General features: G+C 44.3%; 1 protein-coding gene across 2 annotated transcripts; it reads left to right on the forward strand.

The window, feature by feature from the left end:
- Positions 1 to 19,187: 19,187 nt before the first annotated feature.
- On the forward strand, positions 19,188 to 77,708 carry MB21D2 (Mab-21 domain containing 2). 2 transcript variants are annotated; one of them, XM_082288446.1, is made up of 2 exons: positions 19,188 to 19,557; positions 74,081 to 77,708. In XM_082288446.1, the coding sequence occupies exons 1-2, from the start codon at positions 19,347 to 19,349 to the stop codon at positions 75,343 to 75,345; spliced, it is 1,476 nt and encodes a 491-aa protein (XP_082144572.1). In that variant the 5' UTR covers positions 19,188 to 19,346; the 3' UTR covers positions 75,346 to 77,708. The 2 variants fall into 2 exon arrangements, with proteins under 2 accessions (XP_082144572.1, XP_082144573.1); XM_082288447.1 differs by lacking the exon at positions 19,188 to 19,557 and adding an exon at positions 20,915 to 21,032.
- The last annotated feature ends 66,471 nt before the right edge of the window (positions 77,709 to 144,179 follow it).

The following is a 144,179-nucleotide window of genomic DNA, read 5'->3' on the forward strand; positions in this document are numbered from 1 at the left end:
GGACAGCCTAAGGGAATGTCTGCAGAGCTCTGTCACCCACAGAATCAGCAGGACTAATGGCACTCAGTATCATGGCAATCTGTAAGACCAGAAGGGACTTACTGTTTCTAGGGCACAGAGAGGAGACTTTCACTCCTTCCTAATGAAGGAGGCAGTTAGAACATCCTTGCAAATGTATATGGGGCAGGAGTGTGGGGTGATGCTGCAAAGAAAACATCCTCTGCTTTCTGGAGAAAGGGTTAGGGTTAGGTTTAGGGTTAGGGTTAGGGTTAGGCTTAGGGTTAGGCTTAAGGTTAGGCTTAGGACAGTGAGTGCTGCTCTTTGGTAGTAGGGAACAAAACAGCTTGGCTGGGATATAAGCAGCATTTGGATAGGAGTGTGTGTTTTGTAGCCTCCCCTGCCATCCAAAATGGGATCTGGTCCCAATAAATTCAGTTATCTTCATCCTTTGCCTTGGCTGTGGAGCACTACAGTTCCCCAAAATATTGTGCCCTTTCTCATGAGCATGAGGACACAAATGCTGAAGAGACTTCTTGGTCCAAATTCAAGGCCACACTATTTCAATGATCTTCTTGCTGAGTAAAAGGGAAGCAAATAAGGAGAGAGCTATCATATCTCCAGCCAGCAACTTACAACCTAATTTCCATTTCTCAACTATGGGCATTTTAAGCCCAAAGCCTTTCTAAATAACGTTTCTGTGAAAATTAGGCCCTTTACAATCCAGAAGTTTTGTTTATTGCTCAGCTATGCATGAGTCTGGTGCTTGAATTTCCCATCTGTGAAATATTAATGGGGGAGATGTAGAAAGAAGAGAGTTCTGCATGGTTTCACAGTAAAATAACAGACTTACGTTTTAAATACGAGATATCCACCATACAAAATCACAGTCAAGTACAAAGTGAGTAAATTAAGAAATGAAAAATTAAATTAAATGAAATAAATACCTGCATGAAAGTGAAAATCTGTTGACAGATTACAGTAGTGTTTCTGTGGCCACCAGTGCAACTAGCCTGACTCCTTGAACAGAAGTTAGGAAGCTGGATGGTCACCGATTTATTAATTTATTATTAATGGGTATGCCTTTATTTTTTTTTCAAATTTCGTGCTAGCACTGATTCATTCTGGGCTTTAAGTACAAATGAAAGTGACTCTTGACATGTTGAAATAAAAATTCACACAGAAGAGAAATTTATACTGTTGCCTGTGTAATGGCAATGTGCCATTCATTTAAAAATTATGCATATCAGACCCTGCTTCTTCCTAAACTGGAGCGGATTTGAATTCAGAGTATAATTATGTTATTTTCCTAACCCAGAGAAATAGGAAATCACATGCCCACCCAGGAAATGAGCACCTCTAATGACAAGGCAGCTGCAGAAGCCGCACACGGACACTTCTATATCTCATTAGGTCAGACTTGCAGGGGAAATGCCCAAAATTAACCTTCTGCAGACAGTGTTGCAGCATGATTGTTATGGATCTTGGTGCAGGGAAAAAAGTGGGGGTCCTTTCCAGCCAGCCCCCAGTTCACAACTCCCCATTTGCCATCTGCTTATGACAGCATGAGGTTGCTGTGCTGGGGCCTTGTTGCTGTGAGCTTCATGGCTGCATCCTCCCACACAACTTGGAAATTTATCCTGACCTGTTTCTCTTGACAGATGAATAAAATTGCTTCTGAATGCAAAGACACACATGACATAGCTGTGAATAACAGCTATCCTTGATCCCAGCATTTCACCTCATTGCTTAATCAGTTGGAAAGAGAAGCAGGAGCATCCTTGATGGTTAAGAGACTGAAATATCGATTCAACGCTGAATTCACATTTCTCCATAGCCTGTGTCTGATTCTAGGCAATTCTGCTCACCCAAAATGAGCTGACATTTACCTTCTCAAATCCATTAATCTTTGGCTATCCATGGGAGCTGCACCTCTCAGAATTCAGGTGATTTAAGTATGTACCCAAGTATCAACTTCTTTTGATTTGGTTTCATAAGGTTCAGGGTTGCTCAGAAGGAAACATTCTGCTTTTGGGTTACTAGCACTTCCTCCTTGAGCGAATCAAGAATGGCTTTTCCATTTTCACTCTGCAACTTACTGTATTGCAGGCTGCCTTTCAAAATTTCACTGACCAGCAAGCCCTGAGGTTTCACACTACATCACTACCATAGTAAGGGCAAAGACCCAGAGCAGGGAAAGAGTCCTGTGAAAATGTTTGGTCGCAAAGCTGAAGGAAATGTCTGCTCCATTGTTCAAGGTCCTGTGTATCCCCTTCTGTTATGCTTTATCAATCATAACACTCTGTTACTTCTTCCTGGTCTCTTTACGATGAGAATCCATCCATGGCAGAGTGCAGCCAATAAATGAATTTACCTTGGGGTCTTCAGTGGGTGTTGGATCAGCTCCAAAATGTACTGGTGGATCTTCCTAAACACCATGTGTGTTAACTTTGACAGGAAACTTTTCCAAGTGCCTCTGCTTAGAGTTAGTCTTCTAAACCCTCCTTCTGGCATCTGGCTGAAGCACCAGAGCTTTCTGAGAGCTTTAGCTAACTGACATTAGTGACACTGCAGCCATGTTTCCAAGATGTCAAAATACACATTTGGTTTGGAGCAGGCAACTGTCAGTCCAAATTTGTTTGCACCAGGAACAGAAGTTTGGTTATGAGGTTTGTTATCTGTAGTATAAGGAAATATTGTAATTTATTTATGGGTTATAGATCTGTGAATAAACACATAATTAGTGCCCATAATCTCAACACTTATTTCTGCTCTACAATACAAGTGAAGCATTTCATGACAGAAATACGGCAAGGTGAATACCAGCCTTTTGTGACTCTGGAAAATTTCCTAGGGCTTTCAGTCTGTGTGTACATGTGTGTTTTCACTGTCTGTGGACAAAGCCTGGCTCTGTTTCTGTACTTTTCTGTACGTGTCATTGAGAAGAGATGAGAAAAATGTCTGCAAAGCTACCCAGCTTGGTCAAGGGTAATCAGACTCAAACATGGTGAGGCTGCAAGACAATTTCTAGCATGTCCCTGATGCCTTGAGTATCACAGCCAAATGTTCAGAAATGTTGAAGATCACTAAAACCATGCCACTGAGCCTGGAGAGATGATACAAAACTGATATTTCTATAGGCCTTCCACATGGAAGGAGAAAAATAAAATAAACCTGTGATTTTCACTTTTTTGAAAGTCTCCTTTCCTGCAACACCAGGAATGTGATGCTGGGTGAATGTGGGTGCAGAACTCTTCATCTGTCATGTTGGACAATATATGGTCTTGTTTCTGTGTTTCTTCACAGACTCATGCCTGTGTGAGAGCTCTCTGAGGCAGAGATCCTACTTTTTTTTTTCTTATTTTTTTGGCACAGCATCTGACACAGTAAAGTTTGAATTCATAACCAGCTCTTGTGAACTAGCATTAAACGTGTCTGACATGAGCAATATTTAAGAACAAATCAGACTTTTAAAACTGCATGTTGCTCTTGTGTTAGGCTTCTGTCTACAGGTGAATTTTACCCTACGAGATCTCACTATGGGGCAGGGTTTTATGTTCTGAGGATGTGGCAAAGTCAGTGATCGAGGGAATACTCATAGCCCACATCTCACCCCACATAACCTCTTAATTATATCAGTGCAACTGTTTCTGAGGCCCATGTTAAGAACAAGAAAAGGGAGCTGATCTGGCTTTTAGAAGAAGAAAATGGCTAAAGAACGCAACTCTGTATTCACTACTGGCCTGGTAAGCAAAGTCTCAGACCCTTCTACAACCAAGGGAGTTCATCGCAGCAAGTGAATGGGAATGAGCAGCAGTACTGGCGAAGCGCAGGAACCAGTATGGCTGTCAAACACTTGATACACTGAAACACAGTCTGGAAGTGATGCTCTGGAGTCTCGTCTTCCTTCCAGTTTCTCTTTCACTCCATCAAAGTAATAAAACCTCCTGCCTGATTATTAAGAGTGAGCTGTCTCTGCTGTTAGAGAAGATGTTGGTTAGGAGAGAGCAGAAGCACTGAACTCATGCTCATTACGGGAATTGGCAGAGGTGTAAATCTGGGTCAAGAGGGAGTGGTCAGGTCAGGCCAGGCCAGGCCAGGCGTGTTGCAAGGCTGTTTCAGTGCTCACTTAGCTGCTCTGCTTCACAACCACTGATCTACTTGCTTTTTTCTTTCATCTCATGCAGAGCACAGAGTGCAAGGGGACAGGTACTCTGATTCCTGTCATGTGCTGAAGTTGATGACTCCTAGTTTGTTCATCTGTGCAGCAAAGAAATCAGTCAGTTGAGGTAACATGCTGACATGCATTTTGCCCCAAAGCCTCTCCAGCTAGAGCTGTGAGAATGGCTTTTGTTCTGCCACAATGGAAAGGAGAACTCTCATGTATATTTTAAACAGCATGCTGAATGTAAGGACTGATCTTCCTTGCTAAAACCAGGGAAATTTTATTGAACTCAGTGAAAATTGCATCTGAAATCCCTCAGTGATAACAGGATCAGGTGTTGCAAGCTCACTGTTATGCCTATAGCATTAATTTTCATTAGCAAATTAATTTTCTTTTGCTTTTGTCTGAATGAGCCATGAGAATCCAGCCACCATACTAACACTGGTAGCATTGTCCTTTTCTGTCTACTGTTTCTCTCCTGTCCTGAGCTGATTTGGACACAAGTGACATCAGTCACATGCGGAGAGATTGCAGCCAGGGTAAGTGGATGTGGCAGAGAAAGGAAATTGCAGGAGGTACTGACCTGGCAGTGAAGCAGAGAGATACTGCCATGAATCAGTCCAGGAGAGAATTGTAAATCTGTACATTTGCCCATCTGTACAAATTACCCATCTGTAAATCTAGTGGAAGAAGGGATGTGATTTTATGGTTTCATTTGTAATACAAGAGGCTGTAAATTAATCTGTAATCTAAAATAGACTAAAAAAATTAAGCAGACAGTTAATGATGTGTCCACTTACCTCATGCTCATGCATCACATATAACTACAGAATATCTGATGGCTCATGGGTATGAATAAAATTGGCAAGTGCTCTTGTGTTGTCATTGTCTACTTCATCATTATAGCTACAGTTCATCCCACCCTTAATTTCTGTAACTAGGCAGGTAAAAATTCTTGCATCTGCCAGGATTTGCACACACAAAATTGTATTTTAAGTTTGGGGGCCTCTTTTCACCCTCTGCTTTCACTGGAGAGTGCATAGTTGCTGACAGTGTTCCTTTCTGGGATGGAGGACCCTCAAGTAGGCAGATAAACAACTTTAAAACTTCTTTCATCTTGCAGGCTCACAGATCTGCTTGAGGAAGCCACACTGCATGGAATGCCCCAACACATTGTACGCTGGTTAGAAAAGGCAAACTGATGTAGTTAGAAAAATCTGCCAGCAAGAAAAAGAAATTTAACTTACCTGTGACATTTTCATTGTAGGGGCTATATGAGGAGAACTGGTGACAGCTACCCAAATTTTATAGTAAAATGTGCTGGTGTTACAGAGATGGACAGAAGCTGACTGACTGGCTGACCAACCTTTTGACTTTAGTACACAGTGTACGGTGTCAGGTTCCTAGGATGCTGCAGGCTCAGCTTCTATTACACCTTTCCTGCTGAAAGTTGAGTAAATATACTTAAAGCAAACTAAAAAGTCATAGTTCATTGACAGTAACTGAACAGAACTGAGAAAGGTAAAACAGGACAGCTTGAGGAGTCAGGAGCTAAATTACCTGCAGAGAGCATGAATAGGTAGAGACACCAGCCACTGTGCATTGCAGCCAAAACATGGTCAGCCAGCTGTCTATCCAGTTCCATAACAACTCTGCATTATGGATCTGCCCACCTCTGCTTGTCTGTTACAATGCAGTGGGTGACAACTCAGTACCTGGGCTGGGTTGGCTGAAAAGATGATTTGTTGCAGTTTTACCCATAACATCTTGCTGGTTTTATGTGTCTATTTTACTCCTTCCTGAGCAGCTGTTAGAGCCTTTCTTCTTCCTACTTAATGTCTTTATTTTCTTCTCCTCTAGCAGCATGTTGTTTACATGCCCTGATCAGAGTAATCAAAGGAACTCAAGAGATGCCTGATTCATTCAGTTGGATTTTCTGCCTAAAGGTAGGCTTTTTCCTCAAGCCTTGAAGTAATATTATACAGGCTTCCTTAAATCTCCCTTTTCCCATAAAATGAAGAAGCCAGTTTTGCCCAGCTCAAGATGCTGTTTGAAGTCAGATTGTAGCTGTCTATACATCAGTGGAAAACACAAACCTCTGCAGTGGACTGCTATCACACTGGGCTCACAGCCAAAGTCTGGTGTCATCCACCTGCTTCACCTACTTCAGTTCAGAGCACTCAGGATAAGAAATAAGTCTTTGGGAATACCTTCTGCATGGGCACTTCCACCCCTCCCCATCAGCAACATAAACACCTACCTGGACTTCCCAGCTCTAGAGCAGAACACAAAGGGGAAAAAAGGGCACATAGAGGTATTTTCAGACACCTCATTTTCACCCCACACTCCTGGCTTGAATATGGGCTAAAGCAACAGAGAACCATGTTATGAAAGCCACAAAATCACACTAGAGAGGAGTTGTGGACAAGGTATTGGCCTTGCATGAACAGGATAGGAAATTTCCTTCTTAATTTGCAACTTCTCTCCTACCATTGCTGGTAGCCTTGCCTGCTGCTTTATAGTGCTTCACAGGTGGACAAGGTTATCCTTTCTTCTCCAAACTACATCATATGACTTGAGACATCACTGAAGGACATGAGCCAACACACAGCAGACCCACATAGGATCTGTGCCAGACACTGGAAGGCTTTTGCGTGCTAATAGCCCACATCTTCAGCTCAGGACTTAATCCAACAAGGAATTTTTATGTCCTAGTGCCAGGAAATAGAGTGTAAAAACACAATTAAAATTAATACTTCTCTGAGATATGTTTTACAAGTCAACCTGGAGAGGAAAACACTCTAAATCTTTTTGGTGTTACTGTAACCTAGTGCCCATAAGGAAAAGTAAATATCAACTTCAAATTAACCATGTTACACACACTGAAAGCTCAGTGGAGCGAATGAGGAGAGCCCAGAGATAAAAAAGGCTTCTCTCCAGATATTATTATGAAAATTAAAGTGAGTGGTTGGAAGACATATATCGCAAAAATATTCTATTATGCTCAGTGTACTAGAGCAGAACTTTCACCCTTTTAAACTCTCATTAAAATGCAGCCATTTTTGTTTCAAAGGATTAACATGTTGGCTCTAAAGAGAGAAGAAAAATGTGATTCATGGTGTGCTTGTAATTAGATATTGTTAATTGAAAATAACCCTAGGCACTTACACAGTGTTTTTCAGCTCAGAATCTTGAAACTATTTTGTTTGTATAAAATTCATTCACGTAAAGGCGCGTCTAAAAGACTTGTGTGCAGCAAAAATATCAACAAAAAGTGCTGTGGGAGCTCTTGTATGCTTCCACTATACACTAAGGCAAACATCACTTATGGGCAGAAGGCTTTTGAAAATGTGGGGACTCACTGTCACATAGGAACAAAATACCTGTCTGTAAAAATAGCAGGAAATGATTTATGATGGTTTGGCTACAGCTGAATGGCTATCTGTACAGCTAGATAAAACAAGTCCCCTGGAAACTCTGGGAAAAAATATACTGACTTCTGTCACTCTGAACATGGAAAAATATTCATTGTGAAATGAGAACTTTGTAGCCTTGTGCAAACTCCTAATAAAACTTTATGTACAGGAGAAATTACTAGTGGTGGGTTTTGGCCACAATGAATTTTCTGATGGTCTGAATCCTCCAGTTTAGCAGGGAGGTTCAGAGCACCCTTAAGTCCACTGTGGTCAAAAGCCACACCAAGATTCTCCAAAGGATTTCCACAAGAACTCAAAAGGTAGGCAGACTGTTGAGGGACACTATGAGTGAAGGTTAGTGACTCTCAACTCAGCTTCATCTCAAATGTTCCTGCTTGGCAAGTGGGGGACCAGGCACCCACAGTGTAGGGGCTTGCTTAAGGTCAGAGAACCACTTAGTCTGGAGGAAATGAAAACCCCTTCCATCCCTTTTCCCCACTCTCACAGTGTCAAATGACGTACCATTCATGAATTACATAATTTTATAAAATATCAAGCAAAAGCCATTACATTTATCAAAAGCAGAATCAGCTAATTCAGAAAGTAGTCTCTGTCCTCTGGTCTCTGGAGTAGTACAGTGACATTCTGTAGTGGTGCTCTGAAGATTTATGGTTTACTTGCTGGTACAGTACTGGCACTGATGTGTTGGAGTGAAGATTTATTTTTGTAAGTCATTTGTTTCTGAACTCATTGTGACTTATTTTAAGTTTACTGATACGTGTCTGGGATTTAGAGTGGTTGGGACAGTGATGTAATCAAACTCACACTTTGGTACATGGAGGCAAAATAACTATCAAGGACAGGAGATTTTGCAAAGTGCCACCAGATGAAATAAATAACTCTGGGATAAAGATGAAGAGGGCACCACATACTGAAAGGAAAGATCTGTTTGAAGTGGAGAGAGCAGGATGACAATTTTCATGTGGCTAATTGATGCAGCAATTCCAGCAGGAAGTCTTGTAACTGATGAGTATATCCAACACCTCCAAACGCCCCCTGGGAAGCAGAGCTGATGAACATCTTTGATAAGCCATTTTCTGCAGGCTTTCAGTCTTTGCTAAGGTAAGGGATGATTTCTCAGAGCCCTAGTAGCCCCTAATGACCTTTCTGTATTATCAGTAGGGTCCTGCCATTGCTCCTGGAAACTGGAATAGCTTCCTTTCACACTGTGTCTGAGAGACAGGCAACGAGATAGGGAAAGATACAGGTACAAGACAGTGAAGACAACTAAATCCGAAGTGCTATATTCTGTACCCAGCTTTGGCTCTGGTCTCTCCAAGGAAGAGCTAGCTATAAGCCACATGTAAAAGGTCAGTGATATTAAAGCACTTGGCCCTGAAGAGATCTGGGAATGAGAAATGCCACACTGTAGAAGCTATTACTGCTGTCATTATACTGTGGGCAGTTCGCTGTTAGCCTCAAAGAGTGGTGGAGGAGAAGGGTGGAGTGGAGGAGGCTGGAGGAAAAGCCATTAGGATGGGCAGAGAGGGCACTACCTGGAGCAGAGTTATGACAGGGCTACGGACAAATCTCTCACACCAGAAACACGGAAAAATCAGTGAAAAGGCTCTTCTTGTTGGCATCAAGGTCAGGATTTCACAGAGGTTTGACCTCAGCTTTATGTAGTTCAAAGTATAGGTCACAGCCTCACAAAGGGAGCTCCAACAAAGCATGGCATAGGAGTGATATTTGCCTTTAAGCTCTTCCATATGTCACCATGGCTTTTATGCCTCATTCTTCTCTCGTATGTGTGACCTCTTCCTAAGGCTCTGCATTGAGTTCCCTGCAGAGGTCATTAGTGCCTCTCCTGGGGCAGCAAATGTGGAGACAAGGGCTAAAAAAATACATGGGTTTCACAAGAACTCAGTACTACATTCCAGAAACACCGTCTCTGTCCTCAGATAGCTTTCCAAGCACATGATGGGGAAAACATTAGTGGTATTTCAATTAGCACTCTGCAGCTCCCCAGATGTGCCATGGCTCTCAAAGCCCCGAGTTCACTGCTGCACTGAGTCTCCTGGTGTTAATGGAATGGCACCTGCTGCTGTGTGCAAAGCCTCCACAGAGCACACATTCCCTGCCAGCCCAAAGGTAAGATGTGGCAAAATCACTGAAACTCTTTGTCTCTAGCAGAAGATGGAGTTTGATGTCCTGTTATAAAATACAGGGAGCCTAATCCTTGGCCCTCATTGTCTCCTGAAATTAAGTGAATTTCCCATGGAAATGAAAGGAAATTTTATCTTAATAAACCGTCAGTATTTACCGGCTTTACTTTGCTTAAGTAACCAGGGGGAATTTAAACTGATCATTTGTTTTCCTGTGGAAAAATCTCATGCATTGTAATAGAGGAGACCCTGAAAGGCTTTTATCTTAATTACTGCAGAAAATTACAGAGAATTAGATCCTTTCCAATGGTTCTCTGAATCATCCTTTGGGATTTGATAGCAGGAATATAATTTGTTATTGAATTGTATAGACTAGTGGAATAACAATGCCTCTAGAAAAGTGTTCACTATCTATTAATGTCTATAGGGCTTCCCTATAAAAGGTTTTTTAAAGCCTTTTATTTACAAATATATCCAGGGGATTCTATTATGCTGTACACCTTTGTTTATAATGCACACTGATTAAAGAAAAGCAAAAATAGACAGCACAGACCAGTGGTCTGGCTTCTGGGAAAAGGACAGCATGAAGAGACCATCTTCATAACCCTGTGAAAATGCATCACATAGCCAAGAAAGGCAGAAAAAACCTAAGGTTTTCATCCTGCATGGAGTTACTGCTGGCAGAGCCTTGTTCCCACCTAAACTCTGCAGCTTTAGGGAGCTGTGAAGAGCTTTACTTTGGATTACAGCTCCATAAACTAACATGGTAAGTTGATAGTGGAATTTGATCATACCCTGGGAGTTGGCATGCAAGAACCCATGATTGCATGTGTAATATAGCAATAACTGATCAATTCCTTGTTTACTTCCTTCAGCTGAGCAGCAGCCAGTTCTTTCAGCTGAAATCACAGCTCCCTCCTGAGCAGACTGTGCTGTACTGTGAGATAGTCTGTTTCTTCCTCCCCTAGTATTTGTTGCACCGACAGAAAAAGACTCCCTGAACCCTGCTCTGCACCCTCACTTCCACCTCACAGACATCAGTAGTGTCACCTAGGGATAACTGGGTCTTAGTTGTGCAGTGGTTTGCTACACAGATCTGGTCTCACTGTCAACATGCTTAAGCCTCCAAGGAATGCTTGCAGTTGCAGTGTGGTGGGGCACTGTCAGGTGCTTTGTGTATTTAGGGGTGATACCAAGCTCCTTTTCCAACCCCTCGGTCAGCAATAAGGAGTAAGGGTTACACTATATCTGCTTTGGGAGTTTTCCATTTCTGATGGGTATTTGTGTTCTTTTTTTGGTTTATGCTAAAAGCTTTTGCTCTCTTCTTATACAACCTTGAAGGAAAAGACCTTGCTGAGTGTAGTTGTGTGCTGTTCAACAGATGTGTTATTTCACCACCTGATGGAGAACACGCTGAATGGTGCCTGACTCCAGTGTGTGCTGCCAGAGTTGCCCTGGGTTTCAGCAGTACAGCTAAGGCTTCCAGACACAAGTGTTTGCAGAAGTCACAGAAAGTCTAGGCATCTATCCTCAGTCACCTCTTGAAAGTGCCCAGCAGGGAAAATGGAAGACAGATGTCAGCAGCAACTTCAGGATTTGCATGTTTCTGCAAAAGAGGTGAGGATAGAAGAAGAAACACAGTGGCTTTATGTGACTTTCCAGGTGACAACATGCCAAGCTTTCACACAGGAGTCACAGAGGGATTCTAGCACTGAAGGATACTGAGGGGTTTTTTTGAGAAAAATTAAATTAGGAAGATGTTACAAAGGTATCCCAACATTGCATACCCATGCATTGAAAGTCCACATGACAAAAGGTATTTGATAATCTCAGACTAAAAGGTGCTTTTCATTTCCCAGGGACCCATTTATATTGCAGATATTCATATGCCAGCTGCTAAAACAAAACAATAAAGAGTAAATACAAACCATTCCAGACAGCAGGAAAAAAAGCATACTCAGTACTGGAAGTAGAAAACAGATTATTTTAGTTATTAGATTTGTAAGTTGAACTAAAGCTAGAAAAACCATTCATGTGTGTTGCAGTTCTGACCAAGTCCTGGCTCACTAATATCTTTTGTGAAAAGCACAATTACCTTGTTTTTCTGTAACTTCCCTTCCTCCCCTCCCATTTTTTCATTATTTTTCCTTTGCAATTGTCTGTCTTGGCAGACAGGCAAGTCCTGTGTTCAGGACACAAACTCCTACTCATTATTATAGATCTCTAAAATGTTTTATCTGACATATTTTCAGGCTGTCACAAGAATTACAGGAGATGTTTTTTGTTATTATAGATTGTTCCTGCTTTTTGTTTTTCCATCTCAGATTTTCCCTTTCTCAGATATGAACCCATGCACCAGCCAAAGCTGTGCTGAAAGCTGCTTTTCAGCAATACAAAAAACGAGCTCTTAAAAATCTGTCAGCATTGGCCAGATGCAGAGAGGTTTTTAGTAAAATAGGGCAGTTAAATACAGTACAGAGCTCAGGCCTCCTGGATTTCATTTTATGTTAATGTATTTTTATATAAAGGCACAAAGAAATCTCTTAGATCTTCATGCTAATGAAAAGGAAATTGATATATAAGTCAGTGTGGTTTGACAATCATTTACAGATTGGGGTATTCTAACAGGAAGCAGAATGTGGGGAAAAGCAGAAGAAAGGGACTATTCGCTTTCAACACGTGACCAAGGGACTGTTTGCTCTTTGTGTGGATGCTGCCACAGGGAATTGTAGCATTTCCTGCAAACCTCCATTTTCCCACACCTTTATGACAACTAGTAAGAAGTGTGTTCTCCACAGAAAAGAGCCTGGGTGTTGGAGTATTTCTTGTTTTCAAACTTGGAAAAATATCCATCTTTTACAGCTACAGCCATTTTACAGCTGTGACCACTACACAATGGCCTGGAGAACTGAGTCACCTGTGAATTCAGTGTGGGATTTTAAGTAAGAAATGATGCTGCAACTGATACATTATGAGGCTCCAAAGAGGTAGCAGGTATGTCTAAATCACAGTTGCTATTTTACTGAGTTTGCATGTGAAGTGCCGTGTTGAAATCTGCTCAAGAGCTGCAGAATATGATGTGAGAGTTAAACTGTTGCTGGTAGTCACCTTGTGAGCAGAGGGTGGCTCAAGAGAAATGGTGTAATTGGGTCTTCTAGGTCTGAACATCACTGCAGGCACAGACCCACTGGTAATGTTTCTAAGGTCCTGGATGGGAAGAGAGTCTCTGAGTGAGGTCTCTGAGCATACAAGGAATTGAAACAGAAGTGCTAATGACCACTTCTTCATCATGTTTATATCTGTTTTCCAGTACAATAGGGCCCTGATTATAATTTGTGGCTTTTGATATTATTGTAATACAAGCAATTAGCTACAAATGAACAACAGCAATGAGTAGACAAGCTGTATATAATGCATATAGATGTGTAAGGCAGCATGTCATGCTGTTTGTGTTCCCCAAACTGCCCCACCAAAATTTATTTATTACATATGGAACCAAACCCAAACACCAGATCTGTATCCTCTCCATGTAGGAAGAATTTGCCCATGGATGAGGGGTTTAATGTTCTGGCCATATCCCTGTACCAAAGCATTAGCTCCAGTGCAGCACTGCAATGCTCAACACTGCTCAGATATGAATCCAAATTTTACTGCTTGAGAAAATTCCAATTTAAAAATAAAACTAATGACAGAAAATTAACATAAATACAGGAAATGAGCAGCAGCAATCTATCCAAACATTGCTTACAGAGGCTCGGAGCCAGGCCATTTAGAGAGTGTGAAGTTTATCAGATCAACTTCAGAGGTGTCTGGCTACAATCTAATGACACTTTACAATAATAAGATAAACAGATCACCAGTATATTTTCACCAAAAAACGGACCAAAAAAAGACACTGAGGCAAAAATAGTAAATGATCCACCTGGGGACTTTCAATAGTTGTTGCCTGAAGCTGGTTGAGAATCAGGAGTCTGCTTCTTAGAACCTTATTTAAAAGCATCTGCTCTTCTTTTAGACAATGCTTTAAGCATCCTGAGTATGGGTAATTTGAGGCTGGCTATGACAGATGCAATGTTATTTTTCAAAAAATTTTAATGAGCACACCCCTGCTGCCACGTGGAAGGCTCGATGCTGTGTTCTACTGACAGGGTGCAGATCACAACTCTTCACAGGGGATGGCTTTTTCTTTTTTTTAATCTGGAAAAAAAGTTTAAGTCTGTCAAGGAAGCAACACACACCTTTTTAAAACTGTCTGAAGATTGTGATGTGTGCTGCATGCTATTGGTCTGACACAATCCTTTGCATATTGAGATTGTGGCTGTAAATCACACAGATTTTTAGCTACAGACACAAAGTCTGTGGTGCCTGGAGGGGGAATAAGGAGGGAGTAGAGCTTGTCATGGTCTCTGGGAGACATCTGGGGGACACTAGGTCTTTGGAGAGGGACACAATTGAGTATAATCCATGCTGGTTTGGCTGGCAAATGTAGTAGTTGTGACCACACATGTCCCATGTGGAGACAGCTTCAGGTGGTGATATTAATGGAGTCCATGGGCCAGAATTGAGCTGGTTTTACACTACAAGTGGCAGAAATCAAGAGGGAATCCTGGATACAGAGCAGGAGCCCAATGCTTTACCAGTTCCAGATCTCCAGAGTCTGGGAGTGCTGTGATGGGGCTCTGTGACTGCAGTTCCTCCAAGTCTTGCCCTTTGAAGAATGTAACTTGACTGGCAGAGCCAGGGAGACCTCATGAGTCCAGACTTCATCTGAAAGACTCCGTGTGCCCTGAGTCTGCACTAAACCCAGGCTTTGTAGATCCCAGCCTTCTGGAGCCTGAAGACTGCTACCTGTAAGTGCTGTTTTGAAGATATTTTTGGGGTGTGTGAAATACAGGCAGTTTCTGGCATCAGAAGGAGGGGAAGACCTGATACAAAAAAGTGCAAAGAGAGCTTTGGTGACATCACAGCAATTCTGTCCAGGAGTCCCAAAATGCCTTGCTCCAGAACCAGACTAGGGACTGCTAGTGGAGGGAAAGATCTGAAGAGCAGTGAAGCACCTGAAGTACACTAGGATATCACCAGCCAAATGAAAGTGAGGTCCTGATTAACGTGAAACTTGGTTTGGTGCTTCTCTGGGCTCCTTCCTACTGGACTGGTGCAGATCTGGGAACTGAGGGCCCACAGAGAAAGTGTACAGGCAGAAGAAGAGGGAGAAATCTTGGCCATGATTCAGCTATGGGAAGAGCACAGTTGAGTGCAAAGCCAGTGAAGGAGAGGGAGGAGGATGGCACAGCAGGATCCTTGGTCTGCCACTGAGCGACTCCCTCTATGTGAGCAGCTCATTTCCCTGCTCTGTCATTCTTACCTGCACAGACAGCCTGTTCTATAGGCCAGGACCAGGTTTCTGCAACACAAGGCACAAAGGACCCTTGAACAGCTTAGAAGGTACCGCAATAATACGAAGAAGAAATTGCAGCCACTCAGATGGAGAAAATAGAGCACTTCCAGTCAGCAATTTTCCTGTTGGTGAAGTCCCATGCCACATGAAGTTTTGAGCTACAGCTGCTGCAGTGCTAAGTACAGAAAAGGGAGATCTTTCTGAAGTCTACTTTTAAAATCAAAAAACTGGGTACAATTTCCATGAAATGAGGGATGAATTTAGCTCATTTTGTATCATGCTCTAATTACCAACTGCAGTGAAATATTCTAAGATGATGTATCTCAGGCTCCATCTTATTTCTGGATCCTGTTCCAATTAATTCCCTCTACCAGTTTACAGCATCTAAATGAAATGCACTGAGCATCAGGCCATGAGTTGCCTGGTCTTTCTCCCTTGGTATCCTGGGCCAATTGTTCTTCATAGCTACTGCAGTACTGTTTTGCCAGTCTCAGGATGATAGTATTAATACTCACTTGCTATCCAGCAGTTTTTTGAGACAGCCTATTCAAGTGTGAAAAGCTTTTTGAGGTCCCAGGTCATGCTACAGAAGTGAGAACAGTTATTTCTTCTCTTTCACATCATTTCTCTGTAGCATGTTCTATTTCTGAATGTTGGAAATGGCGCTGAAAAGAAAGGAGTGTATCTGTTCTGCAAGAGAAAAGGAAGAGAAAGTCTGTTTTGAAGGAGGAAAAGAGGAAGGCTGTTTGAAGGAAAGAGAGAACACATGGAAGAAAGCAAGGGTGAATGTGAGCACAGATTCTAGTGCAGGTGAGAAACAGTTTAGTAATCCAGGTTTTCAGTCCCTATCCCAAATAAGGTGAATGTCCTCACTGGCAAGTCTTGGGGCCAGCACAGCAGAGGCCATGGGTTCCTTCCAGGCCCCAAATAATCCTCACAAAAGGCGCCTTGGGGATGCTGCATTTTTTCCACAAGAGTTCAATTTCAAAAAGAAAAAAGATTTGGTAGAAAACTCCGGGCCAACACTATTTGCAATCTCATTCTCATTTATTTGCTCAAGTAATCCCCAGTGCTTGATTTACGTAAGACTTGAATTAACTGTGTATTTATTCAGAGATCTTAAATTACACTGATGTGATGAGGTAAAATTGCAAGCTGATGCAGTTTCAAGGGTATTAACAAGCACATGATGGTGAGGCAGATCCTACTTGCCATTGAGGAAACCCAAGCCCATTCAAAGGTTTCTAGAGAAGGTAGCAAAAAGGATATTTTACAAGCACAACTTCTCTTCATGAAGCAAAATTTCTCTTAGCATTGAGGTGAGGTAGAGAGGTGCAGTACCTGTCGGACACTCCTGAAGAAAATTAAAACTGCTTACTTGATGCTGCTCTTGGTGAACAGTCTTGGTTTGAGCTCAGACACTGAATGAAGCACATTTTTGGATTTGAGCAGTTTCTGAATAATGCATGGTACCAGGAATAAAACAAATTCAGATGAGCAAGAAGCATGGACAAGTTACCACCCTGATCTAATGGAAAATTTCCCTAAATATGAAGGTCACTATAACTTCAAGCAGAGGTGCCATTAAAAAAGACAAACTGAAATGGCCATTGTTTCTGGCATTAGCTGTCTCTGAAGTACTTCATGTTGTCAATAGGTGCTTAGTGAATTCAGGCAACGAAAGCTAGCTATGAAGTTGTCACTGAATGGGATTTAAACCTGTTAAATGAAGAGGGAGGAAAATGATAATGTAAGTCTGTGGTTGATGTGGGTGGAGAGTTGATGGGACTGTTCGGAGGTCCTTCCACTGAAAGACAGAATCTGAGACAAAATGCTCATAAAGAAATGACTGGCAGTTCCAGTATTGAAATATGCTGAAGCAAATAAGATATGGTTAGGAAAGAAAGCTACCCAGTCCATGAAGCTTGTGGAGATCATCAGCTTGAAAAAGATGAGGCAAGAGGATTGGGGATGAAAATTGTAACTGGTATAAAACGATTGGTCTGCTTTGCCTAAGTCGTGCCAGTGATGCATACAGCAGAGCTGCTGGCGGCTTGCACCACGTGAAAGGGAAACAAGGATACTCACACAACTAAAAATGGTTATGACAGGCATATAGGGGACTTAGAGGTGTTCAGAGATGGACAGGGCAACACAGATGGTCTTGAAGTGGGTTGGGGTTCTGGAGCTACTGTGACTTCTGTGGGAGCAGCATTATCACAAGAGGGAGCTGTCCGCCTGTGTGAGATTGTCACCCCAGCCACACACACTGCAGGGAAAGAGCACCAGGGCCCTCAAACCCTGGGAGGGGCAGGAGGAAAGAGGTCCCGAGTGCTCAGACAGGCAGTGACCACAGCAGCCTAGCATGCGAGGGCATGGGCTGAGCCGGGCTAGCAGAACTAATCCCTCAGGGCAGGCCACCAACACTGCACACTGCTAATTGCTCTTCTGCAAGTCAGATCCTGCATTGTGCTAGTGCTGTCAGTTAATTGGGTTTTTGTTTTTCTGTAGGCTTTGCTGGGGACGGAGAAAAGGAGAGGTGCTTGGTCAAAGTCAGTCAAGGTGCTAGTCAGAAGTTCATGTGACAAGGCAGATGATCACCAAGGCTCCGATGGTGAATGAAGTCGATGTGTGTCAGTCGGCTGTGAGCAGTGCCTGAACACAACAGCGCCTGAGTACCCAGCAGAGGGCATGTGCACACACACACACACACACACACACACACGCCCTCCTGCCTTTACCTCTGGGACATAATTTCTTAGATAATGAGCATATCAGTGCCCTCGAAACTGTATAAGTGGCTACAGAACAAAGCCAGAGGCATCAAGCGTTCTGCTTCGAATGGTCTGTGGTTTCTGTTACAGGGTCCAAACCTACCCTTGTTCTGAACTTCCATTTCTGATCAAGATAATGGTTCAGAGGAACTAAGCAACATCCCTAAGCTCAGGTTTAAAGACTGGCATCCGTATTTACAAAGTATCAGGCAAACCAGCCTGTAACCTCTTCACACCGGCCTGCAACTTCTTCACACTGAGATTAGTTTCATCTTCCAATTATTTCTCTGAATGCTCACCATCGATTTTGGTAGACACATCTTACCGTAGTCTGAGACTGAGCTGAAAGCTTTGTTTCCTGCCAAGAATCTTGAGAGGATAATACATATCCAAGCAGTTTGCATCAGTGCCATAGCATCTAAATGCCCTATGGAAAGCAAACACAATATATTTGTACGCTCCCTGGGCAGGAAGACAGACAGCTTTTCCAGTGGATACACTAAGGTATGTAGTGGATCGTGCTGTATATATTCAATGGTGGGTCAAGGCACAGAAGATCGGGCTGAAGGGAGAAAACCACTGCAGGTTGAAAAGTTAGGAGGCATTAAAAATACATACAGAAGAAAAGGGTGTAGTCTTGTCGATGAGAGAAATGGATGAAGATCAGAGGTCTGGGCTCCTTGCCACAGGCTATTTGACCTCAGGCAAGTCTTCCGAGATCCCATTTCCCTCCTACCCTTTGTCTATGTAGCTCCCAGGAGCTTCGAGGTAGTGTTGGTGTCAAGCGCAGCAGTAACTGTACTTGGTCATTTCTCCTAAGATATACGATAAAATCACTTCTTATATATATATGCATATATGTATATATAAAGCAATCTTCCAGATACCGTAAGAAGCTAAAAAGGAATAAACACAGAATGCCTTGGGAACATGTGGCAGGAGCAGAGTTCCCAGCCAGTTATTAATCCACTTGCAGGACAAGGATTTTGCTGAAGTTTAAAATTAAATTTAAATTTTAAAAAAAAGAAAGAAAAAAAAAAATATTTTATCCCGAGCCAGCGGTCTGGCTCCAGGCTCAGCACCCGCCCGCCGTGACGCCGGCAGCGGAGCAACCCCCCCGCCGCCCCGGCCCGGGGCGGACAGGCCCCGCTGCGCTGCGCTGCGCTCCCCCCCCGGCGCGGCAGCGGGCGGGCGGCTCCGCGGTGCCGCGGGCGCGGCGCGGGCGGGGGCCGAGCCCGCGCGGCCGCTTGTTGATCGCGGCGGCCGGCGCCGCTCCGCGCTCCGCGCCGGCGGCCAGCCCCGCGCCCGGGCTTGTCGCTGCGCCTCCGCTCGCATTCTTCCATTGCAACAGTGCAAACCCCTCCTTTTTTTTTTTTTTTTTTTTCCCTCTCCCTTTCTTTCCTTTTTTTTTTTTTTTTTTTTTTTTTCTTCATGAAGATGGCGGCGCCTCTCGCCAGCAAGGCAGGGTCCGCCGGCACCACCAGCAAGCCTCCCTTCCCGGAGCTGGATTTCCGATCGGGCGCCAGGGTGGAGGAATTAAATAAACTCATCCAGGAATTCACCAAGCACGATCAGAGGGAGTACGACGACCAGCGAGCCCTGGAGATCCACACGGCGAAGGACTTCATCTTCTCCATGCTGGGTAGGGCAGGGACCGTGCGGGGCGGGGGCGATGCCGGCCGGGGACCCCCGGGCAGGGCTCCCGGCGGTGCGGCATCAGCGGACCCTTTCCCCGCGCCGCGGGCGCACCGGGCTGGGGGGGTCCCCGGTCGCAGGGCGGCTCTCACCCCCAGGAAACTATTTTTTTTCTTGTCCTAGCCAACTAGCCTTTGGCAGCGATGTATTTATAAGCACAGAGGAAAGGCTGGGTCGCAGAGCTAACCGGTACTCAAGAAAGACGCCGAGCTAGGAGAGCTGCAGGCGAGGCGAGCCCGACCCTTTATTGTTTCTCCCAAGTGTCGAGGCGTAGGAAACAGTTCCTTTTTTTTTTTTTTTTTTTTTTGACCCCTTATTTTGGTTATTAGACCGGCGGATGCTTGTACAGGAGCATCTCCCGAACTGCCTTTCTTGCTTATGTTGCAAAACTCGCAGCGAGTGGAGCAAGTCAGATTGTGGCGGGGGAGTCCTCATCTGCGTGAAACTTTCAATCGCGGGCAGGGATCCTTAAACCAGGGTGAAGCATGTGTTGGCCCTTGCGGAAATCACCTGGGCTCTGGCATGACTAAGGTTTCTTAAGAGTAATAGTAAAATGCCTAACAGCTCTGATTCTCCACGTAGTCAGTTTCTGATAAATATTTGCCTTGAAGTAACTAAGAAATCACTCAGATGAATAAGAGCCTTCAGGATACAAAAGGATGCTCTTTAACATGCAGATTAGACCTTGAAATCAGTCATCCAAGTTTGAATCATTGTCTTAAACATTCTCTCAAACATTTTTGCATAAACAGCTGCTGTGGCCAGTGGATGGTTCTTTGTAGCTCAGAGGTGCACATACACCCTTAAAGCATACTTTAGCCAAGTGTATGGTCTACATGTACACTCTGGATAACCTACATACTTTTCTCATCCAGAAACACAGAGCTCTCCTACTGCAATAATTATTGTTTTCTGTATCGAAGGATGGTCACTATAATAGACCACTTCCTCTATAGCCATGAACATACCTACGCTCTGTAGTGAGAATCTACCTACCTCTCCTGCTGGTTATCTTGTAAGGTACCTGGATAAGTATAATTGTCTGCTGTATGGGATTTGCACAATTTTATGTGTGTGTTGCTTTTTCACCAAGGGCTGGACAGGATATAGCAGACTAAATTTAGCCTGAGAGCAAGGACAACAAGTTGAAAAGTCAATAGCATGTATATTTATAGTTGCAGTTATAAATATTTTTTCCTTCTGAGTTAAACAACAAGAAAAAGATGTGGTGAAGCCATGGTTGCATGAAAGCCTGTAGGATTTTTGTTCTTGAAAACCTGATCTGGTGGAAGTCATCCCCTATTGTGATCTGATACATTTTTCAATCAGGGCTTTAAATAACTGGCTGAGGAAGCATGACTGGATTGGATGGAGCAAAGAAGAGTGGAGAGAAAACAGCTATAGCTGCAGTGTGGCTAGCAGGTAGAGAAAGCTTTGTATGATCCTGTTTAAGCATAAATAGTCTTTGCAAAATACAGGGACCACAGAATTTCTTCCTGCCTCATGTGGGAAAGGGCAATAGAAGAAAGACAGAAGAATGAACTGGAGCATGCCTTGTATTTCTGCAAATGCATTCTAATGCCTTGCTGTTCATGAAACAGCGAGCCTTAGGCTGTTTAGAAATAATGTAAATTAATGTGGTTGTCTTTGTTAATATAATGACTGGGAGATGAGCATTCTTCGGTTTTAAATGTATAGCTAAACCTTTGGTTTCAACAAAAGCTTTATTTCTGTCTAAGTTGTACCTGATAATTTTCACTAAGTCTTGTTTCTGAATAAAAGAAGAGACTTGAGGACCGAGCCCAGTTCAGAAATGGAGATGGGATGTCTGATTTGTCTGCATTAGACACAGAAGTTGTGTTCATGGGTCAGATCCTTCTTAGCAAAAGAGGCTCTTAAATCTAAAAGGATTTAACTTATTAATAAATAGCTCTTTCCCCTGTGCCTGATCCCTCCCATACATACTGCTCTTATCTCATCGGGTGATGATAGGAAAATTAAACATAGCTTTCCTGATTTAATTACATTGGTGTGTAATTGGTGGATGAATGATAGGTGAGGAGACCTTGTGCAGATTCTCAGATGTTTGTACTCTTCATGGCTTGCCCTCTAGGTCAGATTTTGCTATTAATTTGTATTAACTCTTTTTCATCTGTGTTGTCTTGCCCTGGCTATAAGCAACTGACCTCTGGGAGATCTAGAGAATTGGACTGTGAGAAAATTAGGGAGAGGTACTACTTGTTGTGCATTTGTCCAAAATCATGTGCCCCAAGCATTAGAACAGGACTGCAAATGACTTACCTCCCTGGTAGGGGAAGTGAGTATTTTCTGAATGTGGGTAGTTCCTGGACATTCACAGTCCCTTTCACAGTCACCAAGACCATATGGTCTTGCCAACACCCTACACCAAAACAACAGGTGTATTTTGGTGCCTTTGCTGGGTAACTTCCTGTACTCACACTGAGCTATGACTGGTAAATACTTGTCTCTTTGACTCAGGTATAACTGAGCTTCAGAGGAGGGATGGCTGTAGTAACCAAGAAAAAGATGGAGAAAAGACAGTCTTGTGTGCTGGGCAGAGGGCTGGCTAAGAAAAGCTGAGACCAAGTCTCTGCCTGCTAGTCATGAAAGGAGCTAATTACTTATTCCCCTGATGACTCAATTTTGTGCTTAAATAGTGATAAAAGAGTATTTTTATAAAATGATGATATTACAGTCAATGATATTTTGATTTTTAAAGCAGTTGCTGCCATTGTGATGAGAGGTGCATAGCAGTCATATTAAAAACCTTTTAAGGGTACCTGACCTAGAGAGTATTGTTCTTGCAGTACTCTTGCAGTACAAGTACTTCCAGGAAATTCTTTAATAGACACTACCTGTCTCTTTCTGTTCAGCACCTAAGTAAAAAGTACTTTAATGCACAGATGTGGTAGGCTTAAAAAATACATACATTATGCTCTTGGGAGCTAGAACATTGCATATAAAATAACCCCTTGAAATTTCTAGTGCTATTGCTGCCTCAAACCAGCTCATGTTATTTGGAATACTAACTCTAGAATTTTATTTATTAACAAGAGAAAGGAACAGAGAGAATAAGTACAGACTATATAGAGCTGTATTCTCCACTCCAGGTACACAGCAGGGTTCAGTCATCTGGAGCAATTTTCAAGCTCTTTGGGTTGGTGTTTTGTTTCTATCTACTATGAGGCTTCTCAGCAGAGCCAGAGGATGGATGCTTAGGACTTTTCATGCCATTCTCCTTCCTGAGAAATCAATTCAGCGAAAGGACTAAATTGGTGCTAAAGTGGCCTTTTGGGTTTTTAAGGCCTCTAGTGTATCTTTTTGTCACTTCAGTGGTTACTTCTGTGGGAAGTGCCCACCAGGGCAGGCCATACTTTGAGCATCTGCAACCAGCTGCAAGTTAGAGCTGTTGACAAGACCTCTAGAGAACTTGTCTCAGCACCTGATACAGGAGACATGGTGAGCCTATTCTGAGATCATTTCCTAATTCTCTGGTGTCTGCCTGGTGCTGCGCTGGGTGTTCTAGCAAGTGTTTGTGATAGAGGCAAGTCTCAGAGTGGAAGCAGGGCTGGCATCAGCAAATGATTTCCGCTGCCAATACCAGCTTCCCAAATGGAGTGAGCTACCCTGCTGAGCCCCTGCATCTGTAGCAAGGCTTCCAGCTGTTTCTTGGACTGATGAGCCCCTAAAATATGTGCTGTGGAGGTGCAGATTGCTATGCTGACAACACAGGTGTCCTCACAACAGCTTGCTTTTATCAGCAGCTTCTACAAGGAAAGAATTTTCCAGTCCCTCCCTGTACCTGAGGTCTGTGTAGCAGAACAGCGTTGGCAGTGTGACTCTTGTGTGGGTTTGTGTGGCATTTTTTTCTCCCCTTCCCTACCTGCCATAACTTGCTGATAAAATCTACTGTGGATTAGATTTCAGACATTGTTTGAAGTGTTGCCTGTTTGTCTAGGATACATCATGGAAATTCTCTGGTTCCTGTTGTAGTGTTGAGCTGATGAAATAGCAACAGGATTGGAGTGATCTCTCTAGGGTTAAGTCTTTTGTGTGTGTGCGTCTTCTCTCAAGAGAGGCCAATCATGATAGGAGCACACTGTACTCTGAGGCCTGTGTTAATAAAGGCTCCCTGCTGGCATTCCCTGTGCTGCTGAATGCATAATGCACAGCTGTTAAAAACAACCTTACTGTATTGCAGATTTCATTTCTGGCTTCACTTGTGTCTCCTCTCCCCACAGACCACATATTTCTGTATTTGCACTTGAGGCTGTGGGGGTTTCTTGGTGGTTTTGGTTTTTCTTAATTAGGGGACAGTGTAGTAAAGTGGTAAAGTAAGCCTACAAAGCATTGGTAGTTTCCATTTGGTTCTACCTGTCAGAAATCAACCAATTTCATCTCATTGGGAATTAGTTTAAAAGGTTTGGTAGCCTCCTCTGTCTCTTTGTTCACAGGGGTGCTGGTCCATATATGTGTCATCAGTGAAAACAGATTGAAAATCTTTGTCTCAATTTGTTTTAAGATGCTGGTACTTCACTTGCTCAACTACTGTTTTGAAACATTAGTCTGTGATGCAAAGTATTTAGTGTAATAGCTAGGAACATGTCCTAAGGGCACAAATTCTCGTGGCAGGCTTGTCAGACTGCCCACCGCCTGTTCCTTCAGTCTGTGGAATATTTGTAAAAGATTTGGGTGAATACTTGCCAAGCCAAATTATGCAATTATGTTTTAAGGGCAATTTTATAATTATAGTGGAGGATGGTAACCAGGATACAGGAGTTGTTGAGGTTTTGACTTTTCCTTTTTTTTTTCCATATGACTGCATGAATGCTAAAATATTTGGGGCAATACTAGTCAGAAACCAGTTGTTCAACTTTCTTTTAAGCAGCTAGCTACTTTTATAGGTGAAGCTAAATTAAAGATGACTCCAACATTGTTCAGGAAGGCTGGAGGACATGTTTAATTAGAGCTTTGGTAATCTGCAGGTTGGATGTGTACTCAGAGACCCAGAGTAGCTGATAGACAATGTCCAGTCTGGAGGAAACTCAGAAGGTTGAAGTCCTGCCTGGACTTCTCAAAGGGAATCTCCAAGCTGGTCAATTTTTTTGGACAGTTGGTATTGTCTGTCTTAATTTTTATTTGACAAACACCAGGTTCCTGCTTTGTCTCCTGTACAGCTGAACCTTTTGCACCTTTTCTTGGGCCTTGACATGTGCATTTCGCATTTAGGTGCACCTTTAGGTGCATGTCCCGGTCCTTTTGCTGCAAAGATGCTTTTCCCAGACATACCTCTGGAATCTTTTTCTTCCCAGGTCAGACCCTGCAGGATTGGTTAGGTGAGAAAGTGCCGGGAAGAGATGTAGATCTCTCCAGTCTTGAGTTGCAAGGGCTGCTTCAGCATGACACTGTGAACAGTGATTAAGATGGCAAATTGCACCTTCAAGCATATCTGTGTGAAACCCTGTGGTGCCAGCTGCAGGTGGAGACCTGTCAGGTCTCTCTGAGTCTAAGAAAAAGGACCTTCCATTGAGTCCATCACCTTTGTGTGGGTGATGCTGGTGTATGAAGCTCACTTAAGAAGCAAGAGCTGTAGCTCATTTGCTGTGAAAAGAGAGGCTTAAGAGTTGAATGCATTATATAGGGTGACATATCTCCTGAGATGGGTTTTCCCTTAGCAACAGCTGGGATGGGTTAAGTTCCATGTCCTAAAAGAAAACCATTCATTCTGCCCACTGGTAGCTTGCCCTGCTATCCTCTGAACAAGGAGAAAATTCCTTGAGAGTGACAGTCCCTTCATGTGTACAACATACTATATTACATTTAGACTGTCTTTAATTTGCCTGTCTTTGGGGTATGAAACAAGCAGTAGAGTAGGTGGAGTTCTGGGGAAGCAAAGGGGAGTATCTGCCCTGTTTTTTTCCCTTGGAAAAGCAGAGGACCTATCATGGGAGCTAAGCAGAAAGCAGTTTAGGAGGTTGAATTCACAGAATGTCCTTTAGTGGGAAAAGAGCAGTGAGCCTGTGTGGGAGCAAGGGCAAGAGGGCTGGAAAATGACCTCTAGCTGCATGTCTCAAGTTATTGGTCCAAGTCTTGTCCTGATGACTTGTAGTGTGATGTGAGTTCAGGAGCTGAACTGTAGCTTTATTGGAACTTACAACCATATTTCATAGGTTCCCCATCTTAACTATGTATTTTATATCCAGTGAAGCTTTATGACTTCTGTTAACAGAAACCTCTCTTATTATCTGACTAACAAAAATAGGGGGGTTGGCCTTGGTTTTTTTTTTTGTTTGTTTGTTTTTGTTTTTTTTTTTTTTGCTAATGGAACTAGAAGGCAGCTTATGAAACATTCTAAATAAATCTTTCAGCAGCAGCTGATGTTTCAATTGACAGATGCAGCTTTGGATTTTGCTGTGTTTCATTAAGAGAACTCCACTGTTTGCTTTAATTTCTACCATTCTGTTGCATTCGCTTTTACTGTAAATAGCAATTGTCCTGGTCTGAGTGGATTAATCTGTGCCTTAGTCCTTCAGCCAAACTGACAGGTCTCTGAATCATGTACTTCTGCATTAGATAAACTTTCTGCAGTTCTTTCAAAGCACTATTCCAGTGACTGTGTGGTTGTATAGGAATCATTCAGTTTGAAGAAGATAGATTCCCTGCTCCCCAGCATATTTGACTTTTGAGCTTTTAATAAACACTTGATGCTAAGAAAGTTATAACAATCCTATTAATGCATTGTTTCAACTGTCAGTCTGATTTTAACCTAATTTAAAGCATTTAATTAGTAGGTTGTTAATGCATTTTGTTATAAGCATGCTGGTGTCAAAAGTACAATTTGCATACCATTGCGTGGGGGTGATTGGTTGCTCTAAGGTTCATAATATCCATGTCTTTGACACAGCAGTGGTGGTTACTGCCACCCACTCATGTTTAGGGCTGTGGGCAGACATTTTCACAGCATTGGGTGGCTTCAGCTGGTAGAACAGGAGGTGGGTGGCACCTATTTCAATCTAAGAAAATCATTCTGTGGGTGAAACACTGAGTCAGAGTGAGGACACCCTAGACCACTGTTCTGAACTGCCCCCAAATTATACAAACCTGTACAAGTTTCTGAATATAATGGTACCTAGTAGGCCTTGGTACTATGAGAAGCCTTCCTTGTCTCCTGTGCTTCAGCAGTCTGTGAAAGGTGGGGTGGTACTGGAAGAGTGGAACATCAAGGTGCTGCAGTTTTTCATGACAGGATGGTTTAATCATGCAACCTTCCCATGTAAAAGAAGTCTGGTTTTGAGAGTCTTGCTATGAAAAGTATTTAGATAATGAAGGCAAATAGTTGCCCTGTCACTGGGTGTTGATCTAGTGGCTTTGAGATAAAGTACAATTCAACCTCTGTGAGAGAGATTACAACCTGACCCAGTTCTAACAAGTAATCTTATTTTGTACTGAAGGGATCCCAAAGCAAAATTGGGACAAATTAGTTTAAAGAATGCATCCTGTCCATAGTGTGCATACTGATGCAATTTGGCAGTGTCAGGCAATGTCTCTCAGTTGAAGGCATCAGTTAGGGACAGAAGGCAAGAGAAAAATACGAGACATGGCCAAAACTAGAAATCCTGCTTGGATAGCCATTAGCAGTGAATCTTTTTATTTGTTTTATTTTTCTTGTCCAATGACAAACTTCTAAGGTCATAATTTAGTAGAAAAGTAGAGGTTTATGTGTGGGATGTCATTGGTCTGCCTAGATCTTCTCTACTGTGGCTTGCAGTCAGACCAGACAGAATTTCTTCCACCCACTGATGGAGTGAGAGTTCCTAAATGATTTGGTCCAGAAATGCTGAGCAGCTAGAAAACCCTTGCAGTTTCATCTGGAAATAACAAAGTCAGTTCTTGCTTTACTGCATAATCTGTTAGGCAGTGTGCTTTTTTTTGTTCTAAAATGTCTTCTCTCAACTCTCCTGTTCCTGTTGTGGGATCTTTTGGCACTGCTCCACAACTCTCTCTCAAGGATGGATGTTTTTATTCAGTGGTGCACATTTGACCTGGTTTAGAAAATCAGGTGCTGAGGTTGTGAAGGAGCAGTATTAAACATCTATCAAAAATGCTAAGACAAATATTGCAATTAGCTTCTGTGTGTTTCCCTTCAGCACTTCTACTCCTTGGATTTTAATAGTCTGAAGAGTGATTTCTTTGTGATGCTTTGGGTGACTCCTCTTGGAAATGAATCCTGTGCTAATAGCTCTGGCTGTGTCCGATCCATAGGCACGTGCTTGGAGATATTTTGTGTTTGTTTTGTACCTCACTAATTAATGTATAAGTTAGTGGTAGAACAGCAGGAAAGCTGCCTTTGCTGACACTTCATGAAATAATGATTTAATCCTTTGTGACACATTCCTGCTGAGTGTCAAAGCTGATAACTCTAATCTCTGTCCTTAGCTCAGTGCAACAGGAACCTGTTCCAGAGGGCATTTTGCATGATCTAGCAAGCTCTTGTAGGTACTTTGTGACCAATTCATGTAAACTTTTTTTGTACATCGCCACTCTTGAATGTGATTGTACAGGATTGTCTGGCACACCGAGGAGTCTGGAGCTGAGAGCAAATGAAAGACCTGACTGCTTCACATGAAATAAGGGTTGTCTTGTGAGCAGTGGGGAAATGCCCTCATCTCCTTCTAAATGCACCTCTTCCTTTGCCAGCATTCAGGGCAAGGCATGGTCATATTCATCCAGAGGTGCTCCTAGACTTTAAACTAGTTTGGAAGGGAGAATGATGGACCAAGGGGGTCTCAGTGCCCTGAGCTGGAGGACCATTACTGAGAGAATGATCTGCTCCCTGTCAACCATGAAATTGTGTGGGATCTGCTGCTCCTGCTGCATCCTTAAAAATCTATGGGGCCTGGTGGGATTCATCCAAGAATTTCCAAAGACCTGCTGATGTTATTACAAAACCTCTCTTAATGACTTTTGAGTGATCTTGGGAATCCAAACAAGTCTAGACAAGCTGTCTAGAAGCTGGCAAACATTCCTGATTCTCAAGAAGGGCAAGAAAGAGGACTCCAGAAACTACAGGCCTGTCAGTCTCACTTCAGTGCTTGGTAAAGTTATGGAGAAGATTATTCTGGGAGGTTTTGAAAAACACTTGAAAGACAACACAGTCATTGGTCACAGCCAGCACAGCTTCATGAGAAGAGAGTCCTGCTTGTTGAATCCAATTTCCCTTTATGACAAGGTAACCACCTAATTACCTTTCCATCAGGCACAGCATCGCCAGCCGGGCAAGGGAGGGGATTGTCCCCCTCTGCTCTGCACTGGGATGGCCTCACCTCAAGTGCTTAGGGCAGTTTTAGGCAACACAATATAGGAAAGACATGAAACTATTAGAGAGCATCCAAAGGAGGGCAATGAATGGTGAAGGACCTTGAGGGGAAGCTGAATGAGGAGCAGCTGAGGGCACAGGGTCTGTTCAGCCTGGAGGAGACTGAGGAGACTCAGTGCAGTTACAGCTTCCTCCTGAGGGGAAGAGAAGGGGCAGACACTGATCCCTTCTCTCTGGTGACCAGTTACAGGGCCCCAGGAAATGGCCTGAAGCTGAGTCACAGGAGGTTTAGGTTGGATATTAGAAAAAGGTTCTTCCCCAGAGGGTGGTTGGGCACTGGAACAGCCTCCCCAGGGAAGTGGTCACAGCAGCAAGTCTGGCAGAGCTCAAGAAGAGTTTAGACAATGCTCTCAGGCACATGGTGTGACTGTTGGGAATGGTGGTGTGCAGATCCAGGAGCTGGACTCAGTGATCCTTGTGGGTCCCTTCCAACTCAGCATATTCTGTGATTCTCTGAAACCCACTCCTCTTCGTTCTATGTGATTCTGAAGCCTGGGTGTGGATGCAAATCTGTATGCAGGGATAGCTGAGAAACTGCTCTGCAGTAGTTAGTCCTTGAGATACAACCAGCAAAGCTTGCTTCTGTTCCGGCATGGATTGTGAATTGCTGTTTAAAATAAACTTTTGGTTTAATGGTATTAAAAAGAAAAAAGTGCAGCTCTGCAAATAGAGACGAGAATGTCACTGTAACAGCACTTCAGGGCCTCTGAAATTCATCTTTTAAAGCTGCATACAGTGTGCTGAATGGCAGATCAGGTATTGGTATTGGCCCCTTGATATAAGGCCCTTAAAGCTTGAGTTGCTGAAATATCTGTGTTTTGTAGACAGTAGGACAACCATGTGCTAAGCAATCAGTAACTAGAGGAAAATAAGAGCAATGCAAGTCTCTCTGCCAGTGCAGCATGTCTCTGACTAGCTGAATTAAATGCCCATTTTTTTTTCCAGTGTGCGAGCTGTAATGCACATCTAAGTGCATTATTGAGAAAAAGGAACCATTACAATTTGATTGAGCATCTCTCAGAGGCTTGCATTATGTAATAACTTGTCTGTAAAAGTTTGACCCTGAACCCTCTTTTTTTCTCAATACCCTGTGAATTTTTTTGGATGTGCAGTTGAAGCAACAGCATTACAGTGAAACTAACCCCTTTGACACAGGCTTGTAACATCAAAGAAAGACTTTTTCTCTGCAGTTATTTTCATTGTCTTGGGGAGAGATTCATATGTGCTATATAAACACTAAGCAAAACTATTTTCATATTATCAGAGCTGCAGAGATACATTACAAGTTAGTCTAGAAAATCAAAGTTAAAAATAATTATTTTGATCCTCTTAAACCTAAATTCTGGCTCCGAACTGGGGCACTCATGAGTTGCTTTAAAAACTAGAAAAACCTTCTCACTCCTTCACCCAAGTCACATACAGGAGATCTGGAATCATATTTTTATCTAAGCTGCTTAACAATTCAGGTAAAAAATTCAATATTTAAAAATCTGCTCTTATGCTGAGACCAGTCTTTTAAGACATTGCTTGTATATATATGAATCACTCTATTGTTCTGTGTATGTCACCAAGTTCTCAATTTCTTTTAAGTAACTCTTTCTTTACCTTTAAAATGTGTATATGCCTTTATTTTATTCTGTGTGGAGGTCTCACCCCCTCCCAACAGAGCTGTTCCAGTGTGACAGGCTTCACTGGGCCAAGGCCAGCACTGCTTGGCGAGGACTGTAGGAGTCCTATGGAAGAGATTTCTGTCTGAGGGAGACAGGAGTGAGGGAGACAAATGAAGAAAATCCCCAGACCCACAGCATGTTGATAGACCTCCTGTTGTTCTTAATTCGTGTCTGTAAATGGCACTGGTTTCCGCTGTTGTGCATCAAGACAATAATAAATAACAACCCTTAGCATTTATATACCACTTCACAATTTTCAGTGTGTTCAACACACATTAACTAATTCAGCTGAGATGCACAGATTCTGTGAACAAAACTACTCTTCTTGCAGCCCAGGGGAACTTTTTATTACAGCTGGGACAAGGCTTTTCTTTTTACCCTTAACTGGAGCTGTGGCAGTAATATTCTGTACAGAGCCTGTGTCTTTCTTCCTGAATGTTTCAAGCATTTGCATGTATCCCTGTTTGCACAGGAATTGGACTACTCCCAAGTCATATGTGATACTATGAAAAAAAATGTGCAGTAGACTTGTCTTTATGATTTGTGCCACAAATATGCAGACTCAGGGTTAATAGATTTGTGGTTTCAGAAGCCACTGAGTTAGCAAAGATGTGGCATCATTAAGTGCACCTTTCTGTACTTGCATAAGGCCTTCAGGGATCACCATCTCCAGTGGTCCTTGAGGCTCAGGAGGGGAATAAGGCTCTGTTCATTTTGACTACATTGGTTCATCACACCATGTGCTGAAGAGAATTGAGGATGCTTGGTGGTTTTGGTGCACTAGGTTCACCACCTGCTAGGCCACCAACCTGTCTTTTGGGGCAGGAGAAAGCTCAACAGAAGCCTATTGCCATGTCAGAGGTGTTTTGAAGGCAATTAAAGACATTATGCCCTATTATTCATAATCCTGAATTCCAGACATATTGTTTGGGGTCCCAGACATGCACTGGCATGATTGCAATCTGTCTGGCATTTGACTCGTTTTCTGCCTTGGCATTTTGCATATGTGTATAGAGCTGGTGAGAGGAAGTTTGGTGCATCCCTGTCTGCATCTTCAAGCTGGGCCAGATTGGTTCCACATTTTCTTTCCAAGAATAGCACCATTTTAGCATTCCATTAGGGTGACTAGAAGATAAGCATCTTATTTAATCAGGTCATATAATGTAGGATTAGTGGTTTACCTTGGAAATAACTGATTTGTAGTCTTTGTAAATTGATGCCTGGTACTTCAGAGTGGCTTTAAGTTGTAACTCTTTTTTTAATCCAAGAGGTTTAGTTATAGCTAGTGGTCACACTTCTGGATTACCTCTTTGTCTAACCTTTTAATAACTTTCTGATTTAGAAGTGGTGCCTGCAGGTTTGGCCTGAAACTGATTCTGCAAGACCAGCATAGAGTATAATTTTCCTGTAAATGGTTGTATGAACAGGAACACCATTAGCCTTTTAGTGACCTAATTACGCAGGAAGGTAGCAGTGCATTTTGAGGTCAGAACTCTCATCTTGCTACAGTTCTTCCTTCAGCTAACAGTGCATGAGAGAAGAATAGCATGTTTCTTGCAGGTGATGATTTCTCTTTTAGTGGCTTTGATATCCTCATTTTGTGTTTGAAGGTAATGTGCAGATTGCTGGGTGGCATCACTCAAAATGACTGACTGAGCTGCTGTTACATGTGAAGATGTCTCCAAGACAACTAATTTCCTGGTCAAACAGCACATTGGCTTCTGCCACAGGACATTTTAAGGGAGCTGGTGAGCTGAAGGAGCAAAATATTTTAACAGTTAATTATTAGCACTATAGCTGCCAAATGCAGCTCAGAGTCTAAGGCTGAAAATGTTCCTATTAAACACTGCAAATTAATAACTTAAAAAAAAAAAAGGATTGTGTTATTTGATTAGCAAACTGATTTATCAGAAAACTTCTACCAAATAATAGGAATTAATTCCCTACCTTCACAGTTCTTTTCCTCTAGTTGCTATATGTGGAATTTACAGATCTCCTTTTACTGTCATATTTCATTGTTCTATGTCCCTGCTACCTTTCAACTTTGCTTTTTAAGTATTAGTGTTAATTAGTGTTAATACTTATTATTAGTATTATATATTTTTTCTAAAATATATCCAAAAAATCAAGTGTTTGTTTCCATTTTCCTTCTGTTCTAAAACTCAGAAAGGTTTAGTGACCATTCTATTCTAAAGGTAGGATAATAAAAGCTTGAAGCATTGGATTTTTTCCCCTGTTTTATCCCCTCCTCCCAGTCCCCTTTGTCTCCAGAGGAGCAGTGTTACTGAACAGGTGTAGAGCATTTAGAATTTTTTCCTCTGCATTTCAGATTTTAAACTTTTCTTATTAAAATATTCCTATGCCCACCCTTTTCCAAGGTACTTGGTCCAAACCAAAATCAAAAATACCCACATTTTTTCCTGCCCTCCTTGAAATGCTTGGCTGTTCTGCTCAGCTGAACAAACCCTATCTTTGTCTTTGCTTTGGAATAAGAAACAAGTAGGCTTGTTGATTTCTGCTGCATGGATACTCTCCTCCCTCACAGAGATGTAGTGGTTATCAGGGGTAGGGTGGGAGCCGCTGGCTGCTGTTTTCATGAGATCTCCAGGAGGCTGCTGCCGTGTGGATCTCCAGCCCCAGAGACAGCACAGACTGAAGGAACACGAGCAAAATACGCTTTGTGCAATGGTGGGTAGTGAGAGCACAGAGACTGCTATGCTGAGAACGCTTGAAGGTTTTCAAACGAATGTGCAGGAGAGACAGGGAGTTGTGTCCCTGCCCTGACCTCTGTTCCATGGCACATCTGAACCTGAATTCTCAGCTAATAACCCCTAAGCTGCCTTCTCTGAGCGTGCCTGCATTTGCTGGGGAATTTTAGGAATGTGGACTTCAGCACAGTGTTGCTGCTGCTCACCCTCTGTTCAACTAAGAGCTTTAGAAGCTGGTGTGGGGTTGGTATTGCCAGGATAAAACCCCATTGTGGTTTGCAGTATTCTTTAACTGAAGATTTATTTTCCTGGGTAAGGTTCCATTTAGAACAGCAGGAATCAACATCAAAGAGCTGGAGAAAGGCCTCTTCCCTTTCCCTGACACTAGCACAGCTTCACCCCTCTCCCTTCACCATCCCCTCTCCCAATTCCTTTGTTTTTAAGGCATTACAACTTTAGTGACTGAAATATTGAAGGGACTGTAGTTAGTGTTGTATTGCTCACAATTACAGGGCAACTGATCTAAGGAGGTAAGAGGAGAAAGCCTGTGGGAGGGTAGAGCTGGTATCACTGATGCAAACCTCTCTTTTGATGTCCCCTCCATGCTGATGCAGCTCCATCTTTAGCCTCCAGCTACTTAAATTGTTCCTGTTGGAGGATGTGGGAGGTCTGCTCTTGACCCATATGGGAGGAAGTTAGGAAACCGGTCATACAGGCCCCACCACCTGCTTGGCTTTGTGCACGGCTCTGTGAACTGTGTGCCTTTTTCTGCGTGTGTCTCACAGGGCAAGGCAGCAGGAGTCTGTGGGTTTGTTTTGTAGCAGAAATGGTAACAAGGACACTCCTTAGTCAATTCCTGTCTCTGTTTCTGGTGGATAGTTGAAGGTCCTCCTATTTGCTTTGAAAACCAGCTGACAAAGGAAGGCAAAGCAATTTGTGTCCTCAGCATGGCAGAACAATCATGTGACCAGCATCTCTGAAAGATCCCAGCAGCGCATCTTGGAGTCTCATCCAAACCGTGTGAATTCAGAATTCCTAGACATGCAGGCGTTCAGTGCCACACTTGATAACTAGTGCTTCAAGCTATTTGAGATACTAAAGGCAGTATGAGAAGCAACCTTTGACCAAAATGAAAACCCAGGGTGATTCTGGAGGAAACTCTAAGATTGTTTTCAAGGTTGATGCTATTCTGTTGTGCACCAAGGAAGATAATGTTCCAGATTTGCACTACAGTTCAGCATTGTTCTTCCTTATTCCTCATTTCTTGGCCCCATCTATTTTAACTGGCAAATATTGGTTGCTTGAGCACCTCCTTTCATGACCTTGTATCTACTCATCTAGGTGCTGGACAAAGCAGGGGTTTGACGCAATCCAGGGCTTGTGTTCTGTATAAAATGCACTTAAATTTGTTCCTGGTCATCTTGCAGCAGAGCTATTTGTGCCCTGCCTATGGCCTGGCTTGCAAGCTGCAAATGTCTGGACAGGATTTATTATCTCTGACCATAAAATTTTAAACTGCTTTTAATGGTTGATGTTAAATCACTGCTGCCCTGATTCCAATCTCTCTGCAGAATTTCTGAGTTCCTAGGAAGGCATTTTCTCTGCCAGCAACCTTTGGTTTCTGAGAAGGATAGAGGCAAGTTACAGGGCTGTTCACAGGATGATGAAGCACTAGTTTGGTGAGAGACCTGTGTGCTGGCCAATGTCCAGGCATCTGTCTGGCTCCAGAGAGCAGAGCCAGGCAGACCTGGTACGGCTATGATGTGACTGAGGGATGTTTGTATTGGTGTCTGGGTGCAGACACTCCGCTGGGACACAGGAACTGAGTGTCTCTGCTCTTGGCTTTGTTCCTCACTGATTGAAGTATCTTTGATGCAGCAAGAAAACTGAAATTCAGTGTTTCAGCACTGAGCTGCTTACAGCAAGCTATTTTGTTTTTGTACATGTCTAGTAAATACTGTTCAGTGTTGTCACTCAGTGTGGCTTTGTCCCTTGCTGCTGGGAGTCTGTATAGATTTCTCTTGAGACTGGTGAAATGCTTCCTCCTCATGAGATGCACACTGTTCTAGCTGAGGCTGTTGTCTGTCACCTTTGCCTAGAGAGCAGTGGAAGCACTAAACCAGAATCTAATGTTTCTCAAATCAATTAATAGTCTTAAAGCCCTTTTCATCAACATGCAAAGACAGCTGTGGCAGGTGGGCAGGAGATGACTTCCTTGCCAAGGAGGGGGAGATGCCTTCTTCTATGCTGCAGGTGTTTGCAGGGGAGGCAAAGAGCCATCCAGGGCTTCCCACTCTCAGGCCTATGCACTTTACACTGCTCCATCTTCCTCACAGTAACCTAGCTTTCCATTTCATCAGCAGGAGTACTGTTTAGTGTGTTTTGCTTTAACCCAAAGCTGGACATCATAGAAAATTTTCATCCAAGACTAGGCTGGTTGGAATTGTTTGACATCAGCATATCAAAAAAGGTTGCAAGAATTTACAGTATGCTGTGATAGTTTTCCAGAGCTTGTGCTTGACTGAAGCAAGATAACGCCTGTCTCTAATATGCTGTTTAAACCCACGGTTCATAGCAGTGCTTGTAGTTACAGCAGTTGGAAGCAATCTTCTGGACCAGAGTAGCCAGAAGCTTAAAACCATCTTATATTTGATAATTTTCATCTTCTGGAAGATCTGTGCTATCTAACTCGGGGGTTATTTCACTTCCCTTATGGTGGGCAAGGCAGGCTATCATCAGTAGAGACTGGTGATCCTGGACCAGGGTTTAAGCAAAACCACTTTCAGCAAGAATGCTTTCCACAAGTGGTTCTGCCTGTCTGAAGTTAAAAGGAGACTCTGACTTTTTCTCTGCTCATTCTCACACCTCTAAAGGTTGAGCAGTCCATTTTAACAGTGCTGCCGTATGGCTTCTTCCCATATTAGAAAGGAAGGTGCTGAGTATGGGCATCCCAGGGTGCATGCGTCTGTCTGTCTGGACCTGTCCCATCAATTAAACAGGAGCTGACGTCATATTTGAAGGTCAGCTGTTTTATAACCTAATATTACAATTTTTTTTTTCCTCTGGGTTTATTATCTCTCTCCAACCTGCAGCTCGGCACCATCTGGTGCAGGCACACAAGGGAGAAAGATTAGAGAAAGTAAAGCAGCTTTGTTCGCTTCCCCCATTGCTTCCGATGTACAGAGGAGTCGGCAGTCTCTTGCAATATTGAATTTTAAGTGGTGGGAAGGGCTGGATCCTCTTTGCTGTCTGAGGGAGGGAAAAATAGTCTGTGCTTACCAGCGATCTGTCAGGAAGTGTCTCAGGATTCCACTTACTGTAGCCACAAAGTGCAGTTTGCTGCATTTTAGTCTATATTTAGTCTTGGTTTTTTATGACCTGTTTTTCCCAGCACACATATTTTCTTTACCTGTAAATTGCCAGAAGCACTCCTAAATGAGGTACATGTGCAGTGCTAACCCCGCCTAAAGTCTCCTTTGGAGGTGAAGATCTCCGAACACCTGAAGTGCATTTACACCTGACAGAGCCAGGCTGTCACACTACAAGCATGTTCTGCCACACCGAGATAGCTCCATCTTCCCTGGTGGCACCTGTCTGCACAGACCAGGGAAGTGAATGTTTACTTACCCAGCCTCAGCCTACAGGGAAGACACACCAGTTGTTTCCATTTCATAGGCAGGGTTGGGTTGCACACAAGCTTCACCGTCTCTCCCATCCTCCCTCCTTCTTTTTCTCTGTCCATCTAGAGGTGTGATTGCTTTCAGTCCAAACTGCATGATGATTGTTTTCTGGAAAAGCAAAGCTCTTTCCTTTCCAGTAAGAAAATGATAGTAATTCAAGAATGCTGATCTCCTTGTTTCCAAATAAATTTCCTCTTTTGAAATTCTACTGTTGTTAGTTCAAGATTCTTTATATAATGGGAGAAGCTAGAAACTAATGTCATTTTTTCTTAAAAGAGTAAAACTAAAACTAAATCTCCTCAAAACCCCCGAGCTGATCTATTCTCCAGAAATTAGGAATTTGTATGAAGTGTCCTTGACCTAACAAAACCACAGTTTAGGAGAAGGCTACACAGAAGCAGAGGAAAGGTGGACATAAAAGAGTCTCTATGCCTTATGATACAGTGCCATACATATGCCATGAATCACAGTCAGCCAATTGTTTTCGTAATTAAACTTTTTTATTTGTGTCCATCTGTTTGTGTCCGACAGTTATCTATCCTTTCCCAATAGCCAAATACAATAGTTATTTATGGCTAAAGAAAATTTGTTTCAAAATAGTCAAATGCAAACTTTGCAACATTGAAGAAAAGCAACAATATACCAGTTTGCAAGTACGCCTGTTTTTCCTGTCCCCAGCATCTTGATTTACACAAGGTTCTCCCTAGGGAAGATCCATAGTAAATGGAACAATGCTTCCTGCATTTCTTGACAAGTTTTCAGGTTTGTGAAGTGCTCTTTTCCAAGTAGTGAGTCAAACTGAAGTCTCCACACATGACAGTGAAGAGTTGAGAAGACAGATGCACACAATGGAGGGCCTGACCATGTTACCACAGTCTTCCTAGTGTGAATCGTCATCACCTTGAAGTGAGCTTGAAAATGGTGCTATGGATTCTCATTTGCAGCTTAACTTTGAAACCAGTTGTTTTAAGTCCTGTTAATATTTTTTAAGACCGTTCTTGAAGTAATTTTAATCACTCACAACAGTTTACAACACATTTTGTTTCCAGTTCAGACTGGCTCTGTTTTCTCTATATTTAAGCACTATGTAAGTAAAAAACCCAAACCTTTCTTTGTGCTCTCTTGCCATGAGGGAAGACTAGAGCTAGGAGATACTGAAATGGTGTTCGAGGAGAGAGAAGGAAAGTGTCTGAAAGGTTTGACTCTTTTTTGCAAGTTTGCTTAGTTGTTTTTAGTGCCCAAGAGAAACAGAGAGATGAAATTTTTTTATTATTCAGGTCATATTGTGGCCTTTGCAACCTAAAATTCTCTTAGACATATTGCTTATGTACTTCTGGTGCTCTCTCCAAAGAGATCTCTCACTTCCCTTTTCAAGGACAGTATAAGACAGCAGTGCTTGGCTTGGATCACTGCAAAATCCTCTTATCTGTCTGCTCTCATTTTATTTTTCCTCCAACTCTTGCAGTGTCTTCATTGGCATTGAAAACATGCAGCCAAGGTTGATGAGGGCAAAACTTAAGCTTTACCTTAACTTCTATCTTAACTCTTTGCAGCTTTTTTCAAGGAGGTCTGTGAGTGAGCAGAGCTATTAAATCCTTCTCTTCTTAATTTTTTTTTTTTTTTTTTTTAATTTCTGTCCCCATGCAGCAAGTAGTTTTAATCTGCCTTTTAAAGAGCTGAGAGTTCAGTCACTGATTTGGAATGGCATACTGTGCCTGGTGGTGCTGGGCACTCTGCAAGGAGCTTGGGTTCCTCCATCTCTTTAGTTTTTTCTTCTGGACACCAGAGGATGCATACACGTTATGATTACTGCAGGTGAACTTGTACTTGCTGGATTGCCAAATGTCAGGCTTCAGAAAAGAGGCAGCATGATAGCTGGCTTTGCTACCCAAGACTTCTGTCCCAGAAGAGGGTCCATGTGGCTCCTAGTGCTGTGACCAGCAAGGCACCCACACTGTCTGATGATGTCCTGGCAGGGAATGAAGCAGCAGTGCTATTGCACCTGATACACATCCAGCAGAGCCATCCCACAAGGGTCAATGGCTAGCAGTAATACTTAAACCAGCTTTTCATGCTGAAATAGAGGTTTTTGGTTTATATTGCCAGTACCTCTAGGACTCCTTGGTTGGGGACAGAGCCCCGTTGTACTTCAGTCTGTGTAAAGATCATTTGAAAACTGCAACCTTTGCTTTTAAGATGTTTTCAGGAAATAAGTAGCAGAAGCATTTTTAGTAGTCTTGTGCCTTCTGCTGCTTTGTTAACTTTCACTTTCATTGGACTGTATTAACCATTGACTGGACTGTTTGTAGTTGCTTGGTGTTTTGATTGTTTCTCTCTGCATCTCAGCAAAAAGCCCTGCTGACAGTCTCTCAGGGTTTGCTGTATTTGTTTTTGGAGGTTCCTCTGTTGAGGGATTTGGCAGGGATTTGCTCACTGTCTCTAGTAATAGTTGAGGTGGTTTAGTGAGTTATGAAGAATAAACTGGACTGATTTCCCTTTTGCAATCAGGCTGAAAAGCTGATTCCCTTGGTATGCAGCATGCTTAAGGCCATAAGCCCAGCTGCTATCAATTTTACCTTCTCCTCCTGTGAAATTGCTAAAGAAAAGATGTTTTCCAGATCATGTGTGTGGAACAGATGTGGCTTATATTACTAGATGATTCAGCTAAGACTGGTGCCAAAACATTTTCCAGAACTCTCAGCTGGGAGTTGGGTTGAGAGAAGGAATAACTTGATAGAAATGCTGGGCTGGCTCTGCCATCCATATCTGTAACTGCAGCCACATCAGGTACAGTTCCCTTTGATGTAGCAAAGGCCTAACAGAGTGATGGGATGAGGGGTGCATTGAGGTCTTGTGCCATGATGCCAGGGAGGCATGGGAGATGTGTGACCAGAACTGGGTGCTGCCAGCCTGGGAACCTGAAAGAAATACAGAAATGCATTTGCAATAGGCTTGGTTAATGTGTGGAGGTGCTTACACACAGCCTGTGTGTGCTGCTCCCACTGCAAGTGTTCCTTTATAGTCAAATACCATCAGCACAGAGATCACTGGGGTCCTCTTGGCCAAGTGTATTTCCTTCCACCTTCTGCTGAGATGGAGAAAATTCTGTTTTCATTAATAGGAATGTGATTAGCTCACCTATTTTTCCCTTTGTAGTCACACTTGGCAGTTTCCCAGAAAGCCATTGGAATGAGCTTTTCTAAGGCTATATGTATACATAGAATCATGCCAGAGATGGGACTGGGCAGTTGCCTGAAAGTCTGGCATGGTAAACACACATTTGTTTGTTTAAAACTTGCTTATATGCAGACTGAGGAGTGCAGAGAATGAGCAGAAGTGCTTGATCAAATTCAGTCAGTATGTCTTAACAACATGGCTCTTTGGACTTTACTGCTGATGTTGTACATTGGAGCACTTTAACCCTAAACCTGGTTAAATGTTTATACATGGGTGAAGTCCAAGTGAAGTGTTCTGATGGTGGTGCCTGGGGAGTATAGCCCAAAGAGGAGAAACTGGTTATTTTGTAATCCATAATAGGGAAGTCTTAATCTCAACTGCTGAGCAAGACATGGTTTTACTGCACACAGGGCATTTATGGGGAATACAATGTAGCAAGGCTTGGTACCAGAGAATGTGGAGTCTATAGACTTGTGTCTATGACTGTCAGAAAAGACATTTGTGCAAAATGTTTGCAGGGTACCAGAAGCCTCCACCAGCCAGAACATGGGGTACTAGTAGCCTCACTCATGGATGCATCAAAGGAAGGAAATGTCTACAGGGGATGGTGGGAATTGTCTCCTCTCCATGTTCCCAGAAAAACTTTAGCTCTGTCAGTCTTCTGCTGAAATACATACTACATTCTGCCCTAATAAAGAAAACTATAGGAAGAACTACGGGTTTTTTTCTGCAGCTGCTGAGTCAGGAGGGGGTGGAGATGAGAAACTCAGGGTTGTCATTCTGGTCCCATGGGAAAGCAGTTCACAGCTTGGCACAATAGTTGCTCTCAGTATTTGTCCTCTGGGAGCTCATTCTGTGGTTTAGCAATCCTATCTACCGTCCATTAGAAATTAGGATACCTGCCTATTGCTGTTTGGTTCTGGACTGTGGTCTATAAATCAGATCTCCTGTGGCTGTGAGCAGAGCAGCCAAAAAAGTAGTCTCTACCCAATGGCACTGCTACAGCTCCTGGTAATTTGAAAGAGGTCAAGTGTGGCAGGCTTGGGCTACTGCACACTGTTGCAGGCAACCTTGGTATTCCGTGGGAGATGGTGATCTTTTGAACAGTGGATGGTGCTCCCCATGCTCTGTAGCTGCCTGTTGAGGGGGCACTGTTTGCACACTCTGCCATGCCTCTTTCTATGGAATTATTAAATAAGGCAGTTGGGATCCCAGCTGTGCTCTGGCTTCTTTTGTGCTTAAAATGTCTGTTCTCTATCCAGCCAGAGGAGATTTTCATGCAGCTCAGAGTTCAGGGGCTGGTGCTTTCAAAGCAGGAGGCTTGATGTCCTTTCAGGTTAGTAAGGGCAGGCTCTGTCAGCAAATTCTTGCAAAGGTTCTTTCACTTTTTTTCCAGGAAGGCTTTTTCCTGCCTTTGCCTGTGTCTGAGCAAAAGGCGGCACCAAGTGGCAAAGAGACTGGGCTCATGCTGCAGGGCTTCAATGGCAATTCAGTTGCATCTCTTGCATTTTTTGGTGATGCTGATGGAAGAGCTTGCAGTAGGGGCGGGGTTAATACTGCTTTTGTGTTGCTACCAAGTTATTTTTAATGATAGAGTACTTTTTGGCCCCTGGAATTTCACTCAGAACTGCATGCATGCTTTGGTGCTAAGCAGTAAAATGCTGCATATTGCAGACTGAGGTGTGCCTTGATAGGTGAAAAACCACCCAGTAACCACAAACCCAATCCCAGCTGGATACAAAGATGAAGTAAAACATATTTACCAAGTTTATAATCACTTTTATCACAAAGATTCTGAATTAAAGTGTGGGTGCTATTTGGATAAAGAGGCTGTTTCATGTATTCCAAGTGTGAAAGTTTTTAGTCACTCTGAATAAGTTGCTGCAATATCAGAAGTTTGCAGTCTCCTCCCTAGCTCTGCAACCATTGAATAGTGGAGAGGATAGAGTAAGCAAAAAATATTATTTGAAGGAAACTAATTTCTCTCTGCTCCACCTCTTCCTGTGAGCAAAAGTAGGGGGAAGGCACAATGAAGACATCTGTTTCTTTGAACCCACTCAGAGACTTGCTTGGTAATAAAACTAGGGGAGAGGAGGAGAAGCTATTGGTGCTGCTCAAGTGGTTGCTAATCGCTTTGAGTACTGAGGGGGTGAGCTTTTATGATGTTGACCTTCTTAGGAGATATTGAAAAGAAGCTGGCACTGACCTCTGCCAGGATTTAAATCCAGGAGGTTCAGAATCCCTTTGTGCCCCTTTCAAAGAGGAGACAAATCTCTGTGGTAGCCTCACTCTCTCCTTCCCTCAGGGTAGGCACCTCAGCTGTACTGACCCAGATACTGCGCTCTGCTCTCCTGGATGAGCCCTTCACTGCCTGTGTAGCACCATGATCAGGGCTGCAGCAAACTAAACGGGAGTCTTGCAGATAAAAAAATTATCCTGTGCCCTTAACTCCAAGCATGCCCTGACTCACATCCACACTTTGCTCTTGTTATGTGTAGTGCTTAAAATCTTGTGTGTAACAGAGGGCTGCAGGGTCCTCCCCATCCCCCCACTCTTCCTGCCTAATCTCATTGTGCTGCTTAGTCACAGCAAAGACCCCTCTAATGGGTTTAAGTGGCCATGCTCCTGGCTGGCTGTGCTGTGCTTTCTGTCCAGCCTGGGATGGTGTGTGTAAGTAAGAGATGAAGCTGCACACATCTACTGCCTCTGAGTTCTCCTGAGTGTCAGCAGGTGCCTGCATGAAGATTAGATTTCCCTCTAAGTGTCATATCTGGAAACAAAAGCCTGTTAAAAAAATGCCAAGGGGGTGATACATTATTCTCAAGCTAACAAAACGTGGCCGAGAACGCTTCTGTGAACCCGGCCACAGAAGGCAGGGGCAGATGGTTCCTTATGAGCCTTCCCAGGCCCTTAAAAGTGTCGTAATGCATAAACCAGTGGTTGTGGCACACACTGGCACGGGTAAGGTTGATGAGGGACATTCTTCAGCTGTGGATTTCGTGTCTTCTCTGTATTCTTCCATGACATTCTCCCTTAGCTAGCAAGGAGCTGTCAGAGAAAGGCCATTGGGAGCTGGTATAAAGTATATAAGCCTGGAATGTTTGTTCAGAGTGGGAATGGCTCTGACTTAACCAAAGGTTACAAACAGGCAGCTTCTAAAGAGAAGAAAGATGTCTTTGTGCAGTGATGCAAGGAGCAGGTTTGCCAAACCCACACAGTGGAGGAGAAATAGGGACTTTGTTACTGTAGGCAGCGTTGGAGCATGATGATGTGATTTAAAGTTATGGGGTTCTCTAATTTGTGGCTATAAACCATAGGAACACAGGGCTACGGGAGCCCCCAAATACCTCCCTAAGCAGTAATTGGTGACATAACATTAAGGCAAGACACAGCACCACATCATTACAGTGCACAGAGTGTGAAGTTGAGCGAGGTAGAACGGCTAGGCTGCTTTAGGGGGTTGAAAAAGAATGAGCCGAGCATTGATGGAAGAGAGGCAAGTGAGGCTGGTAAAGCAATAGGCAAGAGCAGAGGCTGGTACTGAATTAATCTTGTGAGCTAAATAGGAGTTTGTTTCAGAATTATCACTTGAAATATTAAGCAGTGGAGACTAAGGTGTTAAATGCAGTGTCCCTAATAGGCACAGTTGTCCCACACCCCAGGGACCCTCTGACTGCAGGATTTAAAAAAATAACCACCAGAAAGAACCCTGTGTTTTTCCACACAGTGTTTTGATCCCCCTTCTCTCATGTATGCCATAGAGCATCTTGGGGTGATGCAAAGAGAATTTGGAGACAGATTCACCCTTAGCAAGAGGATTAGGTGGGAAAACCCAGCATTCCTACATCACTAAGCTCCAGAGAAGGATACAAGTGCCTCTACAACAGAAGACTGCTTGATGCCTGCACAAAAGCATGTAATGTGTGCAAGAGCTTATTAAGGGAGAGGGACACAAAGAGAAGGATGTAACTGATGGGCCACTCTCTGCCAGAAAGACATTGAGGTGCTGGAGCTGTCCAGAGAGGGGCAATGGAGCTGGGGAAGGGTCTGGAGCAGAAGTCTTACGAGGAGTGGCTGATGGAACTGGGGTTGTTTAACCGGAGAAAGGGAGGCTGAGGGGAGACTTGATTGCTCCGTATCACTGCCCGAAAGGTGGTAGCCGGGTGGAGGTTGGTCTCTTCTCCCTGGTAACAAGCAATAGTCCAAGAGGAAGTGGCCTCAGGTGGCATGAGGGGAGGTTTGTGTTGGGTATGAGGGAAAACTTCTTCATAGGAAGGTTTTTCAAGCATTGGAACAGGCTACCCAGGAAAGTGGTTGAATCACCATACCTGGACATAATTAAAAGATTGTACATGTGGTCCTTAGGGACATAGTTTAGTGACAGGTTAACAGTTGTACTTGATGATCTTAAAGGTCTTTTTCAACCTGAATGATTCTGTGATTCTATGAACACTGGCAATGCAACCTGTACTGAGAGTTTGTCTTGGAATAGGCCAGGCTTGTTCCCTCTTTCCTCTATCAATCTCTGGACAGTACTGAGTTAATAAAGATTTGTATGCAACACTAGTAAGTTTGGACTCTACTGTGTGCTGGGACTTAGAGGACTCTTGAAAGAAAAGGCTGGGAAACAGAACCTGTGAAGTATTGTTCTCCTTTGTCCTTTTGTGAAGTGCTAGCCTTGGGCCTGAAATGTCCTGGGTGGAAAAATTGCTTCGAATAACCCATGATGGTGCTGGCTGCATGGAAGTGAAATCTCTGTGCAACACTGCTCTCCTTTCTCGCTGCCTTTCAAGACCGAGCTTGGTGCAGATCCGCATGGTGCCTCTAGGAAGAGCAAACAAAGGGTTGCAGTAGTGTCCTGGAAGCTGCTGCCTGCCCACAGACCTCTCTAGTTAAGGGGAGAGTCTAGCCTTGGGAGCTTGCACCCAGATTCCCAATGAGACCCCTGTCAGATGGTTCCTCAGGAATAGGAGTAGCTGCTGTCCTCCACAAAGCGTAAGGTCCCAGCCACTGTGTAGGGAACCACAGAGCTGTTGGGCACTGCTTTGGAGGATGTTGGTGCTCAGTGCTGCTGCCAGGCTGCCTGGGATCCAGGATGGAAGCAGGTTCTAGGGAGTGCCACCCCACAGGCTGTCAGGAATAATCCTCTCCTGCTGTCCTGTGGTAGCACAGTTAGGAGACACCTCAAGAGTTTTTCATCCTCTCCTGAAACAACCAGACAGCTGGCTTTACAGGCAGAGGGGTGGGCTCAGTAGGCAGTCGCTTCTTCTCTGAGGTGATTGTAGCTCTAGTCTGACTGGTACATAGCAGGGTGGGATGGACAGGGAAAGTGGGTTTTGCTAACAAATTCCCATATCTTCCCTTTAGTCCTGACAACATTCTTATATTACAGCTCTTCTTACAAATCTCCCATGTATCACCTTTAATTTAACAATGCACAAGCTGAACATAGTTTGTCAGTTCTTTCCCCTGGATCAGGGTTTGTTAGCCAGCAGTGCCAGAAGGGATGTGTGTGCCCTGGTGCCTTCCTCTCTGCCCCAGTCTCTGTTCTGCAGTGGGACTTGTCTGGACTGATAATGTTCATACCATTTACAGAAGCACTCTGCCCAGACTTGTCATTGCCTGGTGGTGAAGATTTTTTTCTGACCATCAGGCCTGGGTCAGTATATAATCTTTCTCTTCCTTCTAAAGCAGCTATAGAGCAGCCCAAACTGTTAAGATACTCCTTTAGGCTTAAAATAATGAACTGGCCCGTGGCATTTGCAACTGCAATCTAGAAGGAGTCTCCCCTATGTGCTTTACTCCTTTTTCACTTGATAGGAACGACAGTGAGTGGGGTGGAAAGGGTGATTTGATATGAATTTTGATTGTCTTCCATGCTGCAGAAGAATTACAGGCACCAATAAACTTAGCAGGTGGCCACTGAAATGCAAGCATTTCTCATGACCCATAGCTGCAGCACAGTGCTTGTTGCCCCATGACACATGAAGGTTAAAATACAAATGGGTTTAAAAGGAGTTGTGCAAATTCATAGACGATTTGCCTGTCAAGTGACTATTTAGCATTTACAAGGCTGCATGCAGAAACCTCTTAGCCACACACTGCTGAAAGTTGGGGAAGGTGTGTCAGAGGAGGTATTGCTGTAGGCTCTTCTTAGGCTACTCTGCCTTTTCACACTTGCCCTTGAGGTTTCTAGTCCTTCTCACTGTCACACAGTCTGTGTTCAGTGAACTGATCCAGGATTGTTTTTCTAGTGTTGTTGAACACTGACTGTTTCTTTGCCATAATCTTTCTCCCACCCTGTCATTTTTCCCTTTCGCACAGACTTGTCGCACTGGCATCCCAGTCAGAGCCTGCTTGTGTGAGGCATCACCCTAATGAGTGCTGGAGCTCACAGGTTCCCTTTTCACACAAGCAGGGCAGCTGCTCCAGTGTGGGTGAGAGAGTAAAAGTAGATGCAAGTATCATGAGCAATAACAGTGTTTAAAAATAAATGGCACAGCCGTTCAGTTGTGCAGACAGATCAGCTGCTTGGCTTTTTTCACTCGTGTGAGCTTCTTTGATGTGGCTGCCGTTGTATTTTGCAGCTCGATATCTTCTCATTCCTTCTTCATTTGCTGAGCCCTTGTCTCCGGCACTTTGACTAAAAGAATCTCCAAGTATGTTAAAGAGATAAATGCATGTTTTCTGACTTCTGAAACAACCCTTACTCACAGCAGTGGAATTTAAAGTATATTATCCACCCCCTTTCTCAGACCCTCTTTTTCAAGGGGTTTGGATATGGAACTCAAGAGTTCTGCTAACAGGAAGGTAATGCTGCTGAGTGTTTGACCAGTGTCTGAATGGGTGGCTTGTACAACAGAGGTCCTTCTCTCTGAGATCAGCCAGGGATGTGCTCTGTAGCAGACTGTGGGGCACAGTCTTTTTGAAGGATTTTTATCCAAAACATGTAATTCACAAAGCTTGTTTTGCTGGAACAAATGTTATGACCAAACATGAACAGCTCTTTGTGGGCCTGATCACTTGTGTGTTTCTCTACCTTCCCCTCCCCCATCCACTATCCCCTCCATCCACTACCCCCTCTGCTAATTGCTTTTCATCAGTTTTATCTAATATTTATTAGTAGGCAGGGGTGTCATCAGCCATTCATTAGATTTCTGTTGAAATGGCTTTTTCCATGGCAGGAAGTTCAGGCTCTCGTGTCCATTCTGTAAAACTGCAGGGTGGAAAGAGATTTCCCAAGTTGGAAATCTGCTGCAGTTGGATACCTTTTGGCCAGGATTGTTAGGTGAAGGCCTGATAATGTTCAATGATGGATTTTTTCCTCCTACCCAACTCTTCACACACATACACACACGTTGCTGGGTTTCTATTCCAGTTCTATTTCTGATGCCCCAGCCCTCGCTCTGCCCCTGTTGCCTTAGCACCCACCATGGGGCTTTGAGTGAGACTTTGAAACACACACTGGGTCAGCTTCTTCACCTCCAACAGCAGGTGACACAGATGGCTGGGTTGATTTTTAAGGCCATACATATGTGTTAGGTTGCCCTAGTGTGTTTTTGTGGCTTTAGAAGCCTGTGTGCTCAGAGGTCATAAAATACTAGTCTGTGTGCTACAAAAACTTGCCACTTAAAGCTCTTTAAGAACTATTGCATTCTGCTAGGACTGCTTATATATGTCATCTAAACTGTCTTCTCAAAACATCCCATTAACATGTGACTGTTCTCAAAACCTGCATGCATGATCTTTCTGGCATATGCAAAAGTGATGCTATCGATTTTACCTTAGCTTTATTCCTTAGACAGTCATGAGTTCATGTATTTATTCCTGTTTATTTATTATTTGCAGTGCCCAGCTATGTAACCTCATTACCTACCTCATTCTGTAATCAGCTCTTCCCTTCTAGTAGGAAAGAAAATAAGCACGTGCAGTCTGCATTACAAATCACTGTGTGCTGGTGTGTCTCAGCATTGACAGTGGAGCTGTTCTGCACTTCTGTGTCTCGTGAAAGCTCATGGAGTAAATGTTTTGTAGGATACAACCCAGTTCCCACTTAATGGAAAAAAAATCTTATTGGTTTCAGTGGTGTATGGATCAGTCTTCTCATCCTATGAAGGAATGTAGCTGCATTCTTCTGTGGATTTTAGCATGACTGTATTCTGAATGCCATAATGACTGCTGCAATATTAGCCTGCATGTTTTCCATCGAGGTGTGAAATCATCTTGATGTTTGGAACTGCTCAGATATTTTTCTAACCCACTGCTTATCTCTGCATGGGAGCAGCGTGCTGTAATAGCCTTAGGACTGACTGAGTATTGCATGCTACTGGACTATGAGTTCTCCCTTAATCCAGGGGATTCCTGCAGTCTTTTTGAAAACAAGAACAGGGAAAGGGGAAAAGGATGTGAGAAAGATTTTAAAAGGAATTTGTAATGAACCTTTGCAGACTAGCAGTTAGGTACTACAGGTCTGTTACTGTGGTTTTCTGTATAAACTGACTGATGTCTTTCTTTGAAGCCATGCTGTAGATTTCCATTGTGTTTTTAATCTTTGAAACATTATTGAAGCATATCTAAATGCTACCAAAAATTTTTCACTAACATATAATATGTGCAGTCGCTGACAATATTTAAATATAATAGATAAATATTTTTGGCAGGTATGCTTCATATACACAGTGATTTAGAAAAGCATTTAAAAATAATTTTTGTGTGTTACTAACACCTCCTGTATCAAGACTCAAAGTAAAATTCTGTAGGGTGGGTTTCCTTTCTTTATGCTGTCAGGTTTAACTTGCTGCACGGGATTCACCCTGAAGAGTTCATCAGAAACTGGTTACTTTCTCTGCTTCTGCACTGAGCCTGCTGCTTTCATGAAATGCCAAAATAGTTACTCCACATATTAACGTCACATTTTCTATAAAGAACAATCTTAATAAAACCAAGACGATGCAACTTCCCCTTCCCTTTCCTCTAGATGTAGCTTTTCTTTTTCTATCTGGTTAATTTTTGACCTTGTTTAGTTTTTCTTGCAACTGACAGCTCCCACTACTGATATGCCATTTCACTCAAAGAACCTCGGAAATCATTTCCTTTACATGGCAGAGTGGATGCACGTCCCTTCAGGGTGGTGCAGCGCACAGGCTACAGTATGCTGGCTCCCTTGTTTCGGTTCCTGTTTCAGAGGGATTTTTTGCTGTAGTGTTGCATTTCTGCAGACCACTTGTCAATCTTCTGGTATCCTTTTGTATGGCACTGGGAGAGCTAAATACCACTGAGTCAGAGGGTTAAACAGATTCTGAGGATCAGCTGCAATGGCTGAACAGGGCAGCTGAAGACAATGGCTGAAAATTTGGTACCTTGAAGTTTTAGTGACCGTGTGTAGCACTACAACAATTGCTTTTCAGATCTGGACATACCTTTGACTTTTTCCTATGGTGGCACAGAGTTCCTTTCATGGGCTCCTCCCAGAATACTGATAGCATCAGGACAGCAAGATGTATCAACAGTGTCTTCCCAGATCTGGTCGGCAGATGAGAGCAGACCTCCCTCAAACAACTCCTGCGTTTTCTGGCTTTTGTTGCTCTGTGACCCATCTACCCAGCAGTGGCAATGAGCTATAGAGCCCTGCCATCCATCCCCTGCGTGCATGTGGAAACAGCAGCTTCCAGGCCACCGATGGCGACAGCCTGGGGAGAATTGTCTTGGCACAAGGAGTGCAGAAGTGCTTCACTCGCATTTGGTGCCAGATGTCTACTTATTTCTGACTGCTGGAGTAATGCCAGCTCTGGGGTGGGTGTGGAAAAAGGGATTTGGGCAGTTAAATGCGGGAAGGGGAAGAGAGGTCAGGCCTGGCAGCTCCTCGGTGCCTTACAGGATCTTCTTACAGCAGAAGCTTTAAGGGACTGTCTTGCTGCAAGACCCATGGGCAGCCCTATGATCTGTCCCCAGACTCATTCCTGACTACTCTCTCTTTTTAATAACTATGTGAAATATATGGGGGTCTAGCCTCACACATGCTTGGCATGAACAGGGCCAAAGACATTCCATGGGAATCATGCTCATCCTGGGAAGTCTGGCCAGGAGCACAATTGAAGCAAGTCAGATATGGATCACAGGGTCAGGATAATGATTAGTCCTACCCTTCCCCCTAGCTGTAATTAGCTGTGGTGATGTCACCCTCTGTTCTGACTTCTCACTGGCATTAATTACAGAGCTGCAAATTTCCTGCCTTTCTCTTTTAATTGCTCTCTGGGAAACTCAGAGTTTACACCCTCTGTTCAATCTCTGACAGTAACCTTCCACATGCCATGCTACAGGGCCTAACCTCTGGCCTGTAGAAATGTCTGGAAATGGGCTTGTTTGGGGTGCTTGCTCAGATGCATTTCTGAATGTGAACACTTCTGGTTAGGAATAATCCCTCTACTTCTCTTGAGCTTGTGTCCTTTCATCCAATTTCATTTTGTATTCAGTCCTGAGGAGAAAAAAAGTGTTCAAACCCTGCAGTGAAGTTAACCCTCCCTTTAAGAGAATTCTGTCCCTCACTAGATGACCCTGTTTCTATTGGAGATAAATTCTCTGCTGGTAAGACAGGGTTTGGGAAATCTGAACTGGTGCAGTTCTGCATGGCTTGAGTGGCCTGGGATGTGTCCTAGTCCTCTGAGGACCATACAGCCCTTTGCTTGGACTCCACCTGCTTGAGGGGCTGTGGCTTGAACCCAGCCAGTAGCGCCTTGTAGTCTATCACCCATGGACTGTCATGAGCTCTGTGCAGCCTCTAATCTTTAGGGTCAAATGGAAGGAGTAAGAGAGTTCTGCTAGAGGAATGAGGGATGGCGATAACAGTAATTGCATTAAGAGTTATCAGGGAGGGAAGGACAAGCTGTTGAGGGCAAGTGAGATCCTGGGGGTCAGGAATGTGTCAGAATGAACTGGCTGGATCCCCACCAGTTCAGAGTGGGCAGTCCTGGTTAAGTGCTGACACTCCAGGTCTGCTCTATCAACCCCTTAGCCAGGCTGGTGCTGAGAGAAGGAAAGCAGCCTGTCTCCTGTGTCGGAGTGCTCCTCTGAGCAGGTGGGTGAGCAGGGCTGCCTGTACCTCCAAGCAGGCTCCCCAGGCAGCTTCTGTGCTCTGTGTAGAAGCCAATGTGCTGTGGAACCAAGGTTCTACACTAATATTCATCTTATTTTGGGAAGATCAAAAAAATACAGTCCGGATCCTGTTCTGAGGAAACTAAATCCAGAGCATCCGTGTCCCTGATCTTCATACTTGTTTTGCAGCCACTTATTTTCCTGGATGACTTCTCAGCCTCGTGCATTTTGCTCTGTACAGATCTCAGCAAGGTGGCCTCGTGGCTTCTTCAGTCAACCATCTCCCGGTCAATCCTCCTTTTATTTTGGGTGCCTCTTCCCTTTCAAGTGGGGTACGTTTATGACAATAAACATCATCATTAATGTGAGGGGGAACATATCCCATAATCAGGAACCTTCTGTTTAGAGAGAAGTGTTTATTATACACAACTTGTTAGGGAGTGTCAATCAACTGGGCTCCCTTTGTTACTCCATAATGCATCATTAATGATGGCTGCTGCTGTGCATTTAGTTTCATTGCACACAAGGGCCTTGTCTCTGTCTCCTCATCCCCTTCCCCCTCTTTATAATCACCAGCACAGAAGAAATTAATAAATCAATCCAGGATAGAAGAGCTACAGACTTGCTATAGGCTGTCTTTGATGTTCTTGCTCTCACTGAGTTGTACCTTACTCATGGAGAAATCTTTTGGACCTCAGCGGAGCTTCTTTGGGATTACTACTTGCTCTGCATCTTGAGAAAGGGGATTGGTGTCTGCCCACACATATACATGAGTATGGATAACTGGCCATGGAAAGAATGACCAGGGATATCTCATGACAGTGATCTGTTGAGTCCTGGGGATGGATATGTCACATCCTTTTCAACTCTTCATTTCTGCCCCACCCCTCTGGATGTTTGAGCCCTCAGAACATGCTGATGCTTTGCTGACTGACATCTTGCTCATTCAGCCCAACTCAATTAACTTTAAAAAAGAATATTAACTGCTCCAGGGCTTGTGAAAGGTGGATGGGAGAAACAAGCTTACTGGAAGCTATATATCCACTAAGAATGTCAGTGCCTACCCTGGAATTTTTTAGGAAACTACAAAGAGTTAAAAATAACCAAACTGGAAAATCCCCACTTAACAGTGATAAGAGAAAATGCTAGTTGTAGTGTATTTTGTTTGTTAAATAAATCTAACTATGTGTTTTGGGACCTGCCTTTTGGAAGCCCTGAAGCTGATTTTCTCCTACTGTCAAGGTTTGCAGCCTTCATCTGCAGCTGAAATTCAGCATGCCAGTAATGGCAAGGATAATTCTGCCTTCTGGCTGGAGTCTGCTAATTGGTTTTGGTTGATCTCCCTGTCTCATTTCTTTCTGTTTGAGTATCTCTGGGGCTTTTTTTGAGCAAAGGGGGCCAAGTCCTGGTATGAACTGTGGATACCAAACTCTGGTTTTGTTGTACTTTCCCAGATTAGAAATTACTTGGATCGTCTGGGTCCTTTCCCACTCTGTGGAAAATCCATTCCTGTATTGTGGTCCTGAACCAGCTGCTTGGTGTCCGTCTTGGCACCGAATCTTTCCTAAGTCCTTATGTAGTGCTGCTGCTCATATATGTATGTCACTTAGGTGCACAAGACACTGGCATTTTTCCATGTGGAAACAGTGGTTTGTGTGGTCATTTGTCATTAAAGCAAGGAGTGGCTTGTGTTGACCCTCACAGATACTTCTGCCCATTCTCCTGGGTTTTTCCAAAGGAGCTCCACTCCTCATCCTGACACCTGTTCCACAGAAAGACCCTGTCAGTCCTGAGGACACTGCAGAGCAATTGGAGGAGAAGGAAATTCAGTCAACTTTAGATGGACTTCTTTAACTCACTCTGCCCACATCCTTGGCTCCAGGCCATAGTCTTTTGGGATTTCCCTCTGGCAAACAGCTTTGGCAGAGTGCTCCCGGCTGGGTTCCAGCTTGTTTGCCTTTGTCCTGTGCGTGTCGGGGCAGCCAGGCCTGGCTGTGGGTTTCTGGTGCTGTGGGATGGAGTCCCGCTCATGTCCGTCTGCACGGGCACCGCCACTCCCTTGTGCACACACGTGTCCTCCACTGGTTACCAAGAAGGAAAAGTTGGCCTCTGCTGCTCTTGGCCAACCGTTTGGCCTCTCAGTCCAGAGCATCCTGCTCTGGAAGGCAAAGGCCGTGGGTGAAACTGTTTTAAACACCAGATGAGCAGAGCTGTAGCAAAAACCTTTGATCATTTTCCATCTGAGTGGGGTAAGTCACAAGACTGCATTGCCCTGATTTTCCGTGGTAAAGGAAAAATAATGAGATTTGATGTTTCTTTTCTGGAACAGAACACTTGAAGTTTTTGAAATGTTTTGTGTATTTTCTATTTGCTGTTCCTGTACCTGAAATATTCTTAGACTTTTCCTTGTGTGAATAATTTCAGAAGTTTTATGTCCTTTGTTTCAACTCCAAAGGAAGTCAAATTTCAGGATGTTTTAATCTTGGCCAAAGTGGATTTCTGTCTTCTGTACTGCTCTGTGGATTTATTTGATATTTAAAAAACACAGAATTCAGCACAGCATTTTACCTTTTTTTTTCCCAGTTTTTTTTCTAAGACCCACTGTTTCACTGGAGACATATTTCTGGGGTTGCTGTTTCCTCTCTAAGGTACTTTCTTCCTCCACTCAGCATTAATTCTGGGGGCCTCCAGGGACCAAATGGTCTTTTGGTGCTGGGCTGTGAACCTGTTTTCCCAGGGAAAAAACATACCACTTAGGTTAAGGGAGTCACCATGCATTCACCATGGTGCTGGGGGCATAGAGGGCCTCTCAATGTGATAATTTTTAGAGTTTATACAAATTGACAGAGATCCTAAATGCACATTATTGAGACTAAAGTGTGAAAATGTAGTGACCTGAGGGGAAAAAAAAAAAAAAGGAGAAAAGAAATTTGGGGCTTAAAGTTTTATTGTAATCTTTAGTTTGACCCGGTAGGCTGAATTCAGATTTCAATAACTGTATACAGTAAAAAGAATTTACCTGCTAATACTTTCTGCTCTTTTAGTGGAAGGTTCTTCAGAGAAGACTTTGCCATGTGATAAACTGGTGCTGAATTTCATCTCTAGACAAACTGCATAAGAAGCTTAACTGTCTAGATCTTTGTTACGGTAGGAGACTGAGCAAAAAACTTGGTATGGAATGAAACTCTCAACTTCATATTCTGAGTTCTTTGCTAATTTTGTTCCTTTTCATCCAGTGCATTTTCAGGCTTGCTTTATCTTGAAGATGGAGCTATAACCCTTGGTACTTTGCCCCTCATTCATGGCCAGCATAGAGAAAAGAATTAATTATGGAGTCTTAAATCACTGCTTGAAGCCATAACAGCAGATCATCATTGCCCTTAGATGTCTCTGGTACAAGCTCACTATCTCTGATTTTCATGTCTCACCAGTTGCTGTTTTTACTTGTTTTGTACAGAAGAGGCTGCACCAAATAAAGCTCTGTGTTGCAGTAAGTGATTGAAGACCTTTAAATGGTTCCCACTCTGTTATGTGCCTTATAACCTGAATTCCCAGCTCAGCTTTTTCCCCATGCCAGGAAATATCTCCTACCTTTGAAACTCCTCTCCAGAGATGTAAGATTAGCTTTATGCTGTCAGGAGCTGTCATTTCAGGCAATTAGAAATAGATCAGCTGACACCTGGTAGTTTTGCAAATGCCTTTCTTTCCTGCAACTGCTTCATTTCTGGCTGATTTTGAAGATTACGTGCAGGGTAACTCTTCCCTATTACCCACATGCACTCTTTGTTCCTGGCCTGGCTGCTGTTCTCTGGCTGCCTTTTCACTGTTGGTGAAGTTATTGGTAGCTCGTAATTCTGCTGTGAGGGAGCTTTATTTGTAATGTAAAGGGGTGGAAGTGGCAGATTTCTCCCTCTTAGCTAACCCAGTGTCTGAAGAAGGAAGCAGAGAAAATAGGAATTGTTATTGCTGAAGGCAGAGGCAAATAGAAAAGGAGCTTTTATTGCCCTAGAGATCTGTCCTCTACCAGGGCTGGGAGGAAACATGCAGTGGGAGCTAGAAAACTGCATCCATAGAGTGAAACTCTTTGCATGCCCTTCGGCTACATCTTTCATTAGGCGCCTGCCATCCCTCTGCTCAGCACCATCCCAACCCACCTGTCTGGTCTTGTGCTCTCCCTGTACAGCTGCTTCTGCTTTCATTTGTTTCTAGGTTAAATATTGCCACCTGAAATATGTAGTTCCCAGAGGAGACACAGTCAATGTCAGTGAAAGGCTAGGATCTGTTTCTTTGCATTTTGGCTTGAATTTGGATTGTAAAATCTGTGTAAGAGAGTGAGGGGGAGGCGGACCCCAGCTCTCTTTGGTGACCTTGCCTTGCCTCCAGAGAATCCTGTATATATGTGAAATTATGAACTTTGGGACTTGGTTATGCTGCCAACTTCATTTTGATTTTCTCTCTCTCTGAGGCTGTATTTTAACTAAGGCAGAGCTAGCAGGCAGTTAACCCTCGTGCTCCACAGTGGAGATGTGCTACCCTAGGTAGTAACATAGTTTCTAGCAAACTGTTGTTTGAAAGTGGTCTCCTTGACAACTAAGTTTCTTGGCAGGGATCTGTTATCTCTGGGTAGAAGCTAAACGGAGAGCCTGAAAGGTAACCAAATGCCAGGCGCTGGCCTGTCTGCTATGTCAGACATCTTCAGTAGGAGAGGCTGAGGAGGGTCTGCCCACATCCAGAAATAGCGAGGGAGTGAGGCTCTTGGCTCCCTGTGTGCACACAGATGGGGGGAAGGAAAAATGAGTGGTCTGAAGGAGCATGGCATTCAAACCTTCATTTTGTCTCTATCTGTGAGCCCCTGAGGAGCCCTTTGGGAGGTGTCTGATGGGTGGAAGGCTCTGGGGCTGAGCAGCTGTGCCCTTGGTGCATCAGATGGGTGCTGAAAAAGGCTAGGACTTGGACAGATGGAGTAATGGAGATTGGAGGCGGGGGAGCCTGGCCTTATGCCAAGTTGTGGAGTGAGGTGGGCAGATCACAGAGAGGAGCTGCAGGGGGGTCAGAGGAGGATAATCCTCAGGCAGCAATGAAGGCTGCAGCTGTTGGTGTTAGAGCGTGGCATTGCAGAGGTTTGCTGCTGCTGGGCTCTGGGTATCAGCAGAGGTCTGGCAGTCCTGAGAGCTGGGTGAAGTGGGGTACTGATAGGCCTGTCCCCTTCCTTTGGTCAGTGTCCCAGGGGATGTTCTGGGTCATCAGCTGAAGGTGGAGGAGCCTGGAGGTGCGCGGAGCCCTGGACACAGCCTGGCCTGGCCTGGTGTGGGATTGTGAGAGCTATGACAGTAGCTGGAAGGGAAGGCAGGAGCCAGCTTTTGGGTATGCTGGTGTGTGTTGCCTTAGAAGACCTGCTAAACTCAACTTGCTTTTCTGTCCTCCTTTGCACCAAGTCACAGCACTGCCCTGTGTGAATGCTTCTTCCAGATGCCCCAGTGGGGCAAGCACTGTGCTCTGGTGGGAATAATTAACTCAGGCTGAGCAGGGAAGCAAGTGAGGAGCCCAGCAGTAAAGCTGGTGAGCAAGTGAGGGCTCTCTAAGCTCCTGGAAGCCTCTTGCTTCTGTCCCTGGTAGAGGCACCCAAATTGTACTGCACTGCAGGACCTGGCAGGAAGTGGTCCCTGGAACAGAGCTTTTCTTCCCTGCTCACTGTGGTGTTCCTGGCACCTCCAGTACAAGTGTGCATTGCTGCTGTTTTGCTTTGAGTCTGGAGGGAGTTTGCCTGTGTGGAAGAACTGTGAAGGGATATTAGAAATCCAGCAGAGTTTGTGATGTGAAAGTGGGCACTTAGAAGATCACAGCAAGACAGGGACCAGTAGGTGCTGGGAAAAGATGCACTGCACTCTTGCGCTCCAGAGGAGGAAGCTCTCTGTCCAGGGAAGAATATACCCTGCCCCTGCCATCCCTAGGGCTGCAGGCAGATTCCTTTTTTGGAGTGTTTTCCCAGGATATCACTGTCCCAGGGAACAATACATGGGATCCCTCTGTCCCTTTCCTCAGTGCCATCTCTCCATCTCCCTATTATGAGACCCAGTGGGTTTTGCTTCACCATTTTTTTACTCAATGAATTTGTAGTGAGAGCTGATGCCAGCCATCCAGAGGAAAGTTTAGAGGGAATAGCAGTGAGCTGGTTTGCTAAACTTGAGGCATTCAGAAGCTGAGTTGGACTCTAAAATTAAAAGCTCTTGGTGTATTTTTATTTCTGTTCTGTTTTCTTCTGCTTTTAAGTGAGACTCATCTCCTTCAGGGTATTTTTGGTTATTTGCAGCTGTGATGGATAGGAATTGCTCATGTCTTTACATAAATTTAAGCCGAGACTTTTGCCTGCCTTAGGACACCAGAAACTTGGATCTTCAGAAAAAGACAGAAGACAAGAATTGGCAATAAGGCCAAATAATAAATACTGAACATTTGTCAAGCACCTCCAGCACATCTTTGCCAAGTGCTTGAACTTGAGTCCAATACAAATACTTGTCTATGGCTCAGGATTTGGAGACTTTGGGAGGAACAGCTCTGTAAGTGTTTGTTAGGTTGGTACATGGAGGTGATGGATGAGAATGGATCTTCTTGTGTGTCCTAGCCAAAAATGGTTTGTAACAAAACATAACAGTTATTTCTGTCCAGCTGCCAGGGACTGTTTAGAGCTACTGTCTCAAAAGTGCAGACAGATCTCTATTTTGCTCTCTCTGTTCAGTGGGAAGTTTCAGATGGGGCTGTGGCAGCAATTGTGTGCAAAAGCTGTTGAAGCCCATCCCCAGGCCTGCTTGTTCTCATGCTGCAACTTTGAATGCGCTGGAGCAGGCACATCAAATAGTTACAAAGGGTGTGATTAAACCCTGGGAAAGAGCAAGCAGGCAGCTTGTTTTATGTTTCCTCCCCTGTGTTTGTATGAGTCACAGAGCTGGCGGCCGTCCTGCTTTCACCTCACAGAGAGCAGAAATAAGTGTGTAAGAGCTCCACACTAATTTGCTGAAAATAGCCAAAAGCCGGGCTCTTAAGATACCCAAAAGAGATTGCAACTCCTCAGTTTATTGATTCTTTTTCTCTCTGCTTCAAGTTAACAGCTTTTAAAAGACATAAAATGGGAAGAGCATCCATACTGGCAGCAGTGTGGTTGTCTGTCCTAGCCCTTGCCTCAATGGTGTGTGTGTGTGACCTTGAAGGGCAGACAGGGGGATGGTGTGTGGAGACACACATTTGAAGCAATAATAGAGAAGAGGTAAAAAATGTCCTCCTCTGTTACCCTGGAGGCTGCTGGCATGTCATGCCACTGCCATGTCAGTAGAGAGGTTGTCTCACCATCACACACCAACTCTGCCCTGAGCAGTGAGGGGCAAGGGGGTTTACACCTGAGCTGTGTTTGTGCAAGTCTCTAGTGGTTGGGCTTGTCCCTGCCATTCTCCAGTGCAGGGGGCAAAATACCAACTGAGTGCCTTGCAATGGTGCCAACTCATAATCACATTTTTTGTTTCTCTTTTTGATCAAGTATGATGTTAAATTTTATGCTGTCATTAAAGCTCCAGCTTCTGGAGCCAGTAGATGATGCTGTGAGAATTCCAGCTTTGTTTCTGAGCAGGGGAAGGAAGTCAGGAAGGCAGTCTGGGAGCTTATAGCTTGGGGGCAAGCAATGGACCTTATGTTCCTTCCATGTTTCCATGGGCCAAGTCCATGCTCCAGGTTTTGAACACAAGGGTTGGCAGAGCAGCCTCCCATCCTAGTTGATGCGTTTGGAAGAGCCAGAAAAGTGCTTCAGCTTGCAAGAGATACAAGGCTTGCGTGATGATCACAAATTCAGCTCAGCTCAGTTAAGCAGGAGGGGAAATAGGTGAGAGAAGCTGCTTTCACTTCAGCCACTGGTGTGGGGAATGCTGCTGTGGTTTGGGGCTCACTGAGCCATGGCTGTTTGTGTGCTGAGCATTTCAAGCAGGCAGGAGAGTCAGACGCCTCCCAGCATTCGTCCTTCATGCAATCAAGCGATTGCTCTTTAGCAGTGCAGGCTCCCCTGAAGCCCAATTCCTGCATTTCCTCCCTGCCGTAGGCAGTCTTTGCTTCACTTGTTTCCACATTTGTTTCTTCTGTTACACAAACTCTGGTCTCAGGCCTCTGAGCTGAAATACTCTGGGCTTTCAAAAGCATGGCACGGAATTGCGGAATCTCTGGCCCCTCTCTGCTCCATGCCCAGCTCACCTACCCTTGGCAGAGTGAGTTAACAAAGTCAAGGCGCTCTAGTGAGTGTTGCTGTTCAATGCTTAAAAACTGTGTATGTCTTCTGAACTGTCACAATTTTGCTTTAAACTCAGACTGCATCCCATTGGATTCGACAAGTATTCCTCATGGAATCTGCAAGTTTTATGGCCCTATGTGGGCTCTGTTTGCCACTTCACTCACTTTTTCTGCTTTGTCTGCTGTTTTCCAGATGTGTTCCTTTTGTTGTCCCTGCTACCCTGACTTTCCCAAAGGAGAGAATTTCCTCGTGTGGTCTTTAAACTGTACCTCCACCCAATCCCCTTGCAACAAATGACCTGTCCCCCACAATGACTTCTGGGGTTGGGCCCTTTCCTTTTAACTGGAGTGGAATGAGACAATGGGTATGAAGATTTAGAGTTACCCACTCACCTCCCTTTTTCCAGACTCCTGACTGAATATGGGGTTGGGGGCCGGGGGGGGGGGAAGAACATGACAGGACATCCTGCATCACTGTCCTGTCCAGCGATTATGTTCCAAAATCTGGAAATCAATTCTGAAGCTTGAAATGGGCTTGCTGGTGGGTTGCTTCTGGATATGCATGTCTGGAGCCAGCAAGAGAGGTACCCCAGTAGTGTCTCCTATGACAGTGTCTGAACAGTGTTCAAAGGCTGGGGAGTGTTCTGGGGTAAAAAATATGGTTGTGTCCTCCATTAAGGTTTTTGCTGGCCTACAGCTACAGTGTGGGTGTGACAATAGCTATTTAAATGCAGCTTCTGAAGTGTCTGTAGGAGACACTCAGTCCCCCTGAGAGCTGATGCTGTTGCTGGGCATGGTGCTGTAGTTCACACAGTGGCAGCATTACCAACACAGTGCTTGTGGTGGTAGTTTGCTATTTCTGTAGACTCAAAGGATGCTTGGGTTTTTTCCTTTGATGCTCCCTCATCCCAGATATGTTCTGTGTTGCCAGATGTTCACAGCTATCTGTTTGAGCACACACATCTAAGGCTGCATTAAGCACACCTGCTTCCCACTCTGGATTTGTTCCTTCACTAGCCTGTAACTCAGCTGACACATGGACAGTTTGATGGATCTTGGTCCTACAGGTGGAGTCCTGCTGTAACCTAACTGTATTACAGTTAATGCTATAACTTCTGCAACACGTCATTCACAGAGGAGGGTCTGTATTTTAAATCCCTGAGAAGTCACACTGACAAAACAGGAATATAATTCCGTTAACTAAGAAGCTAGTTTTAGCTTCCTTTGTCTCTGCTATTTAGGCGCATTTGAAATTTATTTAGTTCAGAAATTTTATAAACTGGATTAAAACAGGCAAATAGGACTTCACAATAACAGTTTTTGTTGGTTTTTTTCTTAATGCTTTCTGCTCCTCCCTCATTTCCAGATAGACTCTGTTTATTGCCCTGAAACAGTTACAAAATCCCAGCCCTGCTCTTCAAACACACATGGATGTATTTGCATTCCTAGATGATCCCCTTTGCATTTAATTTTGATTGCTCCTAGAGTATTTTTATTGTATTCACTCTGTTCTGAGGAAAATAAATAAGGGAAACTGATTAGTTAGATTTTGATTTCACCTTTAATCCAACTCTCTGGAGGGCTCTGTCCTTAAGCTGAAGTACCTGCTTCCATTGAACACCAGAACTGCTCCTGTGCAGTTCTGTGTTTGCTGAGAGCTTACTTGGTTTTCGATGAAGAAATAGAAAATCTAATTTTTGAACTAAATTTACCTGCAATGATTCATTCTCTTTTCATAACTTATCAAAATGCATTAGCAATAAATTCTTGACAGTGCTTCTATAAACAGCAGTTGTTCTCCTTTGAAGCCGTGGTGCCCACTGCCTGCTCAGTTGTGCTGCTGTGCAAAGTGGCATAAATACTCAAAGAGAAACGACACAAAAGGAGCTGTGTACAGATGGCTTAGACAAAAATGCTGGCCTTTCCCTTCAGTCATCACAAGCTGAAAATCTGGCATTAAATAGGATTTGTAGACAGGTTTGGTGTCTATCTTCTGGTGTAACCTCTTAAAGGTGCATCTCGCTCCCAACATTGTTTGCTACCAGAGGACTCCTGGCGTACACCCGGTGAAAATGATGGAGCGAATGCGGTTTGGTAGCCAGGTGCTGGTCCCGAAGCTCTAATTGTGTCAGAGCTGCCTTGCTCTCCACTGTAAGCCCTATCGGGTGGTGGGGAGGGATGTTGGTGTGTGTGTCTGCGTGCCTTGTCCCGGTGCGGCGGCAGAGCATTCCCGGCGTGTCCCGCCGGATGCGGCGCTGGCTCCGCGCACGCCGGTGCGCTCCTGCCATCTGCTGCCGGCACAGAGCACCGCACGCACCGCTGCTGCTGGAGCTGGCACGGCTTCCCCGGACCTTTTACACGGAAGGACAATGAACATACCCACAGCACGGCGGAATGTTTCCTGCCTTCTCGTTAAGGCGGCAGTAAAGTTTGAAGTAAGATTTAAAGGTCAATATGGTGATCTAAAGAACCAGCAGCAAAGTAGAATGTCCTCAGCTTGGGAAAGCAAATAGATGTTTTAGCAGCATCGTGATTTCGTAAGCCATCTCTCTGGGAAGGAGTAAAGGGCTGCTTCTTCCTCAACCACGAAGTTCATTGGAATATTTCCGGCTTAATTTCTGAGTACACAGAATATAATTTGGGGCAGGGTGTTGTGTTTTAACAAATTCTATTTTGCAGGGTCCTCCTAGTGGTGCCCCTATCTATAGGCAGAGAATGCCAGTGACTGTTTGGGAACTGACATACTTTTGCCCTCCTCTGGGCTATACCTGTGGATAAGAGCTGCCTGATACCTGAGCTTAACTAGGAAGTGCCCCAAACCCCATCAAGTGGGGAAGGAAATCTGAAAGGTCTTTTTACACTCCTCCCTGTGGGCTGTGTCTGAACCAAGGAGAACAGAGAAGCTCAGGGGCCTCAGATCTGGGCTCAGCCTGTCATCCAAGGCAGGTCTACCTGAGCACAAGTAGAACAATACCAGCCAGAGCAGCAGTGCAGCTCAGTGGACGATCTGTGCTTTGGTGCTGATTGGCTTCAGCTACAAACCAGTATTTTTCTGTCTCTGCCAGCCCCTTCCTAAAGTACAGCCAGGAACAAACAAGTAGGATTGTGCTCACATTTCTGCTGGTTGTGAGCTGTACATCAGCTTTGTCTGACTTCAGGGACAAGCATTCTTGTTACAGGACCAGCTCACGCCCTCATATTCCTGCTTCTACCTCATGCAATTAATTCTGAAGACTGTTAGCAAATTTAGGAGGTCTGTAATCTTCTTTCTTTGTCTGTTAATCACAGTGTGAGGACCAGCTGTTAGTGGAAAACCAGCAAGCACTGTGTTATTTGTTACTTTCTATGTAGCAGGACTGTATTCAAACAATATCCATCTCTGTTGTGCTGGAAAGTGTTTTCATGCAAGGGATAGCAAGCTTTGCAGGAGCTGAATATTCACAGGGAAATTTTACAAAGTGTTTTCACAGCAACATCTATAAAATAGAGCTGAGATTTCTAAATACTGAATCCATTTGAAGGATCTGTATTCTCCATGTACCTGCCTCTTTTAAGAATAATTTCTTTATCATCATTTGTGAACAAAGCTTCTTAGCATTTTTCATAGTTGTACAGGGAATTTATAGGATTAAAAATCCAGGTTATGTACTGTGTAAGACAATAAAGAAGGTAGTTTAATTTTTGAAAGAAACTTCAAATGAAGGTAGGGAAATTCTACCAGTATACTGTGGTTTTCCTTAAGGCATATTACTGGAGTGATATGAGGTTCTCTGTTAAATAGAGTGTAAACAAAGCATTTCTATTTCTCACATTTTCAGGGTAAAGCTAAGTCAGCTAACTGAATTTTCTATTCTATTGAATTCTACTTCTACTGAATTTTGAGCAGTAGTTGCCTTTCCTCTGTCCTTGCAAAAATGGCTGGAGAAAATGAAACCAGGAAGACATTGTTATGATTTCATGGCCTGTCTTTTCATGTATGTTTGGGCTGGGGACACTGCTTCCTAAGACATTGGGGGATTGGTGGATGGGATTCTGCTCACCTGAGCTTTCAGAGTCAGGAAGGTGAAGCACCCTTGATAGGAGATGAGATTTGAAGAATGAGCTTTGAGTGTCATCAGCTTTCCGTTGCAAGAAGATCTTGAGATCCTACTTTGTGAGGTCTTTTGCTTAAGTTTCTGACAGTTTCTGGACCCAACTCTTGCTTATGCCATTTTCCACTAGATTTTTAGATTAGATATTACTTTGGGATAGGCTATTGGTGGGGACTTCTTCCTGGAACATACTTTGCAAATTTTATATTTGATCAGCAACAATTTTGCTTTCTCCTCTCTCCTTCACCTTGCAATGTAGCTTTCATCCTGATGAGCTGAGAGATCACCAGGCCTTTCTTTAAATAAATGTGTGTGTGAGGCTTTATTTCATTCCAGGTAAGCACAAAAAGGCTTTGCAACAGATGTGGTTGTTCTCTTGGAATTTCTCCTGAATGAGCAGAGTGGGTAAAGTGGGATGGGAGTTCTGTGCAAAGGGCATTTCAAGCCCTGTTCCTGGTAACAGAGAACTGCTCCAAAAATACAGCCCTCATCTCACTGCAAATGCTTCCAGGGCATCGGCCAGTGAGCACTGCCAGCTCCACCAGCTCCTCCTTCCCACCAGCCAGTTCACACCTTACACTGGAAGGAGGGAAGATGCAACACCTGAATCTTTCAGGGCCACCTGGCAATGTGACTTCTTACTGTTGCTTTCTTAAGGTGACTGCATTTCACCTTTGCTGTCCTGTGCCAAAGTGACAGTGGCATTTTACTGTGTACCTTCACACAAAGTGGTCCAGGTTCCACCCTGCTGTAGCAGTGGTTGCTCTTTCCTTTCTCTTTCACTCTAATTATTCAGTTCCATGCTTCCTGGCCTCTGCCTGTGCTGCAGGGATAAGAGATCCTTGACAGCTGCTGGGGCTGTGGGCTTGGCGCTCGATGGAGATTGAGTCCACACAGTGCTTCCTGCTGTGCTCTTTGACAGATGACAGTGCTCAGCTGCAAAAAAATGGCTGTAGAATCTGAGATTTTGGTTAGAAACTTCTGCTGGCTTTTGTGTGCTGTCAAATAGGACCTCTGCAAGATGAAGCTGGGGCAGGATGGTAGGAGCAATGGGACATGGACAGGCAAGTTTGGAGGGCTCAGGTTTTCCTCTGCCTGTCTCCCATGGAAAGCAAGGAGAAATGCTCTTGAAATTTTCATTCACCTCAGGAGAGCTGCTCTGTTTTCTGCTAACAACAAATTTGGCCTTTGTCAACTTCTCTTGGTGATATGGATGAAGAAGAATTTTGCATGAATGTCAAAGCCAACCAGCAGTTTTTGTACAGCTGATGCTGTACATATGGACATATATACATTTTAGCAAAAGCATCTCCTATAGGTGACTTGATCCAGCTCCACGTGACTTTGGCCATGTTCTCAGTGGTGGGTGGGAAGTTGGTTAGTACAGCAGGAAAGCTTGCTCTTAGCTTCATGTATTGTTTAAGCCTTTTTGATTCCAGCAGTCTCTGACAAAGATCTGCTTTCCCTGCCTCATCTTGCTAGTCCAATCCATGCTCACGTGCAAGAGAAAAACTATACTGTGCTTCTGGCATTGGTTGTCTCAGCTGTATTTGGCCTATCTGTCTTGGCTTCTCCCAGTGTTTGGATACAGGAGTTGTCAAAGGGTCCAGATTAGGTCTGTATGGATGGAGTCCAGTGAATTCTAAAGCCTGGAGAGAAGATTCAGTTCATGTAATTTTCTCCACTAAATGCCTCAGAAAAGCTTCTGAAGACACCTGCTTTCCTTCTGTACTCAGAACTCAGGATTTCCAGCCCTTTTTTGGTGCTTGGCTAGTTTCCTGGAATCATCCTTCATTCCTTCTTTTTCTGACCTGTCCCATTGTATAAACCTAAATGGATTTAGTCATTGGTAGATGAAGAGAATGAAAGCAATTGAAAGGGGTGCCATTCTGATCATGTCATTGACCCCAGGAGCCAAGTTTGGTGGATTTTAAGGGAAAATCAAGGACATGACTTACAGCTATGGTTATTCATCAACTCCCTGATGGCTGTTAGTCACCATGTGTACTCCACATGTAAGTTTAATTTTTCTGGATGATTTAGTGAAGAATTGTTGAGTCAAGGACCAATCTCCTGCTGCTCTGCAGCAAGGTAGAGCTGTTACTACAGAACAGGCAGGCCTTGAGGATGGGCAGTGTTAGCTGTGGCCCAGTTCATAAGGAATAGTGCTGTGATTTGCTCTTGGCTGTGATTTACCTTTGTAGAAAACAACTACTAAAGGGACAAAAAGCAAGCTGGTAATTTAGCAGCTGGGGAGGGAATTTCTGGTGTGTTGGATTACTGTAAGCAGGAGGCTTGGTAGAACAGCTCAAAGTGCATTTACAGTGGAGGCTTTTATGTTATTTAGAGGATGTGAGGGTGTGGTGACATTCCTCTGTGCACAGCGAACTGGCACCAGAACATAAAGTGGTGTAGCAATTTAACCCTTTCAGGATGGGCAAAAGATATTGGACGGTAACTGAGAACACAAAACCATCCCAGAGGAGCCCAAAGTGCTTTTATAGCCTTGGTGTCAAGTTCTGCCTGATATCTACTCATGCCCCTGTGGCTGACTGGAATGAGAGGAGAATGTGTTCCCAGGTCTGGAAGGGAATGGCTTTGCTCATCAGTGGAGAGCTGCCACGTGTTTTCTGTGAGAGGCACCTGGTGCTGACTCGTCAGATTGGGATGAGAGCTTGAGGGAGGGGACTTTGTTCTGGGGACCTTGTTCTCCTGTGCAGTCTCCAAAACCTTACCCTGTCCTACTTCCACAGTTCTTTTCCAGTGTCAGCAACACCTCTTGTAAAGTGATGGGATTGGTGTTGGCTTTTGCAAGGGGAACATCCTGATGGTGAAATTGAGTTTTGGGGAGGAGGACTCCATTGCATTGGGCAAACCTGCAGTGGAGTGAGGCTAATTTATCAAGCAAGGCTGCTGAGGTATTTCCCAGAGGACCCTGAAGGCACTCACCCAGAAGTCACCTTTCCATGTGTCATGCAGAGTTGACCATCTCAAGAGTGTAGCAATACCAGGGCCCACACAATTGCAGATCAGGACAGTTGGCTAAACAAAGTTTAAGTAAGTTGACCTTTTCAACATGGAAAAAAGATGACTGATGAAGCTGTGTGAGATCTTCAGTGATCTCTGGAAGGTGCCATGGTTAGGTGAATTTATTTCCTAGCAAGCCAGCAAAAGGAAATTCTTTTGACACATGTGCTTTGTGAAGCACAGTGCTGCCAGGCACTGACTATAGCAAAAATGTAACTGATTTACAAAGCAGTGAGAGGCATTCCAAGCAGATAAATCTGACAGTGTTATTAAAGACAAAGCTGCAAATACTACCTCTGGTTTGGGAAATAGCAAAGACAGAGAATGCTTGATGATTGCAGAGGGAAAGTTATTATGCTGCACTTTCCTCGCTCTTAATGCTCTTCCCCTGAAAGCACTCAGCAGCAATTGCCTGAGCCAGGATGCTACAGTAGATGGACATGTTATGTACCACACTGAGGTTGTTGTGCTCCTGTAAAGATCTCACAAACAGTGAAGGGACTAGGAAAAACAAGAGCAGAACAGCCTCTCCTGCAAGCTGCATGTTTGCACTCAAGATGCTCAACCTGGTTTGTGCCCACTGCTGTTACCTTGTAAGCAGATCCAAGAGAGGAATCCTGGTGAGTCTCCCCCAGTGAAACATCTTGCTGAATACTTAGCAGTGCTCTGTAGGGGTGTGAGCAGAAATGGCCCATCTAGACCCTGTGTAGCCCTTGCCAAATGTGCACTCTCAGTCCCAGAGGGTGGAACTATTAAAACAATCTGTCCCCTGGCATATTTTTTCTCTGGGATTGCCGTTCCAGGATAGATGGCATCTTCTGCCATTTCCAAAGGAAATTTTATGTCTTATGCACATTTGAAAATATGGACACTGTATGGACACAGTGTGCAGTGTTAACTGGGGTGTAGCAGCAAGTTGTTCTTATAACTATCCTCTCTGTCCCCTGTTCCTTCTGTTCTGCCTGTCAGCTGCTCTCAGACCTCATCACCCACATTTTTCAGACCCTAGAGCACCTCTTTGACTTGCACTTCATATTCCATGTACGCTTTCAGCTTTCATCATTCCTATCTTAGTTTGGCTAATATGACTCTGGAGATAAGACTCTTGGATAAGCAGACTTGCAGGCTGGAAACCCAGCATCAGTTTGGAACTGACTCTCAAACTCTTCCTGCCCAGAGCAGATGTGCACAGCAGTGCAGAGGCTCCCTCTGAAAATGCTGGTTCCAGCTCTGGCAACAATCTGGTCCTGCTGTTGTGGTCTCTGAGACCTGACTGGTTTAGCCAAGCAGGTCACTACAGGAACACTGCTGCTGGTTTTGGTGCCATAGTGGATGTAGGTGTTTGTGACAGCACCAGTCTTCACTGTACAGGCTCACCCTTTGAATCTGGGTTCTTTCTTTCTTTTCTTTTTTTTTTCCCCCTGCTTGCACCATGAAACACCCCTTTCCATTGCCAAACAGGATTTCAGCGAGGTGGGTGGCTTCCACCAGGACACATGAAAACTGGAAAAAAACTGGGACACTACTTTTAAGATTGTTTTTAAAGAAGACTTTGGAGAAAGAAGCTGATTTCTTTTACGAGGGGGTGCTGTCTCCCTGCAGTGTGTTCTGTCACCATGTCACAAGATTTCTAAAAGGAGCAGAATCAGTAGGACACTGGTGTATCAGTCTGCAAGGAGCAACTTCCTTTGCTCACATCCCATATTTGACTAAACTGGTATCACATGGTTCAGTCTCCCCACTCTTCTCCCACCCGCTGCCTGCTTCCGCCAACAGTCCTCTCAAAATGTGCTTTGTAACTAAAGACTCCTCTAAAGAGCTGACTCTTCCAGTTCCCTGCGTAACAAAAACTTGTGCTGCTCATAAATAGATTTGCAATTACCAAGGGAAACAGAAGAATCTGTGCAGTCCAGATGCATCAGAGTGGCCTCCCATCCTGTCTTAAAGAAGCCTCTGAAATTCAACACACATTGCTCAGGCATAGCTGGGAGACCTCTGCAGAAATCTTTCCTTTGAGCAGCATTCCTATACTGCAGGATCTGCTGTTTGCAACAGAATTGTCAAGGAACCTCACAGTCTCTGTCTAGTGTCTTTACAAAAAATGATAAAAGATCTTTGTATTTTTGACTAGCCTGGGGTTTCGTGTATTTCTTATAGCAGTCAAGGGTAAGAATTGCCTGGCCAGCATGAGACATCCTGAGCTTACAAATTAGTTGTCTGCTAATAGCATCCAGTGTGTGGTTATTGCTGTCTGAGCAATTCCAGCCACTTTCTGATCATCCAGGAGGTCAGACTTCCTTAGGTCTTGGGACTTAAAGGATGGTAATGTTTTCATGTAGAAAAAAGGCATTTTCAAGGTTATGCATCAAATAGGATGAACCTGAGAGGAAAAATCAAGAGTATGACTGGTCCTGACTATGCTGGGTCCTATGGAAGGATTAAGCAGTAGAAAAGAGAGAAGCAGTGGATGTGTGAATGATCCTTAGCTTTCCCTGTATAACAGATAACAAATACAAGGAAGATCCCTTCTATATATCTTTTCCCTAGACTGCCAGGGAACTCGAGGGGGGCATACACCAGTTAGTGCCTGGGTCTGGCTTGGCTCCCAGAAGAATTCCTGTGAAAGGCTTCTTCTGTGTGCAAGGTTCTGCTGATTCTCCTTTGTGGAACCTTTCTGAGCACCCCATTGCTCCTTTGACCTCTCTCTAGTTCCCATGCAGCAGAAGTCTCCCTGAATTCAGTGACTGCCCTGAACATCACCCCATTCAGTTTGATGAGACCAAGTTAGACTAACAGAACAGCATCTTGTTTTTCCTGTGTTTTCTTTCGGTGGCAATGGTTGCACATCTAAGGCATCAGGAAGAAAGGCTTCAAGAAGGAACCCAAAATTAGGAAATACATATGTTAGAAATAAGTTTTTATGTCATATTTTTCTTGTGATCCGTTTCTTCAAAGACAAATCTTTGTGTTCCTCCTTATTTACACAAAGCTAGTCATGAAACAGCAGCAGATCCCAGCACACACTACAATGGTCATGAAATCAGTTCATCTGAAATTCTGTAATGGGTGGAGAGCATCTTTGCGTTGCCTTTTTTTCATTTTTTTTAATGGAAAGAATAGTCTCTGGTCATCTGCATCAGAGTCACAGTTCATTCAAGGATGTGTCCCAAATGTAGTTGTTATATAAAGTAAAATCTCTTTTCTCTGTTTTTATTCTCTTTGTGTCTTAGTGCTTGAAGTAGAAATAAATCCTTTTTTCCTGGCACTGAAGAAACAACAAAGGAATGAAGTTCTGTTGGTAGAACTCACTTGCTCACCTGTGTTAGTATGAATTCGTGTTTAGTAAACCAACCAGCAAGCCTGGCCTACAGGTGGTGCTCCTGAGTCTCACATTCTTGCCTTTCTCATGCTTGCAAGCATACTTACCTGTTAGGATGCCAAATTTAATAGCTTGGGAAGATCTTAAACTAGTTACGTGTCTAGGAAAACAGAACTCCTTTAAGGTGCTTTAAAAAGAAGTGGTAACTGTACACCAATCTCTCACTTAGCTTTGCCAAATAACCTTTTCAGCGTCACACAAAGTACTACTGCAAATTATGTGGTTTGCCCAGTAACAGCAAGAGGCTTCTTAAGTATCAGTGAACCTACTTTGATGCCACGAGAGCTGGTCCTACAGCTAAAATAATTTTTTTTTGTGTTTGACCCTACAAATTCTGGTTTGGTCTTTACAGACAACTCCACAGAGCTTCTATAAATTTCATTAGGTTTTCTGTAACCCCTATTGCCTCCTCCTCCCACGTGTTCCTGGGACTGAGATGAAGAGAGCTCAAATGGCCCACTGGTGCTGTTAAGTACTTGGGTTGAGGACCAGTCTTGGTATTTTTCTTCTTTGTATTTGCACTTACATGCTTGCTGAACTGGAGTGCCTACTTCTGTTGTACATTCATGGGCTGTAGAAACTTGGGATGAAAGCTTTGTGACAGAGTAGTGTGTGCCACACAGTGTTGGCTGACGGGATTCCTTGAAATCCCTTCACATGTTAAATAGATTTATGAGTAAGGGGGGCAGTTTGAAGAGACTGCAAACCCCTAAAGCCTTAGGTAATCCTGAATTTGGCTAGCTCAACTATTTATAGAACACTCTATGCCTATTCTAAATATACTTTCCTCAAGGGGACCTTATCTCAACTCCCTGCTCCACCACTTCAGTTGGATCAGCAATGCTGCTGTGATCTGTTAGCAAAAATTCCTTCTCTTGTTCTGTGGCAGAGCTGCAGATGTTGCTGGTTCAGGACTTGAAGGGGAAATTCTGTGCCAAGCAGAGCTCAAGGGTTTGAATTTAAACTGCAGCCAGCCAGGTAGAGAGATATTGATGATATATTAGAGCATTTCCTGTAACCGTTTCCTTACTATTTTTCAATATTTCCTGTCTGCTGGTCACTCTAGAGTTCTGGAGAAGGAAAATCAATTGACTCATTGACGGTGTACAGAAGGCAGGGCTTGAGTCCCACTTGCTGTTGGTTGAATGGGGTTAGACTATCAAGTCTGTTACTCCCACTTAAGGATAAAGAATCTCTTCAGGAGAAGGAGAGCAGCTCATCCAACAGCAGATTCCATAGTGGAGAATCTCTACCTTTTAGAAAAATCGTGATTTTCCTTTTTAGTCAAAGGCTCTGGGATAGAAGTTTGGTGCAAAGGGCACGCCGCAGAGCATTTTTCATCCTTCAAGTTTTAAAACACTTAGAAAAATGCATCCTTTATTGAATCCTGTAGGTTCAAGCATTTTCTTCTGTAGGATAGTTACATTCTGTGTGCCTATCTCAGGAACATCTGCAGATCACCGTCCTGAGTGGGAAATTTTGTGTGAGTGTAGAGGCAGGATGGGCCATCAGAACCCTTCATATCGTGAATAGCTGTGCTGCCCCACAGTTAGGGCCAGTAGTACTTCAATCTTTGGGGAAAAAAGAAGAATTGCTCCCTGTCCCTATGATGTGGTTGATCCAGACTCTACTTCATGGGTATTGGACTCAACTTACAACAGAGGTGTAAAGCACTGAGGCTGCTTGCACTGGTTCAAGGAGAGGATTCAGAGGCAGTGTGTCAGTACTGTCTGCAGAAGTCACGTCAATTTAGGTACCCATTAGAAAACCCCTTCTGGGTACAGCAAAGGAGTGACTGCTACTTATTTAGCCTCTGGGATAGAGAAGCCTGTGCAAGACTTTGCCGTTCCACAGATCAGGGTAACATAGCTCACTGTGTATTTAAGCCTCAGAAAATGTTTTTGAGGTTGACAGAAGCTTTTCTTAGTTATTACCCTTTGAGGATGAACAGGGCAACGTGTGGCAAGATCGCAGAATGGGATTAACTTAGGATTTAGCAGGAAGAGTTTCTTAGCACTCCTTGAGAGCTATTTCCTTCTATTGCAGCCCCTGGAGCTGCATGAAATGGAAGGGGTTATGTCCTTGCCTGGCTGGCAGGAAAATCATCCCAGCTCAGTGCAGCAAAATGGACTGGGTCCAGTGCTCTTGGAAGGAATGAAACAGGTAAAGTGTATTTAACAAGGAATTTCACATGGCAGGGTTTCAGTTACACTGAATATTGTCCCAAAATGCATTCTGCTTCACACAGAGGTCTCTTCCTATAGTCTCCTTGGCTTTTCCAAGGAATGAGTGTCCACAGAGCTTTAGATTTTGCTCTGGTCATGGCTTACATATATGCATACAGATAGCATTTCCTTGTTGCTATCCTAGCATGCAGGAAAGAACAGGTGAGTCTCTCTGCTACTCAGCCTAGTGCAGCCATCAGTGCCTTGGGATGCTGCTGCTCCTCTCTGCTAGGGTGACCCACTCAGTACAGACAGTGTCTGTGATCCTACAGGGATGCTTTACCACAGGAAACTCTCTGCAGTCACTGGGACTATGACAGAATAGGTGCTCAGACTGTAGTGCTGATCATTTGTGTCTCAGTAAAAAACATTCCTAATGTGTCTGCCTGTGATTTCTGGGCTGACAGAGTGACTGGCAGCTTTCTGGCTCACTCTGTTATGCCTCTGGCTAGTTATTCCCACTGCTGTCTCTCTAAGACTGGCTTCCTTTTAGTGGAAGTTGTCCATTTGACCATTCTTGATATAAACAAACCATATCGCCTTTCAGAAGCTGGAGTCAGTAATGCATGCCAGCAGAAACTAGTGCATTTGTGCTTGTAAGGAATAAGTATCTATCTATACCTTTTGCAGTGCTTATAACAGCTTCAGCATCTCCATTCAGAGCCACTGGCCTTTGTTCCCTCATGGCTGAGGTGTGGTGGCTGAATTGAGGCTGGGAAGCAACCAAAAGCGTTGAACCACAAGAGAAACGCCAGCAGTGAAACAGCCCAGAAAGCAGGAGCAGACTACAGAGCAGTTGAAGTGCAGAGCTCAATTTTAAGCCTAATTTGAACACTGAATGAGGTGCTAATATCTCAGCTCCTGTGTAGTGTCTCTTCTCAGTCTGCTGCTCGTGTTCAGTGGACGCAGTATAGTGTGGTGTATATATAGAATACCCCGTGAAAAGCTGGCTTTGTGCAACTGGTACAGGTATTGCAGGGTGAAGGGAAGTGTCTGGTTTTGGTGCTGAAAATAAAAATCTGTCTTCATGTCTGTGTTCTGGGGAGCTGATCAGATATTTTATGTCATTGAAGCTTGAAGAACCAATTTCAGAGCTGGCTTCTCTAATTGCCTGATCTTTTCACCTGCTCCATTCACCCATAAGAGAAGGATGCATTTCCTTTGTTCACGTTGCCTTGTTCATCAGTAAATGTAAAGCAGATTGTAATATTAGACTTGCTTGAACTAACATTTGTACCTATTCATTCACTCATGTACAAACCAACTCCCTGATGCTGGTCCAGCTTTTATCTATACCAGAGAGAAAGTAAGAATAGTGAGTCAATTAATATTCTCTTTTCTCTGGAGTGTTGGTGAAACATTTGGATACCATGGAAATGAATGTCAATATGGTGAAACACTGGTTTAGAAGGTGTTTAAAAAGCTAAATTTGGTCCTGGAAGTAGCTTTGCCGTGTTTCACCAGAGGCTTCTGCTTTTTTCCATTGTTCGCAGTGTGATGTTTAGGATGGCCTTCATACATTCCCAGGAATGCCATGAAAGGCCATGGCATCCCAGGGAAGGCTATGCCCTGAGTCAGGTGAGATCAAAGGTTGTCTGAGTGCTGGGCCTGATACATATTTTTGCCACACCAAAAGTGATAGATACCTCTGGTTGCTTTTTTTTCCTGCTTGATATGGAATGGATTTCAATCGTGGTTAAGTCCTGAATCCTGAAAATTTTTGCCTTTTATGAAAGGACTTCTCTTTCTGTCTTTTTCAGGCATGGTTCAGAAACTTGACCAGAAGCTGCCTGTAGCCAACGAGTATCTGCTGCTGTCAGGCGGCGTGCGGGAAGGTGTGGTGGACATTGACCTTGATGAGCTGAATGTTTATGCCCGGGGCACAGACTATGACATGGACTTCACCCTGCTGGTGCCTGCGCTGAAGCTGCATGACCGCAACCAACCAGTCACGCTGGACATGCGCCACTCGGCCCTGTGCCACTCCTGGCTGAGCCTGCGCCTGTTCGATGAAGGAACCATCAGCAAATGGAAGGACTGCTGCACAATCGTGGACCATATCAATGGAGCTACCAATTACTTCTTCTCCCCAACAAAAGTTGCAGACTGGTTCTATGAATCCATTAGCATTGTCCTCTCTGAGATCCAGAAGAAGCCCCAACGAGGGATGCCAAAGGTGGAGAAGGTAGAAAAGAATGGGACTATCATATCCATCATTTTGGGAGTGGGCAGCAGCCGCATGCTGTATGACATTGTCCCTGTGGTGTCCTTCAAAGGCTGGCCAGCTGTGGCACAGAGCTGGCTGATGGAGAACCACTTCTGGGATGGGAAGATCACAGAGGAGGAAGTCATAAGTGGGTTTTACTTAGTGCCTGCATGTTCCTACAAGGGGAAGAAGGACAATGAATGGAGGCTGTCATTTGCCAGGAGTGAAGTGCAGCTGAAAAAGTGCATCTCCAGCAGCCTCATGCAAGCCTACCAGGCCTGCAAAGCCATCATCATCAAACTGCTGTCCCGCCCCAAAGCCATTAGTCCATATCACCTGCGGAGCATGATGCTGTGGGCTTGTGACAGGCTGCCAGCCAGCTACCTGGCCCAGGAGGATTATGCAGCCCATTTCCTCCTGGGTCTCATTGATGATCTCCAGCACTGCTTGGTCAACAAGATGTGCCCTAACTACTTCATCCCGCAGTGCAATATGCTGGAGCACCTCTCCGAAGACACCGTCATGCTCCACGCGCGGAAGCTGTCCTCGGTGCGCTCCGACCCTGCCGAGCACCTCCGAACTGCCATCGAACACGTCAAAGCAGCCAACAGGCTCACCCTGGAGCTCCAGCGGCGGGGCAGCACCACCAGCATCCCCTCCCCACAGTCAGATGGAGGGGACCCCAACCAGCCTGATGACCGATTAGCCAAAAAGTTGCAACAGCTAGTGACTGAGAACCCTGGGAAGTCCATCTCTGTCTTCATTAATCCAGATGATGTCACAAGGCCCCACTTCAGAATTGACGATAAATTTTTCTGAGCTTTCGTCAACGTTTCTTGGGATTTTTATTTGTTTTGTTTTTAAAAACTCTTGCAGTGTGCAGGTTTTTTCATTTGATTTTCCTTGATGACTTAGTCTCTTGGTTTTTACATATCCAACGTAGATTTGATCGATTGAGAACAATCTGAATAAATTATAAATCCTGGTTCTGCAGGACAGTGCAGATTTTGAAACAGTATATTACTATTTCATATGCTGCTTTGATTTTTTTTCACCTACCCTGCCCCATTGTCTGTGAGTAGTTTCTAAAGGAGGACATGCATCATAAACACAAGCCACAGTGTAATGTAGGGGTTTTTTCCAAGCTTCCATAATTCATGTACATTGTTGGGCCTGGAGAAAGGACAACTCACCTTCCGTTGCTTCAGAAATTCACTTCTTTTTCCATGAGCTTCCATCACCCTAAAGAAATGAGGAGAGACTGGGTTGGAAAGCACTACTGGTAATTTGGCAAGGCCAAATCTACTGGGCTGAACCCCAGTTCATCTGTTCTTCACATTTCTGATACTAGGGGAGAAAGCTGACTTTAAAGATGATGATGCAGCTTTTTGGGGAAAGAGTTGTTTGTGTTTTGATCTACTTTTTGAATGTAATTGTTCATTAATTGGACCTTGTACAGTCCAGAGGGTTGTTTCTGCTGCTTTTCCATGCGGAATAAGGTTATGGAATGTTAGTTTTAGTGTGTGTAATTATTCAAAGCCTTATTTAAATTCTATTAAAGAACATACCATTTTAAATGTAATTGCACTAATGAAATCTCTGCCATTACCTCAGTCCCACTGTTTGTGTTTCTTTCATGAATTAGCATCTGTTATTAGGTCTCAATATTGCTGATTGCTTGAGACCCCTCAGGTCTCATGGTTTCAGGTGATTTCTTGATTGTCTTTTGTAAAAGACTCTTCCTTGTTAGCCCGGCTATGTGTGAGCAGTCAAGAGTTTTGCATTGGCATATTTCTTTGGATGCGTATTGTGTGTTGCAGTGCATATTGCATTAATATGTATTGCATGTTGTTGAAACAGGTTTACCATTAGATAAGGATGTAATGCTAAAGCAGTGGTATGTGCAAAGTGAATCAGCCAGACCTCGAGCAAAGGAGCTACCTTGCTTCTCTAATGCATGTATTAGGCCTGATCCTTTCTGGCAGTTACCATTCCCTGGACTCCTGAGAACTTTCTGACTCACCCTGGGATATGGGAGATCTTATTCTGGTCTCATGTTTGCAAAAGTTGTGTTTGTATGTAAACTTGTGGTGCAACAGTAGCCTTGAAAAACACATACACTTCTTCTGTGTGTAGGATAAGATGTACGGTAACAAGGGTTAGTCTGAGCCAAAAATAATTCCAAGAGTTCAAGGATAGAGTGACTTATTGTGGCTGGCTGGCCAGTGACTGATATTTAGGCCTTAAATCAGCAATTTGGGCTTACTGATTATCCCAGAGACGCTGTTCTGATCCAAACTTGATGCATGTGTTAAAATGTGATTATTAGAGCAGGTTGAAGTATTTTTTAAATATTTGACAGACAAATGAGGTGCATATCTAGTAAATTCTAACTGATAAAAATTGTGTATGAAAAATGTGTCACTTTTTCAGCCCAGCCTTTCTGGTAAAGAAACCAGGCTGGTGGAGCAGCACACCAACAGCTTTGGCAACTGCTTTATTAGATGGCAGGGAGGTTTCAATACCTGATCTAGTGCCCAAGTCATGTCTTAAAACAAAACTTTAGCTCCTCCATCTCTTGGGCATAATTGAAAATAACTTACACCCCATTGCTATAGCCAAGATGTTCACATTTACCTGAATTTACTGGTACACACTTACAAGAAGCTCTCAGAAGTTGATGGCCTGATGGAGTGGACAAGGATTTAACCTTAAACACAACTGGCTCGTGATCATGAGCCCTGGTGCAGCTGCAGTTTGGTCTGGGGAAGGAGATGGATTGACTTCAGCAGAAGCAGAACTGGGTCCTACCTGTGTGGCTATTGCCAAAGATGAGTCTCCATATAAACCTGTGTAACCTGCCTGGGGAGGCAGGAGAAACAATGGGGAATCCTCTCCAGAAATGCTTGGAAAATGCAGATTTGTTGAAATGGTTTCTTCCCCAGTCTCTGGGACTTCTGTTTGTTGAAAGAAGAGTCTGGGCTGCAGGATGAAGTTTCCCATCACCACAGGAGAAATCTGCTCAGCACAAAGCAGCAGCAGCCTGGCAGGCAGAGTACTCTCCCAGGAGTCCCATTGTCTGTGTCAGTGCTCCTGAGATATGCAGAAACACAGCCTTCCTCATGCCAGTTCAACATCCTGGTGACCAGCAGTTTGACTAGCCCATGTCAAGCTCTGGTGTGTGCTCCTTTTTTTGGTTTTAATTAAAAAACATTTTGAAAAGTACTTGTTCTTCCTGCATTCTGTGTGTTGGGTTGTTTTTTTTTTTTTTTTTTGTGGGGGAATGGAGACTTGACTTTTTACTGGACTGAAAAGCAGTTTTCCAGGTAGGTTTGTGAGAATGTTGTATCTTCTACCTGGATCATCTCTCTTCCAGGGAGACAGAATCCTAATCTGCAGTAGGTTTGTATCTGTCTGGTATTTGCTCCTCTCCACGTACTATAGTTAATGAAGCAGGCTGCCAGCCCAGAGAAGTGACAAGTATTTTGTATATCTGAGAACACAAAAGACTATTTTCTTCCTCTTCTATTGTCCCCTATTGCCTTTGAGTATATGCTGGCACAGGCTTGTGAAGTGCAGAGGTCTCTATGTGGGATTTCAAAGTAGTCAGTGGGTTTAGATACCAATGACCTTTTACTCTTTACTTCTCTCTGCAAGTTTCAAGGGAACCATGGTGCTTTTCCTATGAGAGAGTTCTTAAGTCATTCACACAAGCATTCTAGAGCACTCAGCCCCATGGGGTTAGAGACTTGGCCAATCTGACAAACACTGGAATAAGAGGGAATTTGCTTTAAACTAGCAGTGTAGGCATCTTCCTGCTGATGTCGAGACAAGACAGTGCTGTGAGCCAGTATCTCCATGGGAGCTTCAGTTCTGCACCCACTACTATGGCAGATAAGATTTCTTTTTTTCTTTTCCTTTTACCCATTAGCCACCTTTCTGCTGGCTTCTCCCTGTCCTGAGTGATGTTGCAAAAGGACTGGGACAGTTTGTGAGGGGTTGGTGGCATGTAAGAGGTCTCCTTCGTGAGTCTGTGAGTTACTGACTCCTACAGGGTTAAAAGGGAGGGAGTCCCAGCCAAGAGGGTCTGGCTTTGAGGCATTTGAATGGTGGGGAGGAAGAAAAAGTGCCCTTCAGATGCTCCACTTCTCCTTGGTGTGGTATTCCTTGGACATCCTGGCTCTGGTCCTACTCTTGGAACATGCTTTTGCCTTTGCTCTTCCCATAGGGTTTCTGGCCAGTAGGACAATGGGAGAAGCAGCTAATTTGACTTCCAGTTATTGTAACTTCTGGGAGATGCTGAAAAAGCTGTCACTTCTTCAGAGGGACACCTGAACTGCTGCAGAGGTGACAAAACCACCAGCTAGTGGGGGGGTTACTCTGTGCTGTGTCAGGAGAACTCATTTTAAGGCAGAAGGGAACAAGAGACCAAGAGCTTTGTGTAAGCCTGCAGTCTCTGCTCCTTCAGGCATGTTATGTGAAACCTCAGTCACTCTTGTCTGGCTGTGATAAATTGGTTTCTGCACATATTCCAATGCTTTAGCCTGGAGAAGTGTTGGTGCTCTAACCAGAAAACTACAACTGAGCATCAGAGTCACTCTTTGCAGCAAAATACCAGCAGGTCTTTAACCATGCACTGCCCAAAGTAGAAGCCAGTCCTCAAAAGCCTCTGAAAGAGCTGGTTTTTAGTGGTCTGTCTTTTCTGTTGTCATTGTGACAAATAGCACTAATTTTGATCTAGATTCTTGGACTTTCCCTGATTGCCTTGTTCCAATGGAGAGCAACATTCTTTTGGCAGCAGTGGTGGCTCTGGACTGGACACCTGAGCTCTGTGCCCCTCCCCTCCTTGGTCTCCTCATGGAGGGCTGTGAGATAGGCTTGGGTCTGCTACAAATTGGCTGAAACAGCTACTGAAAGGTGGCAGTCACAATAAATTCCATTGGGAGACTTGAAAATATGCTTGAAACAAAGCATGTGTATTTTGCTGGATAAAGCTGATTGTGGTCAGGCCAAAAGTAAGCAGACATGTATATTTTATTAACCCATGCATAATACAAGTGGCCATGCACAATGCAAGTGACTGTGGCAGAGGGAAAGGAAGATAGACTTTGCTAATGATTATTTCTCATAAATTTTTTAAAAGGCCTAGAATTGCTTAAAAAACACCCATCTGTCCCTTTTTGCAGGTTCAGTGCTGGATGTATTTTGCCACTTTGTCTTGTATTAAAGTGAGCGTGTTCGAAAGGTCACTGGGCAGCTGAGTGTAATAATGTTCACATTCTCCTGGCATTGCTCAGTGATTAGAAGTATTCAGCATGCAAATAGCTTGTTCAACTTCAGCAAGTACATCATCTCCCTCCTGCCAGCCTTGCTTGGGGTGAGCTAATGGACTTTTAACATTATACAGCTTAGAGAGCACTGTCTCTAATAGTTCCTGATTAAGCTCTCCAGAAAGGCAAATAACCATCATGGGGCAAAGGCTAAACCAGGGGAGGTGGGAAAAAGAACACCCTGGCCAAGGGACTCCTGCTGACATGTTTTGGGTTTAGGGACATTCAGCATTATATTTAGAACATTGAGACTTTGGAGAACTGTCTGTCAAGTGAATCCAAATTTATTTCCTCTGAGTGTTTTTAGAATAGTGGTAAAATAGCCCACACTCCCTTCTCCTCCCCCTTTGCCATTTATAATTGATTATTTTAGGACTGCTCTGAGGAACTATTGTGTTTTCCTATTATCATTGTCCCTGGCTCAGCACTATGCTTTCAGGCTGAATGTAGGCTTTTGGGGGTTATTTTTATCTTACTGGCCTTCTGTGGTAGAGGAACACACTCTCATTCAGTCTCCAGACAGCCTGGTTTGCCAGGAAGAGATGTGGGTGCATATCAGGGGCATCAGGCTCTCTTCAAACTGACTCAGCCCTGTCTTTCCCTCAGTTTTTGCATGTTAGGAATATCAGTATGGAAGACGTGACTGTGGTCTTTCTAGGCACAGAGAAGACATGATACGTGATTCTGAAGTCAAGCAAGCTCCAGGGCAAAGTGAAAATTGAGCCCAAACAGCCACTTTTCTCCCTGATTCTCAACCCCTCTGACTCCTTTGTTTTAGCTTTATTTTGGGGAGGTGGAGAGTAGAGAGATGAGCTGTTTTTGTCCACTTCAGTGGCTACAAATCATAGCTTTGGCCTAGGATGTTAGGCACTTCACTCATTAATGGCTTTGTCTCTCCAGGGCTCCTATTGCTTACGCCCTACCATGACATTGACAGGATGGGAGAGGGTTTTATGATTTGTTCAGCACTGTGCAGAGAAAGGAATGGGCATTTTTCATGAAGGGCTGGTGACCTTTTGTGTCCTCTTTCCTCCTGTGTGCCAAGGCTTACGCACACAGTGTATTAATTGCCACTTTTGCGGGCTGCAGCTGATCACACAATAAATGCCAAGGTGCTTCTGTGCAAACCAGTCTTCAACCTTCGGCATCCCTTGCAGGGTAAGTCTGCTCCTGACTGAAGTCTGTGCTCTCAGAGCAGATTTTGGTTGTGTTTGGAGGGTACAGGGTCTGTGTACACCAGTGATGGCAGGCCAGGGGACAGCTTCCTACAGCTGACACACAAAGAGACAACTCCACTTGTCTGATCTGAAAGACCACAAAGAAGATAATCCTTCCTGCAGGGAGGCCACTGCAAAGTATAACCTTTCCAGCACCATAACTTGTGCAGTGACCAGGAGCAGTCTCCACGACTCATGCCACGATAGAGGCACCCTTGTGTCTTTGTGTGTCATGTAGCAGCCACAGCTGCTGGGGCTCTTATGCCTTCTGCCACCGTGAGGGATGGAGACCAGAACTGTCTCTGGTGGTTTTGATGTTTAGGCTCCAGAGCTTGTCTGGTCCACCTCCAGACCCACACTTTTTAACATGCCCCAACAGCATTACATTTCATGTAATGAAAAAAATCAAAGCTGCAACCTTTATTTAGCTTCTCCCAGATGTTTCCTCTATTTGCTAATGGTTCTGGCTGATCTTGCTTGATGTGCGCAGTGCTATATTCATTACATTATTTTGTTAATCAGTGGTGGCAAAACTGGGATTGACAAGTGTTGTACTTAACCCCTGGACTGCTGTGGGCACATACGTTATCTTGTGGAATACTTGAGCTGGTTGCCTTAACATCATCTTTGCTAATAATTAAAATGGATGGAACAATGGTGGGAAGTCATTACAGAAAGTTTCTAGAAAAGAGCGTGAGTGCACCAGTTAAAGGAGACTCTAGAAATGGAACCCAGCTGTCCTGGATCCCACCAGCCCATTGTGACTAAGTCCAGCAAGGTCTATGTTACCAGGTCAGTAGCACAAAACCAGTTCCTCAGTTGTTCTTTCCCCAAGGCATGGCTTTTTTCAGCATCAAAACCCACTGAAGGCAGAATGTGAAACTCAGTGCACCAGGAGATATGGAAAGAAATATGTCTTAACTGTTTCCTCTGGTCTTTTTTGCCACTGCTCCTGGCCTGCCCCGTTCCCCTCTCCGTCTTTAAATAAACTCTCCAGAGGTGTTCTGCTACACAATAATGAACTCAAATGAAGTGAAATGCTGCTGAATGGAGCTGCATAAGTGCCTTGTCATATTTTGTTATAATCACCTAGTGCGACTTCATCGTCTGTGTCATCTGTCTCTCCAGCTTACTCATGGAGCAGCACACACCGTGGTGACTGGGCAGAAAAGGAGGAGAAATGCGGGTTCATTTGAGTTGGAGTAAATAATTCAGAGGCACTGGTTGTTGCTCTGATACACAGAGCTGCCCAAGCTGCCAGGGCATACTGGTCCAGCACGCACAGAAATCACGCTCTCCCAAGGAAAAGAAATATATGGAGGAAACTGAGCGAACCCTCCGGCCTGTTAACTTTCCAGCTCATTGAGCAGGTGAAAACTCAGCAGCGTGGCCGTGGGGAGGGGTGAAGTGAGGCTGCAGGGCGTGGGAGCAGTACCTGAGCACTGGCACCTGCGATTGCACTGCTGTGCTCCATTGTGAAACTGATTAAATCCAGTCAGTGCTTCGGTTTGAAAGCCATTTCTGAATAGCTCAAGAGAAAAAGGGTGGGGAAAAAAACCCCAAAACACCTAAGAAGCAATACATTGTGCACAGCCCTTCCACAGTGCAGGGGCAAGAGTGAAAAGGAGCTTCACATGATCAGTTTTAATGTTGTGGTAGACTCGGATTTCCTGCTCAGCTGCTGCCTCACAAGGAACCTTACTTTGTTGTGCTCTGCTTGGAATGGGTTTTGCTCTGGTTACACAACTGTGATAACTTTGGAAAGATGCAGTTTTGGAGGCAAACACAAACCCAGGTGTGACTGCTCCACTGTGTGTGGCTGCATATAGAACTCTTAATCTTCCAATTTCTTGCTGTATCAGTGTCTTAAAAATTCTCCTGAACAGTGAAGTGTTTCTTACCTTGATACTTTTGTCTCAAATTAAAAGGAAGTCAGTGCAGTTCCACAGTGCAAGGATGAGGCACATTCAGTAACTCCAGTGTGCCAGGCGATCTGCATGGTGTTTGTAGGCCAGGTCCTGCCTGGCTTGCCTTTCCTGACCCCCCATTCCTTCACACCCAGGCACACACAGGAAAGGTCTCAGGTGTGGTCTGGAGGTCTTGGACACAGGTACAGCTATCCTTCCCTGTGATGGGCTCTGGATTCAGCCCGTCAGAGCAGTCAGAAGTGTTGTGTCTCTGTGGCTCACAGCTGTCCCAAATCCTGTTGGCTGCTCACCTTTCAGGCATAAATACCTGCAGCTGTGCAGCTGCACCTGCCTTGAAGAATGAAATGTATCTTTGCACAAAGCTGAAGGATTAGGAATTACCATGGTTTATGACTGGAGGCAGGATTTATTTATCACAGAGAACTGAGTTAATGTGCCTATTTGTGTAAACAGATCTGAAGTCTGAGGGAGCAGTGAGATATTTAAGACGTCTGAGTCACATCCCTCCAGCACTGCTGGTGCTTGCAGACACAGACCTGGTCCCTCAAATACTTGTTTAATGCCATTGTCATATAATAACTCACCCCAGGGGCTGCTTGGGCCCAGTGTAACCACATGTACTCCTCTGACCTGACTGCAAAAAGGTCCTTAAGATCCAAATGCCATTTCTCCTTCAATAGTTACCGCTCTCACTGAACACTTCCCTCGACAAGGCACCCTGTGAGCCCAAAGAGCTCTGTCTGGGAGCCAAGGGCCAGGCACAGCCAGGAGGAGATGGGGTTTGTCTGCCTCCCCTCCCAGTGCTCTGTGCTTGGCTTGGAGTCAACACCTGGGTGTTTTCCTGGGGACATTCAGCACCTAAACAGCACAGCCCCACGCGGGGCCAGCCCAGCTCTCCCAGGCAAGGCAGCCCTGCACTGACCTGCTCTCTTCTTCCATGGCACTAATGAGACCACAAGCAGCTCCCATTTCTGGGAAGAGCTCTTTTAGAGCCAGCTCGGGTATCTCTTGGCTGCATGGCATTTGCCAGATGGGAACACATCCCCTCTGCTTGCAAAGCTAAATAATGTCTTGCAGCAGAACTGCAGCCTCCCAGTTCTTACTGGAAACAACCGTCTCATCTCATCTGCCCATGGTCTTGTCCCTTCACACATCTGGCAGGAAAAGGCAGTATTTTGAGGTCAGGGTGATGATGGGGAAGATATCTGCTGATGTCAATTTAACACACAGTACTTCAGCAAATGTCCACATTTGCCAGCCTGAATTCAAAAGATGAAGAGAGGGGCATGAGGACAGAATAGCAACACGAACTAATGAATGTGTTTGTAAAATAATCTCCTGTGTGCATGACTCACTTTTAGTACCTGATTTTCAGTCTAGTCACGGAGGGGCTATGTTGGTTTGCACTTCTGCAACCACAGAAATTCCTTTGCAGTCAGTTAGAGACAGGACTTCCTGTTAAATATATATAGTACTTCTCCAGGTTCATTTAAAGAGAGTGATAATATATCATTGCTCCCAGTGGGGACATAGCTGCCTCATAGCTTCTGTCTGCTGTCAGGCATTAAAGCTGGGCTTGAATGGTGGCAATCAATAGTGGAAATGCAGCACCTGAAACTGTTAAGTGCAGCTCTTATGCTCCTTATGCAAACCCTACCTCTCGCAGAGAGCACAGCTGCTCAAACAAGCAAAGAAACAGGACTGACTTCTCTATTTCCTAAATAATTCCCAATAGTTCCTCTATTTTTTGTGGTTTGTGTATCTTATGGGGGAAAAAGAAAAAGAGAGAGAGAGTTGCTGAATCTGCAGAAGGTAATAGCAGCCAAAATTAAAAAAAGAGCACGTCTCCTTTTGGGACAAATGTCTGTTGCTCACACACTCAAGGACAGTTGAGCCGTCCTGGGCTATCTCCAAGCTTATCAGGACACAGTTCACTGGGTTCTGCCCCCCTCATCTCCTCAGTGCCTTTCAGCTCCTATCTTGATTCTGACCAAAGCAGGTACATGCCCCTGACTCAGCTCTAGGCAGATCTGGTGCCTGGCTATTACATCCTCCTGTAGCTCCCAGGCACCCCCACTATGCATCCTGCATTGCCAGCCACTGACCAGCCACTCAGCCTGAAGCTGGATCTGACAGCCCGTGTAGCCAAGAACCTGCTGCTCACACCAGCTAAACAAGAGCTGCATGTCCTCAGGAGTGCCAGTGGCTGGACCTGGAATGTGCTCATGCCGAAAACCAGTTCATCTGCTCTGAACGCACAGGTGACGAGTGGAGGGAGACCACTGATGACAGGCAGGTCCTCAGGGTCTGGGATTACCATCTTACTCCATCTGTAACCTGGAGCAATTGCAGTACTGACCTCCTTCTCCCTCTGTCACACAATGAAAAGTGGATTAGAAGGAGAAAAAAAAACCTCTTTGTTTTCTTGTTTCTTTCTGCAGGGCTGCCCTGACCATAGTGGCACACCTGGCCATGGCTGTGTTTGGGAAGATTCACCCTTCCCAGCTGGAGCTGGTCCTATCCCAGGGAACTGAGTGCTCAGCAAGGCTGGGCACAGCAACAGCCCAGGTGAGGGGCATTAGCAACCATTAGCAAGGTTATAAAGAAGGAAAGAGGGGCTTTAGGAAGGTCTTTGAGGGAGAGGTCTCTGTGCTCTGAAGGTGACTGTTTGGGGGCTGCTGTCAGAGGAAGGTCAGCGATGGATGGGGAAGTAAGTGAGCCTTTATGTGGTACGGTGGGAATCTGTGCACAGTGTAAAAAGCAGCTGTGTGTCCTGAGCCTGGCCCCTGAGGAGCTTTAGGCAGACCCTGCAGCTGTAAAGGGGGTACATCTTGAGCTGTGAAATAGTGGGAGAGGGTGAACTCTCATTTTGGTGGAAGGGTGTGCTTGTTGTTCTCACTTCTCTATTTCCTCTTATCTAGTGATTACAGCAAAGCTGCAAGCAAGCTTGTGAACTGAGATGAAAGGCCAGGGTCTGCTTGTGTATGCTGGGAGCTGGGGTGCCTGGAAAGCCTGAGGCAATGTTCTGGGAATTTGAAGCAGCAACTGTCCTGCTGCCTGCTCTTTCCCTAGGAAAGTATCAAGGAAACAAAACAAAAAGTTAGTGTGACTGCCTTCCAGATGTGCTCTCTGTAGGAGTCTAGTTTGGGGAGAGCCAAGCAGGAGAGATTTGTTTGATCTTGAAGGCAGGATGCCTTGGAAAACCTGCTGGGCTTGAGTTGTCTGAAGCTGTTGGTTCCCTGTGTGGTAACACTGCTCAGCCTGCAGACTTCCTTCTGTGGGGAATTGTGTGGTCAGACTGGAAAGAAAGGGCACATCCTGGCATACAGTCAGCTTTGCTTGCTACTGTCACTATCGAGCTGGACTTTAGCAGGTGCTTATCAGTGGTTATAAAGCCTTGTGAGGTGTCACAGAGAGAAGGTGAAATGTTCCCTTGGCTTATGTTTCAAGTTGCTGGGAAGGTGCATTCCTTTACAGTGTGAGCTGAGGGAGCCTGTAGAGTATTGTGGTCTATGTGCTTTGTGTTTGTGCTCCAGGGGCTCACTCAATGCAGTTTGGGGTGCAGGTGTGTCTGCGAGCCCTGTTTCTGCTCTGGATGGATGCTTGAAGGGCCTGTTTGCCTTGCAGGGTGCCTGCTGTGAAGCCCAGAGTTTGCCCAGCTGGGCTCTAAGCTCTCTTGATGTTATTTCCTTACTTGAGGCACATGTCACCTGCAGTTTGACTTTGGATTACCCCTGCCTGAAATGCTTGCAGGAATGACTTCACTGACCCAAGCAATGTGAGAGTCATCAGCAGAGCACAGGTGTATTTTTAATGGTAATGCACAAGTGTCCCAGGCTGTATTCTCAAAGTCCTTACTGCCTTCCTAAAGTCCCCAGATTTTTAAAAGCAAAAACTGTGCAATGCAGCCTGATTTGGGCTTGTTGCATTTTATAGGCTGTAATTCCTCACTGTGCTACACCACCTCATTTCCTTATCTTTCTTAAAGAAAGGAAAGAATGGCCTGGGAAGGCAAAATCCTGTTCTGGAGAAGTGTTGTTTAGACCACAATTCCTATCCCGTTGTTACAGCTCTGCTTGCCTGTGAACGTAGCTAAGGGGCCGGGTTATGCTGTCTATCTCTGCTGATCCTAGACATGGAAATGAGAGCAGTTGCTGTCTGATTTCTTAGTGAAGCCCTTGTGTGACTTATCTTGAGGGTGTGGAGCCAAGGGAAAGTTTCCCTATAGATGACTTTTTAAAAATACAAACAAAACTCCAAAGAAGCAAATCCACCAAGTGCTGGAGAGGCTCATTATACTGGCCCTGAAGTGAGAATTTCAGGCAGGTGGTAGTTTCATTGTTGTTTCTCTCTGCATAGCCTGAGTCGTATATCACTGGAAATGGGCAGAAGTCAGAGCTCTCAATTTCAGAATTTTAATGCTAGAGTATGAAAAGAAAAACCCCCACCTTTGTTCTCCTGTGCTCTCCCTCCTATGAGGCTCTAATAACTGCCTTTACCTACCATTTTCCAGCGTGGTAGAATGGGAGTTTCTCTTTTCTGTATTTCAACCTCTGGTTTAATGTGAAAACCTAATGGGAAGGGTGCTTCTTTATCTACTTTTGTTTTACCTGTTGAGTATTAAGTGCATGATGAACATTCTCACCATAAATGTGCTCCCTTCTTGGTGTCTGACTCAGCCAGCTGCTGTTTCTGTTTCCTATCCCTGATGCTTTAGTGAATGAGGGCTGTTGATTTCTATATGGAGATGAGCTAAATCAGCAGTGATGCTCCAGATCTTGTGCATTTTTGTAACTGCTGAAGGATGTGGTTATCCTGGGTAAAAAGACATCATCCCTCATGGGAGATAAGGTTGTTTCATGCGCCATTTTTTATTCTTGAAATGATAGCACCCTTTTACCTTTGAGATTTTTAACAATGCAGGGAGATAGTATTGCATGACCTTGCTTTTGGCAGTGAGCATGAACTGAAGGCAGCCAGCAATGTTTTCATTTGTTCTCAGCTCAACTTCTTCCTTCCCAGTCCTCTTTTTTGTATTTGCCCTTGTAATTGGAGATAAGATGGACCCACACAGTTATGCAGCATCAGAAATGTAATCTAGACATCTCTTCCATGAAGCACGTTTCTAATGTGCCCTTCAAACACAAGTCAGATGCCTACAGTCTATTTTCTGTGAGCTGCTTGGAAAAAATCTGAGCTGAAACTATTGAGGGATACATGTTTGAGGGACACCTGGAGGTGTCTGATGTTCTCACAAAAACAGAACAATACTTCACTGAAAAGCAGCTTTGCTCAAGGACAGCTTTATCCTCTTCCTAAAAGGAGATCAAACTCTTCATAGGAGGGCAAGCAGGGGCCACTAGGGACTTTGATAAGGTGATGAAAGCCTCTAAGTGTTTCATTTTTTGAGCAGAACAGGAGTTCAGTCTGTGCAGATCATCAGAAGAGATTTTAAAATACCCTCTCATGCTGTCTGTGAACAATGGAGGACTAGGTGAAAGATCAGGTTCATTTTCTGTCTTTGTGCCTTATCCAGGCCATTTTGTTACTGAACAAAAACCCTGCTTGCTGTGCGATGAGAGCTAAGCAAGTTCAGATTCCCAAAGCTGGATCTTTTTTTCAGAACATCACTGAGCTCCTACCTTCTATTCCAGAATGAGAAACTTGTAGAACCATGGGGAGGAAAGTCTTGGCTGAGGGGAAGCCAGACTGGGGGTGAGCAATTACATGCAGGTGATAAACAAGGAATTTTTACAACTGTGGTATTGAAATCCTCCAGGTATAAGACAATTCTTATTTCCAGAACTTGTCCCTATCCTCAGAACCCTCTTGAGAGGTTTCATGGCTGCCTACAAACACATGTGTTATTTGGCAAGGCTAAGGCCAAGAAAATGGAAATCCTGGAGGAGGGTTGAGGGAGGTATCCAGACCAAAAAAAAGCTGTTTGGACAGTGCCATTGCTTTGAGACAGATGAAGCTGCATGTTGCTGCTCCTAACAGATGGGTTGAGAACTTGAGGCTGTATTAAAAACCCAAAGGTGTAGTTTCTGAAGCCTGTAAATACACAGTGAGTTGTTCAGATAAGTGATTGCTCTGAAATCCTGGTTGTGCTGGTTCTGGGGGTTCTTGGAAACACAGCAGTTATGCAAACACTACTGCATTTGACTGAAATTGTGAGTATGTTCCTTAGCTTTCCCTGCTGCACAAGTCTCTAGGGTGTTTGAATCCTTTAAGTGGTGAAAATGAGATGTAATGCTCTGGAATGCCCTGGCTGGGTGGTCAGTGAAATCCTGTGTCGTGAGGCCCAGTAATGCTGGGTTATCCAGATTAGACACTGCATCTGATTATCCTGCTGATAATCCTACCCTCAGTAATTTAATCAGGATGGGGATTGCAAGGCCAGGATCAGGCAGAAATAGTGGGTGATTGCCCCCTTGTGCATCTGTAGCACTTGGAGTCCCTTGTTTGAGGCAATATCTGTAATGCATTTAAATAAATAAAGGTTTGTGGTGGTGCTCTGTTGCCACTGGCATTGCAATGGGAGTCTCCTGGTGTTTCTCACTGTTTGTAAGTAAGAAGTTGGTTATCAAGTGGTTTGGGGGCTACAGAGACTCCTGCATTTGCTTTCTTTGAATTCTCACGAAGTGTATGTGTGAGGGAACTGTTGTATGATGCCAATTTAAATGAATTGGTGTGGTAAAGAGAATGATCCAGTCCAGTAAGAGGAACAGGTGGTGTCAGCTGAGGCAGGACTCCTTTCCTACTGCTGCAGGAGAGCTGGGTGAAGTGATCCATGTCCTGATCCCATCTCTGGCAAAGCAGTTACATGCAGGTGATAAACAAGGAATTCTGACAATTGTGATACTGAAATCCTCCAAGGCTCTCCCTCTGTGGGTTGGGAAAGAAGCTGCCTGGGCATGTGTTGGTAGTGGTGCCTAAAAGGGGGACCGTGTGCTTGTTACCAAATTTGGTCCAAAAGGCAGGGATTTAGATTCCTAACACCTGAAGCACGAGGTCCTACAGAGGAACTGGTACCCAGTTTATTTAACTCCCCCAACCAGAAATTGATTATTTTGAGAGCCACCTAAATGTGTGCACATAGGAGTAACAGCTGCTAAAGGGAAAATAAACAGGCAACTTTCTCCATGTCCTGAATGAACCTGGCTCTAGTAGCTGAGCAGAGCCTTACTCAGCGGTAATTGTACCTTAGTATTTGGGATAATGGGTGTGTTTGGAGCAGCTCCATGCACAGCTGAGTGTCACAATCCACACTGGGCTTTTACCACGGTGCCTATAAGCGATGTATCGGGAATGCATTTGAGAAATGCCAATGTGCATTTACAGCGCTCAGAAAGGTACAAAACCTGTATCCTGCGCAGCCCCGCGGCCCCACGAGGGCTGTCGGAGCGAGGCTGATGCTCAGCGCTGCGGTCCGGCGCTGGCGGGCGCGGCCGAGCCCGGGAATTCCCGATCCCGCCGGGAGAGGGCGGCGGCGCGCGCAGCCTCGGGAGCCCCCCGGGGCTGCGGGTCCCCCCCCGGAGCGGGAGCGCTGCGGGGCAGCTGCGGCACCAGGATGCTCCGCTGTGCGGGGACGGAGCCTCTGCACGGGCGGAAAGCGCAGGGGGAGGAGGAGTGGGGGGGAAAAAAAACCAGGAGAGAATGGGTGCTGCAGCAATGGGAGGAATAGCAGGTGGCAGCGGGCAGGGAGATGAGCTTTCCCTTCATGTGGCAAACGTGGCTCGTGTCGTTGTGCAGATGCCAGAATTGCAGTGCTTCGTGCACGTAGGAGGGCTGCAGCCGGGGAACGGGGGAGACGGCTTAGCTGGAGCTCGCAGCCTGGGATCTGCCTCGGAAAGGAGCCTGCACGCACTGCCCGGGGTGTTTCAGTTCAGCATCACTGCTACCGGGGCTGTCACCTTAGAGGTGGAACTCTGACCCCTGCACTGAGGATGTTATTTTGTTGCTGACATATTCGTGATGTGGGAAGTCTTCAGGATCAAGCATTGTTTCCAGCAAATGATTTTAGTTTGGAGCCCTTGGACGGTGTTTTCTTGAGGCTGACAGGAAAACATCTTCCCCTGGAAAACAATTCCTTTGCCTTTCCTATCTGCTGGCTTTATTTATTTTTTTTTTTCCATGCCCCTGCTTTGCTGCACATCCCATCACTTGGTGCTTCTAGTGCTTTTAGCCTTGACATTGCATCTTCTTGTTTCCTTGCTGTCCATCCTCTTGTTTGCTCTAGCTGATCTCCTCTCATTCTGAACCTTGTCTTCTCCACTGTAATGTGGCACTTGTTGATTCCCAGTCCTGGTTCACTCTATCCTGAGCTTTGCTCCTGTTACTTGGAGGGTCTCAAACCATATTGCCATGCTGAGTGTGCTAAATTTTTCCAGTTTTGCCACCTTGCTGACTAAATAGTTTTCCTTCTCTAGCTTTCTTGTTGGCATGGGATTCAGTCACAACTGGCTTCCTGCCACCTTGAGTCAGTCCAAACCTTCCTCCTCTGCCTTCATTTCTTTTTCTGACCAAAATCTCTTCTACTTCTTTTACATTTAAAAAGAAATGCAAGATGATATGCTCTCCTTTCTTGTCCTTGTCTCTTGGATGTGAGCATCAGCACCTTCTCCCATCTTCCAGACTCCCTATATCTATTCCTATCCATGCTGTTATTCTTTCCCTTCAGCCCACCCTCTCTTCTGGCAGCTCTTCCTTAAAAAACAAACTTGCTATTCAAGCCCCCACGTATTTCTCTAAATACTGCACCTTGACTTGCAAAGTGTCTTCATCAGCCAGCCCTTCTTTCCTCTTATGTCCTTACTCTTTTCACTTGGGATGTTACTCCTCTGTTCTTTCCTTCCCTCCCTAGACTGTTATCCACAAAGTTCCTTGGAGGATGCAGTTCTTCCCTTTGGCCTTTTCCAATCTAAATTTGTTTGAGTGTCCTATATCACTCTGTCCTTGGGCTCTTTCTCTCCTCCCTTTACATCTTATTTGACTGATCTAATCCAAGCAGTAAATTGCCTTTGTGTTTGCCTTGTCCCCCCTCTCCTCAGTCTGAGTACAGGAGGAGAGAGGTACGTCTCAAAGATCTCTGTGCAGATCCAGGTATTTGCTTCAATCAGAGATTTTCAGCATCCCCTCACCTTCAGTCCATTCCTGCTTTTCCAGTGACAACCGACATTGCTGTAAGGCCCTCAAAGTACATGTCACTTAACCTGAGTATAGCACTGGATTCTCAGGTCACAGCTATTTTAATGCATACTGTGTAAAGTTCCTTCTCCCACACCACACAAACCTCCACTGGCATCTTTTTCTCTTACTGACACAGTTTTCCCTCCTTGATGAGAGTGATCCCAGGCTTCTTCTGTCTATGCTAAGTTTTGATTTCAAGGTGATCCTTTCCTTAGCCCAGAAAAAATGTCTTTTGGAGTTGGTGTTTGTACAAACCTGACCCCTCATGCAGCAAATACTGTAATAATGCCCAAGGGATTGCTGTTTTCTTTTTCTCACCATTCTGTACCTGTGCAACTGGTCCACTAACAAGAGAGGAAAGTCCTCTTGGCATTGTTTGCAGAAGCTGCTGTTTGGTTCTGATATTTACATTTTAAAGGGTAGCCATTTCAACTAAGAAACAGAAACACACTTTTTCCTCATCAGTTTGCTAAAAAATGCTGGGAAGAAAAGGCTTATTTTATGTGCAGTAGAAAATGAGATTTTGGGAAAGGACAATAGTGATTCCAATCTGACCCTCCTAGAGCCAAAGGAGATCAGCTTTGGGCATGGCTGGGATGGGCAGGACTGTGCTCCTGGACAGCCTCTTAGCTGGCTAAGCTGTTATGGCCAGCTCTGGTCTGCATGGCATGTGTGTGTAATTCCAACAGCTAAAAAGCTCTGCTATTTCAGGGCTTCTGGGCCACAGCAGGATCTTCAGAGGCAAGAGTGGAAGATGGGCAGAGAAACAGGAACCTTTCTGATCTCACCTAGGTGTTGAGTGCTTTCAGGACCTGGTTCTTGCAAATGCCTCTCAAACCCAGCTTGGACATCTCTCCTTGATGGGAAAATCAGCCTCCTGTACTTAACATGAGTTAAGCTCTGTCGACTAAAGGAAGACTCTTCCCAGGAGCATGTGGCTCTTCTAACTCAGGGTTACACTTGCTGCAGCCTATTTGAACATCTAACAGGCAGCAGGTTACAAATGCTGCCCATGATCTCAGTCTTGCTTCATCCTTTGCTGAAAGGTCTGGGACAGAGCAGAGATGGGGAACTGCTGTAGAATGAACAGGACTGAAGTAACTTGCTGGCTACACTGAGTGCAACTCCCGATTCTTTATTGAGTCTCCGCTATTTTCTACATTTATATTTAACTGTCACTTTGAAAATGCTGCTGCAACGTTTAGAAAGGAGGAGAGTTGTACTCACTTGCTGAGCTCCTTCTAAGCAGTCATGCTTTGCAAGGCTTAGGTTAAAGGCATGAGATTTGGTTGGGCAGAAGGGTGAGGCAGCTGAACTCCCCAGTGAAGAGCTTCACTCCTAAGAACTCTTCTTGCTATTCTTTCAGGTGAGAGTGAGTTCAGTTAGGATTGCCCCCTGATTTTGCCATTTTCCCTTCTTCACTCCTCTTCCCCTTGTTTTCTATTGCACATCTCACTTTTATTTGAATTTCATTTCTCACTATTTTTCATGACACAGGCCAAGAGGAGTTTAAGCTCTGAACTAGTCCAGCCAAAAGGCTGTCAGTGGTGCTGGTATCAAGCAGTGCTTATCTGTCTCTTATATTTGAACAAACTGAGTTTCATCCTGAAATATCACAGACATCCAAGTCCCTGAGGCATGGAAAAGCTCCACTATGAACACACTGATGATAATAGTCTTGGCTCTGCAGGTTTTATTGCATTTGTTATTTTCTAACATTCTGCAAAACATAGCATTAAAATGAAGAGGATAAACAGACAAATGGAAAAAGATGTTGGAGCTGGATAGGAGATGAGTCTTTGTGCTCAAGGCTCTATTGTTCCCTACCCCAGGGTCACTGGAGCAGTCTGACACATGCTTAGGATTTTGGGGTGGGTGTTGGCATTGAATAGCCACCTTAGGGGGTATCTCAGGACTGTGGTGTCTGAGGGCAGAGATCAGGGTTCTAGAAATGGCTCTTATGGGGTGATAAGGCAAAGAAATTGCTTTCTGGGCCTTGGTAGAGGTCAGCTTTCCATGGTTTCTTGAAATAGCAGATAAAGAATGTGAATACTTCTCAGCCCTGATAGCTGTAGATTAGTGATGAGCTAATAGATTTTTTTTTTTAATTGTAGGAAATAGATATAGGCAAATAAGATTTTAAGGTGAATAGTCTATTCTCTGCAAGCATTCAAGCACCTGGCTCTTAGGAGGGCTGAGCTGTCAGCAGGAAGCTCTTTCCTGCCTCTGCCCTGTAAAGTTTTTTAACCTTGCGTAAATTCCAACTGCATGTAATTACCTTTTCTAATCAAGTCAAAAAGGGACTAGAGCTTAAGGAGCTCCATTCAGCTGCTAATTTTCATATTTTATCTACTTACATGAAATTCTCAAGCTTTTATAATGGTAGAACAACCTGACTTCAGACAGCTTCCTCCCTGTCTCCATCTGGTTGAGGAGGTGACAAAGTTATTTACTATACTGAGTGACTAGAAGCCTGGGGTGGGTCTCAGAGGGTCTGAGAGCTAGCCCTGAAAACACAAAGCCTTTTGCTGCAAGGACTGAGAATGACTTCCACCTTCCAGAGATTTTGGTGAGCTCGGGGTGCTCAGTATCTCACAGAAAACTAAAATTGGGAGTTGAGCTGTGTCAGATCTAACTACTGTTAAAATCAACATCAAGACTCTTGTTGGTGTAAATGGGTGCATATGGATGCTTATGAAGAATAGTAGCAGAAGAAGTGCTCAGAAGGAACTTCCTTCTGTGTCAATAACAGGATGGTTCCCCCACCCATGGTTATCTTCCATAGTAATTTTTGACTTAGTAGCAAGTAATTGCAAAACTTTTCCCTTGTTTTGGTATTTTTGGGACATTAGTGCTTTTTTCTTTATTAATATAATACTTTCTGATTAATCTCAACATTTAATCAATAATTTTATGTAATTAAGTCTGTATTAGCTCAAAGGTTCTGTCTTGCTTTGATCTTTATTTCACACATCAGCTCCTAATGCACTTACTCTGCTTCTAGCAACTACTTGGGTGATGCAAGGAGGTGATATCAGCTGATGATGTAGTAATCATTTGTGTTTTGTTCATCATCAGGGTGATGGATTACAGCTTCTAGAATGTTTTTTTTGTATTTTTCTCCATCTATATTTTTTAAAAAATTCTGGTCTCTGTTTACTCCTCTTTCCCCCCACTGTTCTTCGCTTTCTCAGTAGTGTTAGAGGTCCTTCCTGCTGCTGCTGTGTCATGGCCTACTTTCTTGGAATCTGCTGCTCTGGCTTGCGCTTATCTGAGCCCAGCTCATGGCACGTGAGCATCTTCTGAGCATGGTGTGGTACAGAGCTGTTTTCTTTTTCTGTCTTTAAGGAATCTGCTCTGCTGGCTAATGACGGCAGCTAGCTAACAATGCCCATTGGTGGTTTTGGGTATATGCTTCAGAGTTCAAAAAAGGACTTTCATAAGCACTTGGCTGAGTCTTGCTCCCCATTGCAGCAGACTTTGAGGTTAGACCCACACTGAACATCAAGGTTAGTAGCTAATTCTCCCCCTTGGCCAGAACTCAGCTTAGCTCCTTTTTGATTGAGCTGTTAATTGTCTTTAAGGAACATTGTCTTTAAACTTTGTGTGAGACAAATGCTATTCTGTCACCTGCAGTGAGAGCAGCTCTGTTTCTGGCTGGGAACTCTTATCTGGGTGCTGAAGTTGGCTTCTGGGCACTTTAGGAACAGGCTGAGACATGATCATCTCAATTTGCACTCTCTCTTGAAATGAAAGTGAAGCTGGCTTGTGGCTGGTTTTCTGCAGAGCTTGGCATAGAAGCCAGTAGGTCCCCTGGCCCTTGAGATTGTACTTCTTTGCCATGGTTTGTTTCCATTTTGGATGGTCATCACCAAAAACTGGCACTGGGCAGATGATATCCCACCACGGGCAATCTGCTCCCTCCTGGCACTTCCAGCCTCATGCAAAAGTGCCCCATGTAAGCATGGCAGCGTGTGTGGCTATGTGCACAACCTTGCAGGCTGGCTGGTGTCTCTGCCCTCCTGAATGGAGGCTCCCCCTTAGAGAAGGAGGCTCTGTGCCAGGGTAGCAGATGGGCAGGAGCAGCAGCAGCTGGGAGGCCATGTATGATCATCATGTGGGCTTATGATCTGTAGTAATGCCAAAAAGACCACTTGGCTTTATCCTGTCTCTGCTCGAGGCTGTTTCTACGGTAGCAGGTTATGGAAAGGTACAGGGGCAGGTAGTGGGCTCTGCCCAGCATCCACCATCAAGGTGGGAAGCAGCAGGTTCCTCAAGGGCTGAAGGCCCAGGAAACATTTCTATTTCTCTCTGGAGCACCCTGTAAGAGCAGCCAGGCTGAGTTCTTGCTGTTCCCTCTCACCTGTACAGGCTGAGCTCTTGGTCAAGTAGAACCTCACCTCTACCAGTAGGACCTTACACACTGTCCTGCCACCCCTGGGACAAGGGGGTAGCTCTCTGCTGTTCAGAGTGAGTCAGTCTGGTGGAGTTGGGCAGGTCGTCAGCAGCACAGGCTGAGCAAGAGCCCTGCTGATCAAACAACAATGCAGGTGGCCATGAAGAAGCCCTGTGTTTGCAGCCCTGCAGAAACCACTCAGGACTAACATCAAGAGGGAATAACTCTGCCTTTTGCAAATAGCCATCTCCTTGCCATGACAGGGGCCAAGGATATGCTGAGGCATCTTGGGAGAGGAGGGTCTGCACAGAGTGGTTTGTGGTTGGATTGAGCCACCTTATTTGTACCATGATTCCAGCTTACTCCCAAAGCTTGAACATGTGAAGGAAGCAACCCCAGCGACCCTGTGGACTTGATACAGCAGAGTGGTGCTTCAAAGTTTCTTCTTCCATCTCGGCTAAAGTGTGTGAGCCAGGCTCAGAACATCTGCACCTCCTGAGTGCTGCAATGCTTTCTCTTGCTGTGGTTTGGGGAAGAACTTGATGCACTACTGAGATGCCATTAGTGTATGTGGTGTTATTTGATGTTTGATACTTGCAAAGCCAGAGTAGGCTCAGACTTTCCTGAGGGACTAAAGGAGAAAGAGTGATCTAACTTGAGCTGGTCCAGCTCACTTGATACTTTAATGCAGGATGTACTTTAATGTAGAATAGAGCACAGGCAATATTATATTTCTTTCTACTGATAAGTAATTTGAAAGATGACCAGTAAATGGCAAGGGAGGGAAAATATTCACTGTATTTGTTCCTTTGAATTTGCTTCTTTGCACTGATGAGAGAAGCCTTGAAGGGAGCAAAGGGAGGGACTTCTCTCTTCAAGCTGGCTTTTTAAGAACATGAATCTTAGGGCCTTGTGATGGTTTCATGATTTGGAAGAGAAATTGTGATATCCCAGATGTGACCCAGGAAGCTTTGATAAACTGTGATTGAAAATTGAATGTGTGGATTAGTGGGTTTAGATGTTTTGCTTGAACTTTGTTTCTACCCTCTGTTACCTCAAAGGAAGAAATTCTTCACATCTCAAAAGCAAAACAAAAAATAACAGGAATGTAATTTCGCCTTGCTCTCCAAGAGTGAGGCCTCTGAACAGCTAATTCATGTCCCCCTCCATTGACAGGACCGCCACAAAAACCCCAAATCTCAATCTGCCTTTGCCAGTGGGGAGCATATTATGGCTGATCCTGTCAAAACACTGGAAAAATACACTTCCTATATTTGGGAAACTTGGTCTTCATGTATTCTCATGGCAGTGGGGCTCAGCCTGCTGCCTTCAGCTTGGAACTGTTACCCAGCTTTTTCTGTGAAGCTGAGTTATTGATGGCTGCTAGCTTTCCAGGGAGTGCACAGCTTTGAAATGAGGCTCCTAGTTCTTTGGTGTAGTGGCTGCTATTACAAATGATGCCATAGATGGTGTTCTTGGTAAACAGCCTTGCTGTACCTTAAAAGTTAGGGTATTTCTTTGCCTTCTCTTCTTTCTGTTGAAAGTTGTTCTTGAACTTGGATGCCAGGAACTTTAATGTTCTCTGAGATTCTGCCTGATTTTAATCAGTGGGAGTTGATAACTTGAGTCCAAGAGTTATAAAAAAACTCTGAGGAGCTGTGGAGCACTCTTTTGTATATTCTGATTGTGTTTTGGAACATTAGTGAGGACTAATAGACCTTGAATGAGTCATTGTTTCATCACTTTTCAGAAAAAGCCCATAGATTGCCCCTGGAAGTGCAGTCTAGTCAGTCTGGCATTGATGGTGGATAAAGACATAGCAACAGGGAAATAGGATCCCACATCAGTCAAAGAAAGAATTGATAATTTGACTAGAAGGTCAAAGTAAATGGCTTGTCTGTTGCCTCTTCAGTTTCTAAGTCTGCTTCATCAGTTCTCTATAGCACAGTTTGACTCACAGCTTGCCTGCTGTACCTGACTATTCAGTCCTGAAATTAAAAAAGCCCTAATGTCATTCTTCACAATAGTGTAGGACCTAATAAATGGGTAGGAGCCAGTTAAAATTTGAATTTTACATGCTGGGTCTTCATCCTGGGCTGTTTCTAGTTGATTGTTTTTGCACTAATAGGCCATCTCTGAAAGTTAAAGTTCCCTGCTACCTTGTGGGGCATTGGAGCAGGTGTTGCTCTGAACTGCTGGGGCTGTGTTCTAAGGTGGAATAATGTGTGCAATGTTGACCTCCATAACCAAATTCAGGGTTTGGCTTTGGGATGAGGATGCCCATAGGTAGTGTCTGCAGGATGGTTTGCAGTAGTCCAGAATGAAGCGCATGAGAGACCATGTAACCACACTGAGTGTTTTGTCAGCCCTAGGTAAGAAGGATGATATGAACATCATGTTGTATAAAGAAGAACAGTGAGAAAGGAGTTACTGTTAAATACAGAAGTTCCTGTGTTTAGAAATTTATGTGGTGCCGGAGCCATCTATCCTCTATTTGTGCAGCTCCCAGCACAGTGGATACCTTGAGCTGCCTTTTCAGTAGCACAAATCGTAAAAATAAACACAGAACTGGGTTTACCATCCCCATTGCACCAAAGTTAAAAATCTGAAAAAAACTTGAGGTAATTCCAGTGTGGAGAAACTTTCTTACAGGGATAAACTCTTTGTTCTCCAAAAAAAAGTGACTTGATCCTGGTATGAATGTTTTATCAACTTCTTATTAACAGGGGACTGCTTATTTTATTAATGAGTTAGAGGATGAGTGAAATCCAGGAGTGAAATCCAGTGGCTGGATGTGAAGGCGGAAAAGCATAAACTAGCCATGAGGTGGATGTTTTATGAATCAGCATAATTAATCTTGAAACAACACATCCAGGGAAGGCCTGAACCTGAGACTGGGCATCTCCTGAGAGATCCTCTCCGAGTCTGCAGGTGTGCGGGCTCAGCCTGGCGCGCAGGATCCAGGGAGACTGGGGACGAGCGGAGCGATCTCCCCGACCCGCCCGGCGTGTGGGGAGTCGTGGTCTGGGGGTTTGCGGGGCACCCGCGGCACCGGCCGCGCTCCTGCAGCAGCGGGGCCGTGCGGCGCACGGCTGCGGGGTCCCGGCCCGGGGCGGGGGGCTCCCGCCGGCGCTGTCCGGCCCCCGTGCCCGCGCCGTGCACCCGAGCGCTGCCGCCCGCCGGGGCGCGGGACGGGGCGGCGCGGCCGGAGCCGCCGCCGCTCCCCGGGTGCCGCGCTCGCTGCGCGGATCCCGCAGCCGGGCCCGGCGGTGCCGCGGTGCGGGCGCGGGGGCGGGGCGCGGGCGGGGCGCGCATGCGGGCGGTGCCAGGCAGCGCGGCGGGCCGCGGAGCCACTCGCCCCCGCAGCACCGCTCGGCCAGGGACAGCTCCCGCCGGCGCCCAGGTAACGCGCGCTTCCCCCGCGGCCGCGCCCCGCTCCGCGCCGCTCCCCGCGCCGCGGGGGCTGCGGGGGGCCCGGCGGCTCACGCCGTCCCCCCCCGCCGCTTGCTTGCTTGCAGCTCCGGGGCTGTGACAGCGCCGTCCCTACCGCGGAGCGAGGCAGCGGCGGCCGGCTCTGCCCGCCGGGCTCTCGGCTGAGGAGTGTGCGCGTCTTCCCGCAACTTGCCGGCGCTCGCAAGGCTCCGCGATGGAAGGGAAAGGTGGGTCGGGCGCGGGGGGGCGGCGGCGAAAGGACCGCAGTGGCCGGGCTGGTGCGGGGCCGGGCGGCCGAGGCTGCCGCTGTGCTGGGGACATTGCAGCACCGGCGGGGAGCGGGCGGGAGGCGCGTCCCTGCCGATCCCGCGGGGTGCTCGGCCCGCTGCGTAGGGAGTGAGGGGAAGGGTGGCTGATTTTTTAATTTATTTTCCTTTAGGGCGAGACAGATGTTAGTTGGTGATTTGTTTTCTTAATGCTAAGGATTTGCATAATAAATATGAGGTCTGTCCCATGTTTTTTTAGCCAGTCGGCAATGGGGAGGTTTTTAACAGATGAGAAGCATTTTACGATTAAAATGGGTTTAAAAAAAAAATAAATCTAATTTTTCTTTTTTTTCCTGAAACGAGATCAGAGCTATAGAGCTCTGCCCTCGTTACATTGCATATTTAATACATCAGAATATCCTGATAGATTGGGAAAAATGCAATGAGTATTGTGCTATTGAGCTGTCCACCCTAGAAAGAGGAGATAATTAAATCTTGCCTGGCTAGTTTGTGTGTTTGCATACAGAGATATCTCATCCATATATATCCCTTCAGGTTGAGCATATGCATTTTGTTTCCGTATGTAGCTGTGCGGTCCTGCACGCTTATTTACCTATCCACCTCTACAGTTGCGTTGGAAATCACACATTCAACTGGTACGTGAACTCAAAACCTGTACGTGTTAATTGCCAATGAAATACTGATGGTAAGTCAGTCCATGCGGAGGAAAGGCGAGTTGCCATTCCCACCCAACGTAGCTGCCAGCTCTCCTGTATAACACAAATCTGGGAGCAGTTTAATTGATAGTGATCAAGGCAGTGGGACAATATGGACTATATTAATTCAAGGAAAATTATGGTAGACTTGTATAACACAATACTACATACCTTCCAGGGAGACGAGCAAGCTATATTTAAACCTCAGGTTTATTTTTATAACTATCTTGTCAATCAGGGCTATAGTTCTCCTGTGTGGGAATATCTGATTATATGCTGATTAAGGAAGGAAGCTATTTCAATCATAAGGAGGCAGTATGTCCTATAAAGTACAGTTTCTTGTGGGCAGTGATCAATAGAACTACCAGGGCTTGGGGACAGGTAAGTACCTCCTAAGAAAGCGTATCTGCAAAGACTTGACTTAAATTAAAAATCTCATAGCAGTTATGTTAGCCTTAAAGATAATTTATTTTTACTATCCATGCTGTTTTCACAGTTAACCTGAGATGGGCCATCTTTGCCTTTTGAATGTCCTGTCGGTACTTGTCTTGATGCGAAACAAATGGACTGTGACTTTAGTATAACACACTGCATGCCTTGTCATGCACTACACGAGCAGGCAAAAGGCTCTCAGTGGAACTTCAGGTGGTGCTTGTGTAGCTGGAGGAGTTGTGCAGGGAGCAGGAAGGAAACATCTGCAATAAAACAGCAAGGGTCCAGGTAGCTGGTGGCAAAAGCACCTCCAGAAGGAGGGTCACCCAGCTCCTATCCTGTGCAAACAGCAACTGTTATGGTGTAGTCGCTGCCTGAATCGGCAGTGAGTGTCTGATAAGGCAGATTTTGGGGCTGTTGGTACTGGTGTTTATTAATTGCAAGATGGGCTCCACAGCAGTCCATGTTTCCAGGTGCTTGGCTTTGGTGGAAGGGATAGGCAAGCCCAAGAGTCACTACTTGTTTTTGTGCAAAATATTCTGAGCAGTTTGCTGTTACTAGAGATTTTCCTTTGTGGGGTAGAGGTAGGGAACAAATACTCTTCCCGGTTTCCCCTATCTATGTAAAAAGAAGGGGCTGTCAAGAGCAAAACCAGCAGAAATCAAGGCACCAAAATGGGACAGGTCCAAAGCAAGGATGATGTTAAAGGAAATACACAAGGAACTTTGGCATCTCAGTGAAGAAGCGAGAAGGCAAAGGAAGTCTTCTCACAGCAGGGATCCAGTTGTGGTGGCACTGAAGTAATTTTGTAACTTGAATGGCGTTGGAGCAGCATGAGAAGGCCTGTGGTGCACGGGTCTCATGGAGCAGTTTTGTGTAGGTGTACAGAGAGGTACAATGCAGGACATCTCCCCCCACGGAAAGGATGAGCCAGGCTAAACTCTTCACATCCTCAGCTTTTGACACTAATCCTAGATGGACTTGCAACTGCATTGCCTTACTAGGCACTGGTTTACATTTTGTTTTCATGACTAACCAGGCCTCTGCATTGCGAGTCCTCTGTTAGGAGATTGTTGCTTGAAGACGATGTTTCTCCGAAGTCATCTCTTGCTTTTTAAATGCTTCCTCCTGCAGCCTTTCTCCCACCCCTCCAGTCTTCCTCAGTGCAAATCTCAGAACATCTCCAACTCAGTGTTGTGCAGATACTGGGGAAGAGTGTGTGCTATATTAAGCAACATGAAGTCTGTTTAAGAAAACCTGCCGTCTGGTCCCTGAATTCAGCTATCCCTGATGACTGCTGTGGACATTTCTGCATACGATTTGCCATCAGTAGAACTTGGTTGTCTGAATATGGCTGGAGCTGATGCTTTGCAAAGCCTGCAGTCTGCCGTAAAAATGGGCTAAAGAACCATCTCTGGCACTGCTCAGAGCAGCCATAACTGATTTCACTGGTTGGACTTATTCATGAGAATGAGGGGAGAAGGACATATCCTAGTTTTTGTGCAGTGGGATGTGGGACTAAGGACTTTACTGTTAGGACTTTTGCAGTAAGATTACAAGCCAAGAGGGGTCTGGTGAGGATTGAGGAGGGTGGTGCAGCCTTCCAGCAGACAAAGCTGGCTAGAGCCAAACATCTCTATCTCTTCATGATGCCTAAAAGATAACACTATGGAGCTGCAGTGTTACCAACACATCTTGGTGATCTAAAAGTAGCATTTGGCCTCATCTAACTTACAGCTTCTCTGACTTACTCTGTTCTTCACATTCACTGTCTCCAAAGCTTTTGCAGAAGTAAGGAGCTTAAAAGTTGTGTCTGCTCCCAAAGCTCATTAGGCAATGGGGGGATGGAGGGCACCGTGGGTGAGAGCTCTGTTTTGCATCTGCTACCTGATCCCTCTTCTCTGAATCTCGCCACTACAGCAGTTCCTGTAGGCTGCAGCAGTAAGCGATACCACACCAGGCATCCCAGGAGCTGGACTTTGCCAAAGCTAACAATAGTTAATGTGGAGGTTAAAGAATACTTGGTAATTTGCCAGATTCTTCAGTCACAGTTAGAAAGATGCTTAGCAGAGGAAGGAACGTCATGCAGTGATGTTCAGACTCAGAGGCTGGAAAAGGAATCGGCCGAACAAGAGTCAAGCCGCACAGTGTGGAATGGATCCCTGGGCTTCTGGATGGAGTAGAGAGGGACTGCAGGCTAGCCTTGCTGCAGGGCGGACTCCCTTCCTCTGAAGGTGCTGTATCCTTTTCTGTACTCCTGAGAACACAGAAATCCCTTTTTCCCTTACTGCCAGAAAACACAGATTACTACTTTTATCTTGCCTGATGTGCGGATTGGGGTCTTGATGTGTCAGTGTTGTATGGGGGGGGCAGGGGCAGGCTGCCTGCCTGAACTTTCTTCAGGGGCCCAGCCAGTTTTTGGTACTCTCTGCTGTCCATGGATGTCAGTGCTAGGCCCTGGTGGCTCTGGGGCAGCTTGATTACCTGGGTGCAGGGCAGGCTGCTTTCAGCATAGGATGCATGCTGTTAGCTAGGAAATACAGCAGGACTTGTTCTTGTCAGCTGGTCTATGGGGACAGCAAAGCTAAACCATGTTAGCTGAGATGTGGAGATGCTCTTGTGAGTCCCTTGAGCCATGGTCCTGCCCTGTTGGAGAGATATTCTCCATGCAGTGGGTCCCACAGGACCCTTATTCTTGTGCTCAGAAGGCTGTGTGGGAGAAGCCAGGGAACCTGTCCTTACAGCTCTCTTCTGCTCAGGGTCCCAAAGCAGAAGGGCTTTGAGGAGATGTCTGCAGAGGACATCTCTGCAGTGTGACTGTCCTAAGCAGATGCTGCCACAGTAGTGCTACCTGAGTCATGTTCTCTTCCCAGTCACAATGCTGGGAGCAGGATTTTTGCTTTGTAGAAAAGCCACAATGTTGCTGTTTGTACGCATAGGATGTTCAAACCTTTAAGTGGGAGGCCTTAAACAGTAAGTTCCCATTTACTTAGGGCACAGAGTTCCCCTTCCTGGGACTGGCAAACAGGTCTGAGCTCTTTGCATTGTGCTGTCTTGTGGATATGGGCATGGACAGTGTGTTTTAATCCATCTTGTCCCACCAGAAGTGCTCTGAAGCCTCCTTGGCCAGCCCCAGCACTGTGGGCCAGCTTCCTCTGTGCAGCTGCCTGCATGCTATGCCTGTAAAGGACAGAATCTTCACCTTGAAGAACTTGTGATCAAAACCCAACAAGAGCTGGTGGATGTTAGGATTTAAGACAGACTTTGTGGACAAGGTGAGAGAAGGTGGCAAGTGAGAACATGCAGTTCTAGAGGTTGCTGTGCACTGTTCCCACCTTTGTGGCTTTCTTCAACAATCAAAGGAGAGATCTTAAAGATCCAAGACATAGTTCATGTCCTGAAACTGTTAGAAATGCTCACGTCAAACTTTACCCATGATACCTCTTCCTGACACATCCTGTGTTTGTTAGAGGTGAGTCTGCAGCACATACTGTCACACACGTGTGCTGGAGTAGTGCAGATTGCTTTGGGAAAGGCTGGGTCACACAAGCCATCTTACGTGCTTGTTTGTAACACAAACAAAATAGTGGCACGGTTACTTTTGTTACAAAACTGTTTTCTTTCTTTGGGGAATACTTGCATCTCTGTCAACGTGGTCGGAGGCTTCTTTGGGCAGAGCATTTTCCATAGAGGAGGCAGTTCCCTGTTCTCAGCCTTTCACAGTGATGTGCTGTGTGAGATGCAGGGCGTGTTACTTACTGAGATCTGCAGTTCTCAAGCTGGCTGCTTGAAGTTTGACACAGGGAAGTGTGTTTGGGGAGGTAAGTAAGTGGCCTGATCTTTTTTTTTGCTATCTTCCCCCATGCCCCAGGCTGTGCATTTCAGTGTAGGTAGCAGCTTTTGCTATAGTGAGGGAACACTGATTGCCTGACCTTAACACCTTATCCCTGAGGCTGGAGTTGGGTGCTGTGAGAGATTATTTTGGTGCTGTTCTTCAGACTCAGTCTCCACTGAAAGAGGAGGGGAATGTCAGGCACTAAGTTAGCACTCAGCATTCTTGCTTTTTTTGAACGCATTTCAGAAAGAGAAATGTCTGTTCCTCTTGCTTTAGAAATCACATTAAACTCAACACAAATATGACTGTCCTGGGAGGGCTCAAAGAGGATAAGAGCTTGGGTTGCTGTGTGGTACTTGCAAAATGAGCCAACCTTGGCTATTTGCTGCCACCTAGAAGAGCAGGTAGCAGTCTAATACCTTTATTAGCCATTGTTTGGTAGCTGCTGAAATACTGTGGGTGGGCATCCTCAACTTCTGAATGAGAAGGGTGACTCAAGCCTATCTCATGCAGAGGGAAGTAGATACGGTACCCCAGGAAGTATCTGCTCTAACAGGCCTCAAATGTGCTCAAGTGGGTAATGAGGAGGGAAAAGTAAATGGCTGTGCTCGTAGTCCTCCATACCAACAAACCCACCATGTTACTGAACAAAGGGGGAAGAGGACCCTCATAATAGTCTTAAATCTCATAAAAATTGGTGCAGGACTTTGTCATCTGGCTCTTATGAAAATACCCAAATCCTTCAACCCATTTCCACAAGTTACATGGGAACTGTGGATGTTGCATTTAGACTGAATGAAATGCGAGAGTAATTGAAAGTGATTTTTTTTTTTTTAATGCATTCAGTTGTTCTGACATACCATTTATACATAGAGTGGCTGGAGGCATAATCTGTGGATACTTTGAGTAATGACCTGCATACAGCTGTTTCATCCCTAGGTCACTTGGGGTCCAGAAATTTAAAAAAAAAAATTAATTTTTTTAAGCTTTATTTTTAAGGCTTAGCTTACCACAAGATTTTTCTTCTCTGCTCTTATCTTTCCCTCTCTATCTACTCAGCTATTCAAATCTTGTCTGAATTGCACTCATTTCTAATGTGCCATAAAACGTGATATGCAAGAGCTAGTTATTTAGGGAGAATTGCAGAAACTATTTTAGTCAGTGTGTTTTGACCTATAAATGAGGTAATGTTATTAATTTTTACATGCAAATCTTGGTGTTTATTAGCATGGTAAAAGACAATTTGACAATGAAAAATATTCCTGATGGGTGTAGTAATTAATGCTTTCACTCCAAGTATAAAGACTTTAATAATGCTGTTATGCTTAAAATGATTGAAGAAAAAGTTGACTATTTTCCTGTCAGTGATACAAGGATGTTTCCTTTTAATATATCTCCTATATCCCTGCTTTTTCAGAGTGTTCTTTATAGTCAATAAGACTACAAATCATCGGGCTAATTCATTGAGTTTCTTCTCCCAGGTCTCAGGTTTGGATGAACCTTATGATTTGATACTTATGCGGGATGCACCTTGAAAGCTATGGCTTTTTTCCTCAGATTGAATTAAACCATTTATGGTGTCGTCATGTTTCAGTAGAGATCTTGTGGCTGGCGATGATGGCCGCTCCATAGAGCGCCGGAGCAATCCTGCGGCGTGCCGCGTGGCCGAGGGAGGCTGTGTGTGCATCAGGATGTGCACTTGGAGAAGTAAGGCGTTTCTGCTTGCTATTTTTAATAGCATGTGCAAAGCAAGAAATCAGGGAAGCATGGAACAGCATTTCTAATTTGGAAAACTGTTTTTTTCTTGAGCTGTGCTTCTTCCTCCTATGTTTCATCCTGCCACTGGAGGCTGGCTTAAGGCTGGCTTTATCTGCCATCAGCCTTCAATAGGTAAGGTTAATTTGCTGAATGTAGCTACTTGGATTTTCTTCACAAATCCTCCAGAAGTGCTGAATGTCTTATTGGCGTAATGAGGGAAAGTTGCCTTCCTTCTCAGTCACTGAGAATGTATTATTAATGCAAAAACACTTTCCTGGCATATAACGCTGTTTCCAAAAGAGGCTGACAAGCAGGAAGGCCTCCTCAGGAAGACTGAGGCCCATCTGGTTGCTGGGAGTTGTATGCCATGCTTACTCCAATATAAAGTGCTATCATTGTTTATTTTTCTCTCCAAGTCCAGGCAGACAAGGTTATTGGTAGAATGGGTGTGCTTAAGTGTTGTGATACTCACTATGCAAGCAAATGTATGACTAGAGACCTGAAGGGATCTTCGGTTGATGTTGGTCTCTGACATGACCCTACTGAGGAGCTTGAACTCTCTGGTTCTGGATTCTGGACCTCGCCACTTCCCCCTCTCATTTGCACACTGGTCTCTACACCCTTCTCATTTCTGAGTGTTTATCCTTACTTGGGGCATTGAAGAGCAGGATCCAGATGTTGTGGTGCTTGTTTGACTGTGATTTGTTGGAGGTGGAGTGGAATTACAGGTGTCTGTGCAGTTTGAAAGATCAAACCTGTATGAAATTGAGCAGAGTGGAATAAAGTTCTGCTTTGAAGGACAGCCTTCAGCACTTCATCCTTAATTGATGTGTAGTCCTGAATATATATTTTGGGGGAGCACTTCAGTGAGTATAAAACTTGTTAAGAATATTTTGCAGCAGTGGCCTTAGAAAGATAATAAACAAAGACCAAAATATTCCACATATCCAGAATTATTTCATCATAGATGATATTGAGAGTCAGCTTAGTTTTCTGAAATTTTTCAAGAAGACATACAGTATGAATTAATTCTCTGCTTGAGAATCCTTGCACACACTGTGCTTGCTGTGATGCAGAAATGTCCATTTCTAGGCCCCTTTAGAATAGCCCTGAATTCAATCTTATACATACTAGTGGCTCTACCACACTGTAAGTGACAGGGGAACAGCAGTAACGCCAACAAAATGAGAAAAAAAATGTAGAATCCAGCACCTTCTAGTAAATGGAGGGGGAAAAAAAGTTAATTATACATGAAGGGAGACTTGGATTTTCTAATTTGATACTAACAAGCCATTGCAGCGTAACTGGCTTGACAGTAGAATAAGCTTCCTCAGCAAGACCTGCTTTTTATAGTATTTCCAGCTTATTTGATCTTTTGAAGGCTGAATCTGAGCTTTTGAGATATTTTCTGGCTTTGAATTCATATTCCCTTTTAGTATTGACCAGTGCTCCTGGTATTCTGAGTGTGCCCGTTAACTGGTGCCATACGTTATCAAATAATTGTATTGACAAAGTCATCTGTTAATTTTTAAACTTTTTATTCCTATCAGTGTGCCCCAGTGGAGAAATATCATACTGCAAATTATAACCATTTTGTTGCAATATGAGAAGTGATGGGGGAATCAGCAGAGAAGTTTAAAAATTACTGTCCTGAGTCTCCTCTTCCAGTTAAGATTTTAAATGAAGTACATGGAGCTGTTCTCAATTTGAACTGGTGTAGGTAAATGCCTCATTTGGGCAGTAGGCAAAGTTCAGGTCTCTAATGTCTTACTGAACTGAAAACAGAGGAAATAATACTGATTATATGGTTTAAGACCTAATTAAATGCCTTTAGACCTCAATTGTTAACTATTGAAGAAGTAGTAAAGGTTTAAAGAAGTAATTTTATATTGCTTCAAGGTGATGCTAAAAACCCAAACATTTGTGGCTTATTTAACTTTTACTTTCTTCCTACCACTTTGAAGGTGATTTACTTTACAAGTTATATAGCCTTGAGGCATTTGTGTTAGCAACTGCTATTAAAATTGCTATATGGTATCTTCAAAAGTCAGAATATCCACCCCATCTTAAAACTGACTATGAATTACAAGTGGCTCTGTGCTGAGACATGTCTCTGCCATTGCTACTAAACATAGTGCCAGATATCTAGATTTACCTGTCAGTTTTATTTGCATGATTCATCTCTCAGTAACATTCATTCTGGGCTCTCAGTCCTAAATGTTGCTTTTAGTGCATTCCCCTCTCAAAAAATATTAACATCCAGGAACAGCAAGACTTTGTGGGGTTTTTTGTTTGCTTCTTTAAAAAAAGGAAAAGTAAAGGCACTAAGGATGAATTTCCCACCCCCTTTGATTAGAAGGTTCCCAGAACTAGTGAGGACAAGCCTGACATACTAAAGCATACAGCCGTGGGCAGTATACAGAGACAAAGAACAGAGTGTGTTTAAAATTTTAATTATTTATAGTAAGAAAATACTGGTTTTGGTTAAATTGTCCCTTCTGTGGCACCACGCTAAGGTTGATGACAGCAGATCCAAGTGCAGAATTTAGCCTTATGCTCTGCTGTCTGTGAAACTGAGAACAGGGCATTGAGGCTGATGCTGAGCTTTGCATGCAGGGGGATCTTCTAGTGCAAGCAGTGCTCTGTGCTGTGCAAGTCAGCCAAACAGTGGGAATTTTCGGCTGGATGGCCTGTTGTAGATATATGGCTGTATACATGAAAACAAAGGAAGTTCCTTTTTTATTTAAAGGTTCTTGGGAACAGTGAATCCAGAATAGTCTCAATCTCAGCACTGTTAAAGCTGGCATCACCATCACTGAAAATGCATTTATGCTCATGTGGAGCATGAGTTTATACTCAGTAACCTCAAAGGTAAGGCTGCTGCACAGCTGCCTTGCTGCTCTTGTGTTCCTGAAGTCAGCTTTGTTACCCAGAAGCTGCATGGTGATTTGGTAATCCAAACCAAACAGAGCATGTCCTGACTGCAGCTCCAGCTGACCTAGAAAGTAGCTGTGGTGGGCAATTGGCTTGGAGAAAATCAGGACCACGTAGGTGGATATCTCCCACTTCAGTCCCTCCCCAGTACCTGTACATCAGTTCTGTGAGTTGGGCTTTGGCTTGGAGCCTGCACCAGCAGGAGTGCTTGGTGCTTGGCTCTCCATCCTGCCTCCTCACATGTGTGAGGACTTTGTCTTCGGCGATTTCCCTGCCTGTGGACAGTCCCTCTCCTTAGTGTGTGGGACAGCAGCCTTAGGGGGAGTTGGTGTTCTAGCAAAGCTTAAGGCAGGACACTTTGGGCTGTTGTCTGTCAGGAGCACTGAAGTTAAGCATCCTACCTCTTCTCCCTCCTGTTTGCAATGGGGGCGCCTGAAAATCAGATCTATTTTGCGGAAAATCCAATTTTATGAAATTTCTGTGCTGAACTGGATTGGACCCAGTATTTTCCTCACCATCCAGGCCAGTCAAGGGCTTCCTGGACACTGCACTTTCTGATGGCTCTTGCCTTGGATTCACAAGAGTTTGTCAACACCTGTGGTAGTATAAACAGTGCAACTGAGAGTAAAAGCTCATGTTTGCAAGGTAAACAGTTTTACTGTGTACTGTTTTTGTAAGGAGGTATCACAATAGCCAACTCTTACAGATTTCTGTGGGACTGTGGATTTCATGGGATGCTTTTAAGGCCTTTCCAGGTGGAGGTACATATGGACCATAAAGCTTTATCACTGTTTTTATCTCTTATACTATTTCCCTAATCAACCTTATACATCTTCTATCTGTTGAAGTTTGGAGCTTAAGTTGATGAGGAAAATGCTTGTTTCCAGGTTTCCATTTTAACTTCCTTTGTAAAAGAGACACAGTGCTGCTTGCCAGAAAGGAGAGACATATTGTCAGGAAAGCCTGTGTAGTCTTCTCTTCAAAAATACTGTATTTCAGTTCTAAATAACGTGTTAGTTTGAAGTCATTTTGAAATTACTTCCTTAGGGGAAAAAATTATTTATTACTGTTATGTTACTGATACTGTTAATAAACAGTAATGAGTTATTGAAAACTTTAAAACTTACTTTCTCCCTAGGATTTCCCAGGAAAGTTCAACAGAACTGATGACTAAAAAGCAGGTGTTACAATTGACTATATCACATATTTCTGTGCAGAAGATATCACCTGCAAGTGTTCTGCCCCTTCTCTGCCAGTGATTATTGGCTCAAGTGACATGCAAGGCCATGTGAAACTGTTTAGTTACATAAAGACGTGATCTCATCTAGATAGATTATCTTGTAGCTTTACCAAAAAAGCACCATTCAAATCACATTGTGCTGTCTTGGTTTATGAATTATGTGGCTTTCACCTCATGTCCCACAATAGCCCCAGCTGGCACTGATGGCTATGAACTCCATGTATTTATAGTGGTGGTGCATGGTCCCAGAAATAGTGACCAAGGTGGCTATCAGCCAATGACTGCTGAATGCCCTGAGTGTAACAAATTGAAAAGCTCATGTACCTCCTTGAGGGGAAAATACAATCAGCTTGTCCCTAATTATGACCCCAGATAACGATGGAGCAATCCAGAAATATCACAGCATGGGCAGTGAACTCAGTGAACTTCCTTGATATAAGACAAACCTGGATGGGCCTGATATTGGATCCTTCTTTTTTGCTGAAAGACATATTGGACTGTCATTTCTGTTCCTGGAGGGGCTAATTACAGCTACATGAGGCAATAAATCAGCTCCTGCTCCTCTGGAAAAGAAACCCCTTGGCTCTCAGCTCAACCCATGCTGGCAAAAAAGTGTGGGGATGGAGAGCCAGAGTTTCACACAGCTGTGCCAAGTTCAATACACCAGCTTGTAAATCACCTGGGTTTACCCCCTTATTGTCTGTACTCTATCAAGAAAAAGTGGCTACAGAACCGTCTGGTTAGTGGAGTTACTGTGCATGGGGACTGTGTGACTTTGGCCCTGGACATAAGTGGGAGGCTGTCTGGACAGTGTGTGTTCATGTGTGCTCTGGGGTTGAGGTCTTCATTACCTTGTGTAGGAGTAGTATTAGGAACCCAGTGTGGCTTTAGTGTCAGATCAGTGCTGATCTGAGACCTTGCCTGGGTAGCATTTACAATTGGGGAGTGGTTGGATCCAGCTGTTGATGTTGTGTTGTTGGTTAGGGAACTTTGGAAAATTCATCTTGTTGATGATGAGGAAGAGGACAGTTCAGAGCAGCAGGACTCCTGGGTTAAATTCTACCTCTGAATGTTCAGGTGTTGAGATTGCTTTTAAATCTTTTGTGCTGCTCAGTGGAATGAAGGTTAGTGGGTAATGCAGCTCTGAAACCAAGGCAGTGATGTTTTGTTTTCTCCTGCTAATCCAAAAGGTTTTGAGCCATTATACTACTAAAGCACAAGTTCACCCCCAGCCTAGTGGGGTGATGTTAGCTTTCCTCTGTACCTTTCTCTGAAGTTCATAGCTCACAACTGTTCTCTGAAACATCTCAGATGAGTTTAAACCAGAGAGATGCATCCCATGCTAGCTGCCATCATGATTAGCAAAGTTGAAGTTTACTAGTTATTTTTTGGATGATGACTCCTAATAGTTTTTCACCACTTCAGCAACAAACAGAGCAGCAGTGTTTAGTAACAGTGGGTAAGGTCATAGTGTTGGGCCTGGAGGCATTGTATTAGTGCTGCAGCAGCCTAAATGGTGGTTGAAGATTGTAGAAGGAGGAAAGTGCATCTGACCTGTTTGGCAGGATAGACAAGGACACAAGGAAACCTCAGTTCTGTTTTCTTTTCTTTCCAGGTGATCACCATGGTAACATCTTGTATTCTGTGGGGGTTTTTTTGTAGCTGTTGTCAGGCCTGTATGTTTAGGCAGTCACTTGATGTGGGTCCTATATGGGTGGTAATGTCCCTGCTGTGCCTCAGCCCTAATCTTGTCCCTGGTAAAGACAGTGATGCAGAGGCATTAGGAGAACATGAGGTCTGAGAAGTGTTCCTATACGTTTGCTGTGTTCTCTAGGCTGATCTATGCTCTCACAGAAGGGCACCCTTACAGAAACACAGACGAAGAGACGGAAGTAGCTGTCTATGTAATTGTCCAATTTCTGTTACAATTGCTGATCACCTGGCATTTCATAACATCTTTTTCTCCTCCTGTGCTGTCAGCTCCAATACTTGCTGTACAGTCTTGCAATCATTGGGATGGCAGAAGATTGCAATCCCATAATTGCTTTATAGTTGGTTTGCTGCGAGCCTGGTGGATGAAGATTCCCTTGAATGGTAAATGGAGTTACGAGTGCATGTGATCAAACGCCTGTGTGCGTCACTGCCCTCTTCACGTTTTGTCCTGCATGGGTAATGTTTCCATCAACCAGGACTGGAGGGCTTGTTCATTTGTTTGCACCATTTTGCAGGATACACTACACCTCTTTGTAAAAGATATTGCTAATATTTTCCCTACTAAAAAGAATCAATTGATAGGCACTTCCTGGTGGGATTGAAATCCTTCAGGATAAGAGAGGGTTCTCCTACATAAAACATTTAATACTTTTAAATATCAGAGAATTTTTGTAGAGCTATGAAGATGTTATGAATTGTGTATATAATCACCTTTAATTTTAAAATCCATACGTGTTTTATAAAGTTATTATAGCAACTGTATTCTAAGTTTAAAATAGTTGTAGTTGGTCTGGCTTAATAACCTGTAAAGGTTCTATGCACAGTAAATCTAATTTTTCATGCAGAAAATGATCTTCAAAGACAAATATTTGCAGTAATAGAAAAGGCAACATAGAGAAATGATGTGAAAGAACATTATTCTTTGGGTAATTGTTATCTTATGGCTCTTTGCTGGAGGTAAATACCCAGGGCTTTGTGTGGATGTGCGTGCTTCTAGCAGGTGGCTATTTATAATTGCCTTTCCGGGAGGGAAGGGGAAGGAGAGTTGTTCTGCTTTAATGTTTGAGGTCTCTCAGGTACTAGTTGGCTGTTTCTGTGGGTGATGGATGTATTTGGGACTGTTCAGAGAGATCCATGAGTCCATATTGCCAAACCCTGATGAGGGCACACCACTAATTAGTTACATAAAAGTGTACATTTGCCACTGAGGAATGAGGGGCCCAAATAAATAAGCACCTGTATCAGTGGGTGCTTTTCCTGTCTTTGCCTTGTCACGTTGCCTTTGACTTTTGCAGTCTCCCCTGTCCTGGCACACCCATCTGTGCCAGCAATAGAACTGGCACATCTCAAGTCAGCATCTCAGATTCGTATGCATCTTATGCTGCTGGTGCTTAAGCAGAGGTGCTGTAATGCTCCACACCTGATATTGCCTAAATAATGTAGCTATTTCAACAATACAGGGTAGAGCGCAAAGAACCCAAAATTCTTTTCTGAAAATGGTCCATATTGTTCTGTTTTTACAACAGTCAGGAACAAGCAATGCCAGCTCCTTCTGGTGGTACTGCAGCTCACCTTGTGTACCCAACTACTGTCCCAGGAGCCAATCAGAAATACTGGCAAAGGCAAAGCCTTTCGGCTCTGGTATAGACTTGAATAACTTTTGAAATACCTATTTCCTAAAAAGTTCAAATTTTTCAATACTAGCAGTTATCCAGACTAAAAAAACAGACAGAATGGGAAATCTGTGGGACATGAAGTCACTTCATCAATATTGAATTGCTTTGTTTTGATACGTCTGTTTGAACCTAGATCAGCATCTCAGGCATGTTCAGGTGACACATGTTCATGTGGCATTTCATGTTTTGCCAAAAGAGCCCAAAAGCTTCATTCTCATCAATTTCAATATTTTTCCTAATGCCCTGTGGCTTCTGGAGCTGAGTCTGGCAGCTGGACTCCATTCTTTCCTCCTCTCAAATCAGTCTGCCTGGTGAAATGCCAACCTTTGTGACATACAACACTAAATTGTTATATAGCTCTTTGCATGCATGAGTATCAGTGCTACAAAAAGGAAGCTTTATCAGTGCTAGAAAGGAAAATGAGGCACAGAGTAAAGCAACTTGCTCAAGGTCACTCTTGAAAGTGCAAGGAAAACTCTTATTCTAGCACAATTAGGAATAAAACACCTTTTCCTTGGTACTCTGAGATAGAACATCAGAAAATTCGTATCTACAATGAACGATAGGGAGACTCCTTATTGCAGTGTGAAAGATGGAGTTCTCCAGGGACTTTCCCTTAATAAGAGAATGGGGGTGTGAACCACAAGTTTGAAGCAGTGTGTTAGTAGGGAAAGGCAGCTGAACTTATTAAAAATATTCTTCAACTATTTTTGGGTTAGTTGAAGATAGCAGAACATTTTTATTTGGCCCTGTATGATACTTCACTGCAGTCACCCTGATGACTGTCTCATTGTTGGAAAATGCAGAGTTGTTCTTGCATAATTGGTGGGGTGGGGTAGGAATCCAAAAGGCAATTCTCAACAGTGGTAGTAGAGAAAGTCTGGGGGTTTGTTGAGGAAGCATCTGTGACCTGGTTCATAAGCAGATGATCTCTGAGTGGGGATACAGTTGCCCCCCTTTGGCATAAAGAAGCGGAGCAGCAATAAGTCAGCACAGTAGTTATGCTTGCTTTTAAGCATGTATGATTCCCAGGTTTAGGGGCTTTGAGGAAATGTGATGTTTTCTGCTATTGACCCATGTGTAAGTATTTCAGTGTATTTATAGAGATTAAAGGATGCAGTTTTTAAGTCTTAAGTGAAGATTTTTGTGGAGTTAAGAGAAAGCTAGATCTCTAGGGTGTTCCCTTTCTTCCTCTACCTGCCAGCATCCTGAGCATTCCCATAGGAGTGCTGTGGTCCTTATAAATTAGAGTTCAGTACCTGCAAAAAGGTTTTGACTGCCTCCAAGCCTTAGGCTCCCTGCAGGAGTAACACAGACTCAGAAGAGGGCTGCTCTGAGGACAGAGCAATGCCTTTGCTTGGGGTGGCAAGCATGGAAGTTGTGCTTTTAGAGGCGTAGCCCATCCTTCAAAGTCAGCCTTTGATTTGCAACTTCAGAAACAAGTTGCCTGCTGAAAAATCAGGGAGTACAGGGGAATGGTTACATAATGCAGATTTAAATGTATGTTTTTTTCCCAGAGATGGGTGTGAACTGCTCAGAGATTGAGAGGTGAGTATGCATTCATTAAGATGTACCTTTGAGTAGGTAGGACCTTAGATCCCAGGAAATTAGTAGAAATGGAAGTATGCAGAAGTATCTATGTGTAGGTGATACTGCTGCCTGTTATGGAAAAGGAGATATCAAATCATAGTGTTTATTTCTGTAGCCGACACATAAGAATACACTTTGTGAAAAGATAATACAGCTTTCCTGGTCCTCCAGTTTTTATGAAGTGTAATTTATTGGAAAGCCTAGACTTAATTTAGAAAATAACATGTATCTGGGCAGATTTAGTTTTTGCTTTTACTCTAAATTGAAACTATTCAGTCTCAGTGGTTCAGTGTCTCATGGTTGATTGCTCTGTATGGAAGATGGATATTTCTCAAAGATCTATGCACAGTGTTCACAACATCAGTTGCTGTCTAATCTCTGCTCAGATAGTATTGAAAAGCAACAAACAAATAGTAAGACACTTCTCAAAACTTGAAGGAAAAGGCTCAAGATAAGAGCTGTTTTATAGCGTGGGCTTTCTTCAAAAAGCAATGTATGCCATGAGAAGTGATTTCTTAAATTTGTGTAAATCTATGCTGCTGGCTAGTTATCTTCAAGGGTTTTACCTGGGTGACAGGCTGCTTCTTATGTAAGTCCAAAAAATCCTGGTTTTGTTAAATTCCACCTGGAAACCAACCAGAAGCTTAGGGTCGACATGAGAATGTTACTGTAGTACATGCCTGCATGGGCTGTGGGGTTGGCAGGACCATGGAGTATTAGTTTAAACCCTGGCTACTTTCTTTGTCATGGTAACTTAAAACCAAAGGGTTGTGCTCCAGTCCGACTGTGGGTAGTGGTCCCTGCTCCATGGGGACAGCTGAAAAGCAAGTTTATTCTGGGCTACAAACTGAGCTACCTGAGTCAGTGCAGAGCTCCTGGGGGCTCCTGCTGCCGCAGAACCAATCATACAGCTGGTGCAATCTCACCTATTTTCTGGGCTTTTCCTAGCCCAGGGTCTCATGGAACAGTGGTCTGTACTGAGCTGCCCTGGAGGTGTATTGTGCTTGAGGCAGCCCCCCACTGCTTGCTGGGAGCACCCACAGCAAAGGTTGGGGTGTGCAGGTGGAGGGTGGGATGCTGGCCGGGTTCTGGAGCTGTCTCAGTCTTGGCTGTGTGAGAGCTGCATGTAGGGCCACGCTGGGAGGGTTTGCCTCCTCTCAGATCTGTAGTCCTGGTGGGACAAACCCTGGCTGCTGCACAGAGCTGTGAGCGAAAAGCTATCAAAAGTGTCAGCTCTGTGATATATGCTGTGGGACAGCAGAGTCCTGCTTCCACTGCTGCCTTACCCCGTGCCAGCACTACTTTTGGAAAGCTGTTTAACCGTGTAGAGACTGACTTAATCTCTGGCCCTGTGTAAATGACAGAAAAGTGTGCCAGCACTCCATGTCACTGGGCACCAGCCTTACAGATTAGTTTGCCTTTGCACTTTGTTCTTGTTTTTGAATAGGAAACACTATGTATAGCTATTTATAGATTTGCCAGGCCTTTTCTGAAGCTCAACCAACAAGACACTAATGGATGTTTCTGTCATCAAGAAATTCCTTCCTCTGTTGGTTACTTGGGTTTATTGATTTATTTGGAACTATACTTATTAGCTTATTACATGGAAGGATTATACTGATAATAGATCTAGAGTTCCTTTCCTTTCAGTCTCTGTGTGGTCATTTCAAGAAACTGGGTGTGACAACCCAAACCTTCACTCATTTGTAGGCCATCCTGCTTGCCAGGCAGTAACCAGTGGGTTACAGGATGCCCAGTGGGATGCAGACACAGACATTTGGTATCCTTACCTGTCCAGTGCAGGACAGTTTCTTCCCAATTCTAGCCAGAGCCCTTGGGATGGAGATGCATAGCAGATGCACCTGAGTGTCCCAAGGCATTCCCAGTGCTGTTAAAATGCACTTGGTTTGAATGCAGGGAAGAGGGATCAAGTTTGGTTGCAAGGAGAATGAATTACTGCAGTTTTATTGCAGGGATTTAGGGGGAGAAGGTCAAGCGGATGAGACTTTATGGCACACAAGTCATTGCAGTAAATGGCAGACTGGACAAATTAAAAACCTCCATGCATTTGATGTGTGCAGCTTGAGGAGCTCACGAGCCACTCTTGGGTGCCTTTGGCCAGCAGAGTTTTACTGGGGAGAGGACAGCATCAGATCCCTGCCCTGAGTTTGAATTGCCCGTAAGACTTGTACATCTTGGATCCTTCTCGGGTGCCTCAGAGGAGCTAAATGAATAATGTACAGCCTTGAGCAGAGTGGCACTAATTGTTTAGGAATAACCCTTGATAAGGCAAATATATTTTAAATAGAGTCTCAAATATCTGCCTCAGCAAGCAGTTTGCCTAAGACATCCTGATGGGCAGGTGCTGAGCTCCAGCAATTCTTTTGTGTGGTTATGAGGAGATTGCTTAGGTCTGCTGCAATATGCAGTATGGTCTGGTCAAAGAAATTACAAAATCACTGTTTGTCCTACAGAATATGGATCTGTGAAAGCCTATTTTCCAGCTAGGCACTTTGGAGAAGTTTTTGTGTGGATCTAAACACTGCCTTGGCATCGTATGTGTGTTTGTGCTTTTGCACCCCACGGAGTCTCATTTGTTGAACAAATTAGTGTCCCACAGGTGACTCTTTAGAAAGTGACGTTATTCTTGAGTGGCCAATACCAGCCAAATCTGCCCTGAAATAGGAAAAAAAAGCCCTCCTTCTTGGATGCTTCTGAGTTTCTTTTCTTCAAGCCTTTTTTGCTCTACTGGAAAATCCTAGAGACTAGGATACATCGTTATTGATGGTGACAGCTTGTTTCTCTTCAGAAAAAGGGAAAATAATATTTTCATTGACTTATTAATTGTAGATCAGGGTCAAACACTGTGGAAAAGTAGTTGGCTTATCTTGATCCGATTCCTTACTGGATAAGTGTCTCTATTCCAGCATTCATTAGCTCTGGTACCCCTGTGCTATGCAATGGAGCAGTGGCTTAGGGGAATGAAACAAGTTGGGAGTGTGCATGGCAGTGCTCATTGCTGGTGGAACACATGGTTCCTGCCCTGGCAGGAGGTCATGAGCTTCAGTCTTGGCTGGCTGCTGCTTTGGCAGCACAGGATTTACAGATTTGCGAGGTGTTGGTGGAGTTTGATTACCAGGCATAGGTGTTGCTAAGCCTGGGCTGCTCTGATGTCAGGACAGGCAGTCAACATGTAGCTGTAGAGAGAAATATCAGGGGGATGGGGCGAGGTGATCAACTGATTCCCTGGTCTGAACTCCCAAAATAACCCTGAAATCTATTTTATTCTGCTCTGAAAGAATAATTTCCTTGCCTGGGAATTAACATAGCTGTGTTGCTATTCTAGCACCATAAATGGGATTGAGAATGTGATGTTCCCTGCCCTGGAGAGTCACTGCCTCCGAAATTTGCTGGGGCTCTGCAGTTGTCGCTTCCACATTGTATCAGCATCCTCAGCCTCATCAGTGTTTCAGTTTGAAGCAGCACAGGCTTTTGATCGTAAACCATTTTACTTTTGGGACAGCATGAAGGAATGTGTATTATGCCTTCTCTGGAGAAGGAGAGGTCTATGGCTTTCTGTGTGTATTTTTGCAGCACGCTGAGCTAAAACCTTCTAATTTAATGGGACAGATTTGCAAATTCACACCTGCAGATTTTGTCTTCACAGGGTTTTCATGCACAAGCTTTTTATTCGTGCCCTGTAGAACAGCCTGCACCTGCTTCATCTCGCCTCCAAGACCAGCAGCTCAGATCTATTGACAGTTTATTCTCTGGTAATAAATAAATGCCTCATTCTGCAGCATGGACCCCCTTTAGAGGGTAGTAAGGCTCTCCCAGGTGAGCAAGGGCCAGAAGCACAGCCCTGCCCATCTGTGCTGCAGATATTGTCACAGCTCAAGTGCAGTGGAACATGTATAAGACTCTGTTGCTGTCTAAGCCTGCAGATCTCCAGGCTGTCAAGAAAGTTGTTGTTTGGTTGATTTTTTTTGTGCTGGTGCTCGCATGTAAAACATCAAGGAGCTGCTCTACAGAGCTGCCCAGAAGTCTGGCCTTGTTTCTGCTGCTTCCTAACAGTGGTTCGTGCATTGCATTTTTCCCTGAGATGAGTAGCTCAGGCTCCCATAACCATGGAAACCTGGTTTGTCTTCCCTAATAGCTTCAGCTGAACTTAACATCTGTCTGCCTGGGAGAAGGAAGGCTGCAAGCTACAGGTTAGTTGTGCACACCTCTGGTAATGCTAAAACCCTTGAGCACCTCCAGCAGCACCCTGGCATACCAGAATGAAGCAGCAATACTGAGATAATGCTTGAGGGGCTTACAAAAATATGCCAGCAGGAGGGGAAAACAGGGAGTGAAGGAAGGCTCTCCTGAGGCAGGAAGGTATTATGAAGCTGCCTAAGAAGATGCTGCATTATGGTTGTCTTGCTCTGTGCATGTTGGCTTGGCATGCTGGGCGTGTGGAGCATTCTGTTGCAACTTTTAAGCTTAAAAAAAGCCATTTTCCATTTTAAGTTAGAAACCCTTTAAACAGCTTGCTTGTAGCAGAGAATGAAATCTGGGTATAAGCTCATGAGCATAAAATAAGCTTTGAGATGGGGTAAGTGCCTCTCTGTGGTAACAGCAGGGTTCCATACAGCCTTTCACTTAGTTATTGGAGGAATGGTTGTTGATAAATGTGTCTCATAGCTCTAACTTGATGCTGGCAGTGTTGCTGGGCTGGTTAACATGGGGTAAAGTGGGGAGGAGTGTTTTAAAAAAAAACTTAAAAACTAATTCAAGCGGGTTCATTCTGCTGCATTTCTGTATAGATACACATGCTTTTCCTATGGGCTGCAATTTAAATGTCTTTGAAGGACAGTTAGAGCCCTGGACTTCAGGCTTCCAGGAGAAGCCCTGAAGGTTGCTAGCCTTTCAGAACAGTCATTGCAGGAGCTTCCAAAGCTGTGGTCCTTTCCTGATGTGCCGAGTCCTGTGTCTTTGTTAAATGAGGAGCAGGCCTGGTGCAAGCTTTTGGAAGTGTGTGGAGAAGTGCTGCCCACACCAGGGAGGCACTTGGTGCAGGGACCTGTGCCAGGATGCTCTGTAAGCTGGAGCCAGAAGCAGAAATAGAAATAGCATTGTCCACTGGCAAGTCACAACCTCAGTGTGTCCATCTGTGAAAGGGAGGTCATAATAAATCACTGTGGATGCCGTAAGGCTTAGTTAGTGTTTGTGAAATGTTCTGAACTTTGGGATGGTGCCTGCTGTAGAGGGCATTTATAATGGTCCCCAACTGTCTTTGTTGACACAGCAGACACATGAAAGCACTGGCATCTTCCTAGTGAATAGAGAAAAGAGATGCTGGCATTGCTCTCAAGTAAAAATCGGATGCTTCTAAACCAAACCTTTAATATCATTCTGACAGTTATCACCTGCAGGTGTTGTGAGAATGAAAAAGAAAACAGCAGGTAATACCTAATAAAATTCTGGGTTGAGATTAGTGCCTGACCAATAAAAGCTGTTTGGGAAATTCTTCATACTTCTTAATATAGCTTAATATATATTCTTAATATAGCTGTTGATGCTCTACATCTAAGCACAGAGCCATCACACTTTCTTTGTGGACATGACAAGCATAAATCTCTGCTTTCTCCATAGCAGCCTGGGAGGAGGGTTTTCATGCCAGTTGCTGCAGTGTTGGAAGACTGGGCTGGCTCAAGGAGCCAGTTCTCCAAACTCGCCCTCTCAGTGGGGCCTCTGGCCAGCACGGCTGTGCAAGATGCAGCCTTGCAATAACAATATGCTTCACAGAAACAGTTCTTAGTTTTCTGCCTCCTTGAGTGTTTGGCAAGCAGGGAATCAAATGCTTATCTCTCGTCTGCTAAATCCAAGTAAGATCTTGGGAATTATCCTGCCTTTCTGCAACCACGTACACAGCAACTGCTGCAGGTCATCAAATGATTTTTTTTTTTTCACAGCTTTTTCTTGGTATTATAGATGCTTTCCCACTCTTTATTTACACACAGTGAAATAGTCCAGGATACCTGGATAACCCCATCTGTTCAGAGTACTTGTCTTTATTTCTAACCTGGACCTGAGAAACCTTTTCCATAAGTAAATTTAATCAAGATTGCTTCTTCTAATTAAGCTTCAATTAAAATGCATTTATGACCAAAAGACTTCTTAAAGAGCCAGCTGGGAGCACTTTGTTTCCCCTAGGAGCTCCTGGGAGCCAGCAGTTCTAGGTGTTGTCTGTGTCAAATGTCAGAAGTGCACCAAAAGTACACTGAGTACTGTCGGATGGTACCCTGAATTGCTCCAGGTCTGAAGTTTTGTCCTCTTGTAACAGAGATTTCTCTGGTAGTACCAAACAGCAGCTCTATTTGGCCGGTGACTATGGACCAAGAACATACACATTCTGCATTATTGTTTGTGTGTATGCACAAGTGCAAAAAATACCTGTGCTTATTAACTACAACAGCAGCTGTTTATCACACTGTCTGTGCAACTGATAGGAAGTAGTGATGGCAAATGGCACCTGAACTCTGATAGCAAATTAGCTTATTTAGAGCAACATTGCTAAAATGTTTTGGCTTTTTTCTAAGTCGCCTCTAGCATTTAAAGTTACACAAGTAAATTCAAAGCTAATCCCTCTATCAGCACTTCAGAACGGAGACTGCAGCTCTAACAACATACAGTTGATCCAGCATAGTCATTGTGGGAGTGAGAGAAATAACCTGACCTGGAAGCAGAAACAAGGTTGGACCTTCTGAGTTGTGCTAAAAAAGACCTGTTCTGTTATGTATTTGAGATCTGGACGATGACTTTGAGTTGGGTCTCAACAACGGAGATGGGAAGATGAATGGAAGTGTATTTATGAAGAAGTTGGCATCAGGAACTGGGCTGGTTATTCTTGTGCACTCATTGATTCGAAGTTGCCAGGGGTGACTTTGGTTTGCTGGGGGTAGTGATAGCTGCTGATTCTGTCTGCTGAATTACATTTTCCTGGTGACCTGTTTCTTGCCAACCCAAGTCTATTTATGGATCAAATAGTGAATGAATGACTACTGTTTGGACTGTTTGTGGAGCTGAGTACCCAAAATGAATGTTGATGCAGAAGTGACAAATCATCCCGTGGCTGCTGAGAAGAATATCTGATGATGACTGCAGCTGTGGTGCAGCTCCACTTACTCTTAACATTTCTGCATCAATAAGATAGTTCTACAAAGAAGTTACAGCCAAGGATCAAGTTCACCAGGTTGGCAGCTGGGCAGGGAAGGAGAAAAAGCTCCTGGAAGCATTTCAGGATATGCTGATAATCTTGCCTGTCCATACCCTGATTGAGCTTTGTCCCTTTACCATGCTTTTGATGTGCACTCAGGGTTTTTTTTTTTTTATTATTTATTTACCTGTTAAGACTGCAAATGCTTGAGAAGCATGGTCCCTTTTGGGTGTCTGTGTCTGGTAACTGGTGCTTTCAGTCCAGGTTCCAGGCATTCCTTCAGGGCATTACTCCTGAAAAGTATCAAGTAGCAGTTATGATGCATAGAGGAGCTGAGTGTGACAGTCTAGGAAAATTTTTCCCCCTTCAGGGAATATGTCTTTAGAGAGCTCAAATATGGTTTATATGTTTCTGCAGTGTTTAATAACAAGCTCTCTAAAGCTGAGGGAAATCTGGAGGTGGTGGCTTGATCTTATTAATGCATGAAGTAGGGGAGCACAGAAAAAAATGGGCAAAACTTTGACACCTTTAGCTTCCAGAACTGCTGCAAGCTCAGGCCTCTTCATCCCTGTAGCTGGAGGCCAGGCAGAGGTGGCTGTGGCCCATTCAAAGCAGCTCTAAGCAGAAGTGGTTTGCAAAGCTTTGCACGTGGCTCAGCTCTTCCTTGGAGATGTGCTGCCTCCCTTCAGCGTCTTTAGAGCTGCAGCACACGATTACACAGTGCCAGCCTGGATTCACTGGTCAAGTACTGCCTCCTAAATCTCACTAAGAAGTTATGGAGTAGTTACCAATGCTCAAGCAGGTGTGTCACATCTGAGCCCCAAGCATGCAGGTGGAGCCACATGCAGAGGGAGCTAGACTTGATGCTGCCCACATTAGAGGGTGAGGACTGCAGAGAGCTTAGCAGGTATTAGCTTTACTTGTGGAAAAGGTAACACTGATCTCGGGCTAACGAGATCAAAACACAGATTTGCTTCAATATGTCCAACCCCAGACATGCAGTGCTATGCTTTGTGGTGCAGGTTAAACCCAATTACTGCAGCAGCTTCTCTTGGACTCTCAGACTAAGAAGTGCCTGTGGCTTGGCTTCTAGTGTGTCATAGTGTGTCCTGTTAGAGGAGCATGTGTGCAGGTAATTACTGTGTCACCATGTTTAAGGAGCATCTTTGATTTACCAGGAGACCTTTAGCTGGAATCAGGATCTGGGTTTTCAAATGGTGATGTAGTCTTGATTCCACAAGATCCAATGACAGACAGCTTAGCTTGTACAACACATGAGGAGAAAAAAGGCAAGGAGCTTCTCTGCTTCTGCTATTGGCTGTCTGTTCCCCCATAGTTTGGAGCTCTGCTGGGTCTGAAGCTGTGCCTTTCCCAGGAATGAGATGCTACTGATGGGCTGCTTGCCACTGGCAGGGGCGTGTGGCTCCTGGCTCTGGCAGCATGGCAAGGCTGCATGTGCTGAGCAGATGCAAAAAACTGCCTGTCTGAGCAGAGGGAGTCAGGGAGGGAACCAAATGGATCTGAGCTGTAATGCCAAATTTTTGGCTGTCCTCAGGTTTGAATTTTGTGTAGGTTTGACATGTAGAGATTTTTTTTTTTTTTAAGGAACAAGTCTGATGCACCCTGTTTTTAAAAGTATTATTATGGATGTGCCCATGGGATTACTTCTGTCATTGCTGCTCTGGGTGTGAAAACGTACCTTGAAAACATTCAAGGTATGGACAGAAATTTTTTGGTGGTCGGAAACTAGTGCCTCTTTGAAGAAATTAACTTGACAATGCTTTGAAAGGTAACAGATTTGATAAATGATTGCACACTTTTTAAAATGCAATTAAAAGCCGTATCAAGGGTCTCAAAGTCTCAATTTAAGGCATCTTCAATCATCAGTCACTTCTGGAAAGTAAGTAATGTTTAATTTCTTTAGAAGCGCATACAGAGCTAGAGCTATATAACTGAATCTGGAAAAGAGTCTGATAAAGATCTCTATCACTCCCTCCCCAAATTCAAAAAAGCCGAAGAAGCATCTCTAATTAAAAAATTGAAAGATTCCTTGGCTGGCTGGGTGCTTGTGTGCTCTTTAAAATAATAGATTATTTCCATCTTTTCTGACAGATTTCTCACTGCGTGCTCTGAGTACCTCCCTTGCTTTACTCTCCAAGGTTCTTAATATCAGAGAACCAAACCCTCATTTTCCTGTTTGAGAAGGCTTCTACAGCTGCTGAAGTTAATAAAAGTGAAGATGATGTAAACCTAAGCCCATAGAGCTTCCACAGCTGGCTAAAAGCTTTGAGTCTGTGAATTCTGAAGTCTGTTTTGACCATGTGTTTTCAGCTTCTAGTAGTTACACTTTACAAGGCAAAACAGCCACTGAAAGCCCTGGATGTGCATGGTTAGTGTGGGGGGTTCTGCTCAGAGCAGCACCCAGAGGTGACAAGCATCCCTTGCAGGAAGGAAATCTTTTTTGTGTTCTGTCCAGCCCTGTGGGATGTGATGGGGTGTTGCTGACTTGCATGGAGCTTGGGGTCAGTAGCAGGTGGGGTGGGCTCCACACTGCAGCTCTGCTCATCAGACCCTCGTTTAATTGGAGTAATTTCTTCAAGTCAGGCTTGGGACTAAGCGTTGGTTATTACTCAAATATAGAGGGGAGAAAGAATCGGCTCCAGCTAATCCAGCATAGCTTTCCTCATCCATGAAGAGCTGAGGGTTGTGCTGTTTCAGATGACTAAAGGCTCACATGGATTGACTGCAGAAGCCAGAGCTCATGTGAGCATCTAGTGATGATGCTCTAGTTTTGTTTCTAGTTATTTATGCCGACTTGTGCTTTGGAAACTTCTTTGTGGGTCTCAGCTACTATGGAGCGTTATCAAGGAGACAGATTTAAGTCTAAAAATTCAAGGGCTCTAGAGACTGAAGTCAATCTCTAAGGGAAAATGCAGTTTTCCTCAGCTTAAAATAACTTTATAATGTCCTTTACTCTCCAAGGTCTCTTTCAAGGCTCTGCCTGGGTTTGATTTTGACTTGTGCAGAGTCAGGCTCCTGTGAGAAAGGAAGGCCAGGAAATTCAGAAAAGGCAGTTGGGGAGGAGAAGGAAAGGGGGAAATGCTGATAAGGGTGACGAACAGTTTCACCTTCAGGAGTGATGAACTGTGGGAGAGTTGGCTGCATTGAGGGTCTGGCACAGCTTCAGCGCACGCACGTGGGGATGGATCAGCTGAGAGAAATGACTGCATTTATTCAATGAATTTACATGAGGTGCCTGCGTTGCCAGAAAGGGACGGGCTCCCACCCCCTCCAAAACATCAGTGGCTCCATGCAGGAATGAGGAGTGGAGCAGCAGGCTCGGCAGAGGGACAGGGCTGGGAATTTTTCAGCAGAGCCTTTGCTGTGAAGGCTGCTGCACGATGCACCTACGTGCAGAGAGGAGTTCAACTCTGCCTTGGGCTGTGGCTCTTATAAACTGAATTAATGAATGGTTACACATAGCCAGCCTGCTGCTGGTTGTTCTATAGGCTGCTTTTGCCTCTAGCCAAACTCTCTCCCCTTCTTCCCCAGGCCCTCATTCCTAGAAATCCACCAGCAGCTTTTTGCATTTCTGATTTGTGGTATTGGGTTCTGTTTTGTAGTTGTGTTTCCCTTAAAAACAGTGTCTGTATGCTGTGTGTAGGGCAGGAAACATTGATTTGTACTTAAATGTAAGGGACAGAAGAGGAGGAATAGGTTTGTACGAAAAGGCTGGAGCTGCAAATGCTTTCATGGCGTGTGGTGAGAGAACTGGGCTTGAGGTGGGGAGTCCAAGGCTCTTCATGCACTGCACTGCAGTGCAAGCCCTGAGGAAACAAGCCTCTGGTGCCCAGAAGTCAAAGAGCTTGTTAAGAAAACCTGCTGAAGGACTTAAATTACCAGAGAGGTGGTGGACTCCCCACCCATGGATGTGCTTAGGATCAGGCTGGATGGGGTTCTGAGTAACCTGGTCTAGAGGAAGGTGCTGCTTGGAACATCTTCTACTGTCTAGCTGGAACTAGATGATTTTTAAGGTCCCTTACAACCTAATCCAGTCTGTAATTCTACTTACTCCTTAACACTGCTGGGTTATTAATAAGGTGGTAGTTAAATGGGCTGCCCAGGCTTGTAACTGGGATGTGTTTATACTAAAGGCTCATCTCAGTAAAACCTATTGAATCAGTAGCAAGCTGGGGGGTCCTGCAGCTGATGCTCTGCTCCCTGAGCTTCCAGAGCCCAAGAGCATTTGAAGGAATGCCACATCCCCCATCCTTCCAAAAACAACCCACAATAAGCAATGAATATTTAATTAAATAATGACTGGATTAAATAATGATTGGATTCTTCACTTTATGCCCATTATAGCTGTTGCCTTTCTGCATGGCTCAGGATGCTGCAGGATGTGACCTGAGCTGAAGGTCCATGGAGTTCAGGCTCCATCTGAATGTGCGTGTTCTATCCCAGAGTCACATTTTGTGAGAGATGCTGAGGGATGAGGTACAGTAATAAATACTAGCTTGGTGTGGGAATGTTGGCCAGCCAATGGTACAGGAGAGAAGCTTCAGTCTTAAAATTTTAATTCCTGATAGATGCCAGAATGACAGAGCCTGTCACTGGTGGCACATCACAGTCCCTACCTTAGAGTGATGCTCCTGTGGTATGGGCCTCATGGGACAGACAGAACTGCTTGTGTAAAGTCTGTGCTGTAAAATTCCCTGGCTGCTCTGAATTAATTTGTTTTTAGCTATAAAGTTGCCTCTGAGTGGGGTGGGGGGGGGGGGGGAATTGTGCCATCATGTTTTTAATGTGTGATTGAAAATCCACGACAGCTTTTACTGTCCTGCATTCAGCCTTTCTGACAGGTATCCATACTGGTAATACTGGCAACATCAGCTTTAACTGGTTAACCATCATAAACATATCTTACTTTGGGCCTGAGTTGGTCTGAATTTTGTATTACCTCTTGTTAGATCAGATTTGCTAAAGGACAGAGCTCTTTGATCGAATTTCTGTTCCTTCCGTAGGTACTTGCAAACTGTGATCAGATTGTCCTATTAACCTTCTCCCTTCGTTAAGGAGAACAGATGGTGCTTCTGGAGCCTTTCTCTAAGCTGAGCTTTTGGTCCTTTAATCATCCTCTTGGAGGTTCTTTGCACTGGATTCAGTTTTTCAGTATTCTTCTTGAATTGCAAGCATTAAAACTTATCATGATTTTGACAGTGCTAATGCCACATGCTGATTTATTTTTAATTTTGAGCATCCCACATCCAAAGTTCTCTGAGCTTCCCTTGAGCACAGGACCATTTCAGCACAGTGTGCTCAGCTTCTCTAATTGCATGTTGGCCATGAGGCTTCTGCCAAAATCAGTGGCTTCACAGGATGCTGTCCTGTTGTTTGTGTTGCTCTGTGTGTGTGGCAGTACTGAAGTCTATACTGTGTTCTTTGGTGGAGCTTATTTAGCCATGTGGATCTGTTGTTCCTTTCTCAGTTATTTTGCAGTCCCACAATGTTTGCCATCCTCAGGCTTGACAAGTAATAATTTTAGACTCTCTCCCACTCATTTACACTACAGGGCCAAGGAGCAGCCTCTACCAAGTCCTCAGTAGGAACACGCATGTATACCTGTGACTGTTCAGTCACCACTGCATGAAATGATTTTCATCTGTTAATACATGTCATATCATTTCCTCATCTCAATCAAATTGTGTAGCATGAAGCAAAATTCTGTATAAAAAGCCCAGGGTATCTTTTTATTGACTAAAATCATGTTGAAGTGTATTATTTAATACTCTTTTAAAATTCTATAATACTAGGTACTGTGTGTTCTGGAGAATTTCCAACTTATACAGATTAATTTTATCACTTTTGTTTATTGGAGATCATTCTTAGGATTTTCTATTTAATTCTTAAAATACTTGGCACATCAGCAGGTTTTTTTCCAGCTACTGTGACTTTCATGTACCCACCATATTTGAGATTGATATCAATAATAGAGTGTTTCAGGATGTTCTTCTAAAACTGTGGTGCAAGTCATCCAAACCTGCTGAATTTAGGTTCTGTTTAATTAGCTGCACTTTCAGATTCTGCTTAGTTGGTAGTAGAATAAGGAGTGTGGAACTGATGATGTAACACATGCAGACACCACTTAACTACTGCCACTCTGCAATGAAAAGCTTTAAAAATATCTTCTATTTTTTTTGACCCCTACCATGTGGAACTGATTCAAACAGCAGTGGAATAATCTTTAATTGCCTTAAAACCCACCTATATGGTTCTTAATTCTACTAGCTAAATTTGCCTCTGGGCCTTCCTGCATGAAACTTATAATTGCTAGTTTTTGGTCTCTTGTCATCACCTTTCCCTTTCTCCAGGGTGATGTGTGTTTAATTCTGTGCTTCCATGTGGCTGATTGTTGGACACAGCGTTTTTGAGTTTGTACGTTGTCATCTGGGTGGTGGCAATAATGTTTGGAGGGCATTTTGGTGGCAGCCATGTGGGACCTCCAGTTTTTCTGTGCTGAAATCCCCTGCAGTAGCTCAGGTTTTATTCTCTTCCGATTCTTGATTGTTAAAGAACAAGAGTAAAATCTCAGCTTTATCTTTTATCTGAGCTATCATTGACTGAAGGAAATACTGAGAGTTGTTCCATTTCTTCTCTATTTGCTGTTCACAAATACATGAAAACAAATTATTTCTCCACATTTCTGCTGTGTGACTGTTTGCTAGCATGCAGCACCGTTGAGGAGTGGAGTTCCAGAAATGAGCAATTCTGGCTACTCTGGTGTGTTGTAGTCTTCTGCTGCCTAGACAGATAAAACAAATTAACCATATGAGAGACAGAGGAAACAAATCTGAGGTTTATTTGCTACAACATTTTTCCTTGGGTATCCATGCTTTGCTGTTGGTTTCCAGTGAGAACCCCAGAAGAACACCTTTCATGTACTAAACTGTACATCTCACTCTAACAGTTGGTGGAGCATCATTGCACAAAGTCGATGTTCTCTGTGCCCCACAGGGCTCCCTTGGTGGAGCACTTGTTAGCTGAGAAACATAGATAAGTTTGAAAAAGAGAGGTGTTATCTTCCAGTGAATTGCTCAGATGTGGCTGTATGCAGTGAAGCACTATTATCCCTTGGGATATTTGCCAGCCAGGTTCAGAAGCCCTGAAGTTTTCCTCTTGTCCTGGATCTGGTAGGACAGCAGGCCATCCTGTTGTTGTCTTGCCACCTTGAAGAACACTCCATGCAAGGTTTGAAAGCTGTCAGTGCAGAGGGCTTGTGGGAATGAAAATTCCTCCCAACTACATGCATTATGAAAGTACCATGCATAGTTAATTGCTAAAGCCAGATTTCACAAAGACAGAATAGTGCATTATTCCCAAAATACGTAGCTTCAGTTCACCTGTATGCACAAGTCAGTGCAGTGCATAGTGAGAAAATCAGCTAATCCACAGCATCTACTGAGTGCACAGCCTTGGGGCAGGGGAGCAAATGCAAAGCAACTCAGGCATGCTCAGCTTGCTTTCACTGAAAGCTGAAATTATTCAAGTCTATTTGTGTTAAGCTTGGTCTTAGGGTTTCCTTAGCTTGGTGTAAACAGGGTTCCTTGTTTGTCTTGTGCCTTGTTTGTCTTATTCTTTGAACAGTGAGGGGATTCTTTGATGATTTGTGTGGCACTCAATTAATTAATGGGATTTTTATAACTAGAATCATCTGATTTGTAGAAACAAAGAAATAAAGTATTTTTTAAAGGCTTCCTTTGTGAAAACCACGTCTAACCGTTATGAATGACCTTGATATCGAAACAACAGACACATCACACAGCTTCTAAGTTAGCCTTTCTGAAATCTCATCCATACTCTACCTTTGAAGCAGTTCTTATAAGGATTATCTCCTCCACCCTCAGCCTCTATCCTCCATAATTGAAAGTTTATGCAGCAGCCATGTGATTTCAGTATGGGCCGTTGGCAAATGTGATGACTTTAATTCTCTCCCTGTGCTGCAATGGGAATGAAATGGGAATTGTTACACTGGATAACTGCAAATACTGCTAATGTTGTTGCCAGACAAAACAAGTGTTCAAAATTGCATGGATTTCCCCCCCCCCCCGTTCCCCCCTTTTAATTTTGACCCTCCCACCTCAGTTGGGTAGAACTGAGATGTGATGAACTCAGTACTTAGACCTACCCGTTTGGTGCTGCAGAAGATTCTCTGTAAGTCTGAATGTCCCACAATGGGTGGGTCTGTTAGTTCTGTATTATTGGTATGTTCTGTAGTATTGGATAGTCTGTATTATAGGTATGTCTGCCTTCTGCACTCTGCTGTAATGTAGCTGTTAATCAGTAAAAACACACAGAATGAAATACGGCCCTTGTCAGTGCTGTTACTGAGGTGCACTTGCAAGTCTGAACCCTTGAGAGTAACTGCAGGTGTTGCCAAGCACACATTGTACCTGCAAAAGGGAAGATGTCCTTTGGAAAACAGCCTCAGGTTGTGGGTGGTTGGGAACTGATGCTTTAAATTATAGTTTCGTGCAGATGGCAATCACAAACAGCATTTTTTATCCTTTTACTTTATACTGTTTTTTCTGTGCTGTAAGTCTGCTTCATCTGAATGTGCCCTAAACTTCCAAAGCAGTAGTGGAGGGGGCAGCCCCAATTGGCCATGGGCTGGAGATACTGAGTCTCCACTAATTAGAGCAGTGTGGCAGGACCTCTTCATTCCCTGAATAGTGGCATACACAGTAGTATGCCGTTGGAATATTTTCTTCCACCAAAGACACATCTACAATCTTTAAACTGAATGTAGCAAACCCAAGACTTTAAAGATGCCTTAGAGGTCTCATTTGTTATTGCAGATGGTGCCTCTGGTGTGTGATGATTTATGAGAGATGGCTCCTGTCGGCTTTGGAGAAAGTACTCCGTGCCCATGAGCAAGTCTCTCTGACACCCTGTTGGCAGTGGGGTGTGAATTCATTACAGGGGAGATGTTATTTGAGTCACCTCAGAAGTGACTTATGGTAAATGATCCAGGTCGCCTTCAAGAGCTGTAGTTTTTTGTTTAAGGTTTGAGATCAGATTTTTGGGATGTGTCCTGCTGGAGCAGGATGGAGGCTGAGTGTTGTGTACAGGATGTGCTTGGGGGCTGGTCAGACACAGTTGATACTGGGATTCTTTAGCAGGCAGCAGGAGCATTTGTTCCTGGGGTTCGGTCTCAAAGCTATTGTGTGCTTGATGTCACAAAGCCACTCAGCACTGAGGTTCAAAAAGTCTTGTTGCTGGAGCAGCTGTTGGCTCCAAGGACGTGTGTCCTGTCAGCAGAGCAGGTGACTTTGTGGTGATGCAGGTTTGTAGTCCCCCAGATAGACTGGGTGACTTAGAGTATCACCAGTCTCTTCTTGCAGACCCGTGCTAAATGTGGCCAGAACCTTCACTCCTGTGTCCCGCACCTCTGCTGGGCTTCTAAATCATTGATACTTCAGGTGATTTTGGAGATGAGATTGTTCTGGGAAATGGCTCAGGAAGGAAATTCCCCTGAACTACCCCACAGGGGCTGTGGGCTCACCTGACGGAGGTGATGTGGCAGTGGCTGCATCCATCCCAGGGTAGCTGCAGTTGTCAAAGGAGAGGTGAATGGGATTAGTGAACACTGAGTTCCCTGGGTGTTATCAAATCATAGAAGTGTTGGTTCAGAAAACTCTAAAAAGTGTTAAAATGATCAGTGAATATAAGAATATTCACTGGGGCAGATAGCTAATATGTGATGTGTACCTAGATAACTTTCCCTCTCTCTGCTAATACCCTCTAGAAACAGGATACTGATCTAATACAGCCTATCTTTATGCTGAGAATAGAAAAATCTAAAAAAACCTGGAATTGTTTGTGACAGTTCACATTTCATGTTAAATTTCATGTTCCTCATGTGCTAATCATTAAATCAAATACCGTGATGCCAGCCATTTATTTTTATTTTAAGCATATTAATATCTCAGTTGCTTCTTCACGCTTCTCTCTTGTTCAGAAAGACAGCTCTTGATGTAGAAGATAAAATGTATTTGTTTTCACTGTTAATAAACATCCAGTTACATTCATTGACAGGACAATGAATCAATGCAGCAACATGCCAAGTCTGCCAAGGCCACTTCTGGAATGTTGTGCTGCAGTTCCCTGCAGACCAAGTACGAGGTTCTCATGGGTCTGTTGTTTTCTGCTGTCCACCTCAGAGAAAATTAATTGCAGCACATGAGAAAGGGAATTTTTTCACAAGCTGCACATGCTGTGAGCAGAGATGAACGGTAAAGGATTTTGAAAATACCTGAGTCCTCGTTTTGGAAAAGGTGGAAAAATGATCTATTTTAATTCATCCCTGGTGGGATTCTGCCAGTGTGGAGTAAATAACAAGACAGATTTGTAGTCCTTATAGTGTTATCTTTCTGTAACAGCACAAACTTGCTTATTTGGTGGATAGAAAGGGTTTTACAGCTTAGTTATTAAAGAAGTGAGAACCAACCTGGCTGCACTATGAAAGAGATGTGCTAATGTGATTTCACTGTGAAAGGGTCCCAGATGCTGTGCTACTTGAAAAGCTTTTAATGTTTTGAAACAGTTTCCAGTTTAGGATTTGTGAAGAAAAGGTGGTTGTATTTTTTGTTGGTTTTTTTTTTTCTCTTAGCTTCTCCTTTCTTTACTTTTCTTCAGTTTTCTTTTGAACTAGAATGTAGGAGGAATTAAACTATTTTGCTTTTGTTGACAAAGACATATTTCTCTTCTGTTTTGTAATAAACTTTTTCTTGTTGTTTGGAGTAATTATATTAATTTATTTTTGTCTCTAGGCTAAGAATACTTTCCTGTCCTCAACACTGTAGTTGAGCATAGGTCTTGGAGTCTGTGTCTGTGTTTTTCAGCTTTTTCCCTGTGGACAGGCTTTAGTATCAATAGGGCTTTTTTCTACCAAGCTGCTTTGATCCACAACACAGGTAATGTCATCCAGGGCTCGCCTCCCTTCTAAACTCTTGAGCATCTCTTTTCACAGAAAAGAATCTAAAGAATTACTTGTAGCAGGGAAATAAATTAATTGTGGAGTTTCATATCTGATTTCTTTTCATCTACGTAAACTGTTATTTTGGTTAAAGTGAATATGCTTTGTCCTTAAAAACAATTACTTCAATTACTTTTTGCTATGCTGCACTCTGCTGATGGCATGTGTGGCCAGTGGGACTTACTTAAAATATGTATGCTCTTGATATCAGCTCAGAAAGAAAGCCATCTCAGCTGGAAAAAAATTAATGTAATGTAAAAGATTAGATTATTTTTTCCATCTGACCTTGCCTCTATTTAGTTATCTTAGCTTTTGATGTTGAATTTATGGATTAATAATTGTAGCTGCTTGAGCAAAGTAAGGACAGAGAACAATTACAGCTGCAAACAAATCTCTTTTCAGCTTTGCCTTTCCCTCATTTGGAGCGCAGTGTCTACAGCACTGCTGTAATTGTGCGCACAGTTACTCACTTTCCTAATAACTCGGGGAAAACTAATTACTTTTTCAGAGCCACTTGCAGCCAAAGGAGGGTTTTCTGCTGCTGGTGCAGCTGACGGTCTGCAGGGCACGTTTACCCTGCATCATCATGATGCTACACCTCAGTTTATTCCATCACAGCTGCCTCTTGTGGCAGCAGCAGCTCAGAGGCCTGGTTAGGGCCACCAGGTTTTTCAAGCTGGTTTTGCAGTCTGTGCTGAGTTTTACTCAGTTCTTGCTTAGCCTGCTATGCATCCCTAGTTCAGTGCTTTGAGGCTCGCTTGTCTCTCTGATACATCCCCAAGCAGGCTTTTGGTGCTGTGTGAGGGCACATCTTGCTGTGGCTGTGATGGTCCAGTTGTGTGGGTCAGTCGCTGCTGCAGGTGCTGGCTGAGCTTTGCTTTGGATAATTCATAGATAGACTGAAGTCAGAGATGCTGCAGTTACTGCAGCTGTGTAAGGGCTGTAGAGGTCGGGTCCATCAGCCCCACAGCAGCTGATGGCATGTGACTGTAGGTGTGACTTCCTGAAGGTGCTGTGGCAGGCACACCTTGCAGTGTGCAGTGTGTCTTCAGAGTACATGCTGTTCTTGGAAACTAGACCTGAAACTGGCTTTGCCTTCAGGGGTTTTTAGTGGAACAGCCTGTTACAGCATAACTACCTGAATTTTGGACTTGGAAAGCCTCTTAATCATCTCATAAATCTAATCAGTGCTGTAATTTTTGGAAAACTTGGGATTCAGCTTGGAGCTGAAGCCAAGTGTTCTTGAAGAAGATCTAAATCTGTTGGAGAAGGTGGATCCTTGAGCTAGAAGCATGATATAGAACAGACACCTGTCCTCACTGTTGCTGACAGAATTGAGGAGCTGCTATCCATGCTAAGCAGGTTTTATTTTGCATCCGTAGGTTTGAAGGTGCTTTTAACCCAGAGCACTGCTCACCAGGTCAAAAGCATGATTAGAAAATTAGATGTTTAATTATTGTCTCATTAGATGTATGGACCTGGTGTACAGAGCCTCCCTGTCCTGCCCCTGAAGTTCTTTCAAAAGCTTAAACCTTTAAATATAGGGGTTCTCTGTGTATGCTAAGGCATTTTTTTAAAATTAAAGACCAATTATTTGCCTGTAATTTGTACCCCAGCTCTCTGTTTGATGTTAGTGGAGTTTGAGTGCTGACTCAGTGCTCTGTCCAGGCAGGAATGAACCCCTCTCTGGGAAAGGGGAGTTCTCCTGAGTCTTTCATGCCTGCCTCACTTCTGAATGTGAAATGACTGATAAATTGTGGAGCTGTGAAGGTGCAAATAACTGCAGTGCTCTGAGAACCTTTCCTGTGAAGTGGTAGTGAAAAGCAGTTTTATGGCTATTGCTCCTTTGTGCTTTGTGCACACCAGCCACAATTACCACGACACCACGCATAGCTGCAGTGCTTCTAAAATTAGCTGACGACATGGGGAGCACTGGTGAAATAAACTTTCCTTGGGAATACACCAGCTACTTACCCAAACACATATTGCCTTTTAAAAGACATTGTGGAAGGGGCTTTGAGTCACAACTAGCACTATTTCACATGTTCTATATGTGAAAGGAATTCAGTTTTCTAATCTAGTGTATAGCCAGCTAATTGCCTCACTAAGAGAGCAGAAGGGCATTAAAGCACTGAATTTAAAGCAACCTTTAAGATTATTTTTGTCTAATAAATCATTCCAGGAACTGGATTTTGCCATATGCCTATGTTCCTGTTCCCACCAGCAGCCTGTTTGCTCTCACACGTGGTTTTGTACCATGTCACATCCTGTCACAAAGTTCTCCCTTCTCCCTACCCAGTCCTATCACTGACTTCAATGTTGCTTCATGCAAGTGCAAATGACTCAACATGGAGGAAGTCTTGGAGATGGGGACAAAGCCTGAGCAGAAGGATCCTCCCTCTCTTCTCCCTACTGCCAGACAAGCCATCAGAGGAGATAAAACCATTTTTCTTTGCCCCTCTATTTGCCTTGAGTTTGCCTGCAGTGTTTCATATGCTGAGCACTGCCTGCATCTCACCTTCTGTTGTTGGCTGTGTGGGGTTTTGGGACAGTAGAAATAACCAAGCTGGATGCTGGAGGGAGGCTGGTGGTTCAGGAGGCTACAAAGGTAATGTCAGCCCTGAGCATCCCAGCATTGTGCTCCCTGGGGCCTGGGAGGCTTCCCCATAGCCCTGCACTGTTGACCAAAATGGGCTCTAGGCAGGGCAGCAGGAGTGTGCCAGCCCCTTGACTGGGTCTGAGGGCAGAAGTGAGTCTGAGATTTTGATGGGAAATCCAGAAGTGCTCACAGGACAGTTAGCATGGCAACCTGCACCCAAACAATACTTGATATTTGTTTTGGTCTGCTTCAAAGGTTGTATCAGGATATCTCCTGCCATGAAATGTGGGGATTGAATTCTCTCTCTGTCAGGAGCTGCTCAGGTCTGAGGTACCTGTTTCTGTAGCTTCCACAAGCCTCAGCAAAGGCAGGAGTGTGGGATGTATGAGAGGTCCTTGTGTTGACAAGCTGGTGAAACACTTGAGTAAACACTCATTCCTTTGTATGGTCCAGGAGAATCTCTAATTTAAATGCTGGTGGCTGCAGAAAAGATGCTAACGAACCAAACCTAGCAGCCTCATTTACCCACGTGAAATCACTATCAGTGGATAACTCACTCTCCTGGAAAACACAATAATAGTAATGTAGTATAGAGAACACAATGCTGCCCTCTAATAAGTCTGACAGGCAGATTGCAGTGTATATTTAGACTGTATTAGCCAGCCAGAGATTTCAAATGCTTTTATGTGCAGACCCTTGTTGCTCAACTCCTGCTCTTTGCTGGTTGAGCTAAACTAATTAAAGAAAAATGTACTATAGCTGAGAAGTCTGGAAAAGCTAAAAGCAGGCTTTCTAAACAAAATAAGCCTCCTAAATGAACTGCTTTCAGTACTTTTGCAGAGATGAAAGTTTCTTTGTTTTTCTTTGGGAATGGAAAGGGCGATTATGCTATGTTTTGTTCAGGATCGTGGGTTCATAAACATGGACCTTTATTGCAGACTATAAGCACTCAAAAAACCTGCATTACCTGGCTCTTTTGCTCTTACAACGTGAAGTGACAGTTCTGTTGAGACAAAAAGGGTACTAAGTCATTTAGTGCATGATATATGGCCTGTAGCCTCTGAGCAGCAGCACTTCTGGTGTGTGTTTAAAGGTTTAAAGCTCATTGAGGCTGAAGTGTGCAGTGCCTGAGGGCTGCCTGCATGCACTTCTTAGAGCATGTAACCTGTGGAGGACTCTCCTGCTTTTCCTTTGGTGTGTGTGCAGAATGCAGCCCCTCTGTGTAGGCTGGTGTGAGCTGCCAGGCACAGGACATCTGTCCTTGATGGCTGCAGTGGGAATATCTCCCATCTCAGGTGCTGGAGTGCTGCTTGGGACCTGCTCTGCTCCAGGCCAGTAAATGTGTCAGGGCTTTTGTGATGAGGGTGTTACCAGTAAAATAGTTGCCAGGTGTTGTAGAGCTGTATTTAAAGGGTGCCAGTTGGTTTGAAGGCCTTGCAGCTATGGGAGATAAATTCCACAGGATGTCCTCTCCTCACTTGCACAGCTCCATAGAGACCAGATACAGGTGGGGTTGGGGTCTGTGCACTGAATTGCTCAGCAGAAGCACCATTTGGATCAGTCTATTGGTGAAAGATGGTAATAGTCTCACTGGTGTGAGGAGTCCTTTCCATGTCCTGTGCTATCCCATGGAAAATCCCAATTTCATCTATTTTTATGAAGATTGCTTGTTTCTTTTTTAGATATTTTCTTCTGAAGAGCAGATTAGTTTTCTAAAGCAGTGAACTTGTGCTTTTGTGCCTCCCAACTGCAAACACTGCATGTAGCTGGGACTGGCCTGATGTGCCTTGATCTGGGTTAAACCATCGCAGAGAGACACGGGCAGGCTCCCGCTCCCTCTTGGTCTATCAGAATTTGACTCGAGTAGCCTGTTCTTCTTGATGGTGAAAATTGGCCCAGAGTAGGAAAACTTCATCTGTGTGTGTAATGTAGAGGCAATATCTGGTTACTGCCTTGAGCGGCGCTTGATGTTGAAACGTAGAAGCTGCGGCGTTCAGCCTTGTTCCCTCTGCAGCCGGAGTTTGGAGGGTGGATTTGGCGTTCGAAGAAATGCTGGCACACTGTGCCGTTGAACGCTGGCCCACTTCAACTGCTGATGGAAAGATAAAATACATTTCGCTCTTGGCTGGCTTCCTTGCTTGCTGATGCTAATAACATCACGAGCTAAGCATTTCAGGGGTCATCTTGAGAGAAGCAGAGACCTGAATCCCCCTGATCACACCTTCCTGATGTTGTTGCCATTTCAGGGAAACATTGTCGGGTCAGAGATCAGTGTTTGCACGTCAGCAGAGTGGGTCCCAGGTGACTCCAAGGGCTGCTGCACAACGGGAGCCATGATCCAAAGCAGGATGGTGGTGGTTCTCCTGACTGGCAGGTTTCTCCATGCCCACCTCTTAATTTTTGCACTTGTACTAAGGTCAGACTGAAAACCTGCAGGACTGCAGCTTTCACAACCACCTTTATAGGACACAAGGCTGAGGAATACCTGGTCATATATGTACATCTTTATTGTCCTCTAGGAAGTTATGTAGTCTCTTCATCATTTTGTAGCACCCCAGGGAGCTTTTCTGTCTCTGCCAATTAATTTGCTGTGGTTATTTCAATTTTGTTCACAACCTGCTTGACAAAAACTCCTCAGAGCTACACTCTTCACATTGAGAGAGGAAAAACACAAAGCTGGTCCGATCACAAGTAACAGTATGAGACATAATGCTTAGCCATAAAAATTGCATACATGCTTATAAGCTGATGCATTGAAAACTCAAGTGCTTCCTCAGCTGCCTGCCACTATGAATGTTAAAGATGATAGAAATAAACTTTAATTTGTTCATTAGTGTGAAAATCAAACAACTGCAAAGCCAGCTTTTATTATACCTCACTCAGAAGGGTTTTGCAACTAGACTTAATGCCAGTTATTTCTTGATCTGTCACTGTCTCACATAGTCATTGTTTTTCTTTTAGTCCCATAGTGGAACTTATGCTTTTAGCACCAGATTATGGAGACTTTGGCTTTGCCTGGACACCCAAGAAAGGTGGAAGAGAAGGGGAAACATGTGGTGCCACCAGTCACTAGTTCTAAAAACACTTCATTGTGAAATGAACATGCGAAGTACTGTTGAAGTGTTCCACTAGATATATCCCTTTTCTCTGCGGAGGAGGAATATTGAATAAAGAATTGCTTAGGATTTCGATGTGTATGCTGCTTTGGTGCAGGACTTGGCAGGTAGTGGAGGGCTGCTGTGCAGTGCTCTGGCTTAACTCAGGGAGGCTGTGCCATCTCCCCTGCTCATGCTGTCAGGCAAGCTTTGACTCATGGATGTTAATTAACCCCAATCGTTTTTCAGCCTCTATGTTGAATTTTTCTTTCTCAGCACTTAGGCTTCTGCATGAAATTGGTTTATTTATCCCACATTCCCCCAGAGTGGAGAATTTTAATTCTATAAGCACCAAATGTCTCTTTTTCTTCCTCTACACAAGGCCTTTTATTAGCCTGCTGCTGCAGATCAGTAATTAGCTACAGAAGTGATGTTTGCAATTGTATTTTCTACCTGGGGAGGTTGCAGTAGGTGCAGGGTGGCAGCAGCTCAGCCAGTCCATACACAGACACCCTAGTGCCAGCTCTGCTTCTGCTTGTGCTCTGTCTCCTGGCAGCTTTCTCTAAGGGTGCTGCATAATTGCTCTGATGGATGTATTTTCATTAATAATGGAATTTAACTTTTTAATGCACTATTAACTAGATTTCCCTCCCTTAGGCTGATATTAGCTGTGGTGGTTTATGGGGCTTTTCATGTGCACACAAATGGAATTGCATGCAGAATTTGGACCTGTCACTCAGGGTGATGAGTCCCAGGGCTGTTAGTGAAATTTGCCAAGTGACCTGAGGTGAGGCATTTGGATCCTGTGAATGTGAGTTTTTCAGGAGGACTTCATGTTATTGAACTTTAAAGTGCTGGAGGCTGCACTGGGAAAGGGAGGATGTCCTGTGCCTCAGTTTTCTCTAGTAATTTTAGTCTGACTGATAAAATAACTTTGATTGCCTGGAGCCTTAATGCTTCAAGCAATTTAAAATGGTGTTGCCTCAGTCGAGGATTTACTGCCATACAAACATCAGCAAGCTCATCTGCCCTCAAGAAAAGGTGGTGGCTTGATAAAGCTTCCCCTTGCAGACGTGAGGAATGGTGAGGATGCCTTGTGAATCCTGGGGGACTTCATGTCCCTTCCTGGGAGAGTGGCGATAGGGGCTGTCCATGTCCCATCTCAGCTGCTTGGTACAGTCCCACGAGGGACTTTGTGTTTTCTTGAAGAGCTAAAAGCCAAGTCAGATATGCTTATCAGGAAAGGGATTTTGACTGGTTTCAGGTTCCTTATATTTATTAAAATCTGTTTTTCTTTTCCTGGTTATAAATTAAGGCAGCGCTTTCAAGACTCTTTAATTGGGGCTCTAACAAGGCTCATCATATCTGGCAATGATGAATAAAGGGTTTGACTGGAGCATATGTTAATGCACAGAGAACAATGACGCTTAAAATAAGTGTCCCCAAAGTGCCATATTTGGCAGTGGCTGCAGGAAATCTGTAGTAAACAATGCAGTGCTGCTGTTGTGCTTATCAGGGACAACAGCAATTTCTGGCTGGTTCAAGGTTTTCATTCTGCTCAGCTCCTGTGTGGGAAGTGACCTGCGATGAGCGTCTTGCAACCAGGTTTTCAAAAGCAGCCACTGGTCTGAGCTGTGTAAGAGCTTTCTTGTCTGTGAGAAATGCAAGGTATCTCCGGCACCAGAGGAAGGGACTTTGGGGTTCTGGGGGCTCAGCAGGTTTGAAATATGGGCTGGAATTTGATTATTTAAGGTTTCCAGGCTGCATGTGGTCAAGGTGCTGAGTGTCTATTTCTGGTATACAGATCTCTGCCTCTGTTACAGGATGCCACCAACCAAAAGGTGTCCCTGCATATTTATTTGCATTTGTGCTATGTAGCCTAAATCACTTGGATGTAAGAGCAAAGTGCCACTTGCACTAAGACACAGCTTTTACACTGGCCTGGTGTTTGTATCACAAGCAGAGCTATTTAAGCATAATACAAGCCACTTTCTTTTGCAAAATTGATCTTTTTCCTCTTTTGCTCTTATGTTTACTGCATTAACATGTAACTGAAACAAAAGCCTCTTATTTATCACTTGCAAGGGTTTTAGTGGTGGCAGTATGATGGCCCTGGAAAGGCATGTATTAAAAAGCTTGGGGGGGTTGTAAGCTTTTTGATTAATAAGAGATTTATTTCTCATCTGTGGGCACAAAAGTTCTGTTACACATCAATTCATTAAGCAGATTAAATAAAGCCAACCAAATTGGCTGTGAGCTGAGAGCATAGAGCTGCTTTCACATGAAATGGAGATGCACAGACAAATAATTTATCATACGTTAGGCAGTAAAGTTCAGCTCAAGTCTTATTCCTCCCACAATTGCTTTCATTTTAGGGGCCAAAAAACCAAATCTGAAAGCACAGGTAAGGTCTGTAACCTCACGTTTCCAGAAAGGGGGTTAAATGCAGAGGACAGGCAGCACAAGGTAGAGAATGGGGCTGATTGAAGCATGCAGGAAAGGGGTCACCTTCTTCTCCAAGAGGCTGCAGCCACCTTGGCTTGCAGGCTTCCCAGTAGTGCATCTGGAAGCTGAGCAAGGTGAGGGGAAGGAGAGGGAAGCACTTGGCCGTGGGTGGGGTCCATGCCTGCGGTCAGTTTTGCTGCTGCATGATGCTGTGTTGGCACCTGCAGCGTGCCCGAGGCGTGTGCTGGGCTGGCCGTGGGCACCGGAGCAGCTCCAGCACAGCCGTGGGAAGCGGCCTGTGGGACAGTGTGTCGCTGGGTGCTCTCACACACACAGGGTGCTGCCGCTGGGGTCCTGTCCTCCCAGGGAAACAAACATTGCACCCTGCCTGCCGGGGCTTAAACCAAGCCTGCCCAGAGCCTGGGATCGTAGGCCGGCTTTTAACCAGACCGTGCGGAGCCAGCCGTGTTTTTAAAGCGAGCAGACCCAAGCTCTGTGGCAGGAGCAAAGAGTGTGGCAATGTTTTTTTCTCTCTGACAAAGTAGAGCTGCTGCAGGTGCCACAGCAAAGATCAGTGTTACACAGCTTGTAGCAACACCCTTGCCCCACCTAGGAGTGGACTAGGGAAAGCTGGGAGGGAGAAAAATCTGCATGCCGCTGCCAGGGAGATCTTTTGCTTAAAAAGAGTTGGGAGAATTTTTACCTGGAATGGTTACAGATATAAAATTACAGAGTTATAGAAACTATTTGTATAATTGCCCTAAAGAGTGGTTGAGAGTAATGGGAATATAGGATACAGTGAACAATAGAAAGAAAAAACCACTAAACAAACAATAACAACAAAAACCCACCAAAACCCCCTCCAAGCAAAATAAAAGACCCTGGCTGCTAGAGGGTTTCCAAACCTCAGCTGGGTGTCTTTGCGCTGTGTTTCTTGTTGTTCCATGTTCTGGGAGGGCTTATTAAATCAGCAAAGTGCTGTAGAAGGTCTGGCTGACAGGTCAGATTTTCCTTGACCTGCTAAGTCAGGCCAAAAGTCATGACAGATGTGACCTAGCCTCCCAAAAGGAGTTGGGGTACTGGTGCCACAGATCTATGCCAGGGGAGCCTGGCCAGGGCAGAGTTTGGGTTTCTCTGGCAGAGCTGTGCAAACACTAAGGAGACAGAGGTGCTGTTACTGAAGATGATCTAGAAAAAGAGAGTTGTTTTCCTCTTTTCTGAAAATAGATCTTGCCTAAATAAACTCCTAGTTCTTTAAAGAGCACCTGACAACCAGCCTGGCTTTTACAGCACACTGGGATTCAATGCTGAGTGAAGGCTTGGTTCACTTTCAGTGGTTGCTTTCTCATTACAATTGTGCTAGGGAAATGCACTGTCAGTTCAGCAGGGAGAGAAATTAGACTAATCCTTTGGGGATTTTCTTGTTCTTACTCCAAGATAGTGCTTCATTAATGAAAGAGAGGAAAATAGGGGATTTCAGACTTTTTTTTCTTAATAAAAGAAAATCTGGTAAAATGAGCTTGTAACAGCTTTTAACTTTGAATGAAGAACTGATACAAATTAACCAAAATACTTGTTCAATAGTCTTGCTTTTTGATCACTGTGGGAAAGGTAACAAGCATG

The sequence above is a fragment of the Coloeus monedula genome (assembly GCF_965178545.1).
Source record: "Coloeus monedula genome assembly, chromosome: 10".
Lineage (NCBI taxonomy): Eukaryota > Metazoa > Chordata > Aves > Passeriformes > Corvidae > Coloeus > Coloeus monedula.

Bases quoted from the DNA above. Each gene is read 5' to 3' on its own strand.
- MB21D2 (XM_082288446.1), top strand. From the start codon at position 19,347: ATGAAGATGGCGGCGCCTCTCGCCAGCAAGGCAGGGTCCGCCGGCACC. The intron at 19,558-74,080 runs GTAGGGCAGGGA...TGTCTTTTTCAG, and splicing joins CTTCATCTTCTCCATGCTGG to GCATGGTTCAGAAACTTGAC.